The sequence below is a fragment of the Arvicola amphibius genome, chromosome 14 (assembly GCF_903992535.2).
Source record: "Arvicola amphibius chromosome 14, mArvAmp1.2, whole genome shotgun sequence".
Classification (NCBI taxonomy): domain Eukaryota; kingdom Metazoa; phylum Chordata; class Mammalia; order Rodentia; family Cricetidae; genus Arvicola; species Arvicola amphibius.
The window spans coordinates 46593054-46737232 of record NC_052060.1 but is presented as its reverse complement, the minus strand read 5'-3'; positions in this window follow the sequence as shown (position 1 = coordinate 46737232).

Genomic DNA, 144179 nt, shown 5'->3' with positions numbered 1-144179 from the left:
TGGCCGTTGATTCTGCCAGCATATTTAAGCTGACAGTCTGCTCTACACCACCACCGGCAGGTGATTGGGTAAGCATATTCACGTTGCTCCTGAACTCAAACCGAACATAAGTAATTGGAATTGCATAGTAATTTCTTGTGAGAGTTTTGAAGCAAGTTGGAAAGACAATGTCTAATAAAAATGCATTTTTACAGTAAGTTTCTGAAAATTTTGGGCTAGAGTAATAATCGAGTATCTTGCACTATTCTTGTTTTGCCCCTGGGATCTTTAGAAAGCTTCAAATTGCACTTTTTTATAACTTTTCTCTAGAACAAGTAGCACATATTCCTAGCCACTTTTGCAGTAGCAAAATGCAAATTTAGAAAAAAAATTGTTTCATAAATATAAGTGTATTATAAGATCATTTCTAACTTTTGTTCAATTTGTACTTATTACTAAAAGTTTTAGGTCATCAATATGTCTTCGAGACCAGATTAGTTGTTTTGAGAAATTTGTCATTTCTCAACATGATTCCCAATTTCAAATAACAAACATATTGCTAATATTCTTCTGGTTTTATCTCAGTAAGGTTAATAACTTGAATTTAGATATTGCATAAACAATACACTTATTGTAATAGATGAGATGTCAGGGTCAATTGGCTTCTCATAATCCCAGCAAAATGAAAGTAACATCATGAAAAATGAAGCCCTGCTTGGAAACAAAAGCTAATTAAGACTTTTTTTTGTAATGCCCCAGAGAGAGAAATGTACAGAGAGTAGTCACAGTTGGTTTAAGATTGGCAACTCTGCTGGATGTGACAGCACATTGAGCTCATCCCACGCAGACACAACCCAGCATCTGGGATGATAATTATGAGACTCAGAATACTTCTTGGAAAATTTCCATGCATTAGAGTGCTTACAAGAAGCTCGCCTTCTGGAGTTACAATAGTTACACACCTCACTAAATGCTTTATCAATATTTATTTATCACCTTAGGACGTTAAAAAAAGAAAGCACCATCGCTTTAAAGAATAGTGTTTTAAAACATATAAATATTTAGATTTACTTGAAAAACAGATGTTATGATTCATAATGTCAAATATCTTTGCATTACCTCTGTAAAAATAATAGTGCATAAATATTCATAAGTAAAATTAATGAAATTTTCAAATATTAGTGCAAAATTTTAAAATAATTCAGCTGTTTATAAGTTTTAAAATGCACTATATATGAGTATCTTAAATTATTTTTTCAGATAGGTTTATATGTATAGTATGCCTATATAAGCTATTCATTAGGAAACTATATTTGATAAGACATTTTTAGTAAAAATGGAGCCACTGGACCCACATTCTATCAGGCTTCACTGGAGAGTTTAAAACCCATGGTCACCAAGCTATCTCTAGCTAAACTGGAGGTCCCCCGCCCCTCCCCCCCGCAATAAAAACACATGAGCACGCGAAAGGGGTCTGCAGAAAGGTAGGATAATTTAAAGTTAGGAAGAGATAAGAAAGCGTGGTACTAAGTTATCTAATATATTTTATGCATGTATTAAATTGTCAAACAATTCATCAGTAAAATACAAAAGACTAACTCGATGTGTCAATAGTTTTCTGAAGAAATTTTGTTATTTATGGATAATAACTTGTGCATGTTTCCCCTAATTTCAATAAATCATGTAAAGAAAATGCTACTAATCCTGAATGGTGCACATGAATCAGGAGAGCTGGTTCCCAAAACAGAGGCCATGAAAATACAAAATTTCGTAATTGATAAAGTTTAGAAAAAATTATTTGTCATAGGAGAAGTTCCTTCTCATTCAAGTGTTGTCATCACATTACATGGTCCTTTGAAAGTAACTCATTAGATTTTATGGCTTATAATCTACTAACTATTAAAATATTTTTAGATGATGTTTGAATGCCTGGTTAATGGGAATCTTCCTCTGCCAATCAAACTGAATTAATAAAGCCAGGTTTATTCTGAGAAAGCCTTCTGTGTGACCCTCAGGAGGATTTGATAGGTTATCACATTACAATATGGCTTCCAGGTCCTAAGTAGCCTATAGGTATGGCCTTGAACAGCTCCAAAGAGGGGCTGACTTTTGATGGATTTTCTCAGGGCAGAGTTTGAAGAAGACAGCTCCAGTGGAGGGACCATTGCTTCCTGTACTGATGGTGGGGTTTGGAGAGGCAGCTCCAGAGAAAATGCTCTCTGTATGCTAAGGGCAGGGTCTGGAATGGGGATCCTAGGTGGAGTTTCCAATCATCTCAGACTGTTTGGGTATATATGGACCCCGGTACGACTTCCACCTAAACAATTTTATGGTTTTAGATTTATTTATTCTAGTTTAGTATACGGATGTTTCACCTGCTAGTGTATAATGTGCACCAAATGCTGCCTGGTGACCACACAGGTCAGTGAAACGTATTGAATACCTAGAACTGGAGTTACAGATGGATTTGAGCCAGTTTGTGGAGCCTAGGAACCAGACTCTGCTCCTCTTCAAGAGTTACAATTGTGCTTACTTCTGAGCCATCACTCAGGCTCTTATGCTGTTTGTGATTTACATTTGATGAACATGGAATATTTGATACGAAGAATCTCCCAGTGAGGACATGTCTGATTTTATACGCATTTTTTTTAACTCTAGCTATCTCTCTAAACCCTTTTATTGTATTTTCTGTGATTTGACAGCTGGAGAGGGGGGCATGATCAGACATTAATGCTGGTAACAGAAGTTGTTAAGAAGGGAGACTAGTGATCTGAATAAGAATGCCGCTGCCATAAGTTCACATATTTGCCTGTTTTGCCCCCAGCTAATGATCTGTTTTGAAGGGAATAAGAAGTGTAGCCTTGTTGCAGGAGCTGTGGCTTTGTTGAAGACGGTGTGTCATGGTGAGTGGGTTTTGAGAAAAGCCCATGCCAGGACTAGTGTTTCTTTCTGCTGGCAGACGGGATGTAAGCTGTCAGCTACCTCTCCAGCACCACGTTGCCTGCCTGTGGCCAAGCTCCTCTGAAAATGTAAGCAAGTCGACGATTAAATACTATCTTTGAGGAGCATTGCTTTGGTCATGATGTTTTCTCTCAACAAGAGAACAGTAACATCGACTAGCTGATACCAGAACTGGGGATTTCAGCGACAGGTTGACCATTGGAGAAATAACTCCATATCCTATGGAGGAATGTGGAAGTTAGGATTTGGACTGAAATGGCAGTTGAATGTTTATCTGTACTAGTAAGAGCATAGGAGATGGTAGTTTTATGCTAATATTCTTGGCAGAGGAGGTGTCAAGCCTAGTATTTACTATGTCATATGGTTATTAGTGATCATTCTTGGGCAGACCTACAATGAAAAACAGCAAGCTGGAGAAAGAGGAAATAAGTGAGCAGAAGATAAAAAGTTTAAAGAAAGGCCTGATTCAAAATGACTGAGCTCCCAAGGTCCTGATGAGGAGCAGAAGGAGAGAGAACATGAGAAAGAAAGTCAGGACCGTGAGGGAACCTCCAGCTGGCGACAGATGGGGAAGGTGACTGAGCCCCACATTGGAGCACTGGACTGAGCTCCCAAGGTCCCGATGAGGAGCAAAAGGAGCGAGAACATGAGGGAGAAAGTCAGGAACGAGAGGGGTGCGTTCACTCATGGAGACGGTGGGACAGAACTAATGGGAGATCACCAACTCCAGTTGGAATGGGACTGATGGATCATGCGACCAAACCCGTCTCTCTGAGTGTGGCCAACAGCGGGGGCTGACTGAGAAGCAAAGGACAATGGCTCTGGGCTCTGATTGTTCTTCATGGACGGGCTCTGTGGGAGCCTTCTCAGCTTGGTCGATCACCTTCCTGGACCTGGGGGGAGTTGGGAGGACCTTGGTCTTAGCATAGAGTGGGGAACCCTGATGGCTCCTTGGCCTTGAGAGGGAGGGAGGGGAGGTATGGGTGGAGGGGAGGGGAGGGAAGGGGGAGAAGGAGGGGAGAGAAAGGGGAGAAGGAGGGGAGGGAGGGGGGAGGAGGAGGGAAGGAGATGGAAATTTTTAAATATAAAAAAAAATAAACCATGAGGAAAAAAAAAAAAAAAAAAAGAAAAAAAAAAAAAAAAAAAAAAAAAAAAAAAAAAAAAAAAAAAAAAAAAAAAAAAAAAAAAAAAAAAAAAAAAAAAAAAAAAAAACAAAATGAAATAAAAGGTTTACTCAAACTATCTCTTTCTTTTTTAGGAATACTTGGGCCTGTTGTCTGCTGGAAGCCTTGCTCCAAAAGGGTTCAAATGACCTGGGATGGATGTGTGACCAGAGACTGTGACCACCTGTTATTCAAACAAGTGGCTCTGGACAACCTGGGATGTCCTTATTGATACAGTTTCAATGGATGGTTTGCATGAACAATTTTGCTATCAGTTTTGTTTCCTTAAATTCCTAAAAATAGTTATAATAATTGCCAGTTCATTCCCGGTTTCTTTTCCCTTCTGTCTTCCAACTCTCCCACCAGTAGCCATTACCTTTGACCTGTATATCTACTGTTAGGATAACCAGTCTTGAGCATAACAGAGGAAGTTTTGATTAAACCATTTCTCATTTGTGTAAGCAGAAGGACTATTAGTTGAATAAACTCTAGTGTCTCTGGAATCAGCCTAGGAGAACCTATTTCGCTGTATCAACCCTACTCTAACACATTTTAAATACTCAGAACACTTTCGATAGAGAAGCCAAATTCTCTTGAGAATTCACCTTAGTAACACATAAGCTTATATTGTTAACTTTTATAGTTTCCTAGAATGAAAAATTTCCATTTATTAGGGTAAAAGCATTGAAAACAAAAAAAAATAATTATGTTTCTTTTAGAAAGACGGTACACTTGCTTCTCAGTTAACACAAATTCCAGAAAGCTCAAATGACACTGCGGGTTACCAGTCAGAGTAAGAACATATAGGAATCATGTTTAATGGAATTTTAGCTAAGACACAACTAAGTAAATCAAATGAAGACCTATATCTGGATAATATCTCCATTTCCAGGAAGAAGAACTAAAAAACATTAATTTGACAATGGGTAAAAGCCAGAGATTGGTTATTCAACCTGTTGAATGAGAACTACAGTTGCAGAAAAGAACAAGCAGAAATTACCACAATTAACTATCCTTACAAAAATAGTCAATCAAAGGCAAGACCACATTTGTAGAGGGACATCATTTATTTGAATAAAGAAGTGGTGGTTATCCTCATAAAATCCTTATTATCATCAATTTGCTCTCTGCAGGGAGTGCATGGGCCTCAGAAAATGGCTTAGTTGTTGCTGATTTGAAGTGAAGTTTTTATTATACACATTTACATTGGGTAAAACAACACACCTATTGGTATGTGGAATATAGCTGTTCATCTACTAACTTGTATTTTGCTTAGCACCAATAAAGAAAATATATTAAAATCACTTGTTTTCAGATAATAAGCACAGAAGTAGACCTTTGCTGTTCTATTTCTGCCTATTATTCTCCATTCTCATGTCATTGTTGACTGTACATGGACCACCCTATATTTCTCTTTCACAATGTTGTTTTCCTATGACACTTACTAAAAGTAGTAAGTAAAAATTAGCAAATTTTCTACATATTGGCAATATAACTAAATAGTGGAAGATGAAATTATGTAATGAAATTCGGGGACTTTTCACTTTCTTCTACTTTCTAAGAGTCTGTTGTGGTGAGGTATGTAATAGTATGTGCCTTGAGATGAAAGGTAGGTTTTTATATCCGATCTTTCTGACAAGCAAAACCTGGAAGAATCCAACCAGTTACTGGATTTTTTTTTTATAGAAATTCAGCTGGAAAACAAATCTATATTCTACCTTACAATATATATCAAATTAAATCAAGATCAATAATAGACTTATAATTAAAGTAACATATCTTTTATAGTTTTGAAGCTTCCCATGGGCTTGAGGAAGAGAGGAAGGGCTCATTACACCATGTGGGGCCAGAAGAGCATCCTTAGCACCACATGAGACTGCCCTGGAAGCTGGGAGGCAAAAAACCATGGAGGCTTCCAGTTCCATGGCTCTAGAGGACGGTGACGGTGTGAGTGAACTCTGTGCAATACAGAGAAGGGGAGAGAAAGACAAAGAGAGTTCGAAAATATCAGCCTGATTCACTTCCTACTGTTGGGAGCAGTGAGACCCCAGATCCTGAATTTCTTGTTAACAACTTGTTTTCCCCTGATCTGAGTGCCTACAGCTGCTCTGAGCATGAGACCTTCAGGAGTTCCTGATGGCAGGAGAGTGGTTTCTGGTGGGTTTGGCTAGGGCGTGGCTATCTCTATATAATCTGCTCCTGAACACAATAAAAGGGGCATTCTTGGGGAATTCAAGGATGACCCGTGTCGCTGTCTCTCTGTCTGTGTGTGTCTGTGTATTTTAACCTCCAGCCCCTTGCCTGAATCTCGCGAACTGGGTGCCAGCGCACCGAACGCAGACAGGGGGCGCGATGCACGGTATCCTACAACATGTTTATTTATTTCACTTCTGTGATAATAGTTGCAGAAACTTATAATGATTCCTGAGAAAAACTGCAGAATGAAAGTCTTTCAGTAAGGTACTTGATATTTGTTAATTTAAAAGAAACTGTCTCCTAGAGTCTTTTCGCTTATTTTGCTCAGAACAATAGGAAGGCATTTCCATAAGCATAATTAGCACTAATCTTGTTGACAATGCTTTAAGTATGAGGAATTGGAGTCCTAGAGATAAGGAGAGAGATAACTCTTACCAGTTGTATCTAATTTCTTATGACTCTGAGAAAGAATCCCAAGAGGAAGCAATGTAAGGAATTGAGTGTTCAATCAAGGTGAGTGTGGGCTTCTCAAGTACTGTGTCTCAAGGATTTCTAAGAGCTCATTTCATGGTAAACTTTAATGGAGGAGAGGGTTATTTCTATATTAGATAGAAAAAAAACAGGGGCACTCCTGGACTGTTTCAGGACTTTTCCAGAATTTGCTTTATTCCCATCTTCTGTGGTGTTTTCTGGAGGTGTCATTGTGTGATGCACAATGATAATGTCACCAATAAATTTTGTAGTCCTAATTTCATGGTTTTACCATTATACTGATGGAAATAATGCCTGAGATCACCTGTGAAGGCCAACTTGATCACAGCATGATTTTGTGTGCCCTTGCCTTTGTGATGTGTATTACTTCAGCCTCTACATACCTTGCATTTTGCCTTTTGTTTTCTCTATGTCTCTGTACCCTTCCTTAAGCTTATAAGCAATGATTTACTTTATATTTCATGCAAATGTGTTTGTTCTGTCTAAAGTACATTCTTCATGTCTTTCTAGTTACATCAAAGTTGCAACTGTGATCTTGGATTCTTGATCCCCCATTACAGATAAACCTGGATCAAGAGAAGGTTAGTGTGTTAGATCTTTCAGACACAGCTTTCTTCGCTAGATAGAGAGAGGGTCAGAATACAGCCTTGGTTGTAACAGACTCAGTGTGGTTTCAAACCCTTCAGTTTCTGTCTTCACACTGATGTGGGAATAATTATCTTGATTGTGGCATTTCAAGCTGTACAAATTAATAAATTGCTACTTAAATCCCATTTGATTAGAAATACCCAATTACATATTTCTCCAGCCAGAAACCTGCTGAGGGAAAGAAAGGACTGCTTGGCCTTGAACCTCTAACAGTCAGTGAGAAGCCAACGGTAGCTGTTTTGTTGTTGTTATGTAATAGCATGGGAAAACATTGGGAACATAGTAAAGGAATGCCAATGCATGCATTTCTTTCTCCAAATTTCTAAGGAGAGCGTTTACTTAAGTTTTAAATATTTTCGAAGGGAGCACTTTCCGGTGTTCTCATCAGATAAAATAACATTGTATTATAGTGATTCCTTTTAACTTAAGAATACAGTTTTCTCATGCTAACTTGGATAGAAATGTTTATTCACTCTGGGTTGCTTTTTCACAAAGAGAAAGGGTGGTGTTATCTTGAGAAACGGCATTAATTGTTAAAAACGAAACAAAACAAGACCATACAATATAAACCTCACATAGCAACAAGAAGAAATGGTGGCTGGACAGTGATGATAAAATGTAAACATAAAAAGAAAGATCATACGTAAAATGGACTAAACAATAACATCACATGAAGAAGAGGTGGCTAGCAGGACAAAGGGTCTTCAAAGCCTGATAAAGAAATTCCTGCACTCAATGAGTGGAGTTACTACATGGCTAAAGATAATGAATTATTTTTTTTTTAAAAAAATTTAAAGTCAGAGTAGAGAAGTTACAAATATTGATAAGTCTGTAGTCCTAACTGTCAATATCAATATTGGTGTGCCTTCATTTCATCAGAGGGAGAGATTTCTGATGAAAATTTTCATCCCTTAAGTCACATTTTACTAGCAAGACTTAAGGTGACTCACACCTGAAGTCACATTTTACTAGCAAGAGACAGAGTTGTTAGTAGCTAGATATTAGTGAACTTAATTGTCATTGTAAATGGACTTCCTCCCTTTTTATGATCTACTTACTGTAAACGCAAGACTGCAACAATTTCTTTATTAGGCTATGAAGACCCTTTTACCTGCTAGCCACCTCTTCTGAATTAATTACAATATAGAGATTAGAGAAAAAGATTGTTGGATTCAACCCTAAAATTGGCAATCTCAAAATAAAATAAAAAAAATGAAAATATGTTCTCCATTCTATAAAAGGGATGTTGAGGTCCATGGTCTATACTGCCACCGTTACTGGGGACCACATTGAGGTCCATGTTCTGTTGCTGTTATGGGCAAAGAATCTTCCTTTGATGTGGTATAGGTGACTAACAGATTCATAGTTGAGACTGAGAGCTATTGAAGACTTCTATGACAACACCACTCCACAACATAAAAGAAAAAATACGAAAGAAAACTAGACAGGAAGACATTGAAGAAAGTCCTTAAAAATGTGATAGAGATCTTAAAGTTGATGGTTTCTGGTGGGGGTTAGGGGTGGGGAAGGACTCAGTTATCTTTACAGAACTGGCCCCTGGTAGCCTGACTATGCTCTAGTAAGTATATAAACAGCACAGATTGTACTTGCTGTAATTTTTTTTTTTATTTTCCTTTTCTATTTTTTTTTTGGAGGGGGGAACACAGGGTGGGAAGGTAGGCCAGAAAGGAATGAGAAATGAGTGTAACCAGGGTGCATTATGTAAAATTCCCCAATAATCAATAAAAATATTATGTGGAAGAATTGTGAGAGGAAATAAGGGAGATAGCTGTCTCACAGAGGTTTATGCCCCTCAACACTTTCTTTGTCGAGTAGACATGAAGGGTAGCAGCTTGTTCTATGACTTAACTTTGTGCCCCACAAGTGTGTTCTTGTTCACAAATTAATCTCCCAAGTATGGAAGAGTGACAGGTAAATTATGTAGACTAGAGCATCGTCATAGCTGTCCCTCCTTAGAACTTCAAATGCTATGTGAGAGGAGAAGGAATTATCATAGTTTTCCTCTAAAGTTAATCTTCATCTGTGTCTCTGCATGTATATTCTGAATATATTAGCACAATCTGCTCATTTCATATAATGTTACTTGTATACATATCATTTCTTGTTTGACCATTTTATATTAGATACCAAATTGGGGGATTCTTTTCTGGGGAGGAATATTTACCTCTGTCCCCGGCAATTCTTTGTTGCCTGTAATTCAATTTTAGAGTTGGGTCACAGAGAGATTTCTCCTTTTCATGTGGACATGTCTGTTAGTGCCATTCTTGTTTAGTTCTTGCTTAGGTAGCCATATTGATAAGACTGTGTGGGTATAGCTTCCAAAGCATTTAAAAAAGATGCAATAGGGCTGGAGAGATGGCTCAGTGGTTAAGAGCATTGCCTGCTCTTCCAAAGGTCCTGAGTTCAATTCCCAGCAACCACATGGTGGCTCACAACCATCTGTAAAGAGGTCTGGCGCCCTCTTCTGGCCTTCAGGCATACACACAGACAGAATATTGTATACATAATAAATAAATAAGTAAATATTTAAAAAAATGCAATCGCTTTGATTCATCATTTTCCTTACCTCTTTTTAATTCACTCCATTGTTTGGTAGCTGGTGAAAAGAATGGAATAGGAGTTATATCTCTGACCATGTGTATAAGTTACATTCTTAACTGCTAGAAATGACATGGAAATATTATCTAAGAAGTTCAATATAACCTCGTTTCCTCCCGTAAGAGTAAATTCAAACAAGCCTATTCAACATCTGGACTCCCCTTCAGAAAAACTGTCTGAGTCAGAGACTTTCGAAATAGCCTAAAATCTATATAACAATGTAGGCCAGCGTTAGGGACCTCTCTGGCAATTGTCCATGACCAGCCCTTGTATGTATCCTCCTCTGCAGTGGTCCCTTCGGCCACTGGCCACCCTGATCCCTTGACAGCACTCCACAATACTTCACAGTGAACCTTGCATATCTTCTGCAACATACTCTCTGTGTCTCATTGGAATTCTTTTGAAGGAGATCACAAGGACTGGAGCACCAAGGGGTAATGGATTCAGGGCTTTTGTTCTCTTCACGTGTCCAGAGCTCTCAGTGGATGGCACCAAGGTACATTATTCCATTTGTCTTTCTTCTCCGCATGGCATGCATCTTTGAACCAGAACTCACTCTAGCCAAACTGATTTTCTTTATTTTCCTTTAACTATAAGAAAGCAATTAGATAAAGCCTTGCTTCTTCGATTATTTGGATTCTATGGGATGCAAGCTTTCCCAGAACACAATTCTCTCATTCATTCTTCTTTGTGTTCATGTTTTAGTCCATGCATTTATACACGTCCTTCTGAGTTGGATTTAAATTATTCTTTTTAATCCTCTAAATCTCTACATCTGATATGAAGGATTAACCAATAATGCATTTTGTATCACATAAAAATTAAGTACAAATGATGGAAAAGCAATTTGAAAATAATTCTGTAACATATTGGTTCTTCACAAAGCACGGTACACAACTAAAAATGAAATTACCTATGTATTTTTAACAATTTTTAGTGAAGTGTTTCGTGAAATACCTGTGGTAGAAGGCTTGTACTGTTAAATTTGGTGTCCTTTTAAAACGTGATATAGCCTCCATCTCCTGGCCATTCTTTAACTTAGATGTGGCCGTACAACCACAGGGTTGACCATGGGTTGCTGCAGGATTGGTATGTGTCACTTCCAGGTATGTGCCCATTGTACATGACCAGAATATATTATCCCAGTTTGTGCCATTTTAGCATAATTGTTATTTTGAGAACCTGCAAGAACAGAATGAGTTCTTCGAACAGAACAAGTTGTAAAGCAATTCAAAGAAAAATTAACATCAATGAATGAAACCTCTGCTTTTAAGATTACCACACTCTCTGTTCCAGGAAGAAAATTTTTCCAACTCCTTAGAAAGTCTATAGAGAAGGCTCACATTTTGCATAAATATTTCACTTCTTTTTAGTGTGTTTCTTCATCAGTTCTATTGTCTCCTTCTCAACACCCCCTATCTTTGTTTCATTTACATCTGTACCACAAAGCACTGCTTTGAAGCTTATTCAGTACTATGGGTACACGAAAACCTTATAAAAGGTATTGATGACAATATTTTTTTTCTATTTTTTTTCTTTTTGTAGATGAGTCCAACTAAGAACACAAAAAGTATATAAAAGAATCATGTTCTTCCCCTTATTCTATAAGCCCACTTTGCATCAGACCCACGGTGAGAATTCCATTTTCAACTGGTTGGGACGGCAACTTTGAAAGCTTTGTGTTTAGGATGGGGGCATCCTGACATAGAGAACAATTAATGTACCAGACTTTGATGGGACTCAGAAAATTATATTCCACATTTAATTTTCTTAGTGTTTTTGGATAAATGGTCCTGAAAAGGCATCAGAAGCACTGTCTATAGATGTAATTTTCTACTATCAATGCCACTCTTCTTTACTGAAAGTAATTCATGGAAACCAGAATTCACCTGTCATTATAAGTTGTATAAACAAGAAATATTTTACCTCCTCTTTTATTTCTTTGTAATACCTGACCGTAACATATGTATATATATGGCCTACCTTCAGACAACAGATCAGATAATCAGTCATAAGATGCTCATTCCAAAAGATGTTCTGTCCCATCTCCAAGAATGCTGACCTGTAATACGTAGAAGAATCTCATGATAGATTCCATAGTCTTTATCTAATTGCATTCCCTGCTTCTATTCAGTGTCATCAAACAAAGGCATAGAAGTCTGGATCTTCAGGGCTTTATTTCTGAATACTTCTGAATCATGTGAATATTTTGCAGTTTTTGTGGTTTATTTTATTTTGACATTATGGTTGCAACACTTCCTTTCCTCCATTGTCTAAGCCATCTCATATACCCCTTCTTGCTCTCTTTTAAATGCATGTCCTCGTTTGTCATTAATAGCTGTCAACCCATATATATTTGTACATATATGTCCATATACATATATATTCCTAAATATATAAATAAAACATGCTCAGTTTTTATAATTTTATTTTAAGTTACTTTTATTTTAATACTAATCATTCCTGTCCTGGGAGTATTGGTATTGATGTTTAATTAAGAGGAAAGAGATAACAAACATCCTTCTCTTATAACTTAAGAATTATCTATCCTTTGAGGATACAATTTTAGATATTTTTTATCATATAATAGATACATTTTATGTAACTACTATGTTAGGCTACTCGATTTGTAGATTTGACATGGAAGCTAATAGAGTCAAAATTAGTTTGTTTACTAAAATTTTAAAAAGTTTTAGTAAACAAACTAATAGGTCACAATGCAATAAAATATATTTTAATAAATTACATATACTGTTAATTTCAATGTGTTCCTTAAGGAAAAGATATCAGTTTCACTTGACTTCAGCTGATGTTCCTTTGAAAGAACATTTTCAGTAGTGTTTGTGAGACTCTCAAGAAGCCTTTTGCGCCCCTTAAATTTTGCAAATCTTTAGTCAATAGCCTCATGGGTTACTGTTTGCTCATTAGGATAAAAAACAATTTATTTCAGGTTCAGATGAGCAAACCTGGAAGTCCATTTACATGACTGAAGGTAGAGTTAGTGTGGGTTTTCTCATCTGTGTTGCAATCCAATATATGCATAAAATCCAAGATGATTGATACCTACTTTATTTAGACTTTGAAAAAAGGAAGTGTTTTACACATTATGAATATAATACAGTTCCTTATCTCTGATATCATACATTGATGACAGGTATTAAATCATCATAAGTTTACTTGTTGCTGACAAACTCTTAGATTTTTTTATAGTTTTTTTGAAAATCTTTTCTAGATATTTGCAAAGTAAATGTTTGTTTCTATGTCTAAATAAATACATGAGTTTTGTTTCTATGGCCTTTATAATCCTCTGTACCATTGTTTTTGGAATTTTTTTTATCACAATTAATGGGATCACAGTATTATTTTGCCATATATCCTTTTGTGGTCTGAGTCACCATGCCCAGAACTAACAAAATCAAGTTAGCATGAACTAAAAACTCTGTACCTGTGACCCCAAATCAGTCCTTTAAAGGGTTTGTCTCAAAGTCACGTTCACGATTACCTGAAGTACCTGAAAATTCACTTTGATTCAGAAGAATAGGGAATAAAGTAAATTCTTGATGGTTTAGGCAAAGGACAGTTCATATTAAGAAATCAAACTTGTCAAAGAATAAGGCTAGACTATCCTGGACAAGGCAGCCTAGATTGGGACTAAAAGGAACAGGTCTTTTGCATAGATACAGAGTCACACCAAAGTGCCTGAAGGTTACTTTTAGCTCAATGAGACACTAAAGCACACCACTGCCTGGAGATTTAAAATGTTAATGAGAATTTAAATAGAAGTTGTATTTAGAAGTACATATAACAGAGCATGGCCATAAAAGTCCTCACTATGAAAATGAGCCTGAAGTCCATGCTACACGCATTTAATTCTCCTAGGCTTCCTGTGGTGGTACCATTGAGTTTCCTTCACTCTCTTCTGCTTCCTCCTTAGGAAGTGGACCTTTTCCTAAAAATCTGTCATGCTTCTATTTTAACCACAGGTTTTTGCTACATTGTTTATTCCATGACACAGGAACCTGAAACAACAGCCTTGGAGCTTTCTACAGAACAACACAATCTTAAAATACTAACCAAATCTCAAGGAATATAAGTTAATTTTAAGAAAGTCTGAAGAAGCTGGAAACAGTAGAGGTGGTTTTTCCCAGAAAAAAAGCATACCACTTCCTTGGCCAGGGCCAAACACTCAGCCCTTAAAACATCATACAAGTAACAGTATATGGACTGAGCAGGTTATTGTTCTCAATGTATATGTATATACTGGATACATATATACATGCAAACAAATTGTGAAAGAAGGGGCCATGACGGTGAAGGAAAGAGGGGAGGGTTATGTGGAAGGAATTTGAGGAAGGAAATGGAAGGATGAGATGTTGTAATTATAGTCAGAAAAATTTAAAAAATAAGAGTTTATTATGAATGCTAGTACACTAAACAAGGAATCTAATGGCTTTAAGTGCAAATTGGATGAGAATTATAACTATTATAAGGCTAAATATAGGTCTAAGGGACAAAACAATCATGATATACATTTAAAAGTAAGCAAAAACGTATACTTTTAAGTATCAGAAGGTTAGACCACAGAGGGGATCGTGCCAATCAACTTGTTAAGCCTTATCCATATTTGTTGTAGAAAATATTGCTATAGGGTGTCCTGAGATTCTGTGTTATAAGACAGAAATCTTAGCTGTCTTTTCATTCACTCCTAACTCAGTCATGTCCTAAGATATAAGAAGCCGACAGGTTCAGATACACGTAGTGTGATTGCTTTTCTTCTTTGAACCACACACTTTGCACCATCAACAATACAACATTCATTTTAATGGTTGGCCTTTGAGACACTACTCAAAAAAAAACAAACAAACAACTATTGTGTCTTAAAGTATATCTTTCTAAAACTTATAGAGAAATTATATAGAGAAAACACGGTAATTTTTTTTCTAATCTGGTCCCAATAATTAGCAACATTGTTGTTATTAACATTTTATAACTGCTGTTCAGAGAAATGATTCCCATTGATTAATAGAAATTCTTCACTGAATAGAATAAAACTGCTGTTTCTACATGATTAATGCTTTAAAACTCATGGACTCTAGACAAATAGCTCTCGAGCCTCCATGGGATTGAACTAAATCCTTCAAATGTGGGAGACAGTGTTAAAGCTTGGACTATCTGAGGTGCCTCAGGCAGTAGGACCAGGATCCATCCCTGGTGCAAGAGCTAGCCTGTTTGAGTCCATTCCCTGTGGTGGGATACCATGCTCAGTCTTAACGCAAGGGGGAGAGACTTGGTCGTGCCCTAACTTAATGTTTCAGACTTTGTTGATTTCCCAAGGAAGCCCTTATCCCTTAGAAGTAGATGGGAAATAGCCTGAGGAGGTGGGAGGTAAGAGGAGGGGGAGTGGGAGAATATACTTGGGCTTTAAATTAAAGAAAGCAATAAATACAAAGAAAAACTATACTGCACGGCACTAGTTTGCATTAGTTTTAAATTTCTCATCTCCATTGCCCTGAAAGTAACCAGGCAGTACAATGATAACCCAGGATTGTTACAGTAAAGTTAATGATGCATTTGAGAAACCTGTTCTAGCTTTCCAATGAGTCAAAAACAATAAGAAAAACTGTGCTATAAACAAAGAATAATTTAAAGAATAAAGGATTATTGAAGGAAGTACACTTAATGATTGTTAAAATTGTTCTTGAGAACAAACTTTGGAAAATGAATGGGACCCACCATACACACTATATTCTGAATACTTGAGAATTTTATTCCATTAGTGACTGGGACACCACCTTCCATAAAATTTCCACGTCTTCAACTGTATGTGCACTGTATGTCTCCAATTAAATATGAGAGCAAATCATTTATTACAGTGATTTTTCTCAGAATACCAACTCTACTATTAAAGCATTTGTGGGAAAAAGGTAGGAAGAATTTAGTGTACAATGCATTATCTCCTGCTCTCAACTTTTTACCTGAAGGGATCTAGGATCATTGAGAATATCAAAGCATCTTAAAATATCTGTTTTATCATCATTCATTGAAACCTAGAATTATACTCTTGAACAGACCTTTAAGAAATAAGTTTATACCTTGCGGAGAGAAAATACATTCTTTATAAGAAACGGTGCCCAGAGGCTGGGCATCCACACACAAAGCAAAGAGGACGACATAACAAATGTAGTCAGGAGCATTACATCTTTCATAAGAGTTATCTGACAATGGAGATTAGACCCAACTTGGAGGTGTGAATCTCATAAACTATCTAGAAAGTAACAAAGGCTATATATATTCTAGGTGACCTTGAACATAGCCACAGCTTTTTAGAAGCAGCTCTAAAGGCATGATCTGTGAAAAAAAAATAGTTGATAAGCTATAGTCTATTAAACTTTAAAACATTTCCTGCCAAATAAATTTTCCAGAAAATTAAAAGAGGAGCCTAGAGCCGGGCGGTGGTGGCGCACGCCTTTAATCCCAGTACTCGGGAGGCAGAGGCAGGCGGATCTCTGTGAGTTCGAGGCCAGCCTGGTCTACAAGAGCTAGTTCCAGGACAGGCTCCAAAGCTACAGAGAAACCCTGTCTTGAAAAACCAAAAAAAAAAAAAAAAAAAAAAAAAAAAAAAAAAAAAAAAAAAAAAAAAAAAAAAGGAGCCTAGACTAAAAACACTAAAAACACTATTTGCAAAAGATGTGTCTGATAAAGGCATATCACCGGAAATACACAAAAGTTTCTTGGACTCAATGGTAAGAACAAAATATAATTACAAATAAAAGCCTCAAAGAACTAAATTTATCTCAGCAACGTGGATATACAGTTAACAAACAGCTTATGAAAGGTTGTTCCAAGTGACGTGCTGCTAGAGAAATGAAAAAGGAAATGACCATAAAATACAACTAGCTTGAAAATTCCATAATATGAACAACAGCAAATGCTAGGCAGGGTGGAAATCACTGAGAACACAAAATACTCCTAGTTTGCTAATAAGCAACAGGGGCAATCAATGTGAAATGGCAGCACCTGATTGGAAGGCATTTTGTATTTTTCCTACAAAAGTGAGCAGTATTACTACACTGTAAGAGATAGAGCGGTGCTCACACTACATTGTTTACTGTTTATTTAAGCTCATGTTTATTTGAGGGAACGCACACCACTCAGCAAATACTGTTCCCTCAAGCCGTTCTTATGGTTTTACTAAAAACTGCAAAAACCTTAGAGGCTGAGACATACTTTTGTAATGGATAATTATACAAACTATGTCATATCTAAATAATAAAGCAGTTATTAGTTAAAAGAAACAAGTCGCGAATTAAAGAAGCAGAGGAGAGAGGCAGGGAGGGGAGCAGAGAAAAATGTAGAGCTCAATAAAAATCAATAAAAAATGAAGCAACATAGAAAAAATTTAAGTGCGTATTACTAAAGGAAAAAAATAAAAAGACTGCAATATGGTATGATTTAATGTATGTGACATTTGGAAGAGACAATGACATATAAATATAAAACAAGTTTATGTGAATTTTTGCCAGGAGCAAGCAAAATACAAAAGTAAATATGGCTTAAACTATTGTTAAATAATGCAATACTATGCAAGGCATTTTAATGATGAGCACATCATTATACATTTATTAAAATCAATAGTATAGATAAGAACAACAGCTATAAAGTCATCCATGATAGTGATATCTCAGTGGAAGCTCATAAATAATTTGAAAAATGCAGTACTCTAGTCTTTCCTTCCCTCCTTTCTCCTCCCACCTTCGTTTGCATGTGCATATGTTAGCTATTTGGGAATCCTGTAATTTTCATTTGATTTTTAGTAAACAAAACTATCGTTTAGAAAATGAAATTCCAAACATAAACCTAAAGCTTGTGATTAAGAGTGTTCCAGAATAATGCTCTTTCATTGCATCTGCTCAGCACTAGCCATGGCCATCCGACTGATGATACTCTGTGCCAGCCAGGGGTATCCTTCCACAGAATGGCCTGCAACATGAAATTTCTCTTTTGTTGATTTTTGCCTGAAAGATATGAATTGTACCAAGTTTCTTGAATAATGTCATAAGATTCAGTAACTTGAAGAAATGTTATAAAGGAAATGCATTCTCATTTCGATCCTAATGTCAATGAGCTTTTGGAATGATCGGCACAGTAAATATCTCCAGAGAGAGGACGGGAGGATGGCAGAAAGTCTCACAGTCAATTTTGTTGTCTTAGGTATAATTTTCCAAATTTAAACAGAGAAAATAGAAATGTAAAATCTTTCCAAATTTTTTAAAAAGACAAAATTTTGATAACATCACAGATAATAGGAAAGAAAAACCTAACCAAAGAAAAGTAGACAGTCTCAAAACACACACTGTAGAATAATCTATACCTGAGAAGAAAAAAATATTTTTCAATAATTATTTGTGAAAGTTAAGTTTTTTTAGAAATTAAGATACAATTTAAGAAAAAAGGCAAATACTTAGTTTTAAGGTTACATAATGAACTAACAATATACTTGCTATGGGAACTAATTTGATGTTAATATGTAAAATATTATAGTCAGGAAGCAGAGCATAATGCAGTGATGAGCTGGACTTAGTCTACAACTTTAAAAATTTCTCTTTAGAATCAGAAACTCATGAAGTTATTTCCACATGGCATAAAGGAAACTATTGTGAATTCTGATTATGCAGAAAGCAATATTTATAATTATTTGCATCAGTAACATATATTGTTACATAAGCATATAGTAAAATTTTTAACATTTTAAAATATAATAGATATTTAAGAAATGATTCATGACAAATGCCCATGAAATGATAATATTTAAAAATTTGATAACAATCTAAATATTCAAAAGCTCATGTAATTAATAAAAAGCAAACATTCTCTTCAGCTCTCAGTGAAACTTTGAATTTTTTTTTATTTTTTATTTTTTTTTAAATAAAATTAATTTTATTTTTTTTTCTCATGGTTTATTTTTTTTATATTTAAAAATTTCCATCTCCTTCCCTCCTCCTCCCCCCTCCCTCCCCTCCTTCTCCCCCTTCTCTCCCCTCCTTCTCCCCCTTCCCTCCCCTCCCCTCCACCCATACCTCCCCTCCTGAATTTTTTAATGGAGGGAACATCAGTACTACACGAGGAGAAGTGTGCTAATGTCCTCTGTGAAAAGTTTCTTTGACTTTAAAACAATGTAGGAAAGGCACATATTTCTTTGTGGAATTTCCTTGTTGGGTTGAGAATCAAAATGAGGTCGTGAGACATCCACTGGTTCTATATACCCAAACCAGAATGGATGTTTTTATTAAAGCGTTTTAATACTGCATCATCATTCAGTTTTTAATTATAGAGGACAAATTTTCCAACAGTTTTAAGGTCATTAGAGTAATATAGGTCAACAATAGGGTGGGGATCTTTTTGTCAGTCTCTTTGACGTGGTAGACTTCCTAAAATATACTGCTTGGTAGTATGGATGTGGAATAATTAGTATAAATAAGCACACTGTATAAAATGCATCCCTAACTAAGTATGACATTGTTATTAAAGTTGCTAAGTACCTTATTTCTCTGAAATTTTAAGAGATATAGTGTGAAATGTGTAAGTAATATTTGTACTCTTCAGCCATTGTGACAAACTTTCCAGAACACAATGGTCACCTTGAAAGTAAGAAAAGAAAAGTAAAAGAATGAACTCGTTAATTTATTAGCTTTTCCATTTCAGTAGCTAGCATTAGTAGATGCAGCTTATGAAATAAAGCAATAACAGGAACAAAACTCACAGGTTTACATTTTGACTTAAACTACAAAAACAACAAGCATTACTTTTGAGAGAAAAGGTATGTGGAGAAATGCATACACACACACACACACACACACACACACACACACACACACACACATACACAAAAGCAGACCACTTACCAAATAATAAAGAGGAAACCAACAGTATAAAGCATCTGTTTTTCTGCAGTAAGAATGCAGAATAGAAGCTGCCTCCATGTGACTTTATCCTGTTCAGTCTGGATAACAAAAATCTATAGTTCACCGGATGAAAGTAGAAGGATCTAAAAGTTACAGAAAAATTAGTAGAAAAAAAAAGCATTGCCATACAGTGTAAGGCAGGAAGTAGCACAAGTATTCAACAAGGAGAATTCACAACTATACCACAGAAATAGAAAACCTCATCCAAAAGATAAGTACTGCAGCTCCAGTAAGAGGGGATAACAGTGCTACCCAAAGTACAAGCCTAGTTCTTCTGAGCCTTGAGTAAAGCCAGGTGTTTGTATGAGAGTAACTTCTCCAGTGTGATGGACCAACAGTTGAGAAGGGATCCTTTTCTTAGTTACTTTCATGTGGTAGGATGAAGCAGGGCAACATCGTAATAAAAACTGGTGCTTAATACTGAGCTCCCTGAATGACTGATAATAAGGAACAATAACAAATTATAAAACATGCAATCAGCTCCATTCCAACCAACAAAAGTACAATTACTATATAAAAGCACAAGAAGCATAAAAGGCAATGTAACACAATTTCTCCAAAATACCACAATTCCTAAATTACTAAATACAAAGTTTCATAAATGGTTGATATTACAGATACATAATTCAAAATTTTATCTTAAAAAGTAATACATACAGAGAAAACATACAGGCAGATGAATGAAATGAAGATATTAGTGATTTGAGAGTAGAGATTTGAAAGCAGTAGTCCAGAAGATGATGTTAGAAATATGGATATGAAGTTCATGAAGAAAGGTGATATTTTGGAACAGTGCAAGTAGAAAATTTGAAAACAAAATATATAAATTAATAAAGTAAAGTAGAGCCTGTGCCCTGACATTCCATCTGAACTGGTGAGTGAATGCGGACCCTGGGGCAACCTGCCCTGGAAGAGAGCACAGACCCCCCTACCCCCACTTCCCTCTGCAGGCTTGTGTAGGTTCTCCGGTCCCCGTGTCTCCCAAGTTTTCCTTAGTGTTCTCAGGTGTCCTGCTCCTGTTCTAAGGCCATCCACCCAAAGGGGTCAGACTCTGGCCCCCAGGCAGGTCTGAGGATTCCTGCGGAGGGGTGCGGGCTCCTTCAGATTGTGCTGCCGGGTTCGCTGTGTGGTATTCCATCCCGCCCTGCCCCCACCTTGGCCCTTTTGTCTGGGCTGCGACCCTGGGCTGCCTGGGATCCCTGATCCTGTGCCCTGACATTCCATCTGAACTGGTGAGTGAATGCGGACCCGGGGGCCACCTGCCCTGGAAGAGAGCACAGACCCTCCTACCCCCACTTCCCTCTGCAGGCTTGTGTAGGTTCCCCGGTCCCTGTGTCTCCCAAGTTTTCCTTAGTGTTCTCAGGTGTCCTGCTCCTGTTCTAAGGCCATCCACCCAAAGGGGTCAGACTCTGGCCTCCAGGCAGGTCTGAGGATTCCTGCGGAGGGGTGCGGGCTCCTTCAGATTGTGCTGCCGGGTTCGCTGTGTGGTATTCCATCCCGCCCTGCCCCCACCTTGGCCCTTTTGTCTGGGCTGCGACCCCGGGCTGCCTGGAATCCCTGATCCTGTGCCCTGACATTCCATCTGAACTGGTGAGTGAATGCGGACCCTGGGGCAACCTGCCCTGGAAGAGAGCACAGACCCCCCTACCCCCACTTCCCTCTGCAGGCTTGTGTAGGTTCTCCGGTCCCCGTGTCTCCCAAGTTTTCCTTAGTGTTCTCAGGTGTCCTGCTCCTGTTCTAAGGCCATCCACCCAAAGGGGTCAGACTCTGGCCCCCAGGCAGGTCTGAGGATTCCTGCGGAGGGGTGCGGGCTCCTTCAGATTGTGCTGCCGGGTTCGCTGTGTGGTATTCCATCCCGCCCTGCCCCCACCTTGGCCCTTTTGTCTGGGCTGCGACCCTGGGCTGCCTGGGATCCCTGATCCTGTGCCCTGACATTCCATCTGAACTGGTGAGTGAATGCGGACCCGGGGGCCACCTGCCCTGGAAGAGAGCACAGACCCTCCTACCCCCACTTCCCTCTGCAGGCTTGTGTAGGTTCCCCGGTCCCTGTGTCTCCCAAGTTTTCCTTAGTGTTCTCAGGTGTCCTGCTCCTGTTCTAAGGCCATCCACCCAAAGGGGTCAGACTCTGGCCTCCAGGCAGGTCTGAGGATTCCTGCGGAGGGGTGCGGGCTCCTTCAGATTGTGCTGCCGGGTTCGCTGTGTGGTATTCTATCCCGCCCTGCCCCCACCTTGGCCCTTTTGTCTGGGCTGCGACCCCGGGCTGCCTGGAATCCCTGATCCTGTGCCCTGACATTCCATCTGAACTGGTGAGTGAATGCGGACCCTGGGGCAACCTGCCCTGGAAGAGAGCACAGACCCCCCTACCCCCACTTCCCTCTGCAGGCTTGTGTAGGTTCTCCGGTCCCTGTGTCTCCCAAGTTTTCCTTAGTGTTCTCAGGTGTCCTGCTCCTGTTCTAAGGCCATCCACCCAAAGGGGTCAGACTCTGGCCCCCAGGCAGGTCTGAGGATTCCTGCGGAGGGGTGCGGGCTCCTTCAGATTGTGCTGCCGGGTTCGCTGTGTGGTATTCCATCCCGCCCTGCCCCCACCTTGGCCCTTTTGTCTGGGCTGCGACCCTGGGCTGCCTGGGATCCCTGATCCTGTGCCCTGACATTCCATCTGAACTGGTGAGTGAATGCGGACCCTGGGGCAACGTGCCCTGGAAGAGAGCACAGACCCCCCTACCCCCACTTCCCTCTGCAGGCTTGTGTAGGTTCCCCGGTCCCTGTGTCTCCCAAGTTTTCCTTAGTGTTCTCAGGTGTCCTGCTCCTGTTCTAAGGCCATCCACCCAAAGGGGTCAGACTCTGGCCTCCAGGCAGGTCTGAGGATTCCTTTAAGGGAGTGCAGGCTTCTTCAGATTGTGACGCAAGGAATAGGTCCTCCTCTGGCACTGGGGAGATCCAACCAGTTTCAGTCACAGCAAAGATTGGTCTAGGACACCAAACGCCTCCGGGCTCCTTTTGAAGGAAGAGATGGGCAGACGCCAATGCAGGAGCTCCTCCAACAACATGAGAGGCAATATGACATCACCACAAGCCAGACATCCCGAAACAACAAGAATTGAACACCCTACCCCAGAAGATATAGAAGAAACCGACCTTAAACAGTACTTTATGAAAATAGTAGAGGACCTTAAACAGGAGGTAAAAAACTGCCATAAAGAAATGGAGATGACAAACAAAAAGGTAGACGAAATAAATAAATCGCTCAAAGATACCCAAGAAAAACAAGAAAAACAAGAAAAAGCAATCAAACAGGTAAGGGAAACAGTACAAGACCTGATAAATGAAATGGAGGTACTGAAGAAAACACAATCTGAGGGACGACTGGAAATGGAAACTCTGAGTAAACGAACAGAAACTTCAGAGACAAGTATTTCCAACCGAATACAAGAGATGGAAGAAAGAATCTCGGACTCTGAAGATACTATAGAGGAAATAAACTCACAGATTAAAGAATTAAACAAATCTAACAAATTCTTAACACAAAACATTCAGGAAATCTGGGACACCATGAAAAGACCAAACCTAAGAATAATTGGGGTAGAAGAAGGAGAAGAATTACAACTCAAAGGCCCAGAAAACATATTCAACAAAATTATAGAAGAAAACTTCCCCAACCTAAAGAAGGATGTTCCTATGAAGGTACAAGAAGCCTACAGAACACCAAATAGACTGGATCAAAAGAAAGCATCCCCACGCCATATAATAATCAAAACACAAAACATACAGAATAAAGAACAGATATTAAGAGCTGCAAAGGAAAAAGGTCAAGTAACATATAAAGGGAAACCTATCAGAATTACACCTGATTTCTCAATGGAAACCATGAAAGCCAGAAGAGCTTGGATAGATGTGCTACAGACACTAAGGGAACATGGATGCAAGCCTAGACTATTATACCCAGCAAAGCTTGCATTCACCATTGATGGAGAAAACAAGATATTCCAGGACAAAAACAGATTTAAACAATACGCAGCCACAAATCCAGCCTTGCAGAAAGTAATAGAAGGAAAATCACAAACCAAGGAGTCCAACAATGCCCACAATAACTCAGGCATCTAGCGACCCTTCACCAGCACAACTAGAAGAAGGGAAACACACAAACTCTACTACTAAAAATGACTGAAGTTAACAACCACTGGTCATTAATATCACTTAATATCAATGGACTCAATTCACCTATAAAAAGGCACAGGCTAAGAGACTGGATACGAAAACAGAATCCAACATTTTGCTGTTTACAAGAAACACACCTCAACCACAAAGACAGACACCTACTCAGAGTAAAGGGTTGGGAAAAGGTTTATCAAGCAAATGGCCCTAAGAAACAAGCGGGTGTGGCCATACTAATTTCCAACAAAGTTGACTTCAAACTAAAATCAATCAGAAGAGATGGAAAGGGACACTTTATACTCATAACAGGAAAAATCCATCAGAATTAAGTCTCAATCCTGAATATCTATGCCCCTAATATAAAAGCTCCCACTTATGTAAAAGAAACACTTCTAGAACTCAAGGCAGCCATCAAACCACACACACTAATAGTTGGAGACTTCAACACTCCTCTCTCACCAATGGACAGGTCAATCAGACAGAAACCTAACAGAGAATTGAAAGACTTAATGGAGGTAATGAACCAAATGGACTTAACAGACATCTATAGAACATTCCACCCAAATAGGAAAGAATATACCTTCTTCTCCGCGGCTCATGGAACCTTTTCGAAAATTGACCATATACTTGGTAACAAAGCAAACTTCCACAGTTACAAAAAAATATTAGTAACCACCTGTGTCTTATCGGATCACCATGGATTAAAATTAGAATTCAACAACAATGCTACCCCCAGAAAGCCCACAAACTCATGGAAACTGAACAGTCAACTACTGACCCACACCTGGGTCAAGGAAGAAATAAAGAAAGAAATTAAAGTCTTTCTTGAATTTAATGAAAACAAAGACACAACATACTCAAACCTATGGGACACAATGAAAGCAGTGCTAAGAGGAAAGTTCATAGCCCTAAGTGCCCACTTAAAGAAAACGGAGAAAGCGCTCATTGGTGACTTAACAGCACACCTGAAAGCTCTGGAAAAAAAAGAAGCAGACTCACCTAGGAGAAGTAGAAGACTGGAAATAATCAAATTGAGGGCAGAAATTAACAAAATAGAAACACAGAAAACAATCCAAAGAATCAATGAAACAAGAAGCTGGTTCTTGGAGAAAATCAACAAGATTGACAAACCCTTAGCCAAACTAATCAAACAGCAGAGGGAGAACACGCAAATTAATAAGATCAGAAATGAAAAGGGGGACATAACCACAGACACAGAGGAAATTCAGAGAATCATTAGATCTTACTACAAAAGCCTGTATGCCACAAAATTGGAAAATGTAAAAGAAATGGACAGTTTTTTAGATAAATACCATATACCAAAGTTAAACCAGGACCAGGTAAATGCTCTAAATCGTCCTGTAAGTCGCGAAGAATTAGAAACTGTTATCAGAAACCTCCCTACCAAAAAGAGCCCAGGACCAGATGGTTTCAATGCGGAATTCTACCAGAACTTCCAAGAAGACCTAATACCTATACTCCTTAAGGTATTTCATAATATAGAAACGCAAGAGTCACTGCCAAATTCCTTCTATGAAGCTACAGTTACCCTGATACCTAAACCACACAAAGACTCAACCAAGAAAGAGAATTACAGGCCAATCTCACTCATGAACATTGATGCAAAAATTCTCAATAAAATACTGGCAAACCGAATCCAAGAACACATTAGAAAAATTATCCATTACGATCAAGTAGGCTTCATCCCAGAGATGCAGGGCTGGTTCAACATACGAAAATCTATCAATGTAATCCATCATATAAATAAACTGAAGGAAAAAAACCATATGGTCATCTCATTAGATGCTGAAAAAGCATTTGACAAAATTCAGCACCCTTTTATGATAAAGGTCTTGGAGAGATTAGGGATACAAGGGTCATTCCTAAATATAATAAAAGCTATTTACAGCAAGCCGACAGCTAACATCAAACTAAATGGAGAGAAACTCAAGGCTATCCCACTAAATTCAGGAACACGACAAGGCTGTCCACTCTCTCCTTATCTCTTCAATATAGTGCTTGAAGTTCTAGCAATAGCAATAAGACAACATAAGGGAATCAAGGGGATTCAATTTGGAAAGGAAGAAGTTAAACTTTCATTATTTGCAGATGATATGATAGTATACATAAGCGACCCCAAAAACTCCACCAAAGAACTCCTACAGCTGATAAACTCCTTCAGTAACGTGGCAGGTTACAAGATCAACTCCAAAAAATCAGTCGCCCTTTTATACACAAAGGATAAGGAAGCAGAGAGGGAAATCAGAGAAGTATCACCTTTCACAATAGCCACAAATAGCATAAGATATCTGGGAGTATCGCTAACCAAGGAACTGAAGGATTTATTTGACAAGAACTTTAAGTCTTTGAAGAAAGAAATTGAAGAGGATACCAGAAAATGGAAGGATCTCCCCTGCTCGTGGATTGGGAGGATCAACATAGTAAAAATGGCAATTCTTCCAAAAGCAATCTATAGATTCAATGCAATCCCAATCAAGGTCCCATTAAAATTCTTCACAGAGATTGAGAGGACAATAATCAACTTTATATGGAAAAACAAGAAACCCAGGATAGCCAAAAAAATCTTATACAATAAAGGTTCTTCTGGAGGCATTACCATCCCTGACTTCAAACTCTATTACAAAGCTACAGTATTGAAAACAGCTTGGTATTGGCATAAAAACAGAGAAGTTGACCAATGGAATCGTATAGAAGACCCGGATCTTAAACCACAAACCTATGAACACCTGATTTTTGATAAAGGAGCCAAAAGTACACAATGGAAGAAAGAGGGCATCTTCAACAAATGGTGCTGGCATAACTGGATGTCAACCTGTAGAAGAATGAAAGTAGATCCATATCTATCACCATGCACAAAACTCAAGTCCAAATGGATTAAAGACCTCAATATTAATTTGAACACATTGAGCTTGATAGAGGAGAAAGTGGGAAGTACTCTACAACAAATGGGCACAGGGAACCGTTTCCTACGCATAACCCCAGCTGCACAGACTTTAAGGGCAACATTGAATAAATGGGACCTCCTGAAGTTGAGCAGCTTCTGTAAAGCAAAGGACATTGTCACTAAGACACAAAGGCAGCCTACTGACTGGGAAAAGATCTTCACCAACCCTGCAACTGACAAAGGTCTGATCTCTAAAATATATAAGGAACTCAAGAGACTAGACGGCAAAATGCCAATTAACCCAATTAAAAAATGGGGTGCTGAATTGAACAGAGAATTCTCAACAGAAGAAGTTCGAATGGCCAAAAGACACTTAAGGTCATGCTCAACCTCCCTAGCTATCAGGGAAATGCAAATCAAAACAACTTTGAGATATCATCTTACACCTGTCAGATTGGCTAAAATCCAAAACACCAATAATAACCTTTGCTGGAGAGGTTGTGGGGTAAGGGGTACACTCATCCATTGCTGGTGGGAATGCAAACTTGTGCAACCACTTTGGAAAGCAGTGTGGCGGTTTCTCAGGAAATTCGGGATCAACCTACCCCAGGATCCAGCAATTCCACTCTTGGGAATCTACCCAAGAGATGCCCAATCATACAACAAAAGCATATGCTCATCTATCTTCATAGCAGCATTATTTGTAATAGCCAGATCCTGGAAACAACCTAGATGCCCTTCAGTGGAAGAATGGATGAAGAAACTGTGGAATATATACATGCTAGAATACTACTCAGCGGTGAAAAACAATGACATCTTGAATTTTGCAGGCAAATGGATGGAAATAGAAAACACTATTCTGAGTGAGGTAACCCAGACCCATAAAGATGAACATGGGATGTACTCACTCATAGTCGGTTTCTAGCCATAATTAAAGGACATTGAGCCTATAAATTTGGGATCCTTGAGAAGATAATAAGAAGGTGAACTCCTAAAAAAAGATATAGTAATCCTCCTGGATATTGGAAGTAGACACGATCGCCAGGCAAAATTGGGAACTTGAGGGTTGGGCAAGACTGGGCCAAGGGAAGATGGGGAGAGAAAAGTGTGAAGGGGAGAACCGGGGGAGCTCAGAGGAATGGGGTGCTTGGGATATAGGAAGGGTAGATATGGGAGCAGGGAAGCATATATCTTAATTTAAGGAGCTACCTGAGGGTTGTCAAGAGACTTGACCCTAGAGGGGATCCCAGGTTTCCAGGGAGACGCCCCCAGCTAGTTCCTTGGGCAGCCGAGGAGAGGGAGCCTGAAAAGGCCAGTTCCTATAGCCATACTGATGAATTTCTTGCATATCACCATAGAACCTCCATCTGACGATAGATGAAGAAAATGACAGAGCCCCACATGGGAGCACCGGACTGAGCCCCCAAGGTCCGGATGAGGAGCAGAAGGAGAGAGAACATGAGAAAGAAAGTCAGGACCGTGAGGGAACCTCCATCTGGCGACAGATGGGGAAGGTGACTGAGCCCCACATTGGCGCACTGGACTGAACTCCCAAGGTCCTGATGAGGAGCAGAAGGAGCGAGAACATGAGGGAGAAAGTCAGGAACGAGAGGGGAAAGAAGAAGAAGCAATGAAGCCAACGAGATTTCACTTGGCTATTGGAAGGTTGAGAATGTTGCTGAATTTCCCAGGAGTCTGTGCACACGACCAAGTTGCCAGTGTCTTAACTACTGGAATTGTCAGGTTCACCCCAGTCGTGTTCATTGTGAAGGCACCAGGCTATTGGTGAATCTCAGCATCAGCATCATTTGTTGACAGAGTTCCTACTGATTGTGCCACGTATTTGAAGAACCTCCACCTGACGATAGATGAAGAAAATGACAGAGCCCCACATTGGAGCACTGAACTGAGCTCCCAAGGTCCTGATGAGGAGCAGAAGGAGAGAGAACATGAGAAAGAAAGTCAGGACCGTGAGGGGTGCGTTCACTCATGGAGACGGTGGGACAGAACTAATGGGAGATCACCAACTCCAGTTGGAATTGGACTGATGGAACATGCGACCAAACCCGTCCTTCTGAATGTGGCCAACAGCGGGGGCTGACTGAGAAGCAAAGGACAATGGCTCTGGGCTCTGATTCTTCTGCATGGACGGGCTCTGTGGGAGCCTTCTCAGCTTGGCCGATCACCTTCCTGGACCTGGTGGGAGTTGGGAGGACCTTGGTCTTAGCATAGAGTGGGGAACCCTGATGGCTCCTTGGACTTGAGAGGGAGGGAGGGGAGGTATGGGTGGAGGGGAGGGGAGGGAAGGGGGAGAAGGAGGGGAGGGAAGGGGGAGGAGGAGGGGAGGGAAGGGGGAGGAGGAGGGCAGGAGATGGAAATTTTTAAATATAAAAAAAATAAACCATGAGGAAAAAAAAAAAAATAAAGTAAAGTAGAGGGTAAGATTAGCTGATGAAAACAAAGTTAAAGAAATATTAGACATCAATAAAAAACAAACATGATCACAGCTTTAGAAGAAGATGACTACAATCAAAAGGTGAAGTGAAGAAATCATAGTGTAGAAGAAAGAACTGAGATAATAATTCAGAGGCATAGAAAGCTTTAAAATCTTCCAACTCTTGAGAAGGATATGGACACCCAAGCATATATTATTTGAAACCTGAGATAGTAATGATTAGAAAAGAAGTTCTTAATTTTTCATCCTATGTAAAACCCCAAATTAACTAATGGGGAGTAATTTAAACCCTGTACCAGACAAATGACAATTCCTAAGAGCAAATGTATCAAAATACATCAGATTTTTCATCAGAAACTCCCAAAGCCAGGGTATCACAGAATGATAAACTCAAGGCCTGCATCAAAGTAACTGCCAACCAGGACATTCATATCCAACAAAATTGTTATTGCTTTTAATAGATAATTTGACAGAGACCACCTTCAACAAAAATACCACTTACCAGGGTAGGGGCATGAGGATTAGAAAATTCAGTAAAGGGTAAGTAAAGAAGCAAGTGAAAATCATAAAACAGAAAGCATAGGATAGTACCAGGAGGGAGTTCCAATGAATACTGAAATCACCCGCTTTTAATTTTCGTTTGCTTAAAATGCTCCGACTCCAAAAGGTAGGAGTAAGATAAAAAAAATTGCATTAACTTGTTACAAGGAAATGAACATAACAGTTTAATGTTGTGAGGTATATTCTTAGTTAAACTTTCTCTTGCTAGAAAAAGACAAGTAACTCTCACACCCTGGACCAAAGCATTCTATAGGCAAACCACTCCCTGGTTGGAATTCACTGTTACTGCCTTAAGGGAGTAGGAATTTAGCTGGATCCTTAGACTTTTGTTTGAGGTATAAACATACCCACTTCTCTATTCCTGAAATATAGCTATAGCTGTTGACAATAACCTTGAGAGAGCAGAACTCTCTGAACTAAATCTAGGTGGGACCTTTGAACTAGAAACAGGCAATAACCTTGAAGTAAGTTCCAGCTCTCTGACCTTTGGTAAAGGGGGAAATAGACTCATATTTTTGGGTCTCCACAAGAATTAAAGATATTTCTACTCCTTGGCTCAGGGATAATTGCAGAAGTGGGAGTGGGAAGTCTATGAGTCAGAAGCAGTAGTCATCTACAGCTATAGAGAAAGAATGTCTTCTAGAAACAGCAGAGCAGAAGCACATATAAACTTACAGTGGTTTGTACATATATGTAAGACCAGCAGGAGATAACTCATATACAATTTAGTCATGGAGAGGGCATGAGACTTCTCATCCCTAGCTGAGGAACAATTAGTAAGGATAGTTGTTGGGAGACAGAATATCAATTTTCTGTAAGAGTTATATTAAGAAATATATGTATATACAAATATGCATGTAATAACAATAAATTAAAAAGGGACTATTAGTTTGAAGAGAGCAGGGATTTTTTTAGGGGAGGGAGATCGGAGGAAGTACAGTAATAGGAGCAGAAAATATATTAATACAACATTAGGTAAAATCATAAAAAATGACCAGACAAATGACCCATTAGAGGTTGATAATGTTTAAGTTTTTATTTTACTTTTTGTAAACTGAAGCAATCACTAAACCTTTGAATCTTGGATTCTCAGCAGTGCAATGGAAGAAATGGTAATAATATTGTGTCTTAACTGATAATGAGCATGGTGTGGAATAATTCTTCTCTGCACTGTGAAGATATGTTGCTCTCGTTAATAAAAAACTGATTGGCCAATATCTAGGTAAATTTTTTAGGACAGAGAGAAAGCTGGGAGAAGAAGGACAGAGTCAGAGGAGTCTTGAGCAAGACATAGAAAAAGCAACAGAGAAAATTCATATATGAGGTAAATAAGCATTGAGGAAGCACATAGATCAATAGAAATGGATTATTCAAGTGGTAAGAGCTGGCTGCAGGCATACCTAAGCTATTGGCCAAGCATTTGTAATTATTATTAAGTCTCTGTGTGGATATTTGGGGAAAGTCTGGCAGGACAGAGTTGATGGGTGGTTTAGACTATGCAGAATTTCTTCTTTTAGATTATATAATATAAACAGATATGTTACATATAATTGTATAGAAAAATTATAGAGAAGTTAGTTGTGTCATACGGTAATATGTTTTAAAGACAAAGTTCACAAAGAAAACCAAAACTGGGAAAACTATTTGCTGAATTTTGTATAAGATTTGAATAAAGAAAATTTTGTAAGTTTGTTGGGACAAATGAGTCCTGGCCTTCAGCTGCTCATCCCTCTTAGAACCTTCTAATTAAAGTTACTAGAAGCTGTGCCTAGCTTAGAGGATCAGAGGATGGGATTTTCACCTGTTGGCCATTGACTGCAATGTATTTAAGCCTATATGGTGCTAATAAAGAAGGGCTTTTGGTATCAGTGTTTGAAGGTCTGAGTGTCGGTCTGTCTCTGCGTGTGTATTCTCAACCTTCAGCCCCTTTCCCGAAGCTCGCGAACTGGGGTCTAGTGCATAGAGTGCAGACCGGGGCCGCGGTGTGCTGCATAGGTTGTCTTAGATATACTATGTATGTTGTATGATGTATAATCTTCTGTGCATATGAATAGATATTGCATACAGTCTAACAAATAAAGTTTATTTGGCATGTGAATGCACAATATGCGTAGTCTATCATGTATAGTTTTTTGGCCATATGAATGCATATTACACATAGTTTATTATTTATCATCAAATTTGCATATAAATTCCTTAGTGTTCTTTTAATGCCCTTATGGGAACATTATATGGAAACAATTGTTTGCAGTTAAAATGTTAGTAAATGCTAAGATGGTTCTGAATATTTTCTTAAGAATATAATGAATACAGAATAAAGTTTATCAACAGACTCAGTGTTATGTTGACACCATCTTCACCATAACTTCTGAGAATCAGTCAACTCCATGGCAACTTCACTGGAGCCTGATTGTGAACTGATTCTTCCAGACACCTGCTGCTCCCACAACAGTGCAGCTAAGACCAAGTAGACGACAAATGAACTGTAGCCAGAATATGTTCATCTAAAGGATCTGGTTTTGCTGGTTCACTCACTATCCAGGTACTTGTCTGCTGTCCATTTTCAGACTCCAAAGTACCTGCTCTCAATACAATGAAGGCAATTTTCTATCACATTTTCCCTCCATTTGTAGGAATGTGGGCCTAATTTATTCATCTTATGAAAAATGGTATCCAAAAGTTAGGCTTTATAAACCCATTTTCAATAATTTTCTCTGTTCTATTTTTTGAGCACCTACTAACTGCCAGAGGTTGTAATCATTAGCAAAACTGACAAGGCCTGCCACCTAGTGGGAAGACAAATAACAAACTGATAAAGTATAAATTTACATACTACTAAAGGCTAAGACTTTATGATGCAGCTTGCAGTGTGGAAGCTTCCAATGATACTGAAGAAAAATCAATTCTTTTATTTCGTAGGGAGACTTGAATATTAAGTGTTCCATAAATGTTTTATCAAGAATACTTTATTAGTCCACTTAGCTATCATTGACAAAAAGATATCGTAAAAGAATAAGAATTGTACCTGGCTTGCCCAGAGATGTTTATCTAAACATGTGGCAATGTTTTTGAAATGAACTTTTTAAAAAGAAGACAGAAGTAATATTTTAGTAAAGAAATAAACCAAATATTTATTTTTATTTTATGACACATCTAATAGATGTATTATTATTCTTTTTGAAAGAATAAGCCAAACATCTACAGTTAGAATTTGTATCTGTTACATGGCTAAAATGTTAATGCTTTTAATGAACACTTGAGTAAGACCCACATTTCAATGCAACATTTGAAAATATATTCACCGGGAGGGGGGAGGAGGAGGGAAGGAGATGGAAATTTTTAAATATAAAAAAAATAAACCATGAGAAAAAAAAAAGAAAGAAAGAAAATATATTCACTATCCAATATAAATTTAAAACAAATAATATTTGAATGACTAATATTTAGACTAAATACTATTTTTTAATTTGAATAATGAACTAAATACATTGCAGTTAATCACTTCTGCCCAGTTTTTTTTACAAGTTTAAATACTAGTGCCTGAATATATTCCCTTTAAAAAATTGAAAATTTTTAGTCTTAGTAAATTTTCTTGTCTTGTTCACATGTTAGATTCATTCATTTTATTTTGCCATAGAAAATCATTTATGTACCACAAATATAAATATTTATTTGACTGAAAAAAGGCATTAAAAATAAATTCCCCAGACTAATTTTTTAGGGATCAAAATTTTAATCTGTACTCTATCTGGAAATTCACTGTCCAAGCTGGCCAGGCATACCAGTCAGAAATTAGAAACAGATTAGATGTCTAAGAATAAAAGAATATATAAAAATGTAGTATATTTACACACTGCAATAATACTCAGCTGTTTAAAAAAGCAAAATCATGAAATTTACAGGTAAATGGATGGAGCTAGAAAAGAAAATCATCCCAAGTGAGGTGTTGAAAAGAGCTACTTGTTCATCCTGACTGCCCAGAACTGAAATAATCACACAGAAACTGCATTAATTAAATCACTACTTGGCCCATTAGCTCTAGCTTCTTTTTGGGGGGGGGGTTCGATACAGGGTTTCTCTGCAGCTTTAGAGACTGTCCTGGAGCAGCTCTTGTAGACCAGGCTGGTCTGGAACTCACAGAGATTCGCCTGCCTCTGCCTCCTGAGTGCTGGGATTAAACGCGTGTGCCACCACCGCCTGGCTAGATCTAGCTTTTTATTGGCCAACTCTTACATCTTAATTTATCCAATCTCCATTAATCTCTTCATCATCACAAGGTCATGGCTTACAAGCAAAGTTTCAGAGTGTCTGCCTCCACTGGTGGTTCCATGGCTTCTCCTTAGCTCTACCTCCTTTCTCCCAGCATTCAGTTTAGTATCTCCCACCTACCAAAGTTCTTCCCTATCAACAGGCCAAGGCAGTTTCTTTATTCAGCAATGGTATTCACAGCATACAGAGGAAAATTCCACATCACACCTCTTTTCTGTTAAATGAAACTAAGGCTTTATGTTTAACATAGTAAAATTACATATAACAAAACAGGTATCAAGTAAGAATTATAGTTACAATATTTATATCTATTTTATATCTTATCATAACTAAGGAAAACTATAAGTATAAATAAAAATTTTATTGGAAGATTATTAACAAATGTTAGAAAATGTAACATGAATCTACAATTTATAATTCTAAAATAACCTACCATTCATATCAAAATCTGGATGGTTTACATTAAAAATAAAGAATAAGTTTACCAAGTTTGTATTTTATTGTGCTTCCAAAACATTTTACCAGTTGGGATCTGTACTTTTGACTTTTAGAATAGAAGTAGCACAACTTGATCAGTAATAGAAAGTCTGCAGGATTTATTCCATTATGTCTGTTTTCTTGGTGTGCTTCAATTGCTTAAACAACCCCAAAGCAGAAGTAGTCACGGAATCTATCTTTCCTCTTCTGTCAAGCAAGGATTCATTCCCTCATCCTCAATAAACATTTTATTTTCTCAATGACTTGGAACATGGGCAAAGCATTAATAGAGATGCAGCATCAATAAAAAAATAAATTTGTCAATGCTATGTAGCAGGGCTGCCAGCTTTGAAGTGAACAAAGAGACAAAGAGATGTGTTTCTCTGGCTGCTTGCCATGGTAGCCAGTCAAGATACACTCTACTTCTAATGTTAACTACCAAGCCGTGTCTTCAGTTTCTACACAGATGCAAGGATTTCATTCATTTTATTTCTTTGCTTGCCACCAATTTCACCTTTAAGCAATTTCACTTTCCTGTGACTACTAGAGAAGAGATTTTGTCTACTTTCAAATGAATTATCCATCTCCCCAAACACATATTATTTGTGAGGTTTTCATAGGCAGCATATCTTTTCATGGTAGTATTTTCCCTGTAGTCCAAACCCAGAAATAGAAGATGCTAGGGTCAGGTTGGGAACTACTCTTTTCCTCAGAGATCCATCAAAGAGTATCAGAAATATCAAAACCCTTCTAAATCCTGGGTGTTTATAAATCACTTTCCTGTCTAATAGAGTCAGCGATTTTCTTACATTTAGAAACCTAGAATTATTGAAATGGTTTTACAGTAATAGGCTAAAAACATAGAATTCATAATAAAGTTCTACAAACATGAATTGTTTCCTAACACTGGTTCTTAGTTGTGGAGTGACAGGTTCAAATGGCTTACTGTCTTCATTTCACTTGAGAGTTATGTAATAACAAAATATCTTCTCAAAATTAATATCTTACCCTTATATAAGCAAGTTGTGAACATGTATGTTAACTTAGTTAGGAAAATAAGTATTAAATTAACCTATGCCTTAAAACAAATATTCTAGACTGATTCTAAGAACCATATTGTTTTATTCATAGCTTAAAAATAATGCATATTTTGCCACAAAGTTTCTCCTCTCTTTCCGTTTCACCAGACCCAACCCCATTTTATCCCTAAGCCTGTTACAGAACACCACTTGCAGCTTTTTATCCCTACTGCCCACATCTTCTAAGGATTTCACAGACCAAACCCCTTCATCTCCCTCGGGCGACTTGTAGCTTTGTACCAACTACAGAAAGAACACCCTGCTAACCCAAGGGCTTCTCTTTCTAGGGCAACAGGTAGGCTGAAGGCAGACCTACACCTCTCCTACTGCCTCTAAAATCCAATCTCCTTAGTTTCATCTCAAGCTGTGTAGCTGAAAACCTGTGGTGTTCTTCCTTTCCTCTCTGACCCCTTCCCCAAAAGATCATGAAGATTTTCTCCAACATTTCTTCCCCCCACTCATCCCAGCATCCTATCCCCCCAATACCAACAGGCATTCTCTGTGAACACACCATCTGAATATGCCAGGAAAACACACAATACTCAGGTATCACATTCTCTGAAAATCGAGAGAGAAAACAGAAACCAAGAAAAAACACCCATCCAACAAAGACAAATCCAGAAATCAGTATCTAGACATTTAATCATTCAAACCTACATGCTAAGAAGCCAGAGTAAAAATACAATCAATAACAACCAGCACATATATATCTCCACTAGAATCCAGATATCCTACCATAGCAGGCCCTAAATCTTCCAACATAGCTGAGGCAAAGAAAATTTAGTTTAAAAAGATTATGAATATGATAGGGGTCTATAAAGAGCAAATGCATAAATCCCTTTTAAAAATCTAAGAAAACACAGACAGTGAAAAGAAATAAGTCAAACAGTTAAAGACCTGTACTTGGAAATAAATGAATCAAAGAAAAATTGATGGACATCTGCAAATGAAAAATTTAGAAATTTAAATAGGAGCTACAGAGGGAAGTTTCACTAACAGAATATAAGATATTCAAGAGAAAATCTCAAGATTGAAGACACAATAAGACAAAAAATGGATACACTGATATATGTATATATATATACTCATATATATTAATATTAATGTGTACATATGAAATAAACCATGTTAAATCTAAGAATTTCCTGACACATCAAAAACTCTGGGATACCATGAAAAGGCCAAACCTAAGAAATGACAGGGATATAGAGGAAGGAGAATAAATCATAGATGAAAACTCTCCTTACCTAGAGACAGAGATACCTCTAATGGTACCAAATGATACAGATTACCAAATAGATTGGCCCCAAAAAGTCTCCTTGCCATTTATAATCAAAACCTAAAATTAAAGATTAAAGAAAGAATATTAAAACCTACAAGGGAAAATGACCAAATAACATATAAAGGTAGGCCTATTAGAATTATACCTGATTTCCCAAAGAACTCTAAAATCAGATTCAAAAGAAAACATATGCCAGCTCAGAATATACTACACTATATTCAGCAAAACTTTTAACACCATGAATGGAGAAAATAAAATGTATACCTACAGCTCTTGTCCTACAAGAGGTTGCAGAAGAAAAATTCCAGACTAGGAAGGTAAGCCACACCCATAAAAACATAGGAAATAAATAATCTCACACCTACAAAATAAAAAGGGAAACACACACTAATAAACACATATACCCCAAACACACACTACCACTGCCACCACCACCAAAAAAAGGAACCAAAACCATTGATCATTGATATCTCTCAATATCAATAGTCTTAATTCCCCAATAAATAACACAGAATAGAAGGGAAAACAGGGTCCTTCTGCATCTGAGAAACACACCTAATATCGAGGAGATATATTACCTCAGGGTAAAGGGCTGGAAAAAATATTCCATCAAATGGGCCTAAGAATTAAGCAGCATGACCATTTTAATGTCTAAAAACATAAAAGTGAAACTAAAACTAATCAAAAGAGATATGGAATAATACAATATACTCATCAAAAGAAAAAAAATCTGCCATGGTGACATTTCAGTTCTTAGCAACTGTGCTCCAAACACAAGGGCATCCAAGTTTATGAAGAAAACAATGCTACAGTTTAAATCACATATTGACCCTCATATAATGAAACTGGGATATTTCAGTACCATATTCTCACCAATATTGAGATCATCCAGACAAAAACTAAATAGAGAATTCAATAACAGATTATAAACCAAATGGTCCTAACAGGTATTTAACAGAACATTTCACCCAAACATAAAAGAACATACTACCTTCTTCTTTGAACCTCATGGAACTTTCTCGAAAACTGATCACAAGTAGGATACAAATCTCAACAGATACAAGAAATTTGAAACAACTCCCAGCATCCTATCAGACCACCATGGATTAAAGCTGGATATCAACAACAAAAGAAACAACAGAAAATTTAAAATCTCATGGAAAGTGAACAACTCTCTATTGAGTGAAAAAATGGGTCAAGACAGAAATAACAAAGAAATAACAGACTTTCTAGAATTCAATAAAGATGAATACACATCATTCCCAAACGTATGCACTAAGCAAAAAGTTCAAAGCACTAAAAGCCAACATGGAAAAGTTGGAGAGGTCTCATACTAGCACCATTGGTTCTCTTTGGCCACCATCATGTTTGTTATCCTCTCTACATTGGCAACTAAATAAGAAAATTGGCAATGATGATCTCATTTCAAAGTAAGATTAATTTGAAATTTGTTGGTCCTGAATTATGAATACTCGAAACCTACATTATTCATGTTCTTTATTTCTAATGTAATATTAGTTTTGTGTTCTGAAGGACTGAAACTAGTGTTACTCCCATTTACATTTTACCACCATACACCACCACATTCCTACAACAATCAGAAACAATTTAATTGGAGAAATAGAATGATAGACTTTAGTGGATGGAATTAAACCTTTTGTTGAATGATCATGGAAAGGTAAATGCCCACATTAACTGACATATGGTGAAATCTATAATGAATGGCCCATAGATAGTCTTACTCTGCATGTAGGAAGCATAAGTTTGTTCAGAAGGAGGAGAAATGGGAAACTGAAGGTTAGAAGAGATGGAGAGAACTTATGCAAGAAATTATAATGATTAAACACAACTAAGTATTAATTTGGGTGCTCTCTTATTAAAGTTGTCAGTAGAGGAAAGAAAACTACTAATAACTACTCCAGCTAATTATAGAGAGCTAATTTACCAAAGAGGACTTTGGCATTAATTGTTCTACCCTACAGTGGCATCCTTTTAAATATGTCACAAAGAAAAGGTAAATTTTCCTCTCTAAATAAATAATAATAAATAAATAATAGTTGCAACAAGAAACTGTGAAAGATACTGAGTTTTACAACTCTAAAGCCCAGGAAATCATAATTACATATCAGCTAACATTCTATTTCTTAATCATTGAGAAAATTTCAAGAGAATACTGGTTTCAGATCCAGCTGAGAGATGTAACAAATATCTTTTACTATGCTTTATTTTTCTATGACAGGCAGGTGTCAATCTTTGTAATTGAAAAAGATCAAATGACTGATACCCTCGCCTTGTAGCTATTAACAGTTTTGTAAACATTCTTTCAATATTTGAACAGTTGCCAATAAAAAAAAATGTTTATTTGGATTATCTCTACAGTCCATAAAGGACTTCAAACCATTGTCTGATGATGAACATTCTAAAGGACATATTTCCCAAAGTTTAATTCATGCTCTGGAAGAATTCAAAAGACAACTTTTAACAGCTTGCTAACAAATCAAACTTTAAACAAAAGTTATCAAGTTTTTAATATTAAAAGGTATTAAAAGCCTTGAAAGTCACAAATAAAGCTTCACCATAATAACTAAGTGGCCACATTATATCAGCGTAAGGTCCTCCTGGTGGAAAGATTGTGGTTAAGAATGAATAAAATCCATCTACGCTGTACCAACTACCTTTATATTAGCTTTTGCATCAAACTGCCAAACCAAGGCAGCACAAAGGAAGATTTGTCCCTTCCAGGCCATTGGCTGAATGATCCTCCTAACTATTCTGACAACACCACAGGGTGTAACTAGACAGACACTGAAATATACTCATTTAAAAATATTTAAATTGTACAGTGTATTACTGTTTACTGTCATTGATAAACTAATAAAAAAGATAGAAATATTAACTAAAGCTATGCTTGGGAAAAGGAGTAGCTAAGATGGCAGGAAAGACATGTTGGAGCTTGTTATAGGTATTGATTCATAGTAGGTAAAAAGGATAAAAAATATATGAAAGTATATTATTTAAAGAAATATTATATATTTAAATTTAAAAATCCCTTCATGAAGAAAATCAGTTACCAGACTGTGGACAAAAGGGTAATAATTAGCACATATATTAATTATAATGGTATAATTACAAAGAGACTTAGGAATTGGTAAGAGGAAAAGCAAATAAAAAGAAACCAAATGATCAGTCATACTGAGCAGATTGTGTGTGTGTGTGTGTGAACATAAATTCACAAACATGTATACACATACATCTTAAAACACAAAAAAAGATGCCATGGATTTTTAAGAGAGCAAGGACATGTATATGGAAAGATTTAGAGGTAGAAAAGAAAAGGGGATAAATGATGAAATATATCATAATAAAGACTTAAAATATATAGTAAAACAAAATGAATCCCAGGAAAGAAAATTACTTAAAGAATATAATAATTAGCTGATAAAAATGAAATCAAAATAATAATTAATCCAGAAATAATGAGAATGTCATGTAATCTTCAACTTCGTGGTTTAATTTAACATTGAAAATTAATAATTTGGGAAACAGTAATATCCAGTGCCAACATGCATATACAGAATATAAACTCATTCATTTCTTGGAGACAGTATACATTTCTACATGTCTGTGTAAGATAACATAAAGATGTTTAATAATATCCACATAGCTTTAGAAAACCTACCTAGTGCACTATGTTCTACAGTTCATAGAATAACAACCCTAATTTGGTTGCCTCTGTGCAGGGGGTTTTGTAGGGAACAAAGCTTGACCAACTAATTCTTTGTCTTTTCTTAGAATCAAAAAAAAAAACTACATTATATCAGAGTCTAATCAGACTCTAATCAGAGTCTAGGTGAGAATGTCTTCAACAACTCCATAATTATTCACCTTGAAAATGGATATTATTCTTCCTAAATAACAAATAAATATTTTAGTTTCCTCTCAAAACAATAGACTGAAGGTTAAGTACTATAGGATAATTGCAATGTTTTCCTGAGGCATAGGTAGTGCAACCTTATTCTCTTCTGTAATATGTGATCCTTAGATACATATTGCTTTTCCCAGCCCATTTCTTCTGGTTAGATTACATGATGTAAGAATATACTGTTGACTCTGCCTTCTTTCACAAGCTTTTCCGCAAGTTCATCCAGTCTCATTCAGTTACGTTGATATCTTTCTTAGAGCCAAGACCTGGGTCTCATTGCGCCTCTACCTGACAGTAAAACTTTTATTGTGACATTTTAACAGAGCACATTGGTAATATAATTTCCTGGGTAAAAATTATCCATTTGTAAGGCAGCAGAGAAAAATGAATATTGTATGAGTGACTAACAATGTCTGCCACTCCTCTGGATGTGCACATGTGTTTCATAGGATCATATGACTGGAGATAAATGAGCAAGGAAACCCAGCAATCTGCTAAGATTGATGACAGCACAGAGTTGGGAATGGAGGCTCTGTGCATGACAAACATTTGACATCATTTTCCTATTGTTTCACTTATGACAATGAGAACACATGTTCTTTTATTTCAATCAAAATGATCAGTAATAAAGGAATAAATGAGAAATTGTTTATCATGTCATGAAAGAAAAAACTCGGAAAATAACTTATTTTAGTTGAATTAAACTCTAAATTAGAATGATCTTATGCATTTAATACTCATTTAAAATGTTTACTGATGAGCATATTGAGTTTAATATTTTACTTAAAATGTTTACTGACAATAATCCTCAGGAGACAGAGAAGTTTATACAGTAAGTAGGGGGAGCCTATTAGATAAGGCCAAAGGAAAAAATGTGAATTTCTGTGTTTTCATGGAATTTTTAAATTACAAGCATTTATTAGTTTCGTATATAAAGTAACATCCTAAGTGTAGATGTAAAGAAGGAAGCAGACTATAACCAAGGGTCACAAAGGAGTCTTCCATATTCAGATATGATTAGTTCCTCAAGTTGACTGCCTTCAGAAAAGCCCGTGCTAGAGAAACATAGATACCAGGAATAGAAGTTGAAGATGTACTATCAACTCACGCAGACTTGGCAATGTGTAAAGAATTTAAACTGATACGTGTACATTACAGTTTTATGTCTAATTTGAACCAGATTGGTGTTGATGAAAATAAAATTTTGCAAAAAATATTCAGCCAAATTTCACAAAAAGGAAAAAATGAGATTTATATTTATTTCACATTAAATTACTGTTGATGGCTGAGTATCATGGAAGACACTGCTGTGTTTATTACATGTTTTGGGCATCAGGTATAGCACAATGCCTCAGATTAGAGCTGCACAGTCCCCAGGCTCTCCTTGGGAATTTGGAATTTATTTTATGTGAATACATACATCTCTAAAAGTTTTTCATAATGCTTTGTTTGGAGAAAAATGTTCTGAACATATGTACAAGGATTAACTAGATTATGGGAAAGTCACATAGATGAGTTTGAGATCCTGGAAGAAAGATTGACCTAAACAGGTAGCTGAAGAGTAAGCATGGCCCATGTGATGGAAACCATATCAACATACATTTATAATTACATTAAGGTTTCATAAAATACATGTGTGAACAAATACACATTTTTAAAATAATGAAAATGTGTTTTCTTAATGTATCATATAATCTCATCTCACCATAGAACTCATTGTATAAAAAATATCATTCATGCAACAAATCAGATCTACATGGTTGCTTAAGTTAAGGCCTGCCTTACCTTTAAAGCTCTGACTATAATAAACTATATATAACCATTTAGAAAGGATACATAGTAGAATAGATATGTTTATGAAAGTTTTGTCAAACCTATTTTTTTATATTATTCAGAATACCAGTACGTCAGTGTTTTAAACTGCAATGTTATTAGCGAGGAAAGTATATGTAATTCTATAATAACAAACATGTGTGCCTCTGAATGGATTAAAACAGACAAAGCAATCAGTAGCATCTTGGGAGTCATGGTATATACTTACTACTTCAGTACTGTGGAAACTGAAGCGGGAGGATAATGAATTCCAAGCCAGTCTGGGAGTCTGGGATACATAGAGAAATCATGAAAAAAAAAAAAAGAAAACCACAAAGCAAAAGCAAACTAAGATTAACTCAATGACAAAAGTTTCTCAGTCTAACTAAAACTTCATCTCAGGTTTACACAGAGCAGGGGTTAAGTGAAAAGAGCTTCCATCTGTAATGTTCTCAGATCAGCTAAATCTCTACCTTGAGCTTATTGTATACCTTTTGCAACCAGAATGAGCAATCTTAACCCCCAGACAGAAGTATAAAATCTTATCAAATGCTCAATAGGAAGTTGCATTTATAGGTTTACTATACAAATAGTCACCACCATGCTACAAACATTGTAAAGAAAGGGGAGTTTTGCATGCCAGGAGAGAAAAGAAATCCTAGAGAGGAGAAGACCTTTTTCCTCCACATTCTTACCCTTGATATAGCTGGGCCAACTGTGCTTTTAATGAGAAGTTGAATAAGTACTAAATGTAGCTTTATCTTAATCATAGAAATTAAATTAATTCAGCACTTTGGCAAGGAAATACATCAAAGCTGTTATCAACAACCTCTTGCAGCCCTCATTATTAGTGGATTCCATGAAAATCCCTCATGTGTTTATCACAGTCGAGAGGTGTATTATTATATGTTTGGATAGTTTTACAGGTTGCAAGGAAGGTTTTTTTTTCTAAAACATAATATTAAGCATTATATGAACATGGATTTTCAGCGTAGTATTACCCGAAGCAGTAATTTTTCAGGAGTCAGCTTTATGTATTCATGAATCTTCCAAATTAGAATAATTGAGAGAGATAGAAACTTTACATAATGGGGTATAATGTATCCATTAGTATCTGTTTAATTTTCTTTGAATAGCCCATGAAGAAATTAACAAACAAAATAGAAGTCGGTGTGATCCTTATCAGTATAACACTTCCTACAAGTCAAATAAATTCCCTAGTGTTACATTTCGAACATGCAATTTTTAAAATATACATTGAAAACTTTCTGCAAGGCAGTCATCATATAACATTTATATCGATGCTTACCCCTAAATGCATAGAACATTTCTACAGTTACGTATTATACTTCTGCTTTATATGAATGCTTGCCCCTTAATGTGTAGAACATTTATGTTTTTTAAATGTTCATTCTTTTACAACTTATTCATTAAAAATTTCACAGAGTATTTTAGTTTTCCTTCCCACCTGCCAACCCCTGCCAGATACTCTCAGCTCCCTACCACCCAAACACCAAGTTCTTTATCTGTCTTGTCAAACTAATAGACAAAATATAAAAGGGAAAAAAAGGTACTAAAAGAATCCTGTTAGCCTATGACTCTTTAGCATGGGGTCTGCCCTGGAGTATAGTTGACATTCTCAGTGTCATTCAGTTGAAGAAAACTGATATTTCCTCTCTTAGCAGCTGTCATTTATTAATAGATTCTTGGCTGGTTCAATCCTGCTTCCTCTCCATTGTTCTGGGATTTAATCTTTTTTTTTTTTTGATATTGTGCGGGTCTTATGCATGCTGCACAGTCTTTCTGAATTAATATGTATATCTGCTGTGCTGTGTCTAGAAATACTTTCTGTAAAACTGTAAACTACTTAAGCTCTTATATTACCTGGCTCATTTTCTGCATAAATACATGAATCTTAAGAGGGAATTTGTGGTGAAGCCCCCTGTTCAGGGCTAAGCATTCCTCAGTTTCCCTAAAGATGAAACACAAGTGGCTAAGAAACATTTTAAAAATGTTTGACATCCTTAGCCTCCAGGGAAAGTGGAGTTAGAAGTACTTCGGGTTATCACCTTATACCAGTCAGGATGGCCTTGATAAAAGAATGACAACAAATGTTGGCGAGGAGGGAAGGAAAGGGTGACACTCACCCATTGCAGGCGGGAGTGGCGTCTGGAATACCCTATATTAACATGAGTGGGGCATCTCATCCAAATCCTGAAAACTGACCTACTTCAAGATCCAGCAGTAGCACTCAGCCCTTCTCACAAACTCCTCTGTATCTTACAGCAGATATTTCCTCATCCATGTTCATTGCTGCCCTATTTTTAGTAACCAGAAATTGGGAACATTTAGGATGACCATCAGTGGATGAATATAATAAAAATGCCATGCATTGACCAAATACAACATTATCCAGCTTATAAGGAAGATTAAATCTGCTGGTAAATGGATGGAAATAGAAACAATTGTCCTCAGTCAAGTAATCCAGATCAAGATGTTACATATTTTCTCTTATGAATAGGCATTGTGTTTTAGTTTTTAGATATGAGTGTTTAATTTAGAGTAACTGCAGAGGTTGGGTAGATAATATGGGACCAGGGGATCTTTCCAGGAAGGATATTTAGAATATAGTGTTATAAATAGTTAAACAGAAAACTTAGAACAGGAGAATTAAAAGGGGAGGGTGGTAACAAGGAAGAGTCTAGGAGGAGCTATGGAGAGATGTAAATAATGCTTACTGTGTTATGAAAAAGCCGTAGGAAAGTCTACTACTTTGACGTAGTAGAGTTCACATACCAAAAACTTCAACTTTTGAAGAGTTCAATTCAGCATTTTGAAATATAGTCAAATTATGTATTCACCATTATTATCTAATTTTAGAGAGTTATCGTCATTATCAAGAGACCCAAACCATAACAATATTACTTACTTGGCTATATTATAAATTTTAATTACATTATTATATATGGAAATGACAATACAAGTTGACAGCTATCTATACAGAGTTTTCAAGCACTTTGGTGCATCTGATAGTATCTGATTATTGTAATTACTGAAATCTGTTTCTCTCCCATTTCTGTGTCTACCCTACCTCACCCATTTATTCTGAGGAGTGACTTATATTGCATAATATGCACTCAGCAAATAAGGCAAACTTATTAGCAATAATTTTATTATTCGTGTTGGAGTAATTAGTAAGTAAACACCTGTAAAACCATCAGCTGTTTGCAGACTTTTCTGCTGTGAATCTTATATCTGAAAGACTCTATCTTCGTGCTATTATATATTATACACAGAAAAAATGATAAACAAATCTAAATGTAAGATTTGCATGATTTAAACTGATCTTACTAAAGTCATGTATCGAATACTAGATCATATAGGATCTTAGTGCTCCCAGAAATATTCATAATGTAAATGTTTGATTATGTTTGTTAAATCATTTAGTTGAAAGCTCTGTTGCCATTATTGTGCTCATCATTGATTTCAAGACCTATAAATCAATTTAAAACCGCTCATTTTTACCCACTTAGAGATCTGCACTGCCTTCTGAACCAGCAGGTGACCCATTAATTCAAAAGAGTCATTAAGCATAATCAATACAACTCTTGCTTCTTTATTAGCTCTAGGGCCTTCATAGGCAATGTCTCTAGAAGAATCAACATTATGAATTTCATTCAAATGATATTTACTAAAGAAATTATGTATTCTACCATAAGGTATAAAGAATTTTACTTTAGTCATTTAAACCATATTAAAGGCATAATTCTTCACTGGTTGAATTCACAACTTATTTAGCAATTTGTATTATAGGGACATATATGAGATGTAAAATCAACAAATATTACTTTTATAATTTAAAAGTCTTTTTAATATAAACCACAACACACTACAGATAAAATTAATGAATGACAAATAATGAAAGTCATTTTTTTTCCTGAAGTCTTCTAAAATTAAAATGTCAACACAAAAACAAAATCCCTAGGTTTTAGTAATAATATCTAACAAACACATTAATGAAATAGAATACACATGTACATTCTAATGTGGAAGCCAATGTCAGAGGAGAGCCTTTAGAAGAATCAAGAGAAAGGCTTTAAGTGAGCTGACAGGGAAACAGACACCACTTGCTTCGTTAAACCTGTATTTTAGAAATATGGATCTGATTTTAGACTTTGTTGCATATTATGTTAAAATTTCAGTGCAAGATCATAAAGCTATTTAAACTCCTAATTAAAAAATAATGGATAATAAGGAATAAGCCATAGATAATTTACAAAACAGTTACCTAAAACATAATTGTCTGTAAAACAATTACCAGGATAGAATCACAAGCCTGGCATGCATTTTGCTCAAGCCAGCCCTCTCTAGGAAGACAGGGTAGCAATCTGACATCTGCATTCCCCTTTGCAGTTCGGAATAGTGTCACCCCAGGTTTTTAGCATTTGCTATTTTTGCCCAAATCTCACTTCTTAAAAGTTTTTAGCAGTGACTTTTTTTTGTGTTTAAATTTTAATGTACATCATTTTACATAAGTTTGACATATAATCCTGAGTTGCTGACTTTGCAATTATTCAGGATACCAAAAGATTTCCTGAACTTGGGGAAAATAGCAAGAAGATAGGCTTTGCTTGTGTGCGCATGGAGGCACTCCTGTGTACAGAAGGGTTTCTGTAGCTCTTGCTCCAAAAGAATGGTTGTCACTGAAATGTTTTTTTAATTACTCGATTTATTATAATTGTAAAGACATGGTATTTAAAAATATATTCATTGATTACAGTGAGAATATGGAGGCCAAGAACAGAATATTTTATTCTAACTTTTCCAAAGAAGGTTTCTATACTTTATATACATTAGAAGATAACTTTTCTGTTTCCTACAAATAATTATTTCTATCAAATAATACTATCTGGTTTAAGCTAGGCTCATGATATATTCTAAATTCCCATAGGCTTACAGCAGTAGGAGTAATATTTATAATTTTAACTATGATAAAATTTAGAACTTACTTCAGTCATTTGGAACGTCTGCAATGTAGACTGGTAGGTTTGTAGTTCTATTTCCTATTCCTTGTTTGATTATTGTGGTATTCAGATATCTTGTTGGTTATGTTGGCTTCAAATATTCTCTAAAATAGCATCAATTACCTAGGGCTTGTGATCTTCAAAAATTATTTCGAGGTATGATTTTACCTTTTGTTTTATTCCAGAATGACTTTTCTTCCTCTCCAAGCCTTAATCAAGAGTGATAAAACAATTTTATTTTGTAGTTCTCAAAGCATCAGCAGTAAATCTAGAGACACTTAGTAACAAATTGATTTTATTTTCTAAAATATGAAATTCTAAAAAAATATAAGAGAAGACTATATAAAATTGATATGTATATTTAATATATTTTCACTTATTATTTCCTATTAATTTCAATTGCAATATGCTTAATGCACTGATAGCTTATATTTAAACTATTGTACTGATTTTAATTAGAGTTAATTAAATGGACCACTGGTGACTTAAAAGACTACCCACAGTGTATTAAATGGACCACTGGTGACTTAAAAGACTACCCACAGTGTATTATTAAATAACAAAAGTAAGATTCTAAGTACTATTAACATTGTCAATCAAAATGGGTGTTGATAATCATGAATAACTTAAAATAACTTGGTTATGTTTCAAATAAACAAATGAAGGTTCTTGTGTGTATGTAACAGGGTTTCTTTTTATAGCACTGGGTGTACAAAAACTTTCTCTATAGACCAATCTGCTTTTTTTTTAGCTGAGAGATCATTTAACTATGCCAGTCAGACAGATTTTTTTAATTAAATCATTTTCATTTATTTTACATACCAGCCACAGTTTCCCCTCCCTCCTCTCCTTCTGTTACATCTTCCCATCTTTCATCTACCCACCCTGCCCTCTCCCTTTCATTCCTCCTCTATCTCTGTTCAGAAAGGAGTATGCCTCCCAAGAGTCAACAAACCATAGCACTTCAAGTTGAGGCAAGACCAAGCTCCTCCCACTGTATCAAGGCTTAGTCATACAATCATAGCATGGGGATTATGTTTACCAAAGGAGAGGTCTGGATACACTAAGAGGCCTGCAAACAGATCAAGCTAAAGAACTGTCAACTACATCCAGAGAGCCTAGGTGGGTTTCTTATAGCCTCCAAACTGTCCATCCAGAGCCCATGAGCTCCCCGTAGCTCAGGTGAACTGCCTCAGTGGGTTCACCTGTCATGACCTCGACCCCCGCCCATCTCCCCAGCTCAAATAATCCCTTCTCTTTCTCTTCATCACGACTCCCAAAGCTCTGCCCAGTGTTTGGCTGTGGATCTTTGCATCTGCTTCCATCAGAGACTAGGTAAAAGTTCTATGATGATAGTTAGCATAGTCTCCAATCTGATTACAGTAGATGGCCAGTTCAGACACTCTCTCCACTGTTGCTAGTAGATGTAGCTGCTATCATCATTAACCTGTAAATATTGAAATTATGCCTTTTCTCGTAATAATCATAAAATACTTTAAAAATAAATGGAAATGGAGATAATCGTTAGTAAAGGGGGGATAAGCTATTTAAAAAGTTTGTTCTTCAGCCTTAAACTTTTGCTGTCTTTGCAAAATGATTCATTCAAACTTGCAAAACATGGAACAAAAGTTAATGAAGCTTTTTTAGACTAAGATGCTACAACAGCACATATGCAATCTATAGGTGAAAGGGGATATCATTTTTTGAATGTGAATGGCTCTCATAGGCTCAGATGCTTGGATACTTGGTATACTAGTTGGAGGAACTATTTGAGGAGGCTCATGAAGTGTGTTCTTGTTAGAGGAGGTGTCACTGCGGGAGATTTATTTTTTCAAGCTAATTATCACTACACTCTTCTGGTCATTTGAGATGTAAGAACTCAAATGTTTATTCTTCATTTTTTTTCACTATCATCATGACTCTAACACTCTTGAATTGTAAGCCCACTTAAACACATCCTTTCATAGTTTTTGTCATGATGTTTTATCACAGCAATAGAAAGTAATACGGGGGACATATTGTGGTAGTCTGCATGCTAAGCCAAGCTCTTTGCCTCTCAGAGTCAAATGTCACTGCTACCTTACATTCTGAACTTGATTTTAGCCAAAAGACTGGCAAGCAAGTCCGAATTCTTAACATTTGGGATTTGCTCTTTGTGGAAAGGCTTTTAGAATTGGCACTTATTACTAAATAAAAAAAATTGTATTTGAGTTTTTGAGGCAATTAATCCATAGACATCATTTTGAAGAGGATAGCATTTTGTAAACCATGAACAGTCTTAAGAACTAAATAGTTTATTCCTAAGTCAATTGGTGGTCTTGGTAGCTTTTGCTACCTATATTAACCATCTGTTGTTAATTGACCATTTCAAAGTCTGTAGGCATTTTTTTTTAGGTTGTCAGAGAACTGACATGATTTTGATGTTACAACAAATGGCTTGATGTGAAAACTGCTAATAGTTAGACAGAAATTAAAATTAATGCAGTGGCTAAGTATATGAATGTAATAGAATTCTGAGACTGAATAATGTGTTATTTTAGGAGAAGCATTGCCATGAATGACTGTCAAGGAAGTCCAATTTAAAAAAAAAAAGCATCTCAAGTAAGAGCTGTTTCGGGGTAAAGAGAACACTCTTCAGAAGAGTCCCAAATGATTCTGGTTTTCTTCCAACTGAAAAAGGCAAGTGGCGTGACTCAACTACAATGTCCTTTTCAAAGATCTGCTCAAACTCAACGCCAAAAATTTACATTTGAGTTATAGAGAAACACCACATTGGACACACTTCTGCATTTTAAAAGTTATTTATAGGTTGTGATATCTGTATGGCTAAGGGTACATTTTGGGGTTCAGTTGCATAAAAACTATATTCTGCAGAAATTTATTGATTTCCACAGGGATGGGGTACAGCTCAAGGATTTTCTACAAGAGAAATTTTGCTTTAGTCTTGTTTTTTTATGGAAAAGAAGAAAATGATAGCTCCCAACTTCTTGTGCATTAATATGCTTGGTTTCCAAGATTTCATAGAATATCCAGATCTCAAAGTACCACTGAAGAAGACACTTTTAGACTGACTTCAACACACATGTCTGTGAACATACATTCAGGTATGCATGAGCGTTAGTATTTGTGTAAAGGACAATTTATGAATGAGAGCTATATTTTCAAAATTCTTTCTACTTAAGCGTAAGGGACAAGTTTTATATTTCATTAGTGAATATTTTATGGTGAAGTATGTCTGTCCATGAGGTCAAGATCATCCGCATTCAAATGTCACATCTCAGAATAATTAGCTCATAAAGTGACATAAACTTCATTTCAATTTTCACCAAGTAACACGTCTCATAGCAGTGCTTTCTAAAATTCTGTTTATATAGAGATGAGAAAATAAATCCTTCCCTATTCAGTGACACTATTAAACACGTATCAGGTTTATATTACAAAGATTAACAATAATAAATGTTCATGACGCAGAGAAGAAACCATTTAGAAATGCAATCAGCAATATCAGCATTAATGAGTCAAAGCTGTATACTAAACAGATAATTGGAGAAATCTAGGAAAGTGATAGGACACGAGCACATCTGGGCCAGATTTCAGGTATTCAGAGGATACAAGCATACAGTGCAGTGATGGTCATGGTAGCTGTCACTGAGGAACTCCCCCAGGTGTTCCAGGCGGGCACATGACTTAAAGCCTTCTTTTTTCATGTAATGTTTACTGAATTTGTTCCTTTACAACTTCATATGTATGTTTTATGTACCTAGCTAAGGTTTTATTCACAAACAAAATGTCTTTTCTAAAAAATCATCATATTTAGCCATTTCTATTTTTTTGTGGCATATTTTCAGTAGCGTCTGACATCCAAAAGGATTGTCTCAAACATACTATACAAGCAAGGTTGGTTCAAGTTTGTGGCATGCATGTTGCCTGATCTTCCTTAGTGCTATTTTTTATTATTGTGAACTGAAATAATAGGTTAAGTCAAGAAATTAAATATCTTGTGTCATATTGCTCATTTTATATTTAGTATGTACCCTTTACACACTCTGAACAATAAAATTAGTTGCTATGAATTTTGTAAGTTTCAAACAATCTAATGCTCTACATTCCCAATATCTAATTTTTATACAGAGAAAAAAGGAAAACATGTGAGCATGGTCTGCCTGTTAATAATATTCCTACCATAGGTATCCCATAGTTTCTTGAGAAGTTTTTTTTCCCACAGAACCTTAAGGATGCCAAACTTTGCAAATACAGTCTCATGTCAAATTGTAAAGTATTTACACATAACATACTCAGGTCCTACTGAGTTCTTTAAATGTCTCAATATTACTCCAAGTGATCATACAAAACAGTGTATGGAAGCAAGTTGTTAAGAGAATAGTGAGAAAAGCTGTACATATTCAGTATGCATATTATTTTTCTCATGTTTTTATTGTGTGCTTGAATGAACCACAGATCAGAATCCACAGATAGAGATACACTAAAGAACTATCATGCTGTAACACAAGTACAGAGTACAATGTAGCTAAATTCATTGATTAAATGTATTAGCAAAACAATGATTCAAAGTTGCATTTGACATTTTCTGAAACTTCCAGACCAGCTGAGTGTAATCCATGATGGCTCTCCAAAGAGAGCCAGTAACTGGATTAATGTCAGTTTTGATAGGCTCCTCTAGTCTAATAATGTAGCCTCTGTACCCTGACTTTGATATTCCATTTCTTTTCATTGGAGAGATGAATTATACTGAGAATGCATGGTCATAAAATTTGTACCATGGTACAGAATTGTTGTTTCCTGTCTTTCTGCCTCTATGCTTACTATTCAGTTTGATTACTCAATGCCTTTTTTCTCTTTGTGTGTCTGACAAATGTGTGTTCATTATGCAAAGTAAAAGTCAATCAATTCTTTTGAAAAACTATGTCCCATGTGCCTTATGCACATATAGATGTGTATATACATGTAGACATCTATATATGTATTCACTCATGCCCCCTTTTCCTATGACAACTGCTGTGTCTCTGACTTTACAGACTTATGCTTTCCCTCCTGTCACCTTCAATCACTAGTTCCAATAAATTCTTCAAGATCTGGAGCCTCTTTGCCTATTAGTGCTTTTCTTCAGCCTGCTTCCTTACTTTGAATTCTCATCGATGCCCTTAACTTCCTATCTTTAACCAGTACTTCATATCATGGTATTTGTTTAAATGACATTCCCCTCATAGTCATTTTCTAATCATTTATACCAAATCACATTTCATTTTCTCATTTGATTCATGGCTGTTCTCTGTTTTATCTCAACATATGTTTAAGGATTTGTAATTATTTTTCACATAGCTATTGTTTAATATTTCTCTCACGCGTGTACTTTAAAAAAGGTGAGAATAGTGAGTGCATTGATATTGATCACCAAATCATAAATAAGAAGTATTTATCTTATACTTATGTATCTGTCACTTCTAAACTAAAAGATGAACACAAAAATACTCCAGGAATGTTCTATAACTATATCTAGCACATATACCACATGTGATATAATTTAAGAAATTGATCATTGTCTGCATTTGTTACTTTATTCTTCTCATTATTGAAGAACTTTACTAAGCAGGATATTTTTCAATGCAGAAATTTATCTCTTAGTTTCTTAAACTTGAAAATAATATTCTACACCAAAAAGAAAAAAAACCAATATACTTAGAAAACATAATATTAGAGGGGCTGGCTTTTTCAGGATCAACCACTGTAATTCCCCAAGTCCTAAAGATCCTCCCACAGATATTCTCAGAGGGGTGGCAACAGAGATTTTACAGGAAAGCAATGTTTCAGGGTTTGACGAAGGCAAGGTGGCCTTCATGGTGGCCTCTCCCTGCTGGAGTTCCTAGAGAAGATCATCCTTGCAGTCACCATGATGGGCCTCACTCATCGTCTAGAATTGATTTACTGAAACTGCTATAACACATTGAAAAAGGAACCATTGATTACATGATATTTTGTTTTAGAATCAATAGAAGACCAATACAGGGATGTACTATTATAAGATAATTTGATGGAATAAAGTTTTATAAAAATTGATTTTTGTCAGACAAAAAGGCATTGAAATGCATAAAGTTAAATTGGCAATATAGCGATTAAGCACGTATATTTAAGACAGCACTGTACCCGAGTAAGAGATGTCTTGTGCTGGCAGAAATACTGGTATAGAAATCTTGGGTTCTGACAAGACTAGGATTGTGAGACATGAGATCTGCGAGACACCTCTGAAGGCAGCTATAGCTGCTGCACAATTCATCATCGCACTATAACACAACTAAACAAACCAATAAAATGATAGCAACATGAGAGACTGCTTATGATTCATAATTGTACAAAATACATAAGGACAGGTAGTTATAGTCTGAAACATTTAACTCATTTTAAATCTGTGACAGTTATCTGGAAGTGTGTAAAAGAGATTCTGTATAGAAAGCCAAAGGAATGTCATGAAATTTTTGCTATTAAATTTGACTTGATTTCCTGTTAGGATGACAATTAGTTCTATACCATATAGGAAGTAAAAATCCTTCCTTGCAAAATTCTCTTGATTATATAATTACCTGAATATATACCAATCAACATGTAACTTCTTGCTAATAATGTCCTCTCCCATCCCCCAGAAGAACGTCATTGTTACTTTCCATCCATTGGCAACCTAATAAATGGAAAGTAAAAGGATGTTTTTGTTCATACACTAAATTGAGGCTCATTAAATTAATGCTCTTGGACTGAATGAAACAAAAAAAACATTGATTTCCAGAGACAGTATTCTATGAGGGTCAACCTTGATAAGAAGCAACTTGCTACATTTGTGGAAATTATTTGATATCATGAGTAAGAATGTATCACGTGTACCATATATCTTAAGCCCACCTAAATATATTTGTAATCAGCAAATGATAGTGGGTAGAATTAAAAATAAAACAGTAAGAATAATTTATGTCAATAAAAATCTAGATTCCTAAACGTACTTTTTTTTTTTTTTACTATGAATGGCTTGCAAACTGAAGAATTTAGAATAAATTAGAGCTAAGGAAAAATGTAATAGAAAGTCCCAAACTGTTACACTTTTAGGACATGTCATTGTGACAATGGTTCTGCTTTTATATAAATCTGACTATGACCTGGTTTCTTACATAGCAAGTAAATCAAGAGTAAAAACCTGAAGACTGAAACTACAGGATTTTGGAAGCTAATTTCATGTATGCCTTTACATCATTTTGCTATGATGTGGGATTTCCCTCTGTATGCTGTGATGACAATTAATAAATAAAGAACTGCTTTGAGCCTATAGCAGAACAGGACGGGGTGGAGCAGAGCTAGGTGGGGAAAACCAAGCTGAACGCTGGGAGAAAAAAGGTGGAGTCAGAGAGAAGCCATGTAGCTTGCTGGAATCAGATGCTGGGCACTTTACTCGGTAACCCACAGCCACGTGGTGATACACAGATTAATGGAGATATTTTAAATTAATATGTAAGAGTTAGACAATAAGAAATAATAGCTAATGTGCTAAGCAGAGATTTATTAATATAGTTTCTGTGTGGTTCTTTCAGTTCTGGGTGGCCAGAACAAACAAGCAACCTGCTACTACAATGCTATACCTTTCTAAATACCCTTACCAATGTAGAAGAGTTTACCTAAAGGAAAATATGCTTGAGATAGGCATAACAGAATAACCATGGATTCTGACTGTAACATGGTTCTATCGTTGCCTTAAATAGATGCTACTAATCATGTTTGTTTTTCCCATTTTAATTCTCTGAAATGTTAGAAAAGAAATGTTTATAAGTAATATTTTTGTTACTATCAAAGAGAAATATCATATTCATAAATATTTTGTTAGGCTAAAGTGTGTATACATGCATTAAACACAAAACTTTAGTATATTAAATGCTAAATATTTCCATGCTTTTGAAAATAAAGAACTCAGTTTTAGCTTGGAAAGAGAAAAATGAACTAACTTCAGATCTTATTGATAATTAATTCCTTTAACAAAATACACAAAACAAAACTATATGAGGATAAGTTTATATGGCTCATTAATACCAAGGTTCTTGTCCAAGAGCTAATAGACATTGTCTGAAGTCTCTAAAGAGTGTGCAGTATGACAACAACTGGGATGTATGACTAAATTAACCACTTGCCCTTGGGGCAGGAGACAAAAGAGAGAGGAGGCTTCAAGGGTACACTTAGAGGTCATGCCCCTGTGACCAAGAGAACTTTTATTAATCCCTGCCAGTTTATTAGCAAGAGCATCAAACATTCAAACAGAAAATTTCAGGTGAAAATTCTATCATAAAAATCAAAGAAGCTCGGTATGTGTCAAAATTATTTTTCAAAGATGAGAAAAATTGCCTTCGCATTCCTATGTATTTTTTTAGCAAATAATCAGTTCAGGTTTGATCAAATTATAACATGTACAGGGGGAGATGATATTCTGTATATTCATCTTACTACTAACTTATCCTCTGTTATAAAATAAGCACTCATTGATTTGATTTGCTCGGATGTACAGCAAACTTGTAGAAATGTAAACACTTAAGAAGCAGAAGTTTGTGGGTTTTGCTCAGATATCAATGAAAGTAATTATTTTTATAGTTTTATATATAAATATATATATTTAGTAACTCTGGGGTTATTGTGGGCCTTTCCCATGTAACAGAAGAATGCAAGTCAGTACAATATCGAACCAATATTTTTCAACTGACTTGTATTATCATTTAAATCATCTACAGTCATAGAAAATTTCCTCTAAAATCGCATTAGTTATATAGTCTATGTTCTCTAAAATGTACTCAATTCACTTTATGATTTTCCAATAGTCTTAAAATTGAGCTGATAATTCATTTGCCTCAATTGGCATTTTAAAAGTCAATTACATTGTTGGTATTTAATGTCTGCCCTGTAGTTCTTGGAACAATACATAACTCCTTCTTCTGAGAGCCATTATCGGTATCAACGGTTCTTCCACTCGCAGACTAAGATGTGCATGTGTCAATAGTGTCCTGCCAGTTCTTAAATAGTTTTCAATGTCTATTACTATGTGAATGCAGTGACTTACAGGGTACTACTTTTCCTACTGCTGGTTTAACAAGGTATTTAATCCCAGTAGCGAAATTTATTTCAAGATAGCTATATCAGGAAAATAAAATTATCTCAAAAAGTGGAAAACTTGATGTGTGGAATTACCAGTTTTATATTGTTCAATTCGAAATCCTACATACAGTAAATTGAAAATTCTGACACACTGAAGGATGCATGTGTTTTAGAGACATTTACTGTCTGGTATTCACAATGGAGATAAGGGAAATCCACTGAGATTCTTTATTCCTTGAAGATTTGCAGCTGTCAGTTAAAGGTGGAATCATAATCATCTATGAGACTGGATGATCTTTCTTAACAGAGGGAAGCCGTGGGGATGACTGTTGATATGCACATGAGCAGGGGTACCCTTCCCTTGTGGCTGTGATGACAGTGCACCTTCATCACCTACTGAACACCAGAAGATAATTTGCATTTCTACTGTGTAAGAAACAGGCATTTTAATGCTTCTAAACTGGATTTAACCTAGATTGTGATCATTCCCCATTATCACATATAGTAAAATTTGCTTTTATTCATGAATTGAAAATTGTATTAAACTAGCTTCAGCACAGACATATGTTTTATTTTTATTTTTTGTAACATATGGTTATATAGTAGTCCATAATTTTCTATTAACCAGACTTAGAGTTGGGCTGGTAAACACTACTGTCATGTTAATCACGGATGCCAAGGAACATGAATCTGTCTCCTCAGAGTATTTTTACTTTTTCCTATTACTACAGTGATAGGTTGTTTAGTGGCTGCTCTGCCAGCCAGGATCCACGAGTGATAGCAACATTAGAAGGCCCAGTCAAAGTTAATAAGAGAAAAAAAACTGTTGAAATATTTATATGGTTGTCACATTATAATCTTGTTTGTCCTAACTGGTACAAATGCATTGCTTAAGGAGATATGTACATGTTTCAAAAGAGAAAATCCTTTACAATGAAAGTTTTCCCATTGTCTCCTACTGCTGCTAAATTCATTATGTATTTTAATGTCTTTTAAAGTGTGAAAATCATTCCAGATTCATGGTATATGTTTTTGTAACATACAAACATATGTAGAATTTACTTGTAAATTATAAGTGAAATAACTAACATAAATGTTAGGCATTGCTTTTTAACATGTAATACTTACTTCCTAATGTTTATTTCTATCATTTTACATTATATGCAACACTGATAGCACATTAATTTGCTGTATAAAACATGCTTTGGGGGTTTCATGTTGCTTTCTTCTCTTTGCTTTTTCTTCTTTCTCAGTGTTTTTTTATACTTCCTTCTCAGTTGCCCTCCCTTTTTCCCCTCCTTGCTCTCTACTTCCCTCGGTTTCTTCCTTCCTCTTTCCCTACTTCCTCTCTCATCCCTTCATTGCTTACTTCCTCAAGTTAGATACGGCATTTTCTGTGATGCTTAAGGAATGGAAGATGAAACTGATGTTTAAGCAGCATTTTCGTGTCTCTCCTGGAGCATACCTAAATGCTGACTGCTCCTATAATAATAGCGTTCAGCTGTTATTATGGGTGCCATTTTGTGTATAAAGCAAACTCAGTGAAGCCATTACCTCAGCAGTTAACTGTACATCAGTGACAAACTTCAAAGTGGTCCAACTTGTCTATGCCCAAACAAGTATGAATACCAAGATGTGATTTTGCAAAAAGTGTGAGGTCATTCTTCAAGACATACTGCAGCCATTGTGCTACCACAAATGCTTTTTTTTTTTTTTTTGTTCTCAGCAGAAAACTTGACTCTAAGTGGAAGCTCACTCAGGCAAACTCGAATGCACACATTCCAATACACCAAAGCAATTTCTGTGTCACTAACCCTGAAAAATCACTCTCTTGCTATTTTCTAGAAGTGCCCTTGATACTTATGCATAATGTCACTGTCATAAAGTTATGCAATATACAACATTGTCCCATTCACAATAACACATTAAGACTTCTCATGCTGATCATTTTGTCACGTAAGGCATCCCATTGCCCAGCGCTCACTGTTTTAAAGCCCGTAATAGAAAACCATGTGGATGTTTTAAAATAAGAGAGAAAAAGAAATGGGGCTATAGCTCAGCATGATGGCTTTTATCTAGTCTCTTAATGTTTGTGTGTGAAGGATTACAAAAAGAATGAATGGGCATGTATTTATATGCAACCTCGTATTTCCACATATTGGATTTCTAACCATGCTTGTAATCGACACTGTGACTACGTCGAAGTTGAATAATTTCAGTGTCTGCAATGGCACCCAGTTCATTCTGGATTGAACACAAGGTCTATGTGATGGCTAAGAGTCCTATATGTAAGAAGACAAAAAGGCATTAAAGACGAATCTAAAATGTCCATAGAAATGCTTATTGATTATTAGACTACTTAAGGAGTTGCGGAAGGTCTATGCAAATATCGTAAGAACACACTACGAATGGCATGCTATGTTGTGGCATGGATTATAGCCATAGCTCTACTAGGTCTTGCTGAACTTGAGGATGAATGTTAAAACTCCAAAAGAGAGAAGCAAAGCTGATTTGCAAGAGGGAAAATAAAATGGCTGAAATATAGTATATGAAAATTATAAGCATGTTTTTACATCCAATCCATTAGGCATTTTAGGAAGCTATCTAATTCCTTTCATTGGTTTCTCATAGTATCCTTAACAAAATAAAGCAAGTACAGATTAACTTGAAAAAAAGAAAATAAAATGTGGGTAAATTTTGTTAAATCTGTTCCATTCTAATTTGAAGTTTATCGTTCAGGACAATAATCTCACATTTATTCAATAACTAAATGCATGACTGAGAGTTTCTAATATTCAACATTATAATTCAAAAGAGTTTTTATCATCTGAATTTTTATGTAAAAGCCATCTTTTCCTTAAAAGATAATATGCTAGTTAATAACATTACTTAAAATTCTCTGGAAATTCATTTTCTGCTGTATTCAACAACTATATTTCTTTATTAGTCTAACAGAAATATTTTATAATATTTCCATTCCAAATCATGGAAAGCTTTAAAAAGTTTCAGAGAAAAATGATACAAAATGAATATTTTAAAATAGAAATACAATTTGTTATTCAATGATTTATATTCTAATGGATAGATACATTAAAAACATGTATGAGTATATAGACAAAGGTTATGTACTTGACTATTTCTGTAACTTAGTGATTTCCCAATAATAAAGGAAAGAAAAATATTAGCAAGTAGTAATTATATTTCTGGAAGACTAAAATGAGCATCCTGTATTTATTAATTTTCTACCCTCCTGTTAAACTTTGCAATTAGATGTAGAAGGTCATAGGAAGACGCAAGGCACATTTGTAGGAGCAATCAAATCATGCTTAAATGCTTCCGTGGTGTTATCTTTCTTTATGGAGACCTCTGCTAACCCAGCTTCAGTCAGGAGACAAACTGGCTGCTCTTTCTCATGTGATGCTTCCCCTCAGCCAGGCAGGCTGCAATGTGATGCATCCAGGATGTGATTCACTGAGAAGTCCTTTGCCTTTTAAGCCAAATATCTTGATTACATGGTGATGGCGAGGGACATTGTGAACCATATTACGCAATGAAGAACTAACTCAAATGATTCTAAATCATTAACATGAGAATAAGCTAGATCAATATTAAATAATGTAACTCTATGCTTTTTGAAAGATTAGCATTAGAATGGTTATGAGTCTTTATTTAAAAAGGGAGTTTATGAGCTTATGGGGTTTTATTTCTGTCACATATTTTATACGAGTGAACATAATAAACATAGGGAAATAAGAAGATGTCTTAATGCTGGAGAAGTGTTTTCCAGGCAGGTATGAGTATGAAGACCTCAGTAAAAGACTGTTCACACACACACACACACACACACACACACACACACACACACACACACACACACACACACACACACACACACACACCACACAGAGAGAGAGAGAGAGAGAGAGAGAGAGAGAGAGAGAGAGAGAGAGAGAATGAGAGAGAGAGAGAATCAGAATAAAGAAGTATGGTTTATATAGTGTGAGTGTTCTCTTCAACAGTTCATTGGTTAGAATTTAATCTTATTGTGAGGAATTGGCAGTGGAAAATTAACAAATATGGATTTAAGTAGAATGTTTAAGGTGTAGTTAGGATTAGGTAAAGCAATAAGTTGCAGTTCACTAAACTTAATTCAGAAGATTCTATAGCAGGAACAGAGGAAACATACACATTTGAACACACATGCTTAAGAAGGCAAAAGTATGTTCAGCTTCAGTCTCTAAACAAATGCATACATACACTATAGCAAATATACACACATTCATGCATGCACATGTACATACACTTACTTGAACGCAGAAATGCATGTGTGTACACACATATCATGCACATACAACAAAAGAGTGCACATGCATACATGGGCATATGTGCACACAAAGCTCATGTATAAACATGCACTGACACTTCTCCCACTCAAATTGATTTATCTCTAGACATGTCTACATAGGCACCCAAAACAGACTAAAACACTGTACTGGTTAGAAACTAATGTTATCTGGAGACACTGAAAAAAATGAGTACTAAGAATATTTTTCCATAATGATTAAAAATACAATTTAGACATTGGCCTTATGTTAAATTTTAATAGTCTTAGATTAAATTTTGAAGAAGATTTTGCCCTAATTTCTTGTTGACAATTGTAAAATTACAAGCATCCACTTAATGGTGATAAGGATAGTTGAGATACACCACATAGATTGCTCTAACTGGAATCTGAATCTGTGGCCTTCAGGTGACTGCACCAATACGATTTCTCTCATGCAAACTTTACTTTCAAGCAGTTCATTTGCCTGTCATTTAAATATAAGGCACAGGATAGATGAGCACATTGTATTTCATATTTTATCACTTGTAAAACTATTGAAGAGATGAATTTTAAAATGCCTCAAAACTCAACTTCCCCCAATCAGGTTTTCAAAAATATATTTCTTCCTTTTTAAATTAACAGCTCAAAACAGCCCTAGATGAAATAAATGAATAGTAGGCATCCCTGTGGGAAGACAAAAGATACATATCTGCAACAAACTGATGATTTGGCTTTAATATTCTTTTCCAGCAGCTAGCAAATAGATGTCAAACACAATGACTTAAGACCATGTACTGGAAAGCTCAGAGTAAGTTTTGACACATATTTTGCAGTGTCTAATTGGCTTACATCCAACAACTTTATCCAGTAAGCAAGCATGTTTAGCTACCTCCAGATAGATTTTACAACTAATTTACCTTTTAATGGTTCACTGGAAAGCTAACCTGCTTAAAATGCGACCCTTTACAGGCCCTGGTGAATGATTAATAATATTTGCTATGAAATATGTTTAGGCTAAAATTACAGAGGCCATTCTCTATGGTATATAAGATTTTTTAAAGTTTTCAATCATTTTTTATTTTTCTAGTTACAGAAACAATTATTTGAAGGTAACACCAGATCAAAATACTATTACTCTCATGGCAATGGATTAAATTTTATCAAAATTATTTTTAGGACTAAAATAAAATTTAAAAACATGCAATTTCATGGGTTTAAAATAGAGAACATAAAGTTGGAAGGAGAAAATGTTGATGGGGATATAGAAAGAGTTGCAGGGGTATAGGGTATATTTGACTAAAGCACATTATTTCATGTAAATAACTTATGATTAGAATTTTAAAATATCCTCTGTTTAAAATAAACTGTAGGGTGCATCTAAATTCTTATAGATCATTTTACTTAGCTCACATTTTATCCGATGTCTTTGGTTCCCTTTCAGTTTCTTATTGCTTTTCACAGTAATTACATCTGTCATGTTTCATAGGAATGGCCAGGATATATGGAAGGATGTTTGTTTAGGACATTTGAAACTCAGTCTTCGAACCATAGCACTAAGAGTCAAACCAATATGACTTCAGAAAAATAGCATTTATGGCATAAGGAGAGTTTGTTAGAGGACAGACAGAATTGACATCAGCAGATATTTATATAGCCTTTCTGTGGTTGTTTAGTATGCTAAATATAAACACGAGAATTATTCCTCAATCTAGGTGATATATCTATATAACAATGCTTCTCAAAGCTTGCTTCTGGAATCCATAACCCCAATTTACTTACACTCAGAAATTAGTTACATATACAAAGTCATCAAGTTAGTTTCTTTAAACAGAAAACAGCCCTGTATATGACAGTGTATGTTAAAGCTTGAAATTACTATTTGATATGATACATTTACAGATCATTGCATTTTATATAGTTCACATTTGTATAAATTAAATTACACAAGAATTTAAACACATGTGGGAGCTTTGTTATTGCCCTGCACCTAGACAGGAAGCTTCCTGAAAGCAAGGATTTGTACAGTTACTCTTCAAATTTCTCAAAGACCTGCATAGCGAGCATCACCTGCTAGTCCACATTTGTTCTACTGAATATTACTTTACTTTGTGACTTGATTTTTAAAGATGAGAATATTAACAAATGCACAAATATTAAATACTAATATAAATACCGTAGTCCAATGCTAAGCAGAAATAGTTTGTTTTCAAGCAATGAAAGAGAGATCTTGATTAAGAGAGCCACATGGAGTTAGGAAAATATCTGGTGCTGGGGAAATTCCCAAGAATCCACAAACGTGACCCAAATGAAGGCTCTTAGCAATAGTGGAGAGGGAGCCCAACTGTCTTCCCTTGTAATAAGATTGGTGAATAACCCAACTATGATATACAGCCTTCATTCAGCAACTGGCAGAACCAGATGCACAACTAAGCACCAGGCAGAGCTCCGGGGATCCAATCAAAGAGAGGGAGGAAGGAGTATATGAGCAAGCGAGATCAAGATCCTGAGGAAGAAATCCACAGAGACAGCTGAATCTAGCTTATGGAAACTCAGGAACTCTAGACCAACAGCTGTGGAGGTTTGATGGGACCAAACTAGGCCCTCCATATGTAGTAGACAGTGATGGAGCTCGGACTATCTGAGGGGCCCCTGGGAGTAGGACCAGGATCCATTCCTGGTGCATGAACTAGTTGTTGGAGCCCATTCCCAATGGTGGGATGCCATGCTCAGCCTTAATGCAGGGGGAGGAGCTTGGTCCTGCCTCAACTTACTGTGCCAGACTTTGTTGACTTCCATCTAGAGTCCTTACCCGATGGAAGGAGTGGATGGGAGGTGGGTTGGGGGGAAGATGGGAGAGGAGGTGGGGGGGAGAGAACTGTGGATGAAGTGTAAAAGGAAATTTAAAAAATTAAAAAAGATGTAATAAAGACTTCAAGAGGTTAAGTGGATCGTGTGTGTGTGTGTGTGTGTGTGTGTGTGTGTAAAATAAAGTTAGAAGGAGCAAAAGGAAATAGCCTGTGAAGGTCCCACAGTCTGTAAGCAACATGGCTATTTGAGCGTGACTTCCACAGTAGTTGGAGATCATAACAAAACACCATTGTGCTCCCTTGTCTGGTGCTCCACATGGGTCTGTAGGATTTAAAATATGCCTTCTGGGCTTTGGTCTTACTTAGATTCAATCCTTCCTTAAATTTCTCCTATATTTCCTTTCAGAGTGCTAGTATTTATTCTTTGCCATTATATCTTGGAATTATGCAACCTTTTTTCTTTTACATACATTCATAGTAAGAGTTGGCCTTGTGTTTGAGAGAAAACTGGGTTTGACTATTTGTATTAGAACTGTTAAAACTGTGGCAACTTATACAAGTAGATTTAAGTATGATTTTTGTTATTAAACAGACATGATGCTTTTGCATTCAGGACAACCATGTTATGGCTTATGTGTGAAGGTTACCCCACCAAAGACTCATGTATCAGTTTTTTGGAAACAGTGATCAGAGGTAAAGGACTTTAGGCCATGACTGGATCAAGGGAGCACAGTTTAATCGATCAGAAGATTCATCCGTGTGGTTGCACCTTTACTTTCTCTGTGTCTATTTTCTGGACACAATGATAAACAGGGCTTTCCCATTACACCCTTTCACAGTGATGCACTGTCTTACGATCGGCCATAAATGTGGAATCATTTTAACATAGCCTGAAACTGCGGCCTCACTGAACCAAATCCATTCCTTAACCCTTTAATTTGTATTGTTGGGAGTTCTGCCATAATAGTGAAAAGTTTCACTGAGATACCAAACAGACAATGTTTTTATGTGCACACATTTTTAAAGCATTTTATGTCAATGATCTCATTTGATTAAATTACAGGTACAAAACATCTTAAATATTTTATAATATGAGAACTTGTTTGGGAGAAAAAGGAAATTACCAAAACAGGAAGATTATTGTTTTAAACTCTGCTTCTTACACAATTACATGAATTTCATTCTCTAAGTTAATTAAAAACCATGTAAGAATAACTTTGAAATTCTTTTCTCAGGTTCCCTGTTCATTTTTGCCTCTTTGTTTTTCCTGGTTTTGATAACAGTGTTTATGGAAGGGTTTAGACAATTTTCTACATGCATAAAATTAAAGAGAATTATCTTAACTCACTACTAAAGATTTACCATGCTCTGATAACCAAAGGCTACTGTTTGCTGTTTGCTTTAAAGAATTTACAGGTTAAAAAATAGTCACATCATCATTAAGTAAAATTATTTATAAGAGGTGACATCTGTTTTGCTCTTACTTGCAAGCTAAGGAATTAAGCTGACACAGAGGTCCACAGCTCAAATGTATAAGACTTAAATATTATATAATTTCTAAGTTCTAATTACTTAATAAGGCTAAGTTATTTCTAAATGTGGTTGTATTCCTTTTGCTTCATCCTTGGCTTACCCCAGATATGTGTAACTAGACATAGGCCTTCATATCAGTTCAGAGTTTATATAGTTTCCCCTGTCCAACAGTGAGATCTTGAGCCACACAAGTGATTCCTCTGAAAAGAAGCACAAGGGCCCTAAGAACAGATTTAGAGTGACTGTAAATTGAAGGGACAAAGCTAAGTAGTGTGGTCTGTATGACCATGTGTGGCTTTCCAAGAATCTCAATGGGTCTTGGTGCCATACTCGAAAGGAAAGGAAGGATACTAAAAACATTCTTCTTACATGCATGACAAACTGGGCATGAATTTCATTTGTCTGACTTCAAGAGTGAAAGAAGACTCAAAGGTGGTGCCTTCTATTTGTCCTTCCTTGATTCCTTGAACTTTCTCAATGAGATTTCACCTTTGTTTTTTCAGGCAAAGGTTTTCAAATTCTTTCCCATAGAAGTTCCCAAGGTGGACTGAGATCTGCCCTCTAATTGCTGACACCATCCTTTTCCTTCATTCTTTTTTCTTATCCTAATTGTATGATTGTAAGAAAGAAATCAGGTTGACAGGGTAACAAGTACGAAGAATGAGCATGTCTGTCATCACAGCAAACTCCACTTTAGTGAACCTCAGGAAACTGGCAAGTTAGAACCACTCATCATTACATGAATCCTTTACCCACTTCTGTCTTTGTCTAGCATCCTGCCCCCAAACCTAGAATAACTGTTTGGCTAATTTTTCCTTGAACGTAAGTTTGTTTCTGTTATTTAACATGGGCACTTCCCCTTGGTTCAGTAGACTTCCTCATCTGTTCTAGGCACATTCAACATTTTGCCAAATAGTGGTATTAGCAGCTCTGTGGAACTTACGGAGAGAGAAGACCTTGTTGTCTTGGTAACTTCACAAATTGGCCTTGCATTACAATCTCAGTGGCAGCCTGAGCTGGATTATTCCTTTGCCCAAGAGTATGGGTTAAGCTGCACAGAATGGGCAATAGCAATAGAACAGAAAACCAATGTACAGATATGCTCAAATCTATTTTCCATTTTCATACCCTTCTCTGTATTCTTCTTTATCTATATCTCTGTTGCAAAATAATTTTATTAAAATTGAAAGAGCAATTTTAGCCTCTACAAACCGTTCACTGAAGAAACAAACAATATTATATATTAAATAGTTGTTTTTTATGGGAAAACAAAATAAGTAAAAATGAAGATGCTTGGCATACACTTAGTGTTTCCCTCATATTAAAGACCTGTACCTTTTCTTAATTGGTTTATTATTCTCTCCCTGATGCACTGAATCATGTATGTTTACCATGCATACAAAAACACTGATTTTTTTCTTGTCTCACCTGGGGATTTACCCTTTACTCAGAGGTAAATCCTAATGCTCTATCAGCTCTGTTCTCCAACTTCTCTTAGTAATAACACCTGAGAGCAAGTCTCCCTTACCTGCGGTAGCTAAATTGCAAGCAGGTGTCTTTTCAGGACCATCTTCTAACTTGGCACTTTCCAAGAAGTATCATGTTTATTTCCACCTCATTTCAGTGGAAGCAATTTCCAGCCTTCTAACCAGCAATTTTTCTCTGATGCTGAATCTTCACACATTTTCTCTCTGCAAGAAAAAAGGGAGTGATACTGAGTTTAGAAACTGCCCTCTGGGCTAAGATGCTTACAAATTGGTGTTAGTGCAAAACAGAACACAGAAGAGTAGCAAAAAAAAATATGCCAGAACAGAAGGAGAAACTAAACCAGTGAATAGAGAAGAAAACAAATTCATATGCAGGAAGTAAGACTATAGAGCAATTAATGAAGAAATAAGCTCAGCTGGAGAAAAGTAGTCAGGATCTCACATCTGCATTACATTCTGGCTGGCTTCATCATTAAGCCGTCAGCATCTCCTAGATCTTCCGTTAACAACTAAGTAGTTCGAGATTCTGTTACTGATTCCTAAAAGTTTAAGTATTATTTCAGTACAATGGATGTTCAGTCTTGTGTTTTAAAAATCATAAATCCAAAATTCAGTCTACATGACAATTACTCCTCTTTCTCAGGCAGGCTCTGCTGCAGACAGACAACTGGCTAGTGCCGTAAAGTTGCACAGATAGTTCCAACAAAACTGGCTGCTTGGGGATTGGCTGAAATGCTGAACAAATCCTTCCTGTGGGTAAGACCTGCTCACAGTTGCTATATGAATTCTGGCTACCTCTCCTCGTGTCACTGATGGGTTATCAATTTCCAGTGGTCTGCCCTCTTTTTCCTAACAGTTTCTATGGAGTGCGATAGGAGAAGTAAAAGTGCAGTGGGAAAGAGAGAACAAACGATGCTTTGTGTGTGCCTGACAATTGCAGGCGCTGATAGTGCAGCTGCTGAATCTGAGAATCCTGGAGCTGTTATAGGTCAGTCTAACACTCACAAAAGATACAAAAGCGAGGACGAGAATAAAGAGAACGTGAACACCCCCAGGATAAACTGCAACCCACATAACAATCTCATTTTCTTCAAAATTTGTCATTTGTAACTTCCAGGAGGAAAAATGTGGCAGGGTGCCCAGGAGCTGAACACATTCTTGGCCAGGGAATCATAATATCTGGAAAAGATCTGCAGGGATGTAGTGGAATTAGTGACTGGCATTACATGATGGCAATACGCTGATTACATGAGCCACCAAACAGGCTAATATGCTATAAGTTGCCCGATCTCTTTAATAACTTTCAGAGCTTAAAGTTTAAACTTTAGGCATATCATATGCCTTGTAAATGTCTCCCATGTCTAACAAACCATGAAATACTACCATGGAAACAATTCAAGGAAAGAAAGACATAGTTTCACTAAGGGGAACATAGTACAGGTTTAATATTTCTCATCCTATCCCAATCTTTTCTTAGATATAGACAGATATGTCAAAAAAGCTTCATTTTGTCTCTGAAGAGTTAATCAGACTATATATAATGTCTAAATATATGTATACATACATATATATATGTATGTATGTATGTATACAACTTTCTACTTCTCTTTTCCTCTTTGACTCTTCTTTCTTCCCATACTTCTTTTTTTTATTTTTTTTTCTCATGGTTTATTTTTTTTTATATTTAAAAATTTCCATCTCCTTCCCTCCTCCTCCCCCCCTCCCTCCCCTCCTTCTCCCCCTTCTCTCCCCTCCTTCTCCCCCTTCCCTCCCCTCCCCTCCACCCATACCTCCCCTCCCTCCCTCTCAAGGCCAAGGAGCCATCAGGGTTCCCCACTCTATGCTAAGACCAAGGTCCTCCCAACTCCCCCCAGGTCCAGGAAGGTGATCGACCAAGCTGAGAAGGCTCCCACAGAGCCTGTCCATGAAGAACAATCAGAGCCCAGAGCCATTGTCCTTTGCTTCTCAGTCAGCCCCCGCTGTTGGCCACATTCAGAGAGACGGGTTTGGTCGCATGATCCATCAGTCCCATTCCAACTGGAGTTGGTGATCTCCCATTAGTTCTGTCCCACCGTCTCCATGAGTGAACGCACCCCTCTCGCTCCTGACTTTCTTCTTAACATAAATCATATCTTTGTGAAACATCCATACATTTTATGAAAATATGAAAATAGGTTCCACATTTTTCTCTCCAGTCCTGGGTCATTGTACCCACCCACCTTCATGTAATAGATCTCTCACTCTTTGAAAGATATTAGTAAAGTCTGTACTTTGCACTTGAGAGAAAGTGCTTGCTTTTATCCCTTTATCCTGTTGGTGGAAATGAGTATTTGCACATTGCCTACACCTTCTCTGAAGAAATCTTTCTCCGGATCTTTATCTCTAAACAACCTTGAACTCAGACAGGTAAGTGAAATATTTTTAAACTGAAACAGTGTTTGTCACTAGCTTTGTGGTTAGACCTAACTAGTATTGGATATGTAATGATGACCTCCATTTTATTTTATTTTTCTTTCTTTGTTTTTTTTTTCAAGACAAGGTTTCTCTGTAGCTTTGGTACCTGGCCTGGAACTAGCTCTTGTAGACCAGGCTGGACTCGAACTCACAGAGATCCGCCTGCCTCTGCCTCCCGAGTGCTGGGATTAAAGGCATGTGCCACCACAGCCTGTGATGACCTCTATTTAAAATTCTTCTTTAAGGAAGAACAAATTGTAATTCAATAGGTAGTCTGTTTTATTCCACTGGGAATAAAATAAATACCTCTAAAAGTCCAGAGGCAATTGGTCTCAAAGGTTTGGGCTTAAACAACTACTTTTACTTAATATATGCATTGCCCTCTTAAATGTAGAATACTCATATTTCTTGTGGTCACCCACTGTCTCTGGATCTATAACTTATTTCTTCCTCTTCTGCTACTATAATCACTGAGCCAGTGATGGATATATGCAGTCATATAATCAAAGTATTCTACCCTAGGACATATTACGTACCTTGTCATACAGTCTTGTTCTAGTAATGGTGCCAGGAATGGGTTTCATATTGCAAGGGGACTTAAATCCAATTAGAAAGAGATTGGTTACTCCATGGTATCCATGCCACTACTGTAACAGTGAACATTTCTTGACAGGTCGGTCATTACTGTAGCGCACAGTGCTCACACCTGGGCATATTACTGGCGATTACTTTTCCCCTCAGGCGCTATGCACAGCATCTCCTCTCGCTATGAAAGACAGCAAGAAGGGCTGATGCTTTTAGTTCCCATCTCTTTTAACTGCTTACATTCTGTCTGCATAGATTTTGAAACTTTAAACCAGTTTGAAAAGCTGATGCCAGAAGACATATAAAACTGATAGTACAGTGCAATACAATATGAAACAAGACAAAGCTGATACGGGGCACCCACACCTGGTAGTGAAAGGCAGCAGATGCGCGTGGGTTAGTGTTGGACTATTGTGACGGCTAGTTTTAGTTCAACCTGATAGAGTTAGAGTTATTTTGGAAGATAGGTTTCCATTTGAGAAAATACTGATACCAGAATGGACTGTGGCAAATCTATGTTACATTTTGTTGACTGATGATTGATTGATGTGTGTGTTGGGGCGGGGGGGGGGCAATATAGTTGATACCATATCAGGGTACTAGGAGAAAACAGACTAAATACACCGTGATTGACCTAGTCAATAAGCAGCAATCTCACATGGCTTCTGTTTCAGCTCCTGCTTCTCTGTTCCCTGCCCTGCCTTCTTTCATTGATGGATGGTGATATGAAACTGTAAGCAAAAATAAACCCTTCCTCCATGAATTGATTTGGGTCATGATGTTTATCAATCACCATAGCAACACAATCTAAAATGAACTATAATTGGAAATTTACTTTAGGCCATTGTACCCTATAGAATGTAATATTATAATTCAAGAGATTTAAATGAATAGGTATAAAAATAAATATAATCCACAAACTTATATAATGTCCCTGAGGAATTTCAACAAGACTAAAGTAACAACTAAGAACTTATGTTCTCAAGATAGAAAGTATTGGATAGGTAGACAATAAAAGTCAGGCTGTTCTATGAAATCATTCCTCGATCACTGCATAAATTCCTTTTCCTTTCTAAAATAAATTATTCTCTTATACAATACATTCCAACCACAGCTTTCTATCCCTCCAATCCTCCTATTTATCCCCCCTCCCACCTTTCTTTTTCATGATCCACTCCCTCGCTACTCTTCATCAGAAAATAGCAGGCATCTAAAAGACAACAGAAAGCCAGGACAAAACAAGATACAATAAAACAAGGTAAAAAACCTTCATATTGAGGCTGCGCAAGGAAACCCAACAGAAGGAAAAGATTCTCAAGAACAGTCAAAAAAAGTTGAAGAAACACTACTACCTCTGTTAGGAGTTGCAGAAAAACACCAAACAGCCATAATATATGTACAAAGAACTTTGTGCAGACCCTCGCAGACACCATACCTGCTGTTTCAGTCTCTCTGAGCCTATGTGAGACCTGTTTAATTGATTCAATGAACAAGATTCACTTGGTGTCTTCCATCACCTCTGACTCCTACAGTCTTTGTTCCCTTTCTTCTACGGCATTCCCAGATCTAACTTTAACAGTTTTTAATGTCTTTGAGAAACCTTGAAATAATTCAGTTATTTTTCATGACATAAAATAATACAATACAATAATGGAATAATACAAATATCTATGTTTTAAGTTAAAAATCAATTTAATGCAATGAAAAACACTATGACTCTAGCTATGTTTAGGTGGCATAAATAAAAGTAACATGATTAACAGTGAATTTTAAATTTATATTTTGGACAGATTTGGGGTTCAGATTTAATATTATGGGTTGCATTTACACTGTGTTTGAACACTATTGGTCATGCATCTGTACCTTAGGTTCTTTAATGTTGGTATCCTCATTTACACACTGTCACATTCATATTGCAATGCTTTGTACTAATAGGATGTGGGACATATAAAAACTCCTAAATATCAATTAATGGTGCATCATGCACACTTATTACACACATATAGTTAAAATCTAAATGTGGCCATAATATTAAAACTTCTGAAAGAAAATGCAGAATATTTTTAATATTTTTTTTATAATTTCAAAGAGGGAAATGGTTTCCTAGTTGACACACAGAAAAAGAATGCATATTGGAAAACAAGCAGCATATACGTTTCATTCCATGGTAACTAAATAGCTTTATTACAGATAGTGACTAGGTAATTTTTTAAAAGGAACAAAAATAAAAGGATGATATTATAATGTAAAGACTATGTTCAAGTCAATAGATCTAAATCATAGCTCAGTAAAGGAAATTGTGGATTAAAAGAAAATATGAAAAGCTGATCCATTTTATTAGAGTAGCCTAGAATCAGAAAAGTATGAATTAAAATGAAATAATACTTCATGCACATCAAATGGAAATAAATTAATAGGGAAGCAATACTCAATGATGAAATGGAAATAATAATGTTTCATATATTACTGGTAAAAATCCAAATTGACAAAACCATACAGCGTTCTGTGTTTTACAGCAGTTCCACAATCATGCTTATTCTAAAGAGCTTTCCGGCATGCTCTAGAGAAAAGAAATATGAGTATTGATCGTAGCACTGCTTGTAGTTAGGAATACTTTATATATCCATTAGGAAGACAAGATATAAATAAACTCTATGATGTTATGTCAATATAGTTCACTAGAGTTAAAATTAAATCTTGTGTGTACAGATCAAAATGGGGCAAAATGAAACAACAACAAAATTTAGATATACTAACTATGAATGCACAAGCACATAGGAAAATGGTAGTAGTAAGTGTATGAGAAGGGTAAGGAAAGAGATGAGCAGGGTATTCAAAAGGATTCCGTGGGCAGTCTTATATTGTTTATATTGTTAAACACATACATCAATACACCCATACATCTTGGCAACTGGAGTCATTCAAATTCAATATAATTCTTTGTTTAAAGAATTTTATAAAAGGCAATTAAAATTCAATAAATGAATGAAAAAAGATAGAGGTGAATATCCCTCACAAAGCAGGCAACTTGAATGTGTCCATTCTACGTCTCACGTCAAGTCACTCCGTGGTTGTGTGCTGCAAGCATGTGTGTGTTTCCTTTTCATATTTTTGGTTGTGAGCCTAGCCTTTAACAGCCGAGCAATCTCTCTAGTTCGTGTTTCATTTTTAAATGGCTTGCTTCAACATGTTCTTTATGAGTGTCTCCCTGGAGACAGTATATTGCTTTTTTGGATGGTTTTCAACTAAATAAACAAATTCCACATTCTGTTACATATAATCTTCACTTTAATTTTTCTTTAAAGCTCTACTCTTGCTTGTAGCATGCCCCCTGCATTAAATAAACATTGTGCTCCGATGACCAGACATACTATGTCCTTATTAACCTTTTTATTTCCACTTCAATCCTTTTCAGGTTATTGTCTTTATATTCTTGATCATTTGGTAATTTTAGGCATAACTAAACAGTATCTAAGAGTGTGTTTCTATTATGTTTATGTGATAAAATAATATGATGAAAAACAACTTGCAGGAAAAGGGTCTCCTGTAGGCTCAAAGTCAATAATGTGAAAGTTTCCTGTTTCTCCTCTGATCGCAGTCTCCTGAGTCTGAAAGTTTCTACCTGCACCTCTATCACTCTTTAATGTGTACCCTGGGATACGTGACAGGACCAGTCTGTGGGAGCTGTTAAAATCATGAGCTGGCTCTAAACTCTCATCACTGAGTATGTATATGTAATGTATTTTCAGCAGTGAAATATCACTTAGCCGTAGAAATGAATAAACTACGCAAGTGGTACAATACAGATGAACCTCAAAACTGCTATGCAACACAAAGTCTACCAACACAGAAAACTGCATAATAGATCATTCTATTCATTTGAAATGTAAAGCATATACATAACTATAGAAAGCAGAATAATGTTTTATTACGAGAAGGAAGTGATGGGAAGTGATTATCCTTATCGACGTTGGTTTTCTTTCAGGAAGATGATGTTTTCCAGAAAAAATGCCACGGAAAATCCAATTATGTCAATGCTTATTTTTATCTTGGCTGTAGTGGCCACCTTTCAAGATTACCTTCAATTATTCTCAGCCAACATCAACGTGTAGCATTGTTCCCACTTAAGATGATACACGTAGCATAGATGAAGGAACAAAGTCTCATACACACACACACACACACACACACACACACATCTTGGCCAGTCTCCCTTGCATCAGTCTTCTCACCAAAACAGATAAGCGCCAATTAATTGTCACAGGATATGGACATGGAGTCTCCTTGGGACAGTCATATGAATGAGCTGAGAAGCTGATCATGCAACCTGAATCAAAATATCAGATAACTGAAGCCTTTCCTAGCAGTCTGATGACTTTACAAGACACCATGAGCTAGAAAGAAGTTAAGCTACTAACACAGTCCTGATCCACACAACGTAAAATGTGTGATGCTTCTGTCGACTTGCTCAGAATGGGATGTTATGGAGACATAGATAACTTGAGAACTGATAAGCGAATGACATGTGACAGGACTTAAAACTAGCTGAATATTTTTTATCATCTTCTGTTTCATTAATTATGTCAGTTCATAGACTCAAGTGTGTAACATTGTCTATACTTTCCAATAAAGCCAAGACTAAGACAAGAATGTCTACTGTCTTTCTTGCTGTCCTTCATGGTGCTTGAAAACTTAGCTTAGCTCAAATAAGAAGAAAAGAAGCAAGCTCAGGAATTCAACAAGAAAAAAACTAAAATATACTTATTTGAAGATTATGTGATTATATACATATAAAACCTGAAAGACTCTTCCAAAAGTCCAGCAGCTGTCAACATGTATACTGAATTAGAGAGACACAAAACTAATGATTCTCATTACTATCAGTCGTAGTAGTATTCCAAGATCTTTCTGAGTTGAACTTTGAACATGTGACCTTGTCCCTGCCCCTCAAATGCTGAGATTGTAGATAAATCCAGTTAGTCCAAAATTAAGAAATTTAATCTTAATTTTGAATAATTATCTCATTTACATTCATATGAGATATTAATATACTAATATAGAAAAATACCTAGCATCACTTCTTAGACGATCATATGAATCATATATGCTTTACGTGAGAAAAAAGAACACGCTCCAGCTTCAGAATATTTTGGGCAATGATTCCCTAAAGCCAACATTTCACTTTTGAAATATAAACCTCTTATTTAAGCAGCCATATAGCAACTGCCAACAAATACTAAACTATCAAGTTGTTGTTCCTCACTTCCATGATGCCATGGGTATTACCTTGGAAAGAAATAAAGGCAGCAATGATAAAGCTTAGCTTTACAATATTGAAATTCTCCCCTCCCACCCTGCAGGGAGAAAAATAATTAGAGAAAGACAATCTAGCTAAATCGACTGGGAAAGAGCTGCTCTGCACCCACACTTCATTACCCATCCTCTTTCTTCTATTCCGTTGCTACAAATGGCTTGATTGTGTTTACCTGACATCCTCATTCCTCCCCACTGACTGACTTTGAAGCCAAATAGACATGTTTTCTCCAAACAGCTCCAGCTAGCTCTTTACAAAGATGCCGGTCTTGAGTGTGTCTAGCTGAAACTTTAACATGTCTTGGGCTGTAATTTCCCAGAATATAAAAGCAATTTTGGAAACCAGTCTTGTACAATAGATGTGAATGGAAGCGAGATTGCTCTGGGCACAGACACTCGGACATTAGCTAAAGCAAACCCAGGGTCAGAGGTTAGGAGTCTGGGCCAAGAATGAGCACCATGCTCCCTCAAAAACTGATCAAGGGGTGAACTCCTTTAAACTTTCAGGAGCCATGGCTCTAGAAATACGTCTTCCCTGTTTTGAAGCCCTTTAACCCCTAATCCAGCAGAATAATGTCTCTAACTATTGGTGTGAAATAAAGAGCAATTTCGAAGATATAGTTCTTTGCAAGCACAGTCTAGGACAAGAACTGCAGAGAAATAAGCAGCCCAGATGATTTTCTGAAGCGTTCTTTATGGATTGAATTATCAATCCATAATGATGTGATGGCTTCAGAGATTTCTTAGTTGCCCTTATAAGAAATAGATATATTTCTATTTTCTGACAGTTCTGGGAGTCGAAGATGCCACATTTCCCCCATAGTGACCCGGCTATGAATCTGAGTAACTAATATACTAATATCCAAGATGTGATGTCTCAAATTAGAAACCAATATCACAGAAGTGAATTAATGGCATTTCATTATGTATTACTATCCCCATTAATAAGCTGTGAGTGCGTTAAGTATTGCACGTCTGAGTTGCTCCAGAGATTTCTGTGCAAGTCCAGTTTCAATTAAGGACAGACTAAAACGATGTATACAGGAACCAAAATATACTGACTGACTGTATTTTATAGGGAAAATCATCTCAGGGTGCTCATTTAGTATAAAAAAATTCCTCACACAGGATGCCCACTGCAGAGGAAAGAAGAGAGGCTGTCTAAAATCCACAGAGACTTTGAATCTCTACATTGAATACTAATACTGTGGAATGTTTTTAGCATACCCACAGCCTGAAACAGTTCACTGAGTAAAAGAAACTTGGTCTGGATCCACAAAGCCCAAATCTTTAGCCTCAAAGCTTTGTGTAGCAAGTGGTTCTCTGCTCACCGTGCACTCTCCAGCCTCCCTGGCTTCTTCCAGCTAAATATGCAGCATATGTATTTTGATTAAGAGTCTATCTTTTCTTCATCTTTACCTCATCTCAACTCTGGCTTCCACACTCTGTCTGTGCTTGTGAGTAAGCAGAAATGATAGCATTTTAACTTTATCAGTGTGATAGGCAAGACAATGTTGATCACTTCAGGGTGATTAACTGGCAGAGTCCCTTATTCATTTTTGCCAGAAAGCTCAATGTGTTGTAACTTTTCTGTCTTAAGTTTTGGTTTGCTTTAGAAGATTTGAAAGCAGAGTGCATTAGAAAGAAATGACAAGTCAGTTTATTTTTTTACATTGTGTTGAACTATAATAGGTTAAAAGAAATTGCTACATTTTATTTGGAAGAACTTGTCTTTCAAATTTTACTGATTGCATTTTAATCATTCATACACCTAGCAAACATTCAGAGACCTAATAAGTCTCTGAAATTTCATATTATATATTTCTGTGCCTGTCTGTCATTAATCATTTATTTTCCTTTCTATCATCTATCTATCTATCTATCTATCTATCTATCTATCTATCTATCTATCTCTATCTATCTATCTATCTATCATCTATCTATCTATCTATCTATCTATCTATCTATCTATCTATCATCTATCTATCTATCTATCTATCTATCTATCTATCTATCTATCTATCATCTATCATTTATGTATCTATTAATCTATTATGTGTTTATCTATTAATGTATCCAAATCCTTCATTATTTTTTCAAAGTCATCCCTCATTAACCTAACTTATCCTTATCTTATAATTAATACATGTAACAATAGTTCAAATATAGCATTTCTGTGGTTGATGCTCTGTGATTCCCTATACTCTTTCTCTAACTGCTTAACAAAGCTTTGTAATAGACCATAATGGACAGCAGTCATTGTTGACCCTTTCATCTGCACAGAGTAAACATTCATGTGACTGACTTACAGGAATCCACAGCTTTGCCTTCTAAAACATCTGAGAAAGACGTATCTTAATTTTAACTTTGCCAGTGCTGCAGGAAGGTCTGCTCTTTCAGTTATTCGAATTTACAAGCAGAAACCAGTCTTCGATTTTCTTCTCTGTCATTTGAAAGCTATAATTAGTTTTACTTCAAAGCATTTCTAAAATCTTTTGTTAATCTATGACATTGTTTTCCTAACAATCCTTCCTTGCAGTGCAGTTTGCCTTGGCGAGAACCTATATGCTGACATTACACTCGCAGCTTTGAAGTCTCTAATCTTCCATTTGTTTCTATTCACTACAGCAAGAATCGCCTTCATCAAGCACCCATTTCCCTTCTAGAAAGCCAGAACATCCTTGTAATTGCATCTCAAATTAAATTTATAGTTAAGAAACCCACTTGTGACTGATAATTACTAGGTTCAAGACAAAAGAAAACTAGGAGAGAAAATAAATGTGGTGTGCATCTATTCTTTGACACACAGTTGATATGCATCATTTTCTTTTCAGCTCTGAGAAACCCTAAGGAGAAGAAAATATTAATCATTTACTCACATGAAAAAAGTCAGAGACTTACATGAAGAAAAAAATTTTAAGTAAATAGTATGAAGGCTTAGGACAATATGAGAGTCATTTGCCTCTGATGAGGGACAGGGATACAATAATGAACAATCATCTGGCCCCTTTTTTCACCTGTTATAGATATTTGTTTTTATTGAATAGTTAATATAGTTAGTATTCTGCAACTTCAGATATGAAAAACCCTTAAAAAATAGAAGGAATTGTCACCGTAACTTGTTTCCTTGGAATACCTTACCTGTCCATTTGGTTGAAAGATGTGCAAAATAATACATAGCACCATCAGAGTGAGTCTTATATCAAGTAACATGATGCAAAGTTATAGAGTTACAAAATGTGCTGCTACAGTCAGGCTTAAGCTGCTAAAAAAATCTTAATCTATGAGCAACCAGTTGCCAAAATGGACTAAAACATGCAAACAAGGAAGATGGCTTGTTTCCTCTACTTAGTGTGATACTTAAAATCCAAGGGGAGCAATAAGCAGTTTATAGAAATAGCAGTAAGGTGACATAGTGTCATGGTGACTGGTGTACCCAGCAGTTTTGACTATGGTGTAGGGAGCTATAAGAACTCCATTAAGATGACTGACTTGCATAGCCATCCTAAAGACCATGTGTGATGGTGGTTAGTCTTCATTGCCAACTTGATGGGATTCAAAATCACTATGGAAACACATATCTGTATATGTCTGTGAGGGCGTTGCTAGATAACATCTGTCGAGGTGCATCAATCACCTTCAACATGGGCAGAATCACTGAATAGGCTTGGATCCTGGCAGACTCACTAAAAAGATGAAAGGGAGCTGAGCTACACTATTCAAATCCTGCTACTTCTTGATTAAGGCTGCAAGGTACCCAGGTTCTGGTGTCATAAATTCCAAGCTATAGTAAACAGGACTCAAATTATTAGGCAAAACAAACCCTTTATTACTTAATCTGTTCATGCCAAGTGTTTGGTTTCAACAACTAGATGAGTAACTTATTATGTGTTCTTAGTTATGAAAGATTATTGTGTAGCAAATAAAGCACACAAAACAATAAAAAGCTAACAAGTAGATAAAAAAATACATACTAATAAGCTTCAGTTCAAACACCGGTGGAGACCCTTTCTTATATAAAGAGAGATTGGTGTATTTATGTAAATGTGTCTTGCAGGTATGTGTCATGCATATAGCACAACCTGTACTACATGCCTGTAGTGTTGCCTCCTTTGGTGTGAGAGGTCCTTCTGTCTATGTGTTGCTTTTATTGGTTAATGAATGAAGAACTGGTTTGACCTATAGCATGGGAGGAGAAAGGCGGAGTTGGAGAGATGCCATGGAGCTGCCGCCAGAGACAGACATGTTGAAACTTTACTGGTAGACCATGACCTCATGGTGGTGCACATATTAATGGAGATGGGTAAAATTAAGATGTAGGAGTTAGCCAATAAGAAGCTAGAGCTAATCGGCCAAGCAATGATTTAAATAATATGGTTTCCGTGTGATTATTATGGGTTTAAGCTAGCTGGGAGTTTGGAACCAACAAGCAGCTCCCTCCTTTAACATCCTTTCTTCACCCCATATCCCAGATTGTCTTCAGAGTGTTGGGTGTGCGATTGGTGCTCTGAAGTGAGTCTGTGAATGAGCAATGTTGTTGCTGTCAGCAGGCTGATAGTACAATCAGGTCAGGTAATTGATGAGTTTCACATGCTGACCTTACCTCGGAATCACAGAGCTCAGCCATAGCCTGTTTGCCTTGAAAGTGTAATGATGATCAAATGGTCTGCTTTGTGATCTACATTTTTTCAGCCAATCTTGTGGTTTAATGTAATGTTTTTGGTTATATGTTTCTTCTATACATACTATCTCTAAGTAGGTGTACCAGGGAAGAAAAAAATAACTCTGACAGCCTTTGTCAAGTAACAAGAAGAGTGACCTTTCTTGTCTTGAAGTAGAAATGTTGAGATGTACTGTAATTTGTAGCTTTTGACCTCCAAATATATTTGCTTTCTGGATTTGTTTGTACACATAAAATACACACATATGTTTGTATAGATAATATATGCAATATATGCATATATATTTTGTATAGATGATATTTATAATATACTATTAGGAAATTTACTTTTATAAAAATCATTTACTTCAAAAGTAGAAAAACAAAACACAGAAAGAGAGAAACAGTAAATTCTCAGTATTGAATCAATAAATGAATATATAATATTACTAGGAAAGCAAACAAAATGTTAAAAAAATATTTGGACATTTTTATACCATTTAGTTCTTCAAACAGCATACATTTATTTCATTTAAAAGCTGGTTCTTGGAGAAAGTCAACAAGATTGACAAACCCTTAGCCAAACTAATCAAATGGCAGAGAGAGAACACGCAAATTAATAAGATTAGAAATGAAAAGGGGGACATAACCACAGACACAGAGGAAATTCAGAGAATCATTAGATCTTACTACAAAAGCCTGTATGCCACAAAATTGGAAAATGTAAAAGAAATGGACAGTTTTTTAGATAAATACCATATACCAAAGTTAAACCAGGACCAGGTAAATGCTCTAAACAGTCCTGTTAGTTGTGAAGAATTAGAAACTGTTATCAGAAACCTCCCTACCAAAAAGAGCCCAGGACCAGATGGTTTCAATGCGGAATTCTCCCAGAACTTCCTCAAGACTCTAAAACAAGGTAGGCAATATCATTACAACTATTTTACAAATGAGTAAATGAGGTCCTGAGAGGTCAAGCAAATTGCCTGAGATAGGAGTAAATTTCATATCTAAGAGCTGATACGACAGTTTAACTAAACAGCTTAATAAAGCTAATCGACTATACTTAAATTCCTGTCAAGTATGTATATGTAACCTGAGGTTTTGCAAGTAGCTACTACATAGTCTTTCAATGGATCATATAGTTTAATTGGCGGACCAACCCTGTGGAATAAATAAATAGATTTATCCTTGATGGGGAGCTAAATAGCATCTTCAGAGTCACTTAGGCAGTAATTATAAAGATTCACATGACCTACTATCTTTGTATCTTTATTTCTCCTAATCACTATTATAGCTCATTTTACAATCCCTGATATTAAATGTGTTAAATCATACCCAAAGCAAAGACACACATGCATGTGCATACACCATCAATTATAAATGTGGTTACAGGCTTCAATAATGATATGTATAGGAAATAGTACCAGAAGCAACATAACATAAAGAAAATCCTTTGCATATGCGGTACTAGGTTATTTGCCTCCTACTACTTCTGAGAAGGAGTCCCGATTTTATGTTGCAATAAAAGGGACCAGCACAAGTTTCAGGCCATTGACCCATGCTGCTTCAAGATTTTTAGTCTGAAAAAAAGTAGAAAATAAAAAATAAACTTCCATGAGAAATACATTGTTCTGCAATCTGCCTCTGGATAAACACACAATGGTTTCTATAGAATATAAATATATATCATTTAAATAATTCAGAATAGCTAAGGGGATTGAAATAAATAAAAAAGTGAAGTCTCTAGCCTTTGAAATAGTTGCAAGAGCCTGACTTTTCCTTTAAAGCCAATATCGCCCATATTTATATCCTCTTCCTTCTGGTACAGTGTTCAAGTACTTATAAAAGTGCATAATTTTTGCCTCTTGTTTATTTATACGAGATAATTCTGGCATATATGCCACTGCTGGCTCTAACAAATGTGACAAAGCTGCAAATAAAAGCATGCCTCGTTTCTTACGTCACAGAGCAGTGCAGCTCACTGTGTGATCAGGTTCTACAAATAAACTTTTATGATCGGTCACAAATTTCTTCACAACTTGGTAAAAAGGAAATGTAGCTGTGTTAGGAAATAATGGCACTGTGGAGTTCGTGCTGGCCTTAACCTCTCTGTAGGACTTGGGCTTTGAAACCATATTGGAAACATTACAATCCACCAGAAAGATCCGCTGCTTCTCAGATGGTAACCTTTTCCTTAAGAAGTTAAAGATAAAGAGTCTTCCCCAGGGGGGGATTTAATACTATTGGGTGGTATTTTATTTATTAAAAAAAAAGCTATGGTCATGTCACAAAGGAGAAAAGTACCAAATTATTTTATAAACATAGAAAATGCGTAAGAGAAATTTCACATATACAAAAAGCGATATGCAAACTCATTTGTACCGTTGAAAGTTCATTGTATTCTGTTACTGTATCATAGAGGAAGGGTTTAGCATTCAGAAGGCATAGCTGAGGGAGTATGAGGTAGGGAAACTCATTTCGTCACTGGCCATAACCCCGAAGAGACTCCTTGAATTCTTCCCAAGCAAGTGAGCACAGCACAGTATTGGGTAGGTTTCCACGTTCATGTTGTTACAACAGCTAAGTGTTGGTTTTGTAACACTCATCTTCTCAAATGAGGGCATGAGCTCACGGGGAGAATTCTCAGAGTGGTTTTATGTGTTTTGAGACTATAAATTCACTTGCCTTGAGTTTGAGTGGCTATTTAAATAACTATTTCTCAACAACAAACTGAGATCCCCTCAAGCCTAAGGATTGGGCATGAATTGCAGATGTATTGTGTATGTGTATGTGTGTGTGTGTGTGTGTTTATATTTTGTGCATTTGTATGATATATGTTTGTGTTTGTATACGTAAATATGGATGCTAGTGTGTTTCAGGTTGTGTTTGGAGGTCAGAGAACAGCCTCCCCTTAATATTAGAAATAAGGACTCCCTGTTTTTTTCTGCTTCACATACCAGGCTCACTAACTAGTGTGCAACCAGGTTCAGCCTCCAATACTGATGTAAGAGCTCCGTCTTTACAGCCGCATGCTTCCCGTGTCTGAACTGATGTAGGTCTTGGAGATCCGAACTCAGATCTTTGTGCTTATGCAGCAAGCACAGCCCCCAGCCCCAATGTGCTTTATTTTTTGCATTTACTTTTTCACAGAAAACATAAATCTGTTGTATAGGATTTTCTGAAATCCTGACGATATTGCAATATCACAGGCACTCCGAGATATTAATTGCTCTACCTAAATAGTGAACGACACTTCACACAGATCATTTGTTCTGTTTTGCCCCGTCACCATCACTCCCTATTATTTATTGCTTTATTCAGTCTCCTTCATCTATTTCACCTCTGCACATTTGAGTTTCAAGACAAAACATGCACATGCTAATTAACCTTTCTAACTACTCAAACATCCATCAAGCAAGGCTTTGTGTAGAAGAAAACAACACAGGATGTGTGATAATACAGGAACACATATTCATTTCTCAATAAATAATATTTGTTCATTCATTTTAACTAATGGTTAGTGTGAGACAAGGTCAAAAAATAAAAGATAATGGGAGACAGAGAAATTAAAATTATGTATTTACTTTCTTTACTAGGTGAGCTTTGATGCATTTGCTGGAAAAAAGTAATTTTAAACAGTTTAATAATCCTGTTGTGAATTGTGATTAATGGTCTCTGCTTATTTAAAGTGCTGACAATTAGGATTAGGAATTACCTCTAAATTCAACAGGCTTGGCTTATTTTTAAAGTGGCTAACATGCATGGCAGTGTTTGTATGTTCAAGTTTTGTTTATAGTTATTTTACTGTATACCACCTGTAGCCAAACTGCAACTCATTTCAGTGGGTTTCCTGAATCCTTTTCACAATAGTGTGGAGGTGAAAGAAAAGTGTAAGGGAAAGTAAAATACCATAGTCAACATAACCTCTACCATTTAGATGTAGAGAAATACAGCTAAAAACCAATTGCTTCAGGCTCAAAGAAAACCGTCAACAAGGGAAAGCTTCTCTAAATGCAAGTCAAGAAGAATGGACCCAGATTTCAGGCCCAGCAAGCAGGAGAACTAGACAGCTTAATCCATATCCTTGAATTTAGAGTCAAAAGGATATAGGAACATTTATGAAATCTTCCTCTGTGGTTAAGAAAAACTACTGTGGTCAGGCATTTGGCAGGGCATCTGTATCAGGCTCCAAGGGCCATTGTGTGACACTATGAAGGTAAAGAACTTGGAGATCGGAAGAATACGTTGACATGTGATGTGGAGATACAGAATTTGGAGTCTGTCTTGCTAGGTTTTGGTCTTCATGTGGTACAATATTTCCTCACTATGATCCAGTTCTCCCTTTTGGAATAGTAGTATATATCCTGTGCTATATTATATTAGAAATACATGATCTGCTTTTTTGTTTTGATTTTACAGAGGTTAAAGCTAAGAGATTGCGTTAAGTCTCAGAAGATACTTTGGAATTCAAAAATAGTTTTAGGAATGGAAGACTATGGGGACATTTAAATTTGGGCCGGCAAAGTTTTACATTATGACATGGCTATGGGCCATTGGGGAACATAGAGTTGAAAGTGGTGGTTTAAATGATTATTCCCCCATAAGCTCATGGATTAGGATGTTTAGGCTCCAACTGATAGACTGATTATGGAAGGATTAGGAAGCATGGCCTTAAAGGAGGAAGTATATCACTGGGAGTGGATTTTGATGTTTCTGTGTCTCTTTCTCTACCTGCTGCCTAAGGATCATTATATATAGATATCAGCTACCACTCCAGTGCCATGTCTGCTTTCCAACACGATAATTATGGACTAACATTCTAAAACTGTAAACAAGCCTCCAATTAAATATTTTTTTTAAAAAAATAAGAATTGCCTTTGTCATTGTGTTATTTCACATTAAAAGGATAGTAATTAAGTCATGGGGTGAATATTACAATATTCTGTGGGTACAAGGACAAATATGCAGAATGCAATTTTAGATTAGGTTGTTTTTAGTATGTGATGCTATGGGTTTTCCTCCAATATCTCTGACTTCAATAGAAATAGGCAGCTGGCTAGGTTTCTAGAACCAGGTGTAACTGTCCCTTGTTGAATGGGTCTTAAGTTCAATTAGAAAGATGTTGGTTCCCACCAAGATATGTGAGCCACTACTGCACCCTTTGGGTTATTGTGCTCAGCTAATCATTGTTGTTGCTCATAGACATCTTAGCTAGGTAGAAATGTTGCTTGCTTCCCTCTTTGGAAGACTGCATAGTACCACCTGATTAAAGCTAATACTCAGTGGGGAGACTTTTAGTTATCTTTGAGCTCAGAGGCCTGTTAACCTGACTTTGAAATGTATGGTGTCTGCAAAGAATTTTCAGTAGAAATTTAAAGAAAATAAAATTTTCATATGTCAAAGGTTCCTTTTGTTTTCAGTTATGTATTTTAATTTATGAGGTACTTATATAAGATTTATTTTTCATTAAAAACCTTATCCAAAATTTTTAGCAATAACAATCATTTTAAATATATTTGAAACAACATATCTTGCATATTTAGAGTCCATTACCACTATCATCTTTTAAAATATACCTCAATTTTATTTCCCCTCCCAGAGAGGTCCATGTGTCTGTCCTCCTAGAGGCCCCCTCTTCACCCAGCCTTTCTGAGTGTGTGGATTGAAGCTTGATTCTCAGTTATTTTAAAGTCAGTATCCACTTATAAGTGAACACATACCGTACTTGTCTTTCTGAGTCTGTGTTACCTCATTCAAGATGAATTTTTTCTAGCTGAATCCATTTAGTTGCAAATTTCATATGTCATTTCTTTTAAACAGAAGAAGCAGAGGAGATGAAGGACACCTGAAGAACATGACCCATTAAATCACCTAAGCAGGACTCACATGTGCTCGTAAAGACTGAAACAGTAAGCATGGGTCTTGCAGGGATCAACACCAGGTCCTCTCTATATGTTATTGGTGTTGGCTTGGTGTTTATGTGTGGCTCCTAACAGTGGTCTTGGGTGTCTTGACTCTTTTTCCTGCTCTTGAGACTCTTTTCCTCCTATTTAGTTACATTGGCCAACCTGGACAGGATGACTTTTGTTTTGCCTTATTGTGCCTTGTTTTCTCCTGTTTGGTTATGGTCTCTAGGAGACCTGCTCTTTTCTGAAGAGGAAACTGGGTGGGAGTGGAAGTGGGAAAAAGGAGATGTGAGGGAAAGCTAGGAAGATGGGAGGGAGGAGAATTTGTGATCAGGATGGACTGTATGAGAGAAGAATATGTTTTCAAGAAAAATTTAAAATAATTGAACTATAGGAATAAAACAAGGCATAAGATAAAATACACTCTAATTATGTACTATAATTAATAGTTTCCTTCATGGTATTTTTAGGAAAATTCCTTTATATATATTTTTATATATTTTTTATATTCACACATTTATTTATTTGTCTATTTATTTTGTGAATATTAGGACTGTATGTTTGTGTTTGTGTGTGTATGCCTGTTTGTAGGGTGCCTGCACAGGTCAGAAAAGGAACATAAACCCCTGGGCCTGGTTGTGAGCTGCCACGTGGCTGCTAGAAATTAAACCTGGGTTCTCTGAAAGACAAACAAATGTGTATGTGTGTGAGTCTATGTGATTATATGTAAAACATATGCATGAAGGAGTCTGTAAGGGCTAGAAGAGAGAGTGCTTGAAACTAAAATTACAGGAAGTTGTGCGTAATGGCATTTCATTTGCATTTTAATAAATAAACTTGCTGGAGGATCAGAAAAGTAAAACTGTCAAACTGGCCAGCCTTACAGACCAGGAAACAGTTGAAAATATCTTTAATCCCAGTAGTCACACTAGTTTGTCATAGAAACAAGGTAATAGTGATGAATGCCTTTAATCCCAGAACTAGAGAGGAATATAAAACGGGAGGAGACAGCTCTCAGGCTCAGTCTCATTTTGAGATTCTTGGAGGCAGGATCTCCATTTTGGATTGAGGTAGAGATAAGAGCCAGAGGCTGGCTGCTTTGCTTTTCTGACCTTCATGTTTAACCCCAATTTCTGTATCATTGTGTTTATTAATGGTGCTTCAGTTGTGAGTAGCTCTAGGGTTGATGATAATTAAAGCTGAGTCTTCTGCAAAGGCAGTAATCCTCCCAATCAGTAAACCATATTTCCAGACCCAAAAGTCTGTAAATTTTTGATCACAGATATCAGCATTATCTTCAGAGAAAATTTGTTAACTAACATCTGTGTCTACTTGCTATGTTTCTCTTTGCCTTTTAAGTCATAATTGTCCTACCATTTGATTGTTACAGTCTCAGTAATCACATCCTTCCTGCATTTCTATGGTGATGTCTAGTCATTGGTGTGATGGTTTGGGGGAAAGGGATCTTTTGGGAAATGACTAAGTCTTGAGAATGAGTACCTCAATAGAGTGATGTCCTGCCTTACCCATAATATGTTTGACACAGTCAGAAGGTATTGTTCACAAAGAATGATATCTTACTAGGTAATGAATCCCCAATCTCCAATCTCTTTTCTAATCTCTTGGATACTGGGAGGTAGGATTCTTTATTCACAGACTGTCCAGCTTACATCACATTTCTATAGTTGCTCAAGTGGGCCAGGTATTGATGGAACAGACCACATGTAGCACTCTGAGGCTCTTTTTATTAGCAGTGGCTTTGAGTGAAATTTCATGAAGAACTTTACTTCTGCCAAATAGTTATTGCAAACACTTTTATTTAGAATTCAAAAGAGATTTTCTTAACGTTTTCTTCATCTTCAAACAAAAGTATAAACATTTAAATATTTCCTTTCAAATGAGACATTTTCTGTTTGCTTTTTAGTATAAGATACTTGAAACTCCAAGGCCTGGCAGAGAGTTGTTTAATGAATTTAAAATAGCACCTGCTAATTAGGGAGTTTAGGAGCTCATTTATTATCTTTAAAATATTAAATAAAATTTGGATTAATAAGTGTTAAGTAAACAAAGAAAATTTACTTTTTAGCTGAATATATTTTTGCAAAGGTCTCTCCATATACCCTCCACTCTGAATGCTTTATGTATTTAAAGTTTTATGTTCTCAGGCTAGCTTTTCATATTTTTTTAAAATTATTCTCAACAGAACTGATTGTTCTTTAATTAGGTCAATCATATTGCAGCATTATCCAGAGAGCTTAGTTTCTATTTCAAGTATTTTGACAGGAACAAACTGTGAATAAAGCAGCATAATATTACAACGTCAAGGTTTTCCTTTATAACAATAGGCAAAGCCTCTGTCAGAGCCAACCACTCAGATGACAGCATTAGCAAAGAAGTCAATGCTGCTCATCCTGGGAAAATTTCTTTCCCTAGATAAATGACAAAATATTAAAAATATTGCAATATTTTCTTATTTTAGGCAATATGTTGTACCTAAAATACTATATCTGTATTTCATCAACATTTATTTTTTTATAAATTCACAAGCCAGACATCATTGTGTATTCTTCTTATGATTAAAACTGATGAAGAAATGTTAGTGTTGTCGACTCTTGCACCCTGGAATTCCTTACTTTTAGGTGACTCTGTCCTATGCCTCAATATTGGACTTAACGATTTTTCAAGGCTTCTCAAACTCAAGCTGACGTCAAAAACCTAGAAACACATTAAAGTGTCCGTCAAATGAGCTTTTGTCTTACTGCTCACTGCTCTGAGGGCTGAGAGACGCTAACAATGAAATTGATGAAGATGTTGTCCATCGCCCCTAGCTCAATGTGTCTCATATGAAGTTCAAAGTCCTTTTTATTGTTCCTCTACCTCACAGCCCCTACTGACATCACATGAAACCTAAGGCTTTGTGAATGACTCGTTCAAAACTTTTGAATGAGTTTGGACACGATAGAGCCCAGGCAGGACAAACAGGAAATGGATTCCCTGCCCCAGGGCTTCAAAGTGAGTTTAATAGTGAACACATTTTAATTTCAAGTATTTAATATCTGTAACTACACTAGAAGGTATTAAAATTGTTTATGAAATCCCATTTGTGATCATTTGTTTAAATATGATCACAACCTCAACCATGGCTATTTAAACTGCTGGAAACAGTGGTGTTGTGGTCTAAATGTGACAAAGGCAGTATCTAGCATGCAGAGAAATTACTCAAGGGGGAGGGGGAGTCTGTAGTATTTGAGTACTAGCATTACATATCTGAGAGAGATAAATACTATTGTGTGAGTTAGTGTGTTTCGAAAAAGCCTTGATATTTGAAATATCAATATAACTTATTATTTTACTCTATCCTTCTCTACCTTAAAGCTAGTTGAGAACTAAAGTCTTCGCATTAAAAATTCCATCTCCTATCATGCTCTACTTAGACATCAAGCAATGCTGTATGTGCTGTGTCATCTCAATATCAGTTAATAGAGCCATTGAGGACCTGTTAGCAAGTGATTATACTAATAATATTAATGTTGGCTTGATATTTCTGCTATAATATCTGATATGGAAATTGTAATTGTAACTCAAATAGAAAAGATTATTCTTGGCATTTTCAAGATCATTACCTTTGCTAGTCTGATGCTTTAATTTTAGAGAGTTATTATGAAAACATTGGTTCAAATCCAAGTACAAAGTCAGTATTCCTATGATGGCTCTCAAATTAGAAAGGAACATATACAAGTATGCACAAAATCCTCCATGCATTCACATCAACATTTACTCTAAATTGGCACCTAGTAAACTACAATCGCAATACAGTAATAAAGACAGTGGAAGGGCTTTGTTTGACTTTTCCATTTCTTCTCCGCATTGATAAATGCCAGCTTTCTCTAGAGGTAAATTAGATTTAATTAATGCATTAGTTTTTGTGGTCACTGAAACATGATCACAAATGGGATTTCATAAAAGAGCATAAATACTTTCTAGCATAGTTACAGACACAAAAAGTTTGAAATTAAAATGTGGCCACTACTAAACTCATTTTGAAGCCGCTGGGCATGGAATCCATTTCTTCTTTGTCCGAGCTGGGCTCTATGTCTGGCCATGTGACCACATCACTCTAGTCTCCGTGTTGATAGTTATTAGTTGTGCTTTTCTCTGTGTCGTTTGCCCTGTATTTCTCACTCTAATTGCCCAACTTTTATAACGATCCCTGAGATTTCATTCAGGGTACGGCTATATAATCCAGGGTGGTCTATTTTCAAAACCCAATACTTAATCACATAAAATTTAATTTACCAGCAATATGCTAACAATAGGGGAGATATTAGAACATAGATGGATTGGGGAGACGGCTCAGCTATTAAAGGCTGAGCTAACAACCAAAAAGATAAGCATAAGGTCAGTCTGGTTTAGAACCATACACATCTACAAAATTCAGAAAAAAATAAAAATTGAAAAAGGAAACAACAATGTGGATCAAGCTGAGAATTCTAAAGGAAGGCCCAAATAAGCAATTCAGTTCAAATGCTGAAGGAAGAGGCCCAAATGGCTTCCAAATCCCAGACAGGTTTTATACATATTAAGAAAATCTCCATTAAGTTTCTGGACTCAAACATATCCTTTACATCTTCCTGTTGTTCCTCTGTTTGTTGGGCTCACTCATGTTGTACTGGGTCGTTTTATGTCACCTTGACACAGGTTACAGTCATCAGAGCAAAGGGATCCTCAGTTGTAAAAGTGACTGCATAAGACTGGGCTAGAGGCAAATTTTAGAGAATTTTCTTAATTAGTAATTATTGTGACCCACAATGGACGGTGCCATTCCTGGGCTGGTGGTCCTGGGTTCTGAAAGAAACCAGATTGAGCAAGTCATGAGGAGGAAAAGAGTAACTAACACTTCTCTGTGGCCTTGGCATCAGGTCCTGCCTCCAGGCCCGGCCCTGTTGGAGTTCCTGTTCTGACTTCTCGTGATGATGAGCTGTAATTTGGAATTGTAAGCGGAATAAATTCTTTCCTACCCAAGCTTCTTTGGTCACGGTGATTCATCATAGCAATATTAATCTTAATTAAGACACAGGTCCTACCTTTGTTTCCATACCTATACATACATGTTTTAGGACAAGGACTCTATTCTTGGAGTAATTCCTTCTCTCTTAGAGTTTGTCATGTGTTTGTAGGTGAGTGATTCCATCAGCCTCTCTCCTATCCCTGTGGTTTAGAAACACTAGTTGTCTTTTTCATTTTTGCTTGCTTTTCACTTAATAGTCCTTTGGTTCACATATTCTACAATGGTGTCATGTAATTCATTTCACTCTTGAGACTAAGCATGCAGGGTTTTCATCAGACTCCACACATTTAAGTATTCAGAACTATCAGACTTCCCTCAGTTCAGACGGCACTCACAGTGCTCTCCTAGATACAAGATAAGTGATTACCACTGACGACTGGAAGCTCTGCATTCGTTAGAATGAGTCACAGAACTGAGGATTATTTTGTCCTTACTGTTAGAGTGTGATACAAAACACGCAAATAAAAGTTGGATGAATGGCTAGATGCATAAGGCAAACTAGGCTTCTATGTCTTGTGAAATGGGGATGTTCTGCTCTTCCAGGGCATGGTTGTTGTCTTAGTTTGTTTGATTTACTGTTGCTATAATGAAACACCATGATTAAAAGAAAGGGTTTGTTTGGTTTATGCTTCCAGACCCTAGTCTATCTCCAAAGGAAATCAGAACAGAATCAAGCCAGACGAGAACCTGGTGACAGGAGATCCTGAGGCCATGAAGTGGTGCAGCTTATTACTGTTTTGTTCTCCATGACTTGCTCAGGACCACCAGACCAGTGATGACTCCACTCACCCTGGGCTGGGTTCTTCCCCATCAAACATTAATTAAGAAAATGATCTACAGGATTTCCTACTGCTTAATTTAATAGAGGCCTTTTCCCATCTGTGATTCCCTCCTTTCAGATGATGCTAGCCTGTGTCAAACCAGCCAACGCATCTGTGCTGACCACTTCAGCACCTCCATAAATTTTGTGGATTGGAGGTTTGTAGTGTGTACTGATGTTTTTATGTTTAACACGTTGTGTGACACAGCTCTCTGAGGTGAGGCTTTGAGAAGCGTTTGTGTCTTTTTCTTGCATTACATAGGCTGTATAACACATTTTTCAATTTTTGATTTTATGAAATTATTTGGAAGTGGTTAAAAATTGTCAGCGATATGAGCTTAGTAGAGACGGTCACTGGTGGTGTTTTTTAGAGGGGTATCACTTGTCTCTGGCCCACTCCTGCCTGATTGTCTGCTAGGCTGCCATAGCATCATTATTGCTGTCTCTTCCTCTTTATCTCTCAATATTGAGTTACTGCTCTCTGATAGCAATGGAGCAAAGTGACCATGGATTTGAACTAATAAAACCATGGTCCAAATAAATCTTTCCTCCTTCAATTTGTTTGCTGAGGGAAGGTGCTGTGTCAAAGGTACAAAACAAACAAAAACCACAGTGATTAACTTGCTTTGTCCCTCTCTATCCTAACCAGAGTTAAAGCAAGTGGAAATCCCCAGAACATAATTAAGACTCGGTTGCTGAAGCAATGGCCTGCTACACACCCCCATCCTGAAGCTATCTATGAAACAATATTAACCACTTTATTAAAAAAAAAAAACAAAAAAACAAAACTCTTCTTTCTTACATCACTCAGGAAATGCCAGGACTTGGGGAATTGTGTGGAGTAATGAATTCATGTATGTTCTTTCCTATACCATAACTTCTTTCTTTAGCAGTTTGCTGACTTAAGTTATTTGGTTGGAAGCATCAAGGGGAAACATAAACATGTGTAAAATTCTTTGCTTAGAAATCTCCTCAGCTAAATATCCAGGTTAATCAATTTTAAATCCTGTTCCCATAGTACTCCATCTGCCGTCAACCAGCATTGTTCACCTTCCTCCAGCTTCGAATATAATGTTCCTCAAATCCACTGAGCATGCATTAAAATTATGTATCATGCTAATGTTTCTATCAACATTTTGTGTACAATAGCCTATTTGTTCTCTCAGATAATAGAAACCATTTTCTGCTTCATTGCGAAGTCACTTTGAAAGGTCACCTGAAGTTATTTTAATGTTCAGATTTCTGAGAACATCGACCTAAAATAATAAAAGCCTTTTCTGACATTGTGTGAAAAATGCTCTCTGTTCTCTGTCTTCATCCATTTCTGCAGCTGCTTCCTGAAGTTTAGACAGGATAAGCTGCTACCTTTGAAGCCGTTGGTATCACAATCAGTGGATAATGCTAGGACATTAGTTTACTGGAACTTGCAGCTCTGGGAGGCCTTGCCCTTCCTAAAACTAGCCTGCAAGATCTAGCCCCTTATTTGGTCACTTCCTCCTACTAAGGCTACCAATGTCCAGCAAACAAAAGGCCCCTTGGTTTACTTAATTAGCATATTCAATTAAAATTGAATACCTCATTCTCAAGGGGAGCTTCTCCCTTTACCTTTATAAACTGCCATATGCCAATGTGCCATTCTTTGTCCCTTCTGTCCAGAGACAGCCCATTGTGCTTTTGTTACAACTACCCCTTGCACCTTTCCCTTGTTCCCTTCCCCTCATCCCTCATCTCCTATGTCCTTTACCACCGCAGCCTAACCCACTCTAACAGAGACTTCTCCTTACTATTCTTTGAAAAATTACAACTTCGAGGTCATTTGCTGCTGTTTTTTCTACTTGAGTCAGAAAGCAGCCACTAACTTTTCTTTCCTGCTTTAAGGTCCTGATGAGGAGCAGAAGGAGCGAGAACATGAGGGAGAAAGTCAGGAACGTGAGGGGTGCGTTCACTCATGGAGACGGTAGGACAGAACTAAAGGGAGATCACCAACTCCAGTTGGAATGGGACTGATGGATCATGCGACCAAACCCGTCTCTCTGAATGTGGCCAACAGCGGGGGCTGACTGAGAAGCAAAGGACATTGGCGCTGGGCTCTGATTCTTCTGCATGGACGGGCTCTGTGGGAGCCTTCTCAGCTTGGTCGATCACCTTCCTGGACCTGGGGGGAGTTGGGAGGACCTTGGACTTAGCATAGAGTGGGGAACCCTGATGGCTCCTTGGCCTTGAGAGGGAGGGAGGGGAGGTATGGGTGGAGGGAAGGGGAGGGAAGGGGGAGAAAGAGGGGCGGGAAGGGGGAGGAGGAGCGGAGGGAGGGGGAGGAGGAGGGAAGGAGATGGAAATTTTTAAATATAAAAAAAAAATAAACCATGAGAAAGAAAAAAAAAAGAATCTCTCAGTGATAATAGGTGTTTGGGTATGGTTTGTGCCTAATGTGGGATTCAGGAGGAAGTCCCTGCTGTGCAGGGGGTCTCCTTCTGGTAGAATTTGTTTTTCACAAGTAGTCTTTACATAGACATAGCAGTAGATATTAATCACATGTATAAAATATCCCTAAATCAACTCTTAATGTGTGATTGAATAACTAAGAACAATATCCTAGCCAACTTGACACATCAAAGTGATTATCAGAGTTCATTTAAAATGTATCAAAATTAATTTCATTAATATATCATGCTATTAATTCCAGCTGAAGTACAGACCTATAAAATGTCAAACAAGAAACTTGGGAAATAGATAATTTTATCTGTGTGCTTGCTTATTCATTGTTGAAGAACTCTGTGCACGTGATCAGCAAACCACTTCTTGGCTTAAGTAAGTTCCTGGGTTACAGTTTCCCAATGGTAAGCATGTTGAAGAATTCAGAATGACAAAAGAGAAAGACTAAGAGTAAAATATTGAAGGAAATTCCTTTGGCTTATCCTGAACAGTTTTACACTATTTTCTCCTATTTACATTTTTAATTAAAGAACTCCATGTTACTAGAATACAAACAGTCTCAGGAAGTGATTACTGAAATTGTATAAACATAAAGCTATGAAGTACTAGAAACTAAGCCAAAAGCATGGTGCTGTTTATATTACATAGTATAGAATAAATGAACTTAAAACATAAAATCATAATTATGTGTAATATGATAGAATTATTAAGATATTAATTTCTTCAGAAACACTAAAGTTCACACCTAGGGTTTCACCATGGCTCTGATTTTTTAGATGAAGCTCTTCAATGGGTTCCAGATATGTAAATGCTTTGAGAGTAGATATGAACTTACGTTCTGGATCCTTAAAATCTGAGTAAAAGATATTAGGGACAATATAAATAAAATAAATAGCAAACTTGTTGATATGTATGTGATATTAGTAACAATCATATAACAGCATTTAAATCTCTTTACATGAAAAACAGATACATTTATATGGAAAAATAATTTTTCTCTTTCTCTATGCATGCATGTCTATTTCAACAAATTTTTTCTAGAAAATGTCTTCTAAACCAATATTGTTTTATCAGCTCAAGAGAAAGCAACAAACATTAAAATTAGTTCATATTTATAGTATAAATTTCATATTCTTCCATTTTATCACATTGAAAAGTGATTTGAAATGTTAATCAAAAAATATCTTATTTTTATTTGACTAATGTAAATTGAAATTTATTAGATCAGTGAAAGGCTATGAATTGCTTTTACCATAATTAATTACAAAACATGAACCTATTTGTCCCTTTTACATCAATAAATGACCAGTCAGACTTTGGAGCATCCTAATTCATTCTAAACCAGTAATTCAAGTCAGTCCTCAAAATTTAGCATAGGGTTTTCTAGATGACTTCTCAATAGACAGAATGCATCAATTTGAATGTCTGGTTTAATATGCTAGCATAAATTTTAATTACTTACAATTCTGAGAAGTTCATAGATGATTCTGACTACAAAGGCACTGCATCAAGTCTACATATTAAAGATACAAATTTTGACCCATGAATCATTATCAACATTAATGCTTAGAGAATTTTACAAGTATGGATAGGTATTTGAGTATTACTCCAGTGCATCCAATAAGGGTCTCTGTGCTTTAACCAGTTCCTCATCTAGTTTATTCATATGTACTCTCAAATTTGAGGAGTACATATCTAACTTAAACTTTATTTTATATATATAAAATATATATATATATATTAGGTATAATTGCACAAACCCATATTTTTCTTTAAATTTGTTAGTCAGTATATCATATATCAATATAATATTTACAGAACATAACAATATTTTAACAGTCTAAATATATTAAAATATAAATTTAAATACTCATTATTTTATATGAATTCTAAATAGATAGTCTCCATGATCATTATAATCTCAAGATTAAAAGAAAAAGCTCAAATTTTTAATGCATTTTAATTTCCATAACAAAGCTGCCAAATGCAGCATTCTTTAACTGTTTGCAAATACTCCCACTTAAATTTATATTGGTTAAAATTAATAATTTACAAACATAGTAGGAACATTTTTAAAGTCCAGTTGCTGCATGTGGCTAATGTCTGATATATTTACTTTACATTGAAAGTTCTACTGGAATTCAGTCATCACAAGCATTTGAAAGATGCATATTTTGTTTTCCCAAGATACGTTTAGGTTTTTGTTTTTAAAGTATATAGACTCTTCTGTTTTGGCATCTATGTGATTTTTTTTATAATTTTCCATGGAAAATATTCCACATATTTCTAACGAATAATATATATATGTATATTTATGTAATATTCTATTATATACATTACAATTATATTTTCTTTTAGAACACTCAAATTACATATTGTGCATTAATAGACATATGCTAGTATTTTATGAAAGTATGGTTGGCATTTATCTACTGTTTCACCAAAGACCTAGACCCTTAGAGAGATAATTTCAAGCTAAGTTCTAATTCCTGATTTTTATATATCCCATCTTACTCTCAGTAGTGTTGAAATCAATAGAAAGATGTCATGCTTCCTTGAACTTTTAAGGCTCCTTTTCACTCTGCACTATAATAATGAGCTTTGATTTTCTGTGTTAGAATCACTAGAGATACAGGGGCAACTCAAGTGTTTCTGGTATTAAAAATAATTTTCATTTTAATGGAAAGCAAGCAGAACCCTGGGACTATGTTGAGGACACAGGTAAAGTAACGTAAATACAACTAAAGATCGAACTCTAAACAGTGTTCAGTCTTCCCTGCTCTCAAACACCCTGGCGATGTGCAAGCTACTTTTACAGATACGTTTGTTCCTATTAACAGAAACATTCCCAAATTCAAACAAAACAAAGGACGTTGGTAAAATAGTGGAAACTTTACTTAGTGATGAAATTCAACTGAACTAATGTGGAGATTCATTGTTTTTAACCTTTATTTAACCCATACAGACTCCAACACAAGAATGCTGAATGCTGAGATTTGATTGTGGGAGATGTTGCTTATGCCCTCAGTCAGAATTTTTCTGTGTGAAATCTTTTTCTCTAATGCTGTGTGGTTTCTTTGTTTTCAAATAATATGCAATTGTTAGAAGTCAAAAGGTGAATTGAATACTATTGAAAACTTTTCAAAATATGCTTGAAAGCCTGGCGGTGGTGGCACACGCCTTTAATCCCAGCACTCGGGAGGCAGAGGCAGGCGGATCTCTGTGAGTTCGAGGCCAGCCTGGTCTACAAGAGCTAGTTCCAGGACAGGCTCTAAAAAAGCTGCAGAGAAACCCTGTCTCGAAAAACCCAAAAAAAAAAGAAACAAAATATGCTTGAAGCAATAACATCTAGAAAAAGCATATTTTCTTTGAGGTGATGATAGAGGTAGAGTTTATGTTATTGACTATAATAAACTTTCAAAAGACAAGAGTAAGCACTCAATTAGCAATCTTTAGTCCAGAAAATAGGTAAGCTCTCATCATGCCATAACTTAATATATGATTTTAATTACCTGTTACCTTCTGTTTAATGAAATGTAAAATCCACCTTTGACCAACTTTAATCAATGTTTTTCTTAGTTTTCAAGAGATAGTAACTAGTACACCTCATGGCGCAATACAATACATGATAGTACAGTTCATATTTTCAAGAAAGAACAAAAAGAGGAAACAATGCTTTTAAAATGATGACCCAATCAGGTAGAGAGATGATTGTTTAACAACTCCTGTGGAGGAACTTTAGTTTGGTACCTGGTACCTGTAAGGGAGCACAAAACTGTCTGTAGATTCAGCTGCAGATGACGCCATGTTCTGTTCTCTATGGGTACTTTTCTCAAATGATGCACAAATGCTAAGGTGTGAAAACACTTATACACATAAAATAAAAATTTAAAAAAATGATTGATGACTCAGCCTTTATATAATCCAAGATTGTGATGTCTTAGGCTATTTCCTATCTTATATATTACTATCTTAAATGTAAATTTTAAATTTACTAATTGCAGAGGCTTCTACAATTACACAGAGCTTAGATGAACATACTGATAAAAGGTAGAGTTTCACAACTATAAAAGGTAATAAGGACAGAGCCCCACATTGGAGCACCGGACTGAGCTCCCAAGGTCCTGATGAGGAGCAGAAGGAGGGAGAACATGAGCAAGAAAGTCAGGACCATGAGGGGTGCGCTCACCCACTGAGACGGTGGGACAGAACTAATGGGAGATCACCAAGGCCAGCTGGAATGGGACTGATGGAACATGCGATCAAACAGGACTCTCTGAATGTGGCTGACGGTGGAGGCTAACTGAGAAGCCAAGGACAATGGCGATGGGCTTTGATTCTATGGCATGGACGGGCTCTGTGTGAGCCTTGTCAGTTTGGATGCTCACCTTCCTGGACCTGGGGGGAGTTGGGAGGACCTTGGACTTAACATAGTGTAGGGAACCCTGATGGCTCTTTGGCCTGGAGAGGGAGGGAGTGGGGTTATGGGTGGAGGGGAGGGGAGGGAAGGGAAAGGGGAAGAGGGGGAGGAGATGAAAATTATTAATAATAAAAAAATAAATAAATAAAAAGGAAACTCATTATGTATGTCTTTTATAAACTGAAAAACTCCCTATGAGATACTAAAAGCATGCATTAAAGCAATTTAATGATTTTTTCTCATATGCATTCTCAAAATCAGTTTTGAGGATAAAATGTTTCTTTCACTATAAGTCACAGGCCTAGAGAGATATGGCTCAGAGTTTAGGAGGGTGTAGTGATGATGTAGAGGATGGCACTTGGTCTCAGTACCTGTGTCAAAGAGCTCACCACCCCTCATACGTCATCTGTGGGAAATCCTGTGCCCTCTTCTGACCTCCATAAGCACTTGTGTTCTGTGCACACACCCTTCCCCCACCCAGACACAAACAGTCACATAAAAAATAAATCTCTAAAAAACAATTCACAGGTGTTCTAAAAATTATTTTAGAAATCAGTAGTAAAAGTCTCCATGATTTTCAATGAACCAAATACTGAGGAAAAATAGTCCAAACTTATATATGCAAATTAAATTAAGAGTACAGGATTCACTGAGTATTACCTGCTTCCATTTCATTGATATTTGATTTACTCCCACACTACATGAGTAACTTTAGAAAGAATGCTTTTGCTATTACATTCCTGTGGTACTTGTATTCAAATGTATTTCAAAATTATACTGATGAAGTGAGGTCTCAAATACATTTTTAAAACACAAAATTGTGACAGAGTTCTTGTGTAATATTTAGTTTGCCACTATTATTATAGTTTCCATTTTCAATTCTTTTACTGATTATAAATTATGAAAACTTAATTTTCATTCCAATAAATGAATTACATGGAAAAGCATATAAATTCTGGCCATGGCATCCATAGTCGTTAAGTGCTTTTCCTTGAGAGTGCAAAGTTGGAGTTCAAAGGCAAAATCATGACTAAGAATTATAAATTTTTATATGAAATGACTGTCCATGTATCAACTTTAAATATCAGTAAACATAAGATTTAACTTATCCAATCTTTCTGAGTCAGAATGTTGGAAGCTTCGCTGCTTTTCCTATTTAATTAAATCAAGTTGTTGTGGTTGATCAAATAACTACATAATCAAAATGCTGTCTTCAGATTCTTTGCTAATTTCAAGTTGAAAATAAAGTAATTATTATTTACAGTGATTTGATCAATTTAGTGTGAGTCCTATAACTCATTACTTGGTCACATGTACCTCTAATTAACATCTCCTAACTCCAAGTCTAGTGGTCCTATTTTAAAATCTGCCTCCAAAACTGTTCTGTAGAGCCCCATTTTAAATTTTACTGAATTTGCAGATATTTTAAATGGATGCTCATGTAAGATTTTTTAAATGTTCCAACAGAATGAGAGTTCAGTTTACAAGCTTTGCTCATTTTACCAGCTGAATAGATTTGCACATAATATTTGACTTTTTCTTAATTGCAATTTACTTTGTAATATTTTAAACTAGTCTGTAAACTTTAGTGGTATTATTTATAAATATAGTATTAAACAAAATAATGGACCAACTGGATTTATAACAGCTTCCTGAGTGCAGGCAATACAGCTGTGAGACACCACATTTACACTTTCAGAAATGTGTTATTTATTATATTCTCCCTGCACATGGCTAAGGGATTACATCCAGATGCCCTGCAGATACTAAAATATACATATTTCACTTTGCTTATTAAAAGTAGTATAATGCCCACATATATAACTGAGTCTCACTCAACTGTATATTACATACTGTCCCTAGTTTACTCATAATATATTTTACAACATAAGCAAAGAGCCAAGAGGCGTTACTGTGTAGTGCTTAGGGGAAGATGACACTTAAAAGTCTGTACATTTTCAGCACAGATAAAGTCACCCTAAGCTCAATTTATCCTTCATATGCAGTTGGTTAGATCATTAGAAAGGGCATAACCCAAAGATACTGAAGGCCAAATGTGCGTTCCTCAATTCATCATTGTTTAACACAAGCAACAAAAGATAAAATCCTTTACCCAAACCTTCAAATAGAGGTACAGCTCAATATTCATTTCTAATTGTCCCACTAAGTGTTGACATCCATGAATTACCATTTTTTCCAGCACTACGATTTCACAAGGAGTTACTGTAGAAGGTTTTGTTTTGATTTGTTGTTTTTAATAGTTTCGCCATTTCTCTCACTGTCCGGAAACGTTTTGCAGACAAGAGCGGTACTTCCATCTGGATTCCGGCCTCTACCCCTGAGTCCTAGGATACTCCAGGTATGTTCCATCGTGCTGGTTTCTGTAGAAAATTAATAGCGTCTCTGTTTAGATTGTTCAGTAGGAGCCACTGGATTTAAGTGCTCTGGGGTGACATAAAATCAGAGGTTTTCAGAAATCTTATCCCATGTGTGCTGTATAAAGGGTAAAGTAATAAACTTAGGGTTAGGTAGTTATTTGTGTTTAAACTACTAAACAGTTCACTTCGTTGGCAGTTAATTCAGGAAAATGATTTAATTCTACATTGTTCCTATATCCTGGTATCATTTCTTCACACCCTGATTGGATCCCAGTAAGTCCCCAGAGGACGGAGATTTTTATTTTTTTGGCCTGACAGCTCAGAGTCAATTTTATCTTATCCATGCTATTATAATAGTTTCCTTAGAAAAGATATTAATACTTTTCTTATAATAATAACCACAATAAGTAAATAGATATGCATGTGATGCCCCAGGAAGAAGAACAGAGCTGACCTGCAGTAAGATCGGAGATAGCAAGTCCCAGGGACCGAGCACAAAGGCCCTAGTTCTAGAAGGCTTGGGCTTGAATGTCTGCTCTCACACGCCTCAGCTGTGTGTCGCCTGGATACATGACCTAGCCCATCTGTACCCTCGCTATTTCCTCCATAAATAGATTATCACCTACCTAGTATCCATGATCTAATTCCTCCATAAATACAACAGCACCTACCTAATGGTCATGATCATTAAATTACTTAGGATATGTAACTGCTTGATTATTCATAGCCAGGCTTCTATAAATATCACCTGCTATTTCAGGGAAGCAAACAAGATTGGATTGGGGGGCAATGGAGCAAAGGAGTAGATTTTCAAGACAGCAGTGGACACCTGACTGATGCCAACTGTCTTGGAGGCATCTTTCTTTTTTATATTTTTATTAAAAATTTCTGCCTCCTCCCCGCCTCCTATTTAACCCCCTCCTCCACTCCCCTTCCCTCTCCTATCCAGAGAGCAGTAAGGGTTCCCTGCCCTGTGGGAAGTCCAAGTTCCTACCCCCTCGATCCACGTCTAGGAAGGTGAGCATCCAAACAGGCCAGCCCCCCCCCCCCCCCAAAGCCAGTATGTGCAGTAGGGTCCAAATCCCTTGTCATTGTCCTTGGCTTCTCAGCAGCCCTCAAGTCTGGACTGCGAGGAGTACTCCCACCCACTGAGATGGTGGGGCTGATCCATTCAGAGCTTACCAACCCCAGCTGGACTGGGACTGAAAAAGCATGAGATAAAACCGGTCTCCCTGAACATGGAGGACAGAGATTTTTATTTAGTCCTTCAAATTTGCTTCCTTATCAGTATAGTACTTACTACACAATGATTTGAACATAACACACACAAACACATACACAATCACTTTATAATTAAAACCCAACCCAGATTGCAATAGATTTATGAAGTATATTCCATCAGTGTCCCATTTCTCTGGATAATTTGTAGCAGTGTGGTTATGTCTAGCATATTCCCCTTTTATCCCGTTCTGTTCATAGCTATCTGTTGCCTGCATCGATAAAGGTCTAGTTTATTTCTGAATTTAGTGAGAATTTAGTATATACTTCCTATTTAGTCCCCAACTGATTATTCTATCTAACATTTTCTAAAGGAGATGGTTAAGATAAAACGAATAAATAAAATAAGAACAAACCATAATAGGACAAAACAAACAAGCGGAAAATAAGAGTCATAGAAAAAAAAAAAAAACAGAAACACACTTAAGAGCAGACATATGCCCAACAATAGATGGCCAACAGAAAAATAACTAAATAATATTTTTGGAGTTTTGTTATTGTTGTTAATTTTGATTTATTTTATTTTTTGCTTGAGGGATCATTGTTGTTCTTATTTGTTTGCTGTCTCATGATGCTTTGTCTTTGTCTGGGCATGCTTGCTTGTTGATTTGTTTGTTTGTTTGTTGTTTTCTATCCTTACATGTCCTTTGTCATTGTATTATACTTTCCTGTTTGTCTTTTTATGGGATTTCTGTGTGGGAATGTTGTTTCTATTGAGAGAGAGAGAAAGTGTATGGATGTAGGGCGCTGGGAGATGGGGAGGGTCTGTGAAGAGTTGTGTGAGGAGAAACTATGATCAGAATATATTATATGAAAAATAATTTTAATAAAAATATTCAGTTTTTGATACTTCAGCTATGAAATTAAATACTTTAAATGTTACCCCTAAAAGCAAGTTAATTATTTATGGAGCAGAGAAAGGTATATAAACAGAGAAAAAGATTATTAAGGGTTAGTTGTTAAAGTTGGGGAGTTACATACTTGTAGTTTTAAAGTTGACATTATCTTTGCTTTCAGAATTTCTCACTTGAAATTTTCTCTCTTTTGTTCATACACGTTATAATTCAAAGTGGAAACATACATTAAGTAAAAGTCAGACCACTTCCATTTCCTGTACTTTAAGCTTTTTTGACAATGGAAGAATATATTATGCTGAAATGGGTTTTATTTTTAGAACAAAACTTTCCTCAAACTTAGTTCTTCCTAAATGTTTATAAATCAGCTAATATCTCTGCATATGACCCATAAAACACTCTTTCAGCTAGATTCTTCTTGCCATGTTGCTTATTCCTTCTCAGCTGAAGGCAGCAGGATTTCTCTTGCCTACAGTAAATAGCGCTGTGGTCAGACAAAGGTACCGCAAGTAATAATTCCACGAAATAAGTACCAGATGATGTTGCGCACAAACCAATAGTTCATCTTTAATTATTATTGAATACATCTAGTAGTGTTTCCATGTAAATGTGTTCACAGCTCACCACTTGGTACTGGGTAACCTATCAGTGAGAGGTTTTCTTCTTGCCACAGCCCCTAATGGCTTGATAGTTTCCATCTGGGGGAGGAGCCTTATTAACTTTCTCCCACACTTCCATACCAATTGGTGATGTTATTCTACAGCTAGTGCTGGTACATTTGTCTAAGGCCAAAGTATCCAATATGCAGTTTCCTCCTTATAACTGGAAGTTCTTATCTAGAAGAGGTGTTCAGAACCTCTGGTTCTCTCACTTTGTCTGCCTCTCACTTCTTTTCAATGAGACTTGGATGAAGAAAGAATTAGAGATATAGCATTTGGGAATGTGTTTCTCATGGTCACTAATTTTTTTGTATTTTGCCCATTGTGGATCTCTGTAGTGGTTTTCTTTTTTTTTTGCAAGAAAAAGCTTTTTTGATGATGAACACTACACTCATTTGTCATTGTTAGTATTGAAAATGCATTTAGAAGTTATGTCATTTAGGAAAATAGCAGCAGTAAGTGATCCTCTATAGTCTAATACATTTCCAACCATGGTAAGTTGGCTAGGTTTACATTACCAGGCACACGTTCCTTCCTATTGAGAAATTAAATTAGACAATTATTAGTTATTCTCAAGCTAAAAGTGCCACTATTGCACCATAGGAGATGTCTCACAAGGTAGTTTAGTATTGGGGGTTTTAGAGTTTATGGTTGTATAGAACATTGCTTTTTCTCCTTTGGAAGTCTCCATAGCACGTTCAGATACTATGAGATACTTACAGATACTTCATGCCAGAGGAAGATTTCAGGTCAGTATCACCTTGATTCCTCCAAGTCCTATGTCAGAAGTATGTGCTGTTTTCAGGAATATAACTTTCAAGTTCTATGACGTAATCATGGGCAATATCAGTAGGCTATGTCATTTTGGGGATCTTCTGAGCTTCTCCTATCAACAAGTCAAAGGTAAGTACCTCTTGGTTGCCATTGTGTTCTTCTGTTAGACATAACCAATAAAAAGTTAATCATCATTATTTATCATAATCATAGTAACTAGTTATACTATTACTATATCTGTAGATAACACACCTTTCCACTTAAAGATCCAAGGGCAATGATTGAATTTTGGGTACTACTTTGACCTTAACAAAATATGTGGAATGTGCTAGAATGTGACTGACTATATTAGGAAGATTGTCACTCACGGTGGATTAGTCTTCATGCTGTTCTAGTTACTTTCTATTATGGTGAGAAAATGCCAACACCAGAGGCAATTCATGGAATGAAGAGTTTATTTCATCTTACAGTTCCCAAGGAGGAGCTCACTGTGGTAGAAAAGACCAGGTAGCAGGTTACTGGAGTGGGAAGTTTAGAGAGCACATCTTTAGCTGGAACTATGAATCAAAATTTACACTGGATGTCAGGCAAGAGTATAAGCTCTTGAAAACAGCTACCAGTCATGTGCTTCGTTCAGTAAGACTACATGTCCAAAAGCTTTATATTATACCCCAAAATACCTTATACTAGGCAAAAAAATTTCTCAGCCAAACAGCCACATAAGCAAATTTCAAATTGCAGAAGATTAAAAATATGCATGACAAATTCAAAGAAAAGTAGGTGCCAGAGGATATTGATAGTAAGATTTAGTGATTTAAAAAAATAAATTATACCATAGAAGTTGTCTGTATTAATACATGTATATTACTGATATTTTCCATTGTCAAAACCAGGGCTAGTATAGCATAGTAAATACAAGAATTGAACAGCAGATCATCAGTTTAGCTGTCTCTGCCCCCTACCCTGGATGAAATCTCTTGAATGAATCTTTTCTTGTCCCCTGGCCAGTGTGCTAAATGAGGCATGCAGGGTAATTACTAAGTTTTTCTTTCTGTGTGCAGAGAAAAACACTAGCTCTGAGCTTTTGTTATTTTATAATCATCCCCATGAGCCTTGCTAACTACAGCTAATAGGCTGATGAATGAGGAACCTGCCTCTCTGAGTGACTAACTACCAGTTAATGGTCTGCTTAAACTCTCAGAGAGCAGGAAAACACAGAGTGGTATTTGATGTGCACATGTTTAAGAGCACAAGGCAGCAACAGGGGGAGAGCTGATGAAGGCCAGCTTGTTTCTAAGAGTGGTTTTCAGAATATTTGCCTGTGTGAGGACACCACTTGCACACTTCTGCATAGAAAGCAGTGTGCTGCTTCACGGATTCCAGAATGAAAAAGGTACACAACTCTACACAAACCCCTTAGGCTGTTTCAGAGCCCCACAAGTCAAAGGCACTTCAGGATTTTTCAATAGAAAAAAAATCTGTAATTTAGGATTCAAACTCCTTACCCTCACATCCTACTTCTTCATGGGACATTAGCAACTTGTCTTAAACTTGAAAATTCTGTGCTTCATCAACACTATCTTGTGTGTGTAATTCAATCCTCCCTGACTTAATTAATTATATTTTCTGACTGAGAGTAGCTAAAGAATTAACTGAAACTGGGTATATGGATGCACAGTGCTCTACCATGTAACATTGTTGCCAGATTTGAAGACGTAATATGTAACCAAAGGTGTTCAGCCTTCTACCATTGCAACAGAATGTGCTCTGCTCGTGTTCAGCCACATCCCTAACTATCTCAGCACACATGCCACCAATCAACTGCATGTTGGATAGACCCAAACCTACATATGAAACTGATTATAGTGAGTAAAAAAAAATCTACCTAGTGACAACTCATAACTTCTGTAATGCCACAGCACGAACATTAAGTTACTTTCTTGGGTCAGCTGAAATGTACTGAATCACGTTGGATGATATTCCCACTGGATGAAATAAACTAATTGTGAATTACTCAGAATATTTTGTGTCATAACACAATACATGACTATATTATATTGGGCAGAAATGGTATCTACAGGAAAAAGTTTGGAATATTGTAGATTCTGAAACCTGACACCTTCAAAACAAACTGTGCCTTTGCCACCGTAAACTTAGGGCCACTATTAACCACACTGTATATCAGCACACAAATACATATTTGTTTGTTTGCTTGGTTGGTTGGTTTTTTGTTTGATGTTTTGGAGTATTTTTTTCAAGACAGGGTTTCCCTGTGTACCTTGGTTGTACTGGAACTCACTCTGTAGACCAGGCTAGCCTCAGACTTACAGAGATCCCCAGTCTCTGCCTCCCATGTGCTGATATTAAAGGCATGTGCCACCACTGCCCCGCCCTCAGGATATGTTTTAAAAATGGGAATGATTAACATTACTGTACATATCGCAATAAGGCACATATCGCATCAGATATGTGACATGATGATGCTATCATGACTGAATGGTGCACTGAAAAATATAACTTGTGCTACCCAGGGCAAGTCCTAGTTTATAGCGTGTGCTTTATAACACATCCTAGGGAACAGTTCTTACTAACCCATTTGAATAGCTAGTTACAGACACTACCATCGAATAGCTAGTTACAGACACTACATATTGCCAATGCTTGCTCCACCAAATATCACCGAAAGACAAACTGATTTCACTACTCTAGGCAGAAGAGCTCACCACTGAGTTAACTCTTGGAGGTATTTCAGATACTGGACACCGAAGTAACTTCATGACAAAACATCTGGTGAAAAAACTGGTAAAACTCTAAAAATCCCGATGTGATCACTGAAGGATCAATGGGCACAGTAAGAAAGGATTTCTTAAAGATTGTTTCAAAATGTTGACCTATTAATTGGCACCTGACATGATACTTTCTGTTGAAGACATCATGAACATTTTAAGAAAATTCCTGAAAAATACAGTTATGTGTACTCTTATTTTCACATAAGAGTAAAGTTGGATAAGAGTAAAGTTGTGTTGATAAATTTAGCTCACTGTAAGGCCTCCATCCTACAAAAAAAAAAGCTCTAGGCAATTGGTTGAAGATGGGACAGTTAGGGAGGAACATAACAGATGGTTTCCAGCACCAATGGTCAGACGTAAAAGCATAAATAAAATAACTTCACATGGACAGAATAGGTTTTATTTAAGAATATATGTGTAAATGCATATATGTATGCAATAATAACTAGTGGAACCAAAGGGCCATGCAGCTAAGGCAGGGAAAGGAGGTGCATATGGGAGAGTTTATATTATAATCCTGAAAATAAAATCATATATAGCCGGGTGGTGGTGACACACGCCTTTAATCCCAGCACTTGAGAGGCAGAGGCAGGCAGATCTCTGAGTTCGAGGCCAGCCTGGTCTACAAGAGCTAGTTCCAGGACAGGCTCTAGAAACTACAGGGAAACCCTGTCTCAAAAAACCCCAAAAAAATCATATAAAAAAACTATTCCTTATTTCCTTATTTTTACACATATCATAAACAGTTATTTTGAATATCTTATATATCCTGAATTAGGCATATAACCACAGTTCATATAGTTATACATAATTTAATTTTCATCTTTTAATGTACTATTTTATTAGTTTTGGAGAATTTAGTGCAAATATATAATGTATTTTTTATTATATTCATTCTCCACTCATCTCCTTTGTTGCCTCTTTATTCTTCCCAAATCCTAATCATGTCTGGTTTTCTAATAACCTTTTTGCTCATACCTGCACCACAAATAAACTCACTGGTGTGAGGGCATCCACTGGAGCATGATGGAGAGTCCACAGAACCATTACCTGGCTTCAGCTGGGAATCTGCCTTATCGCTCCCTCTATGCTCAAATGCTGCCAGCTGTGATGCCATCCAGGACAAGCGGCCACAGCTGTGAGCTCAGGACCACAGAGATCCTTTCAGGTTCAAAAGACATTAATTTCTTCCAGTCCTCCATGGTCTCTCACTCTTAAAATCTTTCCATCCCCAAGTGGTCCCCAAACATGATTACAAGGATGTTATATAAATGTCCTATTTGTGGCTGAGAACCTTCAACAGAAACTTCACCAAATTTTGACTAGTTGTGACTTTCTGCATGAGTCACTTCACAAAGAAATTTCTCTGATAAGGTCTCTAAAAACCAGCAATCTAATGGTAAAGAGCTAGGAATTTAAGAGAGCAGCTAACATTATGTCTATTTGAAAATAATATAGCATGTTCATTCGTAGGGCCTATAAGGCCCCCAATCACAGGTTCCTGGAAGGATTTCTACTACCATATATGCATTTCTTCCTGTGGAGTGAGACTTAGATCCAATCAGAAAGAGCTGATGTAGTCGGAGATTTCTCTCTTATCCACCAGTTGCAGAATATTCACTCTTTATGTTAATTCCAACTCAATATTCACTCTTAATATTAATTATTTAATATTAATTAGAAACTATTTGTCTCTTACTAACTAGCTCTTACAACTTAAATTAAGCAATTCCTATTAATCTATGTGTGCACATTTGCTGGGCCTTTGCCTTACATCTTGCTTCTCCTGCTGATGCTCCTATCTCCATGCTGTGTCTTCTTTCCCTGTTTCTCTGCTTAGACTTCTTGCCTAGCTATATTCTGGCTGGCTATTGACAAAATCAGATTTTCTTTTATTATACAGTGCTAAAAAGACATATTCACAGCATACAGAAGGGCATCCCACATCAAGGTGGCTTACACTCATACCCATTGTGGTACTATTGCACATATGGGTTTATCTTGCTTTATCAACCATTGCCATTGCTGTACCTCACAGAATTCATAGCTGGATAAACCTGCTGATGATTCTCACTATACTAATCTTATTGATTTGTAGAGAACCTTCAAAGATGACCACTAACATGGTGCAATTCCTATTCAGTACCCACTTGAATTCTTATGTCCTGTGACCGACATGTGTCATTCATTCTTCGTCAATAGAGTCTTGTAATCAAGTTCTGGTGAGCAGCCAAGAGAAAAACAAGGGTCTTTACTACTTGTGTGGTTTCAATATCTTGTCCTTTTGCTGGGTGTGAGGGGGTGTCTCAGGAACATTCCTGACCAAGAACTAATGGGAAGATACTGTACAATTGACATTTTTTAAATCATATTTTATTTAGTATTCTATGGCTTATTTAAGGAGAAGTATCCCCTGTGTACAGTAATTCCAACTAAACTCTTTCATATAAATGACACACACACTCACATGCAAATATATGGAATATATATTTATATGTGTTCATGTGTGCACACACATGTGTATGTGTGCGTGTATACACTTGAAGCATAATGAGTTTCCATGCGGTGTGTTTTAAACATCCTTAGTGGTAACTATCTCTCCTTCAATCTCCTACTCCACTCTAACCTCCCATCCCTTCTTCTACATACCCCTCTTGTCCCCGGCACATCATCTGCGTTCTACTTCCTTACCATCCTTCCCCTGTCTTCCCACCAACGGCTCCTTTCTAGTTCTCTCACCCTACAGATGCTACAAGTTAAATACACAAATTTAAATATGTCAAAGCTAGGGTCCAGAATGACTGCAAAACCATGACTTTAGTATGTCATTTTCAAGTTCTACTGCAAGTTTCATAGTTTTGATTTTTTTTTGGCAAAATAAATTTTATTTTGTATATGCACCACTTTTTCATTACCTGTTCATTTCTTTCCCTAGCTGTTGTGAATGGAGCAATGGTAGATACAGATGATCATGTGTCTCTCCAGTAAGAAGTGGAGTCTTTTGGTTGTGTGACAAGCAGTGACATAACTAGGTCATGTGGTAGACTGTTGCAATCACCACACTGACAACCACAGTGGCTACACCAACTTAGAGTCCTAACCACAATGCATAAGGATGCCCTTTCCTTCATCCTCTCCAGCATTTGCTGTCTTGTTTTCAAGACCTTTACCTGATGTCTAAGGAAGTACAATGAAAAATCAACAAGTATGCATTCATGGACTTAAAAATTTCTCTATTGTGAAAACCAAATAGAATCCTTTTTAATTATCTATAAAAGCAGCTTTTTATAGGAAGAAGCTATACATCTGATAGAGGATATACAATTTATCAAACAATATAAACACAGAAATGCCAAACACTCCATCCATAAAGTGAGCTGTAGGATTAAACACAGAATTCTCAGAAAAAGAAACAAAGGTCTAAGAAATATTTTTATGAGTGACCAATTAAAATATTTTCTATAGGAAAGGAGATTATCCAAATGACCATACTAAACTCTTTATTTTCTTTCAATTCTACATTAGATGCACACTCCCATAATCATCCCTTCAGTGACTTTGGTTCTCCCACAATGCTCTGTTTTAATCATGGCTGTAACCACAATCCCCTAGCTTTTAGGCAACCCCCTCCTATCTTCTAGATTACCTATTTCCAGAGCTGTTTTACTATGTGCTTAGTGAATCCCAGTCATTGTTCTGATTTGTTCCTGGCTTGACTAGTGGATTTTTTTGTTGTTGTTGAAATGTCTTTTTTTAACGATTTCAATGATTCTCTTTTTTCTTGACCATCCTTACTGTCTAGTAATAAATGTTGGAGTTCTCCAAGTAGAACATGTCTGCTGAGTATTTCTGGGAAGTCTGTCACAGATACTATAACTTTCTCCCCAACTTTAAGTAAGCAATCAATGCAACACAATGCCCTTTCTCAAACTAACTACCCTTATTCTGCATATCAATTATTTCAAAGTTCTTCCAAATGCTTCTTCCATTTCAAACAAAACCTGGTTTCCTAACATCACTTATAAAGACACCTTCTGTTTCCTTCCCTGTTCATATTTCTTTCACAAAAGGAGTGACCTTTCTTTCGACCAGGTTAATCCCTGCAAGCTATTCCAAATCTTTTAACTTCTCAGATATTTTCTGCTGCATTTTTTAACTTTGATTTTTGACTTCCTATTTCCAATTTTAGGCAGCATTCAAATGTCTTCAATAATCACATTTAAATGAGCAAAATATGCTAATGACAGGAAGCAAAAATAAAATAAAAATAACTTTGCATCATTACTTTTGCTTAGTAGAATGTTAAGAAATTCTTAAAGACTCAAAGCAAGTTCAAAATGAAAATGCTGGAAAGCCACCCCATTCACACAACTGCAATTATGTCGTGGAATTATTTCATCATCCTTGTATTTCTAGCAATTTTTCATCACATTTTTTGGTATTTTATTTGTGCTTTTAGAGCATAAAATTGTATGGCTCAGAATCACTATGGTTTTGTTTTGACAACCTGTCATTTCTGTGAATCATAAGATATACTTGAACAAAAAACAAACCTTGCTTATTAGTATTGACAATTAAGTAGCAGTTACCCAATTTGCTCTTCATTTTGTCTTTAAGGCTTGCTAATGTCCGTAGTTTTATGTTTAGACCTTGATAACACTTGTAAAGCCATCCTGGAAAATCACTGCTGTAGCTGAGCACAGTGGACCATTGCTGTGATGGCGAAAGGGTCTCGAGTTCAAGAGCACCCTCATTTACAAAAGTGTGTGAAGAGAAAAAAATTCTGAAATGTACTATATGTATATTCCCTCACACTTAAAAAGAAAGAAAATATGCTTTGTTGCACTGATTTCTGCTTATATCGTACAATGTATATTTTATATTTCTGACTTTTAATATATCTTTCCATGACAAGATATTGATATTTAGATTTTTTTCTTCAGTGTCTGGATTGGCAATTTGCTGGGACACTTTTGGATGGCATTAGGTTGTGTATATAGTATATACATAAATTTAGTGCTCATGGCATATTTTTAAATAACAATTTATGTTAAGTTAGCTATACTTTTATATTTAAAAGGTTTTAATTAATAGGCCTACTTCATTTCTAGTTGGACCTCTGGAGGGTGCTGAAGACAAGAACAAGAAGGCCCCTCTTTACAGCATAACCTCTTCTCTAACATGAAGAAGTTTAGCAGAGCAGAAGACAAAGTGGCTAAGAAAGAGATTTGCTCAAATGATGCTTCACATGGGAAGGAGAGACTTTCCCATAAAATCCAAAGAAATATAGCATGCAAAATACAAGAAGGTTCAAGTAATAATTCCAAGGTTCATGTTTATTATATTAATATGAAGAATTATAACATTAAGATGAAAGAATTATATTAATATGAAGAATTATAAATCATAAATTGACTGTTTTAAGTCAGTATATTGTACAGTATTAACTTATAGTAACATAATACTAAATTGTAAACAAAATCATACTGAAGTGAGGTCTGAATGGGAAAAATGGCAAGAAAAGCTGTATATTTCCACAGACTCCAAACTGTCATTTAAGATCAGCATCAGAAATATTTCTGATGTAAATGACAGAGTACAAATGTTGGAGCATGTGTTCCTTTGCCATATCTTTAGTGACAGACAGCTTTGCTAAACTCAACAAGTTTTCAATCACAAACTGGGTGGAGTAAAATCTATGAATACAGTTATCATTTAGATGGAGTGTGTGTAAGGCTTGTGTTTGAATGGCTTGGGACCTAATTTGCAGTAGTAAGGGTAGGTGATGAAAGCTTCAGATAGCATAGCTTAGTTGAAGAGAGTAGGTCAACAGAGCCTTAGACCTGAAGGGAATATTTTGTCCTGTCTCCTTTTCCTCTTTGGAATCATACGGTGGGAGATCTTACTCCACCATTCCCTTCCATGAGATCCAGGAACAGTAAAGCCAGCGACCATGACCTGAAACCTCAGAAACAGTGAGTCAAATAAAACTTCCTTCCTTTTAAGGTATTTGTCACAGGTTATTGTTGTTTTGTCACTATGAAAGAAAAATAATGAACACAATAATAAATCAAGGAGAAGTGAGCATATGAACTAATCTATAGTCATGTCAGAATCAATAAGCAGCTTGTTACCTTGACCTGCAATACTCATCAGACATATTATCTTACTAAATATGGCATCATCTGCAAGGAGGATCTAATTAACAAGATCTATACTATTGGAAAAGTTTCAAACCAACAAATAACAAATAACCTCATGACCCTTCATACTGTCTTCTCCAAGTGCAGAATGAATAAAAACATAGTCCCTTTGAGGAATGTTAAATATGCTGCAATAGAAACGCCAGATGAACAGGTTTATTAGATTATGAGACAAGGCTGTCTTCAGAAGCATATGCAATATTCACTTTACAAAAAATTAGTGCTAGAAAAATTATAGTCTATCATGGATATCTGAAAGTTTTGGTATCACCTATACCTTGCCACTTTGTGAGTTTGGAGTTTTGGAAAAGTACCTTAAAACACTTTAAATTATGAGTGATTGTTAAGACTAAATTGAGCAATGTGTGAGAAAAATGTAACACATAGCAAGAATTACACTGACCTTATGTCTCTCTTGTTAGTGGTTACTTAATTTTGATGGGGGAAACAAAATCAATTACCAGAGTCTAATCGGAAACACAACTGATCTTACTTAGTACATTTATTTTTCTTTTTGTGTGGAGGGCAAAAGGGTAGGAGGATGATCTGGGAGGACTGGGAATTGAATCTTATTGGGGTGTATTTATGAAGTTTCCAAATGATCAATAAAAATACCGAAAAAAGAATATGAGACAAGGTACCCACCCTAGTTAGCAATCTGCTCAGTTAATGAGTATTATCTACTATCAAAGAAACCAAGCAAAGTTTGTAAATAGCACAATAGGTTTATTTTCTAAATCTGTAGTGAATTTTATGAATATTAGAGTTTAGAATGCTTATCAAGTTTAAATTTGGTTGGATTATTTGGTATGACGCTAAAGGTATCTTTTCATCCTGGTTGTTACAAGTGAGAGATCAACCATCTGATAATCATGACTGGATCCTAAGTATTCATGCATGTCTCGTGCCTCAATAGAGGCAAAGGTGCTGACTAGACAGGTGTCGACCTAGATCCAGCTGGGATCATTTACAGTGAATATAAGAATATATTGTTGGAAAAAAAGAAAAAAAAACTCTTGGGCCGGGCGGTGGTGGCACACGCCTTTAATCCCAGCTCTCGGGAGGCAGAGGCAGGAGGATCTCTGTGAGTTCGAGACCAGCCTGGTCTATAAGAGCTAGTTCCAGGACAGGCTCTAAAAAAAGCTGCAGAGAAACCCTGTCTCGAAAAACCAAAAAACAAAAAAAAGAAGAATATGTTGTTGGCCATTTCATGAGCAATGAGTAAGGTAAAAAACTTCCGGTTTTACCAGGAACTTTGCTACATTTAGGTATCACCACCCTTTCCTGTGTTATTCCCTTACAGTCTTATGACTCTAATCATTTACAATATGGTGGTTGTCTCAATGGGTTTTGTGTTCTACTTTTACTCTTCTTCACCATGGAGAAGCTTTGCCATCGCCTTCTTCAGAAGTCCTTGTTTTTAACTGAGATCTTGCTCTTATGTCCACATGTCTATTATATCAATGTGAAAAAATTACATTTTGAATTGACTGATTTAATTATTTTAGAGCAAAAAACTGTGGAAATATAATACTTAATTGAAAACAAACCATTTAGCTTGAATAAGAAGTTATTTTTCAAAATAATTCATTGGATAAATGAAAAATGAAGATCTTTTTTTGAGGTTGGATGTTTATTTAGTGGGTTATGGAAGGGAAGGGGAAAGGGGAGAAGGGGAAGAACAGAGAGAGGGAGGGGGGAATGGAATAAGGGAGTGAGGCAGAAGCTGCTTCTTCTCTTTGGGAGAGTGACAGGAAGGAAGGCCTCCAGCTGCAAGCAGAAAGGAAGATCTGCCTGCCTCAGCTGGTTGATGGGGCAGGGAGTGGGCAGGGCTTCTTTATTAAGGGGATAGAACAGGACATTACAGTAACACTCAGTAGCTCAGGAAGTGATGGGGTTAGGATCCTAATAAGTGAAATTAATAAGCACAAAAAATGAAGATCATTTTATCTGTCATAAACTACTGCACATAAAAGAGTAACAAATAATGATCAGCAAAGTGACTTGACAGACAGAGGCACTTGCTACCAAGCCGGATGATTGAGTGATTTTTATTTCAGTAACCCACATGGTGAAATAAGAGAATTGACTCCCCCCAAGTTGTTTTCAACAACTAAGCACACACAAACAAACACACATTGTGGCATGTATTCATGTATGTGCACAGTCATACTTGGATATAAAATGGGAAATAACTGTAAAAATCACTTATGACATAGGTTGGTTTAAGTGTAATAAAGTCATTAAATTGATCATGTTATGACAAAAGTAATGTATCAGGTTTTCGAAGGGCCTTTTTGTCATATTTTAAGAATTTTTTTAAGTGCATTAGTGTTTTGCCTTCATGATGCATGTGTACCATGTGTATGCCTTGTGCCCAGAAAGGCCAGACGAGGGCACTGAGCCATATAGGACTGGAATAGTGAAATACAAAGATGAGTGGTCTGTCGATGTAAGGCCTGTCCCAGCATGGGGACAGTTCACAAAGCTGGGAACCTGAAACGTACAGTGAAACCGAGTCAGTGCAAAAGGATAACGTGTCATTTTCAGGTAGTTCAGCTCCTCTTTGCTTGTTCCAGACAGCTCTGCTTGTCTCTGCGTCTCCCAGGTTTCTCAGCTTCCATGACCCTCTTCTAAGCAGTTCAGCTTGTCTGAGAGTGTTTTTCATCAGTCCCTAGTGCTTATATATGAAAGAAGAGAAAAGGGACTAATGAATCAAATCAGTTCCCATGACCTTTTGAAGCTACAAACTTACTTCCAGAGCTCAAAGAACTTCCCTGCAGGATGGAATACTTTGCCTCCACTTAGAACAACCTGATGGTTTATCTCCTATGCAGCTTTCTGAATCTTAATCAGCTATGTCCTTACAGCAACCTGTTTGTATTCCATTTTATCACCATTAGTTAATTGAATAAAATAATGCATTTCATTACAGCATTTCATAGTACAGATAATATGTTTTGATATTTGATCTCTTATTAACCTATTCTGTTCTCCCACCTACTGTTCCCCTTCCTCAGTCTCCAAATCCTCCTTTCAAGTGTTATCAAATTTTCACCTTTGAGTGTTATTGTTACATGTATGCATCCTTATAAATATATAAATACAATCAGAGAAGTCCATTCTCTGTGCTCATAGGTATACGATTTTAGGTCAGACAACTTTGGATGAGATAACCTATCGGAGAGCTCATCCCTAGAGAAGACTGACTCTTCTTCTCTCAGATGTCATTACGAACATAGAGTTCTTCATCAAGGTTGGGACTTGGGACCTTCTAGCCGCATGAGCGTGCTCACTGGTGCTGTCATTGCTCAGGTTTTGTTTAGGCAACCAAACCTTTGGGGTTGTAAACTGGGCGTGTTTCCTGTTAAAGGATATGCTCCTAGATATGTCTCCCCTCACTCTGCAGGTAAAGACACTTGTATAGCAATAAATCCTACCAACCTTAGTTCAATCTTTAGCAACCATTTAAGCAACCATGAATGAAGATGCCAGACTCTCAAAGGTGTTCTATGATCTCCACATGTGCACACTGATAAGTGAACCAACACACATAAACACATACACACACACGTACACACACACCACACACACACACACCTATAATATAAAATAAGTCTAACCCAGATTGTAGAGGACAAAATAAGGCGTTGGAAATGTCATATTAAACATAGCCATTCCAGATATGAGCAATTCTAAAATTCAACTGTAAAACAGAAAATAGATATTGAAATGCATGCTCTTTTCTCAGCCTACAACTTCAAAAATCAGATCGCAAAATGTGTAAAAATTTTAATGGCAAATGAAGATTTTAACATGTCGCATATAATATACAGGAAAAGTGCTGGTATAATTAAAAAAAAAAACCTTTTTTTCCTTAGAAGTAGAATGTTTCTGGGCCATTACCTAAATTTCCACATTAAGGATGTCCCATAATAGTCTATATCTGAGAAAGATTGTTGTAATACAGGCAGATACTTGATTCAAAAAATATACACTTTTCTCAATAGAAATGCATATTAAATAAGAGCGATAAATATCAGACAATTTTATTTTGTTCTAGGCAATTGAAATTGCCACTGTCTTGGAGATTTCAAGAGTTTAGTCCCAGATTCAAATATCATGTCATCATCATATATATTATTTTAAGTAAAAAAATCACAAAATATTTAAATGATAAACCTACAGGATTATGCAAACCACCTCTCAGACAAAATACAGTTGAAAAGGTATCAGTTTGGAAACTAGAACTTGATTGTTAATTAATTACATCCTTAGGTACCCATGGGAAAGGACAATTGCCCCGGAGGGTAAATTTGCCTGTGCAAACGAGCATCTTAAGGCTCATTTGTTTCAAGAAAGGAAGCAGCAACTAATTGAGTAATCTCAAACTACAACTTTTCTATTTTCTTTTTCATAAGATAGAGTTTACGTTTCCTTAGGTCTCCATGATGTCCCTCTAGCTTCCCCTTGGCTGCTAGACCTTGTGATCTCCACCATTAGAATTCAGGTGAAACAGAAATAGCACAGTGGTGACAAAAGGCAGTGATTGTCCTCAAAGGAGGAGAGCAGGCCATGCCCAGAGAGAATATTGACCACTTTACAATAAAGGCAGGTTGTTTGTTTCAATCTTTGTTGTTTGTTTTATACTCTTGTAAAAACTCTGGGACAGACCACATTCTTACAGGGAGTCTTCTTCTCCAGGTCTGTTTGGACCAGCTCTTACAGGAGGTGGTATTCATGTGTAACCTTTTTTGATTGATACTAATGCCTTACATGTTAGGGCTCTTTAAACATTCTGAGAAGCTCAAAATGTTGTCTATCAAAGTCAGAGCTATAACTCACATCCAGTAAATAGAGTCCTGCTGATCCAATTCTTAGTTTCTCAGTCTGTTGTGAAAGAGTAATTCAGCTTTAAAAATTCCTCGGAGGTAGAGCAGGTAGACACAGGGTAAGAGCCAGAAGGGCTGCAAAGTGGACATATGTGAAAATTCTTGCACCATTTAAAGTAAATTTACTGTATTCTACCTTAAGTAGATTTAAGAGCCATCCTCAAACTGAGAATTGAAATTCCTCTAAAACATTTCCAAGTGAATAATGCTGGAACTGATGAAAAATTGGCTAAAAAATTCTTTTTTGGACATTGCTGTAATTTGAATGGGTGCTTGTAAAACTGCTGTGTTGGAATACTAATCTCCAGATTCATGTTCATTCAATTTGGAGTGTGGACACTGGAAGTAGCTCATGTTACATGATGGATGGGCTTCTTTATAGGAACAGAAGAGAGACCTGAGCGCACCTATACTCCACTTTTCCTCTTGTGATTCTTTCTACCTTGTTATAATAAAATCAAAACTCATTACTACATTTTGAAAGCTTCATTTTACTCTTCCCAGATCCTGAACTATAAAAGATATTTCTTTACTTTTGAAATTACCCAATTTGTGGTACCTTGCATAGCATAAGAAAAATTCAAATAATAAACATGTTTTGTCATTTAAGATTAAAAAACATCATTTAAATATCTAGGCAGACATTGTAAAATAGATGTATGCTTCAGAGCATTTATATACTATTTTAAACAAATATTCTCTGACCTAGTAATTATGTTGGCACAGGATGTGTGGTCTTTGAAACAGGAAAACCATCAGTCTGAAATGTTTCATATTTGGGACTTTTTACAGTGCTTTTCTCATGTATGTTAAAATACTTATTTCTTAATCCAGGCCTAGACTCATGCACTTTCCTCATATTGTTACAAAAATGCTTTAATTTTGCAGTCATGTAAAATAAAACAAATGACTTAAAACGTATGTCAGATCTCATTAGAAGGAAATAAGAAAAGACTTGCAGGGCAGATTTAGTAAGATTTCGAAACTATTTCTCATCAGATAATCTATATTGCTGTAAGGTCAGGTCTTCATTCTACCCTTGATTTAGTTATCATGGGTAAAGTTTCAAGATACTCATTCAATTACTTGAAAAAATATCATTTTATTTTCTTTTCCTCTAATATCCATTGTTTCTCATAAGGTTTTCTTTCAGTCCAGCAGTGTGACTGGAGACAGTGAGCTCTGAACCACTGAATTGTCTGAATACATTCTGCATCCTCAATTGATTTGTAAGAGACTTGCACTGGTAGGGATAGGAAGAAAAATAGTCTTTAAAATGAAGTCTGTATGTTTCCTGAAAGATGGTATAGAGAGGTAACATGCTTTGTTCCACCTCCCAAGGAAGGGTCACAGTCAACACTACTACAAATACAGGGATAACCAGAGGAAAATGTAACAGATTTGTTTAATCCACATTACGCCAGAAGCTTCTAAAATTGGGATCCTAAAGGTCTGTTTTGTCCTCTAGTTCCCTGTACGATGCACACTCAGGTGGCAGCCAGTCTGAAAGAAGACAACTGTAATAGACTGGATGGGGAGAACAATTCTTCCAGCTTCTACATAGACTGTAGGCTTCTCACTCCTTTCACTCAATTATCAGGCAGAATCCTTTAGACTAGGTAGCTTATAGGATGAAGATAGAGACCGATCTTTCTAGAATCTGTCTTGCTTTGAGGAGGCAGGCTTTGAAGAACCAGGGTCCACCAAACGGAAGAAGGATGTTTTCTGTCATCACTTTAGGAGAAGAAGAACGTAGGTGGAACGGAGGCAGGATGGGAGGAGGAAGCTGGAGAAACTCTTTGAGATCTGACATGGATAGTGTACCCTGAATGCCATTTCACTGGACATCCAATGACATGATTCTTTACAGAAAGACGGAAAGTGATTCTTCACTTCATGGGGAAATAAAAGAACCTTTCCACTGTCAGCATAGGCATGGGACTGAATGGACAGTTGGTCACCCGAGTACTTGAAAAGATACACACCTATAGAGAACGGACTAGCCAGAGCAGAATTGACAACTTGGTAGTTCAACTGAAAGAAGTTCCTTTAAAGCAAGTGAGCTTTGGTGGTGGGGCGATTAGTAATAACAACCAAAGCAAAACCAACAACCCCAATGAAAGCACAGCGATTTTCACTGCAGGGCTCACTAAACTGCGTCATTTTGAATTCCCCAATTATGCCTGCTCACTGCACTTAGGTGAAGAAAAGCACAAAAGCAATTCTGTGTTCTTTATTGCTTCCAATGACCCAGCTCAAAGCGAGGTGGCCGACCGCGGTGTTCTATGTCATCGCACACTGACCCTTCAGAGCCCATTGTGACTAATTTCTAACCCCGGACTCCCAACACAAGCGCTCACGTGTCCAAAAGATTTGTTCAGGTCAAATGAAAATACTGCATTTATAGAAGTGGTAAAGAGGTTGAGTGAAATTGGCTCAGGTATACACGTACATTTATTTTAAAAGTGTTTCCCAATTAAAATAGTAATTACTAGAAAATACTGAAGTGACATCATATGGCTAATATTTTATTTACCAATCTTAGTGGTAAAGATTGAAGGATTAGCGTTTAAATTTTATTGGTTTTTGTTTAACTGTTAGAAACAAATTAATTTAGGAGAAGATCATAGTTAAATACTAAAAATAGATACCGGAATATCTATAGTAAATTAACAATCTCTATATACTCATAGGATTCCTGAACAGTGTTGTATTGCTTTCCAGTGAAGGAAATGATGGTGGCAATAGGTATCCAGGCTATAATATGAAAATGTTTGAATTACTGGATTTTTTTGTTCTTTTTTGGTGTTTTGATACACAATTTCTTTGTTGAGCCATGACTGTCATGGAACTAGCTCTGCAGATTATTGGAATTTTTAATGACAAAATTTGTCTGAATATTACATATGTTTAACTTATATAAACCAATACCTAGAATAACCCCTGATATTTTATTATCTCATATGGATCATCATAGGAACCAGTTAGACATCTGTCATGGAGAAATTCCCAATTTTCCCTGGGCTTCTGAAGCAATACTTCATGGATTAAATAGCTGGGGAAGACTATGTACTGCAGAATGCAGAATCTATGTCAGTAACACAAATGAGAACTCAGTATGTGGGTTATGTTTTTAATTGTTATAAATGTATGATTTTATAAATCATTTAGTGAATAATTATGTTATAAGAACCTATTATTCACGTGCAAAGTTGTTTCAACTTGCTAAATACTTAGAGAAATAATCACTGATAACAGGTGATTTGTTTAAATTATGTTTAAGTATGTATAAAATTATTCATATAGCTTGGTATTATCCAAGTTTTACCATAACTTTATATAATTATGCTTTATTACATTTTCTCTCTCATGTATGTGTGTGTGTGTTTGTGTGTGTGTGTGTTTGTGTGTGAGTGTATGTGTGTGTGTGTGTTTGTGTGTGTTTGTGTGTGTGTGTGTGTGTTTGTATGCATGCCATGGCTTTCCACTTTTTATGACTAGCAGCATGCACTACATTCTTGCTGAGCCATTACTTTATAGCCCAGAAATCAATTTTCAAACATGATCAAAATGATCAAATGAAGAAGTTAATGTACATCTAGAGAGACTAGTAATATGACTCTTATTATTTATCAGTTTTTATTATGTTTTTGTGTTAATCTGTAAGTAGTCATAAACTAAATTATCTCTTTTATCCATATAGGCTTACATTATACTTACTAAGCCACTAGGTTTACCAGGGGAGTGAAACTGTAAGCCGCCAGAAATTCTACTTCACTTTTGTTGTTTTTGCCTCCACATGTGAATCAGAAAAAAGACAGTGACATAAGCCAAGTGCACATGCACTGTGAGAGGCCTCCATCTCTTTTTCAGTGATTATGGACCCTTCAAACAGTTTTCAGACTCTTTAGAAGAAAAGAGTATAAGATTGGCTCTCTTTTAGCGATTGTAGTCAACCGTGTTTAATGTCTGAAAGGTCCTCATGAGGGACAGCACGATAATGTGGAAAATTATGAAATGTGTTCCAGTAAAATTTCTGAATTAAGGAGCTATGAAATAGATCATATGTACTAAAGTGATATCTGTCTTAACAGCAAGGCTCTAAACTATGAAGAGGCCAGGGATCAGTACCATCCTTCCTCTATAAGAATTTTGAGATCTAAGACTGTCAAGTACTCCTTTTCACGTGATATAATAATATTATCTTTGTGAGGGTTTTAAAATTATTCTATAAATGTTATTTTTGCCTGTATGTATATCTGTATAGAATATGCTTTTATGGTTCCCATGGAGGCCAGAAGAAGGCATGGGAACTCTGAGACTGAAGTTACTAGAGGTTTATGAACCACTATGTAGGTGGAGAGAATCAACTCTTGGTCCTTTGGAATACTTCTGTATCTTCCATCCCATCAGCTTCATACCCTGCATCTTGATGTGGAATTTTATTTAAGGTCTAAAACTCATCCTCATTGGACTTGACTGTATTTAGACTCACCTAAAAGACATACTTTGTATGTATTTGTTAGTGAACTTTTCAGAGGTTTTAACTGAAATGAGAAGATCCACTTTGAATGTAGTGAGCACCACCTCATGGCCTGGGCCCCTGAACTTAACAAAAAAGAAATGTAGAAAATGAATCAAGAATGGCCAGTCTTCCCCATCTGCTACCTGATACATCTGCTTGTGAGCCAACAACCTTACTTTATTGCCATCATTCTTTGCCTACCAGGATAGACTATACCCTTTAGAACCAAAATAATTATTTTCTTAAGCTGTGCTTTCGCAGGAATCCCACTGAGAAAAGGAACTAACACACACTTCCAGGGAGTAGTAGGACATTCTTTAGAAAGCACGAATCTGTGGTATCTAAACCTTAGAAACGTTAGGGAAATTCACAAAGAACTTGGAAATATAAACATGAAAAACCCCAGTTCTCTGTTGCATACATAGCTTGATGGACAGTTCTTATGGGAGTGTGGAAGGCTAGAATATTGATAGAAATGCAAACAACGAATATTTGTACATAAGGTTTCAGGGAGGACTTAGTCTAGAGCCATTCATGGTATATAGTGGAAAAATCTGGCTGCACTTTTGCCCACGGATTGCAAATAAAAGTGGTGCACTAAATTATTTAAAGACAGAATTTTAATATATAACATGTGGGCTGTCTTTTTTTTTCTTTTGGCTACTGCTTATTTTCTCAGAGTGACAGTAAAAGATAACAAGAGATTTTTAAAAAATGTTCAGTTTGGTCAGAAAAGCAGCCTGTACAAAAGGCTGCAGACAAATTGGGAGTAGATGAAGGACCTATAATTGCTAAAGAAGGGAGTGTTGTTAAAGAGAACTCAATAGGAAGATATGAATTGTGACTTCCCGCCAACACCTTTTCTCTCAAGCCCTTAAATTCACATGAAAAGATTTCCTGAGCAAAGAAAGCCTCCAGGGCACACTGCAAAAGCAGGGACAACTAGGGAAATGTTTTCCGGGTTTAGCTGCAAAGCACACAGATGCTGCTATGGCTCCTGCCTAAGGGGCAGGCTACATTTCAGCATGGCAGCAGACTTGACATCATTCACAAAGTGCTGGTATTTCAGATGCATGAAATGTAATATACTGTTTATAATACAGAACCCCACATCAATATTCCAGAAAGACACTGAGACCAGACAATGTCTAACATAATTGGAACCCCTGAGCAGAGTACCTAAGGATGCACATGAAGATATAGAAGTATTTATTCAGGTTCTGATGCAGACCCTGTGATATTCGAAGTTGAAGTCACACGGGATATCCACAAAAGAAAATTGCTGCAGGCAGCCTCTCTGGAAAATCATTTCGAAAGTTTTGAACATAGAGCTGCTGTATGACCCAGGCATAGCAATCTTGAGTATATAACCAGAGGATTCTACGTCCTAGTACAGAGTTGTTTACATAGCCTTGCTTACTGTTTAACTATTCATAGCATCCAGGAAATGGAGCAAGTTAGTTCCTTCAACAAATGAATGGATAAAGACAAAGCTCTACATATACACAATGATTATTTATGTAATTGTAGAAAAATCAGTAATATTTGCAGATAAATGAACGTGACTTCAAACCATTGATAAGCATACTTAATTTCAGAAATCAAATTCTAAGTATTTTTTATTTAAAATTGAATATATGTGTATGTTCATCTGTGTCTCTGTCTCTGTCTGTCTCTCTTCTCTCTTGTGTGTGTGTGACAAAACTATAAAAGAAATTATATGAGAAGAATGTATAATACGTATTACAAAAATATAGGTGACCATAAATTTTGAAAGCTCATATATATGAGGATTCCTTGATGGAATTCATTACTTTATGTTAACCTAAAATTTAATATAAATAAATTTTATAATATACAGTGTAAATCTTCAGAAACCGAGCATTGATTTGATTCCCACACAGCCTGAATCCATCATCTGATACTAATTTTATCTTGTTTTAACTTTGTGGCTATTTAAAAGTAGATAAAAATGATTCTCACTTAAAGATCATAATGACAGTATTGCATACGTCTATAGAACATAGTTACTTCTCCTACTTATAGGTTTGTCTTCAAATCCATCATTTATTCTAAAATTCTGGCCACTTAACATTTCACATCCTAAATATCTGACATAGTTTGGCAATGAATTGGACCCTCAAGAGATGTGTTGCTTCAGTATATTAGGTGCATGGTTGGAATGGACTCAAAGTAAGCAAGTGATACAGCTAATGTTTTAGGGTTTGGATAACAAGGCATCATTGGTGCTCCATTTTCCTTCAAAGTAGATGCCATGCATTGCCAAAACTAGACTTCCATATTTCACAGTAAGACAGGTAGATGAAGGGCTGAGCAGCGAAGAAAGGTGAAGGCTAGTGAGCTACTAAAAGCGATGCAGAACAATCAGGGGGTTATTTGATGAATTTTAGTCTAGTATAGCAAATTTTACGTCCTTACAAGAATGCAAATGTGTTCAGATAATGTGTTTACCTTTAATCTCAAAACACAGCTTGTTGAGAAAGCTCAGAGTGGTTTATTTTTTAATATATTCTACTGCTTTGTCTGAACACAGTATTTAATTTTTTTTCAGTTCATCAGATACACCATTGCAAACATTAGTTTATTTGTCTTGAGTTATGATTAAAAAGTGATCTCTAAAGATTTCAAGTGGAGTTATAGCCACTTAATGGCCCACACCGGAGCTTTTAAAAATTCCTGTATGCATTAGCAAAAATAAATATGTTTAGTGATCATTTATATCCAAGACAATACTGTAGATTCAGAAGGGATTTGAAAATAAATAAGACATACTTAAAATCAGTAAACTTATGTAGTCTTTTAAAGGATAAAAATTTCAACACAGGCAAAAGCAATTCACAAACCAGTATTTCTTGATCATGAATGCACAATAGCTATAATAGCAAATGTGATGAGAATTAAGCCAAGTGTAGACTAGAAAAAGAAAAAAAAAACTATACAAATGTGCAAAATTAACTGCAAATGATTTGATCATCTAAAGGAATAAAAAAGAAAGTCAGGACCATGAGGGGTGCGTTCACCCATGGAGACGGTGGGACAGATCTAACGGGAGACTACCAACACCAGTCGGAATGGGACTGATGGAACAGGGGACCAAACAGGACTCTCTGAATGTGGCCGACGGTGGAGGAGGACTGAGAAACCAAGGACAACGGCGATGAGCATGAACTCTACAGCATGGACGGGCTCACTGTGAGCCTTGTCAGTTTGGTTGCTCACCTTCCTGGACTTAGGGGGAGCTGGGAGGACCTTGGACTTAACATAGTGAAGGGAACCCTGATGGCTCTTTGTCCTGGAGAGGGGCGGAGTGGGGGTATGGGTGGAAGGGAGGGAAGGGAAGGGGGAGGAGGAGATGGAAATTTTTAATAAAAAAAATGAGAAAAAAAAGAAGGGCAGAAAAGAAGAAAAAATTATTGTGTGATCAAAATCTGGCATCATGTAAAAATAAGTTTTAAAAATTGATAAATAGAAAAATTGTGCAAAATAAGGTCATGATAAGTCAAAGGCTATTTGCAAAAAGCGATTATTATTTCTGGGTTGTAAGGCCCTTCAATACCTGTGAAGTCTAGAATCTGACACATTAGTTACCTTTCTTGCCACTGTGCACAAATACCCGATTAGAAGAACAATGTGAGGCAGGATGTTTCATAGTGGGCCATGGTTTAGGAAGGCTTTCTGTGTGCTATGATGTGAAAGCATGGTGACTGAGCCCCTTGGTCCAACGTGCTTAGATCCCTTTGTGGTGGCATGCTCGCATTCTGAGAACACAGAGAAGAAGTAGAAGTGGGCAGAACTTTCAGGGCCTGATTCTCATTACCAACTTCAGTCAAATGGTTGCTCCATTCCAAATATTCTTTAACCTCCCAATGCAGCACCATGAACAGAAAACCAAGTGTACAAAGAAATACATCAATGGGAGATGTTTTGCATTCAAGCTATAATAGGCCACTTTAGTGAGGAGAAGAACTTTAGAAAACTTCAACTTTTGTGAAGATAATTAGAATGTCAGAGAGAACATCATGTATTAAAGATGAAGCATCAGGGATGAAGGAGACATTAATGGAGTTACTGCTGTGTTTAATACTGTCAATCTTCGGGGGTTGCAATTTAAGAAATTCTCATTAAAACTAATATGCTAATAAGTTTATTATGAGAGTTGAAATAAGAAAATCTGGGGACAAAAATAGAATTTTTTTACAAAAAAAACACTTGCAATTAATAAACCAAAATGAATCATTTTGTTATTAAATTACATGTGCTCTATTTATTTTCAAAATTCAAGTCCTATAGTACTTCTGTGTTATGTGAACACATTATGTGGCAACTTAAAAGAGAAAAGATTTATTTTGCCTTAAAGTTTTTGGTTTATCATAGAAAGGAATTACAGTAACTCATCATGGTGGTAGGAATGGATGGTGAAGGCTGTTCGTACTATGAGAGACCAGAAAGCAGAGAGGAAAATGGGAAGTATAGTATAGATATAACCATAAACTATTTGGTTATATTGACTAATTTCTAAAACAAGGCCCAACTTTCTAAGGGTTATACAACTTTCCCAAAATAGGACGCCTAGATGAGGAAAAAGTATTCAAAACTTTTGACTCTCCAAATAATATGTGTTATTGCCATTGTCCTTGGTTGCCCCTGAGAAGTTGAAACTAAGACATTATTGGTGGAGATAACTCACATTTCAGTCATAGGAATTGGAGAAGTGGAATTGCAAATAATCTGGAAGACTTTACCATGAAGACCAGCTCTTGTAGTATCCAAAATTGCTTTCTAAATTGTAGAAAAAGAAAGAAAATAACAATACTCCTTCTTAGCTGTGACACCTAGGAAACACAATTACCAGCACTTCAAGATATTTCCAAATTTATAATCGTGGTCATGGTGTCTTCATATGATTTCATTAGACTTATTTCTAATTAATTTCATTATTCAATAAATAAGATGCAATTCATTCATCATACTGTGAACATAACCAACAATCTAGAGCTAGTGAATTCACCGACCCTAGAGGAATGCCTACCACTGTCAGTTTACTGAGCCCATATAATGTTTAAATACATCCATTCTAAATAATTTCCTTTTCCCCACAGAGAGGTGTGGCTCTCACCTGTCATACAATAAGTTGATTTGTCAGCAGGAGATCATAACAGAAATCTTCAACTGGTCCAAATATATAGAATATATATATTTATATATAGAAATATATAGAATATATAGAATAATTGATTAAGTGCCTACCCCCAACTGAATCATCTGTAACATAACACTTACACCCAAGGTTCAGAGAACGTAGCAGAACAAAGCTACAAGTATTTAAGATTTAGCTGACTCAGCTGGCTGCGTTAACATAGTATACTATGTAAAGACAGGAAACCTGCTCTCAGGAAATTTAAACACAATGGGAGCCTATACAAGATCAGTGCAGTGGCAACACTTGTCAACATACTCATGTGGATGAAGGAAACTTCACAAAACTCCAGTCCTAGGTGAAGAACTACAGGCAATTTATGGCTCCTGAAAGAGGGAGAATTGGTCATCTCCATGGATGCACACACTGATAGGTTGTCCACTACCAGGTGATCAGTCCTAAACAAATATTCATTCAATCATCATTGAATGGACTCGGAAGAATGCGTGTGTGTGTGTGTGTGTGTGTGTGTGGTGTGTGCGCACGCGTTATAATATGTAAAGAAGCAGTTATAAAATTGAGAGTGAGCAGAAGGATCTTAAGGGACAGAGGAAGGGGTAGAAATGATGCAAACTACACTATTTGTATACAAAAGTAAAAATCAAGTTAACTTAAAACCATTTCAAATACAAAAAATAATCTTCCAGTCTTCATTCACAAGATTTTGGGATTACAGCTTGAAGCAAAACACACTAAGCCCAATCTGAAAAGTCTCCAATGTTTAACAGATTCAATACTTCTCACGAGTCTCAGTCCCATGCCTCTAATGAGACTTAGAATAATGTCTTACCTGTGCGATGGCTATGGGAAAGAAAGAGAAGAAAGAGCTGGTTACAGAAGTAAGAACATGACCAGACAGGGTGGGAGGAACAGTGCCCAGTGACAAACTTTGGAATGTAGGTCTATTGTTAACTGGTTGGTAAGTGAAAAATTGGCATGCTTTTCTTCGGGTGCTTTGTGTAGTAACCTTGGTTGGGCATCTGCATCTTTGACCTGGTGCATATTTGTAAGGTTTTATATTTTTGCTTTATTTACAAAAAGCCTTTAGTAGTTTGAAATTGCTTTGAGGTAAATGTGAGCTAATTGTATGCAGTTTGTGTTAGACTGAAAATAAAACTTTATTTTTTGAAATAATCTGAGTTAAAAGGAACAAAGAAGGCTTTGAAATGTTTACAGTCCTCATGGGACAAATAGATCTCAAAATAAAACATGTCCTAATATATTCTATATATCAAAGTTATACAGCCAAATGAAAGGTCATTGTCCTGACCACCAACAGATATATGTGCCCATAAGACTGGGATGTAATCAAGACACTCCATTTATACATCAGAAGAGATTACACAATAAAATTCAAGTTTTGGGGAGACACCAAGTTGCCTTCACAAAAGGGAGGAATAGTTCCTCAAATCAATAGTACTGCAGACTTTCCCAAGACAGTATTAATCACCAAAAGATAATCATTCCTCTGGTGAGTTGACATCTCAACACTAGTTGTCACGGACTGTTTCAAGAACCCTGACAATGTTCTCTTTTAAGGATTTTATGAAAAATGTTTGCATAAGTCCTTATCACACCATGACTGCTGTATTCTGCATTATTCCAATGTCAGGACTGTATAAACAAAACCAAGTTCAAATCCCTTCTGTCCATAGCTTAAGTGACCTCTGACTGCCTGGGTGATGATATGTGTGAAAATACTTCTGAATGCAGCCTGTATAAGTATAGCATCCCAAAGAAACATAATATGCAAAGCAGTCTTCCAAATTAGTTTTTAGATTTCTTACCAGGTGTTTTTGATCCATAGTTCTTGTTAATTCCTTTAGCACCCTCAAAGCACTTTCTCTATTGTCCTAATGTAAATTGACTTGTTTCCTTTTAATAGTGCGTATTCCTTTAACAGTCGCAGACTCTATGGTCACTTTTTGTGGAACTGCACATTTTTCACATATTTCTGCTCCAACTTGTATTGATGGTTCAGCGTAGACTGAGTGGGAAGCAGTTAACCATAAAAGTACCACAGCCTGAATAACTGTCTGAAAATTTCCTAGTACAAATTAATTGATGAAATACTTTCTCATTTGCTCTCACTCTAATATTCAGAGTATAGGGGTGAAGAAAAACTGTTTTTTGTTGTTGTTGTTAGAATATAACATTAATAGCCTCACATTTAATTTTTGCAGACTCTGTACCCCTATCTAAAACTTCAGGGAACTGTCTGCCCTTCTTTTTTTCCTTTCTGCTATCCCAAATTCCTACCATTGTACTTCTCTGGAATTGACTATTTGGTCTATCAGTCTTAACCACTTGGTTCTACCCTCTGTATGGTCTTCTGTTGAAGGAGGGTGCTTGTTTGTCCCGGCTGCCCAGAATTGAAATAATTACACAAAAACTATACTAATTAAATCACTGCTTGGCCTGTTCCTTATCTCTTACTTCTTATTGGCTAACTCTTACATATTAATTTAATACATTTCCATTAATTTATGCATCACCACAATGTTTTGGCCTACCGGGAAAGTTTCAGTGCATCTGTCTCTGGAGGCAGCTCCACAGCTTCTCCCTGATTCCACCCTTCTTTCTCCCAGCATTCAGTTTATTTTTCCCCAACTAGCAAATTTCTGCTCTATCATCAGGCCAAGCCAGTTTCTTTATTCACCAATGATATTCACAGCATACACAGGGGAATCCCATATCAGTCTTCTCTACAGTTTTCTATAGACGTTATTGAAATAGGGACTTCTTCATTACTAATCAGCTTCTTTATTACTTCTACTGAAAATAGATCTTTTTATACCATATATTCTGATTATGATTTACCGTTCCTTACTTCCTCTTAGATCCTTCTACTTCTTCCCCACTCAAATTCACATCCTTTGTTTTCTCTCATTAGAATACATGCAGACATCTAAAATAGTAGTAGTGGTAAAAATAGCTGCATTGTTGTAGTAGATAAATAAAAGCAGAATGGGACAAAACAAACAAACAGAATACATGTAAACATAAAGATGTACAGAAATCCTGTAAAAACACAAAACTGGAAGCAATAATAAATAGTTAAAGGACATGTAAGGTTAAGTAAAAATGACCTGACAAAAATCATGAGACAAAAAAACCTCCAAAATGCCATTAATAAGGTTTTTTGCTGGTAATCTACTGCTTGATATTGTACATGTGTTTAGTTTGGTTGCTCACCTTCCTGGACTTAGGGGGAGCTGGGAGGACCTTGGACTTAACATAGTGAAGGGAACCCTGATGGCTCTTTGTCTTGGAGAGGGGTGGAGTGGGGGTATGGGTGGAAGGGAGGGGAGGGAAGGGGGAGGAGGAGAGGAGGAGATGGAAATTTTTAATAAAAAAAAGAAATCAAAAAAAAGAAAAAAAAGAAAATTTAAGGTTAATAAAGCATTATGTAATCTTAAAAAAAAAGAATGTTTTATCTATCCAGTGACCTTCAATTGGAGAAAAATAATTTTTCAATTTGCTAGGCCTCAGCCTTTGTAAATTTGTGTACATCAGTCCTTCTGTATTTAGATGGTTTTTTTTGTCTTGGCATCCTCCATTCCTTCTTACCATCTTTCTACCCCTTCTTCCTAAGGGTTCACTTAGTCCAGAGAAGAAGGATTTGTTGGAGACAACTCATATAGAAGTGAATAATCCAAGGTCTCTTGCTCTATTCACAGTGCTCAACTGTCAGTCTCTGTATTTGCTCCCATCTACTTGCTGCAGTATGAAGCATCTCTGGCAATGACCGAGCAAGGCACACATCTATGAGTACAACAGTAAGTTAGTAGGTGTTGTTCTACTGCTATATTCCTTTAACAGAAGGGTAGCATTTGGTCTTCCCCACGATTTCTGGCCCATGTACTTTCAGAAGCAATATCTTAGATTCCATCTCATGGAGTGGGCATTAGCCCAGGCAGATGTTAGTTGATTGCTTCCAGAAGCTTTGCATCGCTGTTGCACTTGAATGCCTGGCAGGCAGGTTATCACCATAGATCAAAGAGTTTGTAGCTGTCTTGGTGTTTACTTTTCTCAGGTATTGGGAAAAGTACCATTCAGAACACGAGTCTGTAGGGGTGAATGCTCCGGTAGGCACCTACTTGGCTCTCCCTCTCCGAGTTTAATGAGTTGTGCAGGTGTTATCCTCTGCAATAGGCCATTACCAGCAGTTTGTGGAGAACAAGTGATAGTCTTGGCTATGGTGATAGCTCTTTGGAAGTCCTCCATCCTCCCTTTCCAGCCATATACCCTGTCTATCCATAACTATCTATTCTATTTCCTCCTTCTAGTGAAACACATCCCTCACCCCTAGTACCTCACTCTATACCTCACCTTCCCGGATATAGGCACTGTAGCCTGCTTATTGAACACTTAACAGCTATCATTCTCATATAAGAGAATATACACCATTCTTGCCTTTCTGGGTCTGGAAAAATTTCACTCAAGGTGATTTTATCTAATTCCATCCATTTACCAGAGAATATGATAATTTCCTTTTTATAGCATCTGAGTAGTATTCCATAATGTTAATGTTCCATGTTTTCTTTATTCATTCATCCATTGATGGACATGCAGTCATCCATTGACAAACATCTAAGTCTGTTCCCAATTTCTGACGATTATGAATAGAGCAGCAATGTGTATCGTTGTGAAAGTGTAACAGTATAATGATGAAGCATTTTGGGCCAAATGGCTAAGAGTGGTATAGATGGATTTTGTGATAGATCATTTCCCATCTTCCTGAGGATTGCCAAACTGATTTTAGTAGTGACTGTAGAGGATTGCACTCCCACTAGGAAGGAGTGAATGCTCTTGGCCTTACTACTCATCCTCATTCATCAAAAACTATCATTTGTTTCATTGATATTGTCAATTCTAACTAGTGTGACACTAAATATCAACGTAGTTTTCTTTTGCATTTTTCTGATAAGTAAGGATCTTTAGCATTTCTTTAAGTGCTTCTCAGACATTTGAGTTTACTCCTTTGAGCATTCTCTGTTTATATCTGTATACAATTTTAAATGGATTATTTGTTTTCCTAATATCTGGTTTTTAAGTTATTTATGTATTTTAGATATTACCCTTCTAACAGATGTGTAGTTGGTAAAAAAGAACTATTCTATTCTGTATCCATAGATCCATAGGTGTACAAACTTACTTCATATTCAATTTAATTTCATTGATCAGTGTGTCTGTTTTGGTGCAAACACCACACTGTTTTTATCACTATAGCTCTGTAGTACAATTTGATGTCTGTCAAGGCAATACCTCTAGCAGTTATTGAATTACTCTAGAATCTTTTAGATATCTCAATCATTTTTTTGTTTATTGTCATATGAAGCTGAAGGTTGCCCTTTTTAGTTCTGAGAAAAATTGTACTGGAAATTTGAATTACTATATTAATTCTACTTATCCATGAGCATTGATAATCTCTCTATCCTTTGATTTACTTGATTTTTTTCTTAAATGTCATAATGGGGTTTTTTGTACATCTTGAACTTGTTTGGGTGGAGTTAACCAAAGGCTAATCTGTTTCTTGCCCATAGAAGTCATGGCTCTGAACTTTTCTTACATTTAAGTATGTTGTTTAGTTTTCAACTCGCAGTGATTTTTCTGATATAACTTCTATCAAAATACTATATTTCCTCTGTATTTGATTCTAGTGATCTTTTTGTTTATAGTTTTTGGCTGGTACTGTTCCTTTTTATTTCTAAATTGTATGCACTTTTAGTCATAAATCTTTTTCTATAAATAGTTGTCACTGTGATTTCACACATGGAATTTTAAAAGCCTTTGATTTCAGTTTTATTTTATTATATTTGAAATCAATATAAAGGGCTATGGATTATCATAATTTTTCAGAGTTATTCCCTTTTTAAAGCTGTGTGTTAACTGTTAAGAGTTACACTTTTGATCCTCTCTTCTTTTTGTTAGAGTAATAATCAAGCCTAAGTTTCCTTGCATGCTATGTCTATGTAAGTTCCTGTATGTTACTTAGCTGTATTTGTAGACTGTTGACCTTGATTTTAACAGCTTAATTTCTGACATCTATATTTCTCCATTGTAAGCTTCAGATTATCTTTTTACTTACTATTTATGTGTATGCATGTGTGTGTGTACTTTTGCATAAAACATGTATGTGGGGGCCAAAAGAGTATTCCAAGTTCTGTAGAGCTGTAGTTATAAGCATTTTGTGAGATATTGCATGTGAATTCTGGGAAATGACTTCATTACTCATAACTGCTTTACTTTCTCCACAACACCTCATCTTAATTTTTATTTCAAATTGAGATCTTTCTGGAATCATATTGTCTCTTATAGCTAATTACTCTATACATCTAATAGCATTCACCTCACGCTTCAAAGCCACTGTTCAATGTTTCCTTGCCCAGTACTACAGGCTCATTATATATTCATTATATATATTTCAAATTATCACAGACAAATGTTTTATAAAATGTCTTTATTTTGTATCTTTTTTAAATTTGTTGAATTTAGTTATACCATTTTCCTCCTTTTCTTTTCTATACTTCCTTTGCCTATCACACTCAATACTGCCTCTGAAATCCATGGTTTTCTCTACTTTTCTTTGGATATTATTGTTATTTAGATCCATGTATGTCTCTCTTAGGGTCCTCTTTGCTGCCTAGGTTCTCTGTGATTGTGAATTATAAGCTGTTTTTTTATGTCTAATAGCAAATTATGAGTGAATGCATGTGATATTTGTCTTTCTGAGTTTGGATTACCTCACTCAATATGATGTTTACTATATTCATCCATTTGCCTACAAATTTCAAGTTTTCATTTTTTCCCACTGTGTAGTACTCCATTGTATAAATATACCACATTTTCCTTATCCATTCTTAGGTTGTGGGGCATTTAGGTTGTTTTCAGGTTCTGGCTATGACAAAAAAAATGCTGCTATGAATATCGTTGAGGACATGCCATTGTGGTATGATTGCAGCTTACAGAATTCTTAAAAAAATATTAATTTTCTTATATATTCAGAATGGGAGAGGCATACTATTCCTGTACTTTGTGGGTTTGTTGGGGCAATGGAAGTTCAGCTAGGAAGACAGAGCTTTTGCTTCATAATAAGAAGTAAAACTTCCTGAGATTAGAGGATAAAGAATTTAATCCTACTAAGAAAGATCTACACTGGGAAATTTCCTTCTGAGTCTACTGGCCAAAGGATCCCATAGGGCAAAAATCAGGACTCACTGAGGTACTAAAATTCATTCCAGCAGAAGTGAAGAAAATATATCGGCTGCTGAATGGTGAGGGGCAACCCACATTGTTTTATTTTCGTCTTTTCAAACACTTACTGGCTCCTTTCCTTCATCCAGGCAGTGACAAAAGTGTTTTTAATGCTTATTCTATTTCTGAACTTATTGAGGATCTCAACAATATCCTTTTCTGCTCCTTCTGGTTATAGACATGTGTCAATAATTTCTGTGTCAGCAATTTCATGCTTATTCTACATTATACAATAACCTTTGTCTTAACTTAGTTTAATATTGAGAATATACCTCTCCAAACTGACATTGGTTCTCAAATCTAAACATAACATACCCCTTATCTATATATACAATCTATACTGTTATCCTTGAACCAAATATAAACATACAAACATGGGTATGCCTATATATGTAAAAAGGTGTGAATTTCTTTGCATTATGCCAATATTTGACTTAAACTGTTTTATGCCAGAACTATATATACATAACACAATAGGCAATAACTATTAAGCATATGAATGAGAGTTGAAAGGACAATGTGAGATTATGAGTGAGATTTTAAATAAGTGGAATAAATTCAGAAGATATGAGGTCAAAATGTACTTTGGAACTTCCTAGTTGTTTATACAGTTTTCCTACCAATTCCAGTAGTCAAATTATTCTCATTTCTTGTGAAGGCCTTTGCCATTTAATGGTCTCAGTGTTTTAAACTTCTTCATTTTAATCAGTTAGTGGCAGAATGTTAGATTGCTAAGAATATTTGCTCATGTGGGGGTTGTGCTTCAGAGATAGGAAGTTCATAAAATGACATTTTCATATGTGGCAAAGACAGATGTGCTTGTATTCTGTCTTCACTTCCTATAAGACATCAGGCAGATTCTGCACTTATCATTATATCAATCAATTAGCAAAAGCTAACATTAAAATTAGTGCATGAATCTTCCTGACTGAAGTCTTACTCACAGTAACTGTTGGAAGTGTAGGCTATCGACTCAGGACCTTCTGGATATATGGAAATATTATGTCTTCTTTTTATTCAGTCAAGCACCACAGTACAGATAGAACACAATAAATTCTCTTTCAAATAATACTCATGGTTAAATTATAAAATACTAAGTAATTTATGACATTTAAAAAGACCAGGTTAAACGAAAACCATCACATCAAAGTCAAAGGAAATCAAAAGAAGGAAAAGAGCCCCAAGAAAAGGCAAAAGAATCAGAGACCCACTTGTTCATTCACTCGGGAGTCCCATAAAAAAAACTAAACATAAAGTTATGGTATATAGACAAAGAAAACGATTCAGATCCAGTTCAGTCCTGTGCTTTCTGTTTCACTCTCTGTGAGTTCATATAAGATTTTCTCAGTTAATTTAGAGAGCTTTGTTCTCCTGGTGTCCTCCATCCCCTCTGACTCTTTCAGTCTTTCTGCCTCCAGAAACACTTTTTTGTGGGGGTACCCCAAGGTCTGAGGGGAGAGAAAGATTTGTGCTCTCTCTCCCCTCATTTTTCCTCCCTGCTCCACCCCTCTCTATCCATAACGTCTGGCTCTGTGTCTCTGCATTTTTATATTTGTTCTCATCTGCTGCAGGAGGAAGCTTCTCTTATAATATCAGAAGAAAGCACTGATCTATGAGCATAGCAGGACATCACTAGAATTCATTGGTTTTTCTCTAGGTCTCTGAGCTATCTGGTCTCTTGTTCTTGGTCACCCAAACAGTATCAGGTAATAGAGGTAATGGTTCTATCTCATGAAGTGGGCCCTAAGTCAAATCAGATATTGAATAGATATTCCAGTAAGTTTTGTGCCACTATTGCACTAGCATATTTTGTAGATTATATTATTATAGACTATATTATAATATAGTACAATAGATCAAATATTATAGATCAAAGGTTTTGTGGCTGTGTTGGTATATATGTTTATCTTTTGGTTGCCTGCAGAATACTTACCTGTAATAAAGATACTAGAAGATGTTCTGGTGAGTGTTCTGTGTAGGAACCAGCTCAAACTCTCTATGTTCAGTGAATTGTGTGAGGGTTGTCTTCAGCAATGGTTCCTTGCTGTCGATGTGCAGAGAGCAACCTGTTATCTTCGCAGTCACCTGGGTTTTTAGGGATTTCTATGACACCCCCATAGCCAGTCATGCTGTTGAATGTAACCTAGATCAGGTACCGGAAGCTTCATTTGGTGACAGCATAAGCTGTCACTTGTATTATTGATCTTAACCATTCTGATAGGTTTAAGATGAAATATCACTGTAGTTCTGGTTCACATTTCCCTGATGGTTGAAGATGTTGAACATTTTGTTAAGTTTACTCCAATTGAGAATTATCTGTTTAGACCTGTACATAATCTTTAATTGGATTATATAGAGTCTTCTTGCCATCATGTTTTTTGAGTTCGTCATATATTTTGAATATTAGTTTTCTTCAGCATGTGGACCTGGCAAAAATATTTTCCCATTTTATAGGCTGCCACTTAACTTGAATGGTGATTTGTAAAAGATTTCAGTTTCATGAGGGCCCATTTATTGTTGATATCTGTGCCTATCCTTATGGTGTTCTACTCAGAAAGCCCTCTCTGTGCCAATAAGTCAATATTTTTCCCTACTTTCTGTTCTGTATATCCAATTTTATGTTGGTTTTTTTTTGCATTTTGAGTTGAGTTTTGTGCATGGTGATAAGTATATATCTACTTTTTTCTTCTAAATTTGAATATCCAGTTGGAACATCTCTATTTGTTGAAGACACTATATTTTTTAAAATGTGTATTTCTGGTTTTCTTTTGAAGTAAAAAATAAGGTATCTAAATGTGTGAGCAATTACATGTGGGTATTTAATTTGATCCAATTGATCAGAGTGTTTGTTTTTTATCAATGCTATGCTGCTCTTACTACTATACCTTGTTAGTACAACTTGAACTCGGAAATAGTGAGACCTGCAGAAGTTCCTTTAGTGTTCAGGATTGTTTTAGATTTCTTGGGGTTTTTCATTTGTTTGCTTGTTTGTTTGTTTGTTTTCTCATATGAAGCTGAAAAATGACCTTTCAAGTTCTGTGAGGAATGATGTTATAATTTTTATGGAGATTTCATTGACTCTATAGACTATTTTGGTATGATGGTCATTTTATTACATTAATCATACTCAACCATGAGCATGGGAGGTAGATCTATCTTCTGATCTCTTCTTCAGTTTTTTCGTCAAAGACTTGAAGTCTATATCATATAAGTTTTCATTTGCTTGGTTCTAGTTGCCCTCAAGATATCAGATATTAAGTGAGGCAATTGTGAAAGGTGTTGCTTCCCTGAACTTTTCCTCAGTCTGTTTGCCATTTGTATACAAGGTTACTGATTTATATTCTATTTAATTTTGTATCCTGTTACTTTGCTGAACGTCTTTAGCATCTCTAGGACTGTAGGAAGCTCCAGTTTAACTTTGGAAGGCACTCATGTATACTGCCACATCATCTCCCTTTTTATCCTATGCTGTCTAGTTCCCCCTTTCTTCTTTTCAAAACAAGAAGCTTGTATCTAATTTCATTTGTTTAGCTTTTCCCCTGACTATCACCAATAACAACATTTAACAAATCCCCCTAAACAGTGACAAATATCCATAACTCAATGAAAGACAAAAAAAAAAAAAAAAAAAAAAAACCACTCTCCACCTCTTGGTAATGCGTGCATGTTTGGAAAATATGTCCTGCTGTCTGGGAGCAACAGCATCTTTAGAGAATCCTTCTTCATGGACGGGCTCTGTGGGAGCCTTCTCAGCTTGGTCGATCACCTTCCGGGACCTGGGGGGAGTTGGGAGGACCTTGGTCTTAGCATAGAGTGGGGAACCCTGATGGCTCCTTGGCCTTGAGAGGGAGGGAGGGGAGGTATGGGTGGAGGGGAGGGGAGGGAAGGGGGAGAAGGAGGGGAGAGAAAGGGGAGAAGGAGGGGAGGGAGGGGGGAGGAGGAGGGAAGGAGATGGAAATTTTTAAATATAAAAAAAAATAAACCATGAGAAAAAAAAAAAAGTAGCCAATATTGTCCAAAAGAGCAATAAATAATATGTAAAAAAAAAAAAAAAAAAAAAAAAAAAAAAAAAAAAGAGAATCCTGAAATGGAAAATTTTCATTATTTATCAAGTCCCGCAAGAAGTAGCTTTATCATTATCTCTGCATAATGGGAAAGTGCAGGGCTTATCTCTAGTCCTGGCTAGAGTAGTCTGTAAAGCTGGATTGTATCAGCTAACCACCTTGAAATTAGTCTGAGCAACTTGTAGTTCAAAGCTGATCTATTGGTATTATTTTTCAGCTTAATGGTGCTATCATAGTCTTGGAGGAATTGTGATTATGGAGCCCCATCATCCTTATGGAGACTTCAAATGTCACTGTTAGCTATGCTCACGCTTCACTGAAGAAAACTGATACAGACTCAAACCAGAAACCATGTACAGGTATGTTGATGAAATCTTTTTCCAGAATTAGTGGCCTATTATCCCAGCACTTGGAATCTTTAAGACAAATTCAATCTTGTGTAGCCCAGGGTGACTTTGACTTCACAGAGATTCATCTGCCTCTTTCTCCGAGTCCTAAGATTAAAGGTGTGTGCCACTACTCCCTGGTCTGTATGAATGACAAATATGGTAACTTTACTCTCTGTTCTTTAGGCAAATTTTATTTATTAAAACATAAATAATACAACTATAAAAGGCTGGCAACAAGTTATCTTCATTTATTTTATTTATTTGCTATGAAATTTAAAAAATAATTTGCAACTGTGTTCCTAAAAGGCTTCTGGATATACCTTTGAAAACTTCTACACATACACAAACACACACATACACACACACACATATACACAATAGGAACTCACAAAAACTGCCTATAAAATTCAGAATATCATAGAATTTGAACACAGTTTAAAGCATAGTAGTTGGCATTTAGGTAGTAGATTATATTTGAGAGGTATTTTAGCTTCTTGGACTCTATTAAGTTTATGGATAAATTAGGCAGTTTATATTATGTATATTTTAATTTGCATATGTGTCTAGATATGTGCATTGTGTGTATGAGTGTGTGTGCATGTGTGTGCACATACATTTGTATCCATATGAGTGACAGAAGACTGAGGAGATCAGTAGAAATCTTGGATCTTCTGCAGTTGGGCATTCAGCTCTCTGTGAACCTCCTATTGTGGGTAAAGGAAACCAAACTTGTTCCTCTCTACGAGCTTAAACTCTCTAAACTCCTGAGTCATCTCACCAGACCCCATTTCTAAATTTGTTTCAAGCTGTTTTCTAATAACTAAAAGAAGTTACAGCATTACAAAAACAGATGACAGACTGATACAATACCACACTTAAGGAAATAGAAACCCTGTGGCTGTACATAAGGGGTCTATGGTAATAAACTGTTAAAACACAATACTTCCTGGCAAAAAAAAAAAAAAAAAAAAAAAAAAAAAAACCCTTGAAGCAAAATGTCTTTCACTGAGTTTTCTCAACGTGGAAGGACCTAAGATAATATTTCTCTGAAAATTTAAATATGTAAATCATACCTATAGTGTTTTATATAATTCAATTGAACTTGTTTTAAATGTAGATTTCTGGTAACTTTCTGAAACAGATTTTATCACCCCAAACTGAAAATGTACTAGAAAGAAAAATCAAATACTTTTGCTCTTTCCTGTCAGTCATTGGTGAGTTTTCAGGTTTTACAGCTAGGTAAGATTGATGGTTACTTTTTCTCCTCTAAAAGCCCACATAACACCTAATACAACGAAATCCACTCCTGCTGAAACAAAGGTGTAGGAATGTCATGGGAGTAATCAAGCACTTTCTGATTAAATCGAGGGCCAGATTTGGGAGATGAAACCCACACTTGGCACTGTTGTTAAAGGGACTAAGAGTTTGTGTCTTGATAGCTAGCTCATAGACTCCAGGGGACAACACAATATTATCATTCTGCTAAATAGACATCACATGACAATAACTCTTAATGTTAGTCCCATGGATTCGAAAATAGCCCAACCACCATCAGAGAAGCTTCTCCTTGCAGTAGATAGCAATTAACAAAGATACCATCAACTAGCCATCCGGCACAGAGAAATAGACTAAGGGGGTGATCAGGCCATTGATGGTGCTTACGTGTAACAGCCCCCTCCTACCTCCTAGGAGTGTTCATTGAGGGGGTATAGAAAGGCTATAAGAATCAGAGGTAATGGAAAAGGAGTTTTCTGATCACAGAAGGTCAGCTGTATACCTATACTCATGAGAATTAAGACAACACATATATGGTCTACTCATTCTCTAGTCAGACAAAAAAAAAAAAAAAAAAAAAAAAAACCCAGGATAGAGAAAGAAAGTCGGGCATAAAATTCCACCATTAACTGAGAAATTATCAGTATTGAGGAGGTAAATGAGGAGGAGGAGGAGGAGAAAGAGAAGATAGGCTGAAGGAGGAAGAGGAGGAGAAAGATAGGCAGGAGGACGAAGGAAAGGACAGGGAGGAGGAGGAAGATGAGGAGGAAACTCATGGCTGGGTAGAAAGGAACGGAGTTTGGAGAGAGAGACTACGAAAGAAGTTAGGGTACAGAGTAAATATGCTCAAAATACATTGTATAAAATTCATTAAGAATAAGATATTATTGAAATAACTTTGTTGCTCTCTATATAATTTTTTATTTTTTGGTTTTGCAAGTAAATTTTAAATTGGAGAAAAACATTAAGGATTGGATGCCAGATGGGTTTTCATGATTTTTACACTTTCATGATTTGTACTCTATAATTTTAAATGATTGCATGTATGGGTTGGAGAAAGAATACCATGGACTTAAAAGTTAAATAGACCTTTGGTGTAATATATCTAACTTTCCTGTTTTATGGCTTTTGCACATAATTTAAGCTCTTTGGCCTTCAAACGTCTTATCTATATAACAAAGATAATTATTTCTATCTCATACTCCTGACGTGTCTGGTTTCCTGCTTGGCACAGATGCAGCATTCAAAAATTACTCACTCTTATCCCATAAATGCCATTACTTTATTCATGGTAGGGTTTTTGTTAGTCGCAGAAAAGAAAACGTCAGCAATTTTTAAAGTTCAATATAAGGTTATAGTACAGCATTTAAAAATGTATTGTAATTAAAAACATCATCAATTCTATGCTCTTTTATTCTGTGTTGAGATTATTGCAATTAGTATTAAGCACTCAGTTAATATATGACTCAGAGTTCAGTTACAGAGAATAGAATTCATTTACTTTTTGTTAGCAGATGAACTTACTGGAGATCATTAAACACTTGGAGAAATTCAGGAAGAGCTGAAGAAACAGCTGTCGCTGGCCTGATATTTCAGGAACTATTACCAACATACCCTCCAGAACTGAGCTGCCAAAAATGCTGCTGTTTCATTTTTGATTGGCAAGAAAGCTATATTGAGCATTAGGGAGCTACTGACTCATATACTGACTCCCGTAGTAGTCATATGCTAAAAAGATGCTTGAGATCTGCCCCTTCCCCACAAAATTTAGCTGCAAATGCAGTTTTTCTGAAGGGCATTGGATTTGCAGTAGATTATATTCACATTCTGTGTTCAAATAAGGGAAAAGCAAATTTACAGCTATTGTGTCATAGATAGAAGTTAGAAGGGGTACTGTGTATCCAAGATTTTGTATCTATTATATCGCAACAATTTTTCTACTTAACAAGCTATTTTCATTCTTAGAACTTTGAACAATAGTTAATAGCACTATGTTTCTTTCCCAAAATAAGAAGATCCTTCATACGAATGTGATGATACACAAATTTTACTGACATAGTACATGACAAATAGTTTATTTCCTTTCTGGTTTAATTTAACTCCAGCTGTCAATTTAGCTAAGAATAAATATTAGAAAATTAATGTATCCTGTCTAAAATAGCTAAACAAAGAGAGAAAGAACATAACATAACATAAATTTAGTCAGTATAGAAAAACAGAAGATAAATATATGAATCGCTTTTCTCCAACCAAATCTGTATTTTTAGCTGAACCAACTAAGTAAGTTTAAAACTGACTTCTTCCACCATTAATTTTTTACCTAATCTATTTCTAATGACTACCTGCAGAGTATTTGCCTATGTGAATTGTTCAAAATCTTATTATCAAAAGACCTAATGCTTAATTTTTCTCAGATACAATTGTTAGTTCAGTGGCATACTGGCTAATGTCATTACATGTGGTTAATATTCCTCCACAGTCTTACCATGTTACAACAACCAACTGGTCTATGATGAGAAGCATTCCTTTAAGATAACACAACCTAAACTATTTTTTACTACCCATTTATCCACCAGTATGGGAAACCCAGATAAGCAAGATTTGTCTCAAATACAAGTGAAATGGAATCAATATTGTGTCATCATGAGGAAACAAATAAATCCAATAAACCTCTGCATTACAGGGGTAATAAGAAAATATATTGCTGATTCTTATGTGCAT